Raw genomic sequence first — 126,292 nt, 5'->3', positions numbered from 1 at the left:
CCAAAGAAACAAACAAACAAATAAAACCCCCCAGAAAGACACAAATTCAACAACATGAAGAGGAATACTAAAACACCTCTGCAGTGCTTCATTGTGTGTGATAATATGAGTTTAAAGGGGGAAGTGGTGCTGAATAGCTGAAATAAAAAGTGCTTCACAGGCTGACAAAACTGATTTAGTGGCATGGCTCGATTTCATTGCTTCTTTTTCCCTCAGTATATTTTTATTGGAAAAGAATAAAGTACAAAAAGAGCAGCTCCTGTGAGAATTTCAGCTTTTATTGATCCCTGTCCTCCATTTCCATTCCCAGCCAGCACACCAGCAGGCAGTACATGGAACCAATACAGCGGATATTTCTGTCTAGCCGAAACTAAACATAGAACCATCATGCACATTACACTAAGACAAGGATGCAGAACATTTTTGCAAACAGGAAATCCCTGAAAACATAAGGCTTTGATGTCAGGAATTGATGGTTCAGTGGATTTATTATGGTCAATTTCTGCTGTGTTGCAGCTATAGTTTTTAGAGAAAACTCTGTAACCCCTCTGCTGGTGTTAAAAGAAAATCACAAGATCAGCCTCCATTTAGTCTGCTTTAGTCAGTCATGCTCGATTAAGCTAGTTTTTACATTTCAACATCTGGATCCTTTAATTGGCGTCTAGTTATGAAAGTAAAATGCAATTCCACTACTTTTAGCTGTAGCTTACAGTAATACACTTTTTTTGGGGGAAAAACTAAGACTAAAGAATCATTTTGACCACAAATAACCTGTGTCATGGGTTATCTGTACTGACAAGGGATTGTCATCAACCAAGTAATCCACTGCACTCATGGTGTCACAGCTTTCCTTATCTAAAGATCACGCATCACATTTTAACTAACGTTAACAAGCTTTGCTACTACAAACAAATGATCTACCCCGACAAGCGCTCTTAGGGTGCTACAATATTAATGCACAGCTGCAGATTAAAGGAAGCACACAGGTGTTTTCATTATGCATTTATTCAAGAGACTCACTTCATTAAAGCTCAGTAACAATGTGGTGGTTTTTCAAAAGTAAAATTCCAAATATTTTGGATCTCTTTCTCTTTACAGATTGCAGTTATATTAATACTGAGTAAATAAATAAATGCTGGCTCAAGGAAATCTCCTGAGATGGAATAAATACATTCGGTTAATGGAAAAATGCACTTACTTTGCTTTAACCCTTAGACTATGTTCCTGTTTCATGCCCTGACAGTGTGCTCCAGATCAAAATTGAGCAGGGCCTAGAATTCCCTCAAGATATGTCTATACCAAATTCTGAACTACAGCCATATTTAAACTGTCTAACTAGCCTATTTGGCATTAATAAATTGGTGGTTAATACTTAATTAATGCTTCAGAGAACAGGGAGAATGGTTTTTTTTTATGTTTTACAACACTTATTTTAGAGAAACACATCTATAGTGTCAAAGTGAAACAAATACCTGAATTTGAAATATGTATTGCGATGATCTAAAATATATCCTGTCTACTTTGCTTTGTGAATTTCCCATCTCTGGGACTAATAAAGCTTATCTCATCTTATCTTATTATAAAATACATCATATCAATCACTAAATAACCGTGATTATTTTGGTGGCTTCAAATCTTTTTTTGTGGTGTAGGACACATGCATCAACCTGTCAATAAAATCCACTCAACTCCACTGTTAGGATTCAAAACCGGTACTAAACAAGGTTTTGTTTGCTGCTCCCTGCCTTAAATTTGTCATGTGATTAGTTTGAGTCGGTGTGTGTTTGACTCCAGAGAGTCAATTAATACTTAAAACATGAAATATAAAAAAATACTTATTGTTTAGTGTGTGTTAAAAGCAGTGGCAGAAACCTTGCATGTGTGCGACTAGCACGTGTTTCCCCACACTGACTGAAATGGCAGCTCAGGTGCATTTATGACTCCCTGGCCCATCTTTTGATTGTTGTTTGAATCTCGGTTAGCTCACAATGAATGAATTCTAATTTGTTTAATTTTAGATTATTTTGTTACATTGCAAATGCAGATACACTTAAATAACACTTCTTTAGTTTAATTTCATTGTGCACCATTCCCCCTCTATTATCTACTTTACAATATTGGCTCATTTAGAATCACCAGGTAAACTAACATGCACATCTTCAGAATATGGGAGGAAACCTGGAGTACCTAAAGAAAACCCACCCACCCATGCAAAGTCCACCTATACAACCTATTGATTTGTAGGAGGAACCATGTACTACTATTACAGATCTTGCCTATGTCATGGCACTCTCTGGCCTCTGCTCCTTTTGCTCACCATACACGACCACTCTTGTGCTGTTTTACTATCAGTTTTGAAATTTCACCATCATCCTTCAACAGTCAGCTGGTGCCTGTCTCTGCGGCAATTTGGGTAAATTTGATGATCATCAAATTTCAGGCTAAAGAATAACATTAAGAATATTTGTACTTCCTTCAAATATCAAAATAGGTTAAAGAATTCAATTCAAAAGTAGATAAATACAGGTAACAATGTAGAAAACTTGATTTTTTTATTCTTAATATTACATTTTGTTTCATGTTTTTCTTCAGTGCCCGAACTTGTATGGTGACTAAATATTTGAAAATACGTTTTTTGCCCTAATTTAGCACATGGACATGCTAACCCACTAAACTAGTGTCCTATAGACTTTCAGTCATGTTGTATCCCCACAACTAAATTCCTCACATGTAGGTAGCTACATTATAAAGGATGATCTGGTTATTACATGCAAACTTTCCACTAATTTCCCAAATTAGAAGAAGAGAAAAAGTATTCTGTGTGCATTCTGCATGACATGCTAAGAAAGCACTCCAGAGGATGGAGGCCCAAGAAAAGAAGCATTTTAAAGGGTTTCCACCAACACCTTTGAAGTTAGTCTGTAGCTCCCAGGGAGGACGCGACAGAGGGCTAAACGAATGATATCCTTAATGGAAAAAGACCCCTGAAGCCCTCTAAACCTCCTTGATCCGATGAGAGGACACAAAGAACGTGCGTGGCAGATAAAACCCTGCACCTTTATAGATGTCTCCCTCCCCATCACTTTGCATTCAGATTAGTCTCTTCAAAGGGGCTAATTCAAACACTACTAACGCAAATATGTCTGAACACAGCTCCCCGCAGGCATTGTCACTTTCAGAGGGAGAATTTATTTGAGGTGCAGTGTGGAAGACAAGTGGGTAGTTGGTGCAAGAAATGGCTTTAAAACAACAGTAAAGGGCCTAGGTTGGCAAAATGTCGCATATTAAATTGAAGATATAATTGCTTGTGAGCGCTCTGATGTGTTATGAGGGGGGAAAAAAAGTGGTCAGTATAATAAATGACTGACAGACAAGGGCTGACAGTCTGCTGTCAGTTGTTGTTATTATTTATCAGGATTCAGAGCTGCGGGAGTTTGTGAACAGGTTTAAAAATCAGCAGAAAATCTGGGGAGTAGTGACCCAGTTCAACCCGCCTCACCTTCCATGCACCTGGTTTAATGCATCAGATCTCTGACCTGTCATGATGTGTTATGATAGGTTTAAGATGGCTCTAATGGGTTCTTGCATTAATTATGAAAATTACTCTATCATTCTGCAGCTCTCAGTGAAGAGCAGCTACTCAGATATCAGGGCATTAGCAGGAGGATGTACAGTGTGAGATGAGGACTAAAGAGGTGGGGGGTGGGGGGTGGGGGTGAAAGCACTGTGCGATGTGAAAGCACATCGCACAGTGCTTTCAGTGTTGGTAGATTTTCACCATAAGTGGCTATCAGCTTCTCTCACCTCTCGCTCCTTTAGCCCTGAAGAGGTTTGCAGGATTTATTTCAGTTCATTATGAAAATGTCTATTTATTGGCTTCAGACCAACTCAAGCGATAACTCTGTTGCTGCCTCGCTTCAAACAACACTGGAATTTCTTTTGCTTCTGAAAAGTAATCAGATTCCCCTATTTCAGAGACATTCTGAAACCAATCACGTTTAATTCAGCCTGTCTAACCTACAAAGTGAACCTTTTGTGATGGTTATTGAATGTTTTTGAATTGCCCTGTGAAACACAATAGTGTTCAACTAATGGCTTCTTTCACACAGTAATAAGTAGGCAGCTGATGAGCAGAACACAATTACCGAAACGACAAGTTGCATTGATTAGTTAATAGCAAGTTTACTTAGGGCTTCATAATTGATGATTTTCACACATCACAAAAATGAAAAAGGAATGAAGTGAGAAGCCTTTGTGTGCTATGCCTGAAAGTGAATAAAAAACATGATTGAAATGAAAAATGTGATTATAAGCAGAATTCAGAGTTGATTGATTTGGTGGCTTTGTGTTCAGAAATCCTAATTTAAATGTCAGGGGTTGAATGCTACTTGGCAGTTTAGTGTCATCTCAAAAAAGTATCCTTGGGCACGAGAGACAATCAGAATGCTCACTCACTGACTGTACGTCTGCATGCTAGAAATACACCCTGTCAACATTGTTAAGGACAAAGCGTAAAATTTAAAGCATTGATCATTTTGTCATATTTATGCATATATACACGAATCAGGCACAACATTATGACAAGCTGCCTAATATTGTGTTGGTGATGCTCGATTGGATTGAGATCTGGGGAATTTTGGAGGCCAAGTCCACACTTCAAACTTTTTTGTTGTGCTCCTCAAACCATTCCTGAACCATTTTCGCTTTGGTCGCATTATCCTGCTGAAAGAGGCCCCCGCTATCAGGAAATACGTTGTTTCAATGAAAGGGTGTACACAGTCTGTAACAATGCTTAGGCAGGTGGTAAGTGTCAAAGTAAGATCCACATAGACGACAGGACCCAAGGAGAAGAAAGAAACGGTCGGCTCATGACCTGAAGCATATCACATTATCTGTCAAATATGATGATATGATTAGAAATAATCCCTATATTTAAAAATATGTTCGTTTGTCCTGTTACGTTCTTAGTCTAGGTGTGTATTGAACGCAAAAAGAAATTGGCCCCACTCACGCACCACCCAAGAAAGAACACAAACAGTAGTATCTTTTAAAGTGCTAAGCAGCCATTTATTTGCTTCAGCAGTGAGCAGTGCCAAAAATAACAAACAAAACTCCCTAATGGTCCCTACGCTTTCCTACACAAAATGAAAACCAAAAGACAATTCACTTACCTAACTTTCTAAACGAAAAACAGGAGAAAACTTAATCAACAAAAATGGCTTCTCACACCTACTAGGCTGCTGGAGTGAACAATATATACAAGGTGAACAAAATACACAAGTGCTACTTTACAAATCTATTTACAGCTATTTACAAGATTAAGGTACTAACACCAGACACACACATGAGGTGATACTTGCAAATCAATTGGCAAAGACACTCTACACAGCAACGAATCAAAAACACAGGTTCTTTGTTGGATGGTGGAGGTTAGGAGAGAGGGGGCCAGGTGGCTGTCATCTGGTGGTTAAATACTGGAGGTGATCAACCAATTATCCAATCCGAGGATAGGCAGAGACTCTACCTAACTACTCAGCAGGCACGCCCAGGTGTCCGCCTCCTAAGAAAGAAAAGGGGAAAAACCCACAGCCATCCTCTGGTGGGAGGAGTCACACATAAAACAAACGCTGACAACATTGGATCATAACAGTCCCCTTCTGAAAAAGGGGGACTACCTGTGGTACATTCGACTTCCACTGGATATAAATGGGACATGGGGTGTTCAGAGGTCAGGTAAACACCCTAGGCTCTTTCCCTTTTGCTCAAAATGTTCCTGAGCATTGCACTGTGACAGAGTTGACTGTCCTGCCTTGGGGGCACAAGCACTGCACTGTGACAGCATGCACTGGCTTGCCCTGTGCCCCCCAAGGCAACATAGCGAACCCTGTATTGCCCCAAGGGAGACTTGGTCATCAGCAATATATTGATGGCAAGTAAACATTTGCAAGAATACCAAGACTCAAGGTATTCAGTAACAGAACATTGCACTGCAACAGGTTAATCATTGTAAATCACTTCACCTGTCAGTGGTTTAACTGTGGCTTGAGTATCTTTAGTCCATGTAGAATCACTGGTTGAAATTCCTACATGAATTCTGTGGTTGTGAATCCAGTCTTCACTGTTGTGGGCTTTTAATGCCAGGCTATGAATGATGAATTAGTGCAGTCTCATGCATAAGACAGTTTTTGAGTATGTTTTATGTCACAAACCTTTGAAGAAATCTTTACGCGCTGTTAGCGAGCATGTTTTATAAGTAGTAGTGACTCTGTCTAGGTGGCTTCACACTTTCACATTCAAAGCCAGGATATCAGATAACTGTGTCACCACTCCCACTTCTCTCACCGTCTGTCAGTGTCTGTCTCTCCATGACTCGCTCCTTCGCTTAAATCTCTTTCATGGCACCTTCTGTCCTTTTACTGTGGAACTGCTCAGCAGATCTGTTCTAATTACACTGAACGATCCAGCTATACCACATATTAGTGTGTGTATATGTGTTTGTGTGTATGAGTGAATTAAGGTTTTGACTGTGGTTCATTAAATCCTGTGAATCTTCAGAAGAGGATCTGGTTATCATGCTGTGTGTGTGTGTTTGTGTGGCTCATCCTGTCCATGTGTGGCTGTGGATTAGACTCAGGGGGTCGAACTTTGATCATGGGGTTCAGAGCAGTGCGGAGTGGCACACACACAGAGGGGAGGAGAGAAGAGGGGTGAAGGAGGAGAACAGAGTCGACAAAAATATCTTCAAGTGTGTGGCACAGTGCTTGCCCTCTCTCTCGTTACATGCTATCCCTTCTTCTTCATTTTCGTCTCTCTTCAAATTGATTCATTATTTGCATTTGAAGCAACAAATACAGAACCAGAGACAGGAAGGTCAGACTGGTGAACAGCTGAGAGCATCCTCGCTTACGATACAAGGCTGGCCACAGACTTTTATTATCAAAACACATCAGCTTCCCGTCTAAAGACTTGTATTTATCCAACACTCATCTGGTCCTACACCTTAGCTTGTTAAATGAGCAATTAAAGAAACATTCAGCAGGCAAAAGTTCACTGCTCAAGTCGGTCTGAAGGTTCATTTGCTAATTAGCTACTCGCCTCCAGCACATTTAACAGCATACCTGTATTGCTGGTGTGGTTCTTAGTATTCCTTCGCACTGTTAACAACTCACCATCTGCACACAGTTGGGGTATTTGGTGTGAGCTACAAAGCTGGTTTGTTTACTTCTTTCACACCTTTCCCTGCTGGAGCTCAACTAGCCATCTGCTGTCAGTCGTGGTGGATAACTTACTATAACACAACATCTTCGTCTGTGCGCTTGTTTGTCTGCAAACTTGTCCTAGACCACCACAAGTTGAGCAGCCAAACTTAGCACACAGGTACATCTAAGGACCCTGAAGCTTTTTATCTGTATCGGCTATTAGGACATCAGCATGTTGCCTAGTAACAACCCACCAAGAGGAACCAAAATGACACATAAGAAACATATAAGAAACATGTAGCAATTATTATTTTCTCAATTATACAAGCTCACCAGCACCATTAATAGTAATATGTACTTACATTACATACATTATATTAACATATTATTACTATGCACTGTATTACTATAGGGTTTTTACCATATAATTAGACAACTGTTGCTGTAATTGAGTGCTATAGAAAGAAAATTGAAATGAACTGAATTGAATAATTAAGCAATAGAAATTCCAGATAGCAAGCTGATAAGGTCAAACTATTATTTTTTTTAATCTATTCCTTTTATTGAAATTTAAGCATATCTATAATACACACATTATCAGGTTCCTGTCAGTTCAGGTTCCCATCCTATTGTACTTGGACAGCTCTTATCAATATTTCTGCTTTAGTGACAAGAAGAGGACAATAGAAATTGTAAGGTGTGCTCATCTAAAGCTTCATATTATTCCGTTTAAGGAAGTCCACAAACCTCTAAGTTTATACTGACTAGAATAATTTAAGTGAAACTGTTGTTAGAGCATTATTTCATGCAGTCGTCAATGATCTGCTCTCTTGTTTTTTTTTAAATCATACAACTCTTTAAGTTTTGTGCAATGGTTTATTTACAAAATTGTATTCTACAAACAGTTTTGTTGAGTTGTGCCTTTTGTGATTTACTGTGTGTATATGTTGTCAGGATACCTTTCTTATTTTGCTGTTATGTACTTTAAAGACATTTCTAGGTAGAGCTTCTCCAAAACAGCTTCAAAATGCCCCAAGGAAGGCTGTAGTATGTGGCTTCAATTCATGCTGGTCAAATAAAGGCAAATAAATCAAATACAGTGTTCCTGTGGAGAAAAAGGCAATTCTGATATTTTGTCACACTTGTAACTGATAGATTTACCTAGAAAGCAAAAATAAGGGGATGTTCCCTGGGCTACATGCAGTTTTGGGCTCTTATGGCTCTTATTCGACAAAACAGTACAGAGAGGAAGACAGAGAAAGGAATTAGGGAGAGAGAGGATGAATGACACGCAGTGAACTGCTGCATGCAAAAAGGACGTCGGCTGCAGTACATTGCGGGGCATGCTTTACCAGATGAACTGCAGGGGTAGCCCATTTAATAAGACTATTTTTTATATGGATGCATAAAGCCAACTCACTGTTTTACACTCAGATACAACACTCCAGGCTATACTCTCCAGACTGCCTAGCTCAAATGCAGTCTTAGGTCTTTACCAATAAAAAAAGGCTAGATTTCACCCCATTTTGCATGATTTTACCATTTTTTATCCATTCTTCTGGATTTTGGTGGTGCTTTTTGTTATTTCAGGTATATCAAACAACAGAAAGCCACTTGTACTGATAAGACACCCATAATTCACACATTTATACAGCTGTTTGTATGCAGCTGGATATTTGACGAAACTTTTTTTTTGCAAATATATGTATCAGTATTTTTAGTTAGTTCAGAGACTTACAGCCAGCTAACAGATCTCACTAAATAATAGAGGCAAGTGTATATGAGTTTATTACTAAATGTAGTTATTAATGCAGTTTTTTGTTATCTGAGCTCAGCGTCTTACAAAGAGAGAGTGACATGTGCTCTAGAAACTGTACAGCCCCTTGAGGAAAAGAGTTTTATTTACTTGAGTTTAGCAAATAAAAATAAATGGTCTTGACTTTTCTGGGTCTAATGCTGCATATGCCTTCTTTATTTTTAGTGACAAACCTTTGTACTCCAAAGCTGCTGTTTCGTTGATCATACACGTAACATAATTTAACAGACAGGTTAAAAAAACTGTGTCATTCGAGTTTCATTCATTACCGTCACTGTTACTATGATTGTTTCTGTGGTTTCCTCCATCTGCACAGTAGTGGCCCACTGTTAGCATCAAAAGAGCGGTTTTTGGCTAGAAGTGGGAAAAAAATACTTCCCCGCACCAAAGCAACCATAGCTTTGCTTTTAAAAACTTTGGATCACCTCCACACTCGTACTTGAATCGAAGCGTTCAGCTCCTTCCCTCCCCCAGCGAACAGAGATGTGATGAGACAGTAAATATGGATGAGCTTCTTGCTTTCTCTCACAGTTTCTGGGGATTTTTGTTGCGCATTGGGCCCCTGGAGCGCTCTGGCAGCCAATCTTTTCGTGAATCTTCTGTTCGCTGTTCAATTATTCAGTCGGGTTCCATGCTGGAGACAGAAACAACAGGCCGAGAGGCTGGAGACAGGGATGCTGGGGTGAAGCCACCAGCTCTCTGTAAAGCACTTGATGTGGCTTATTTGGGTTTTTCAAGTAGCGGTGAAATTGCAGGTGAACGTTCAAGGAAGCATGGCAATATTTAGGTTGGAGTTTCATGTGGCAGGGAAAAGTGCCCTCTCTGGCTTCTTTCTCTTTCTCTATGCTTCTCCTTAAAGGTAATGTGATGGGAAACACGGGGGCCCTGTGAGCTTCATGCATAGTAATGTTGTGACTAAACGCAGCACTCATATGACAGGTGCTATTTATGTTAGCAAGGACTAATAACTTCTTCACAGGCTTAGTTTCTCTGCTGTTCCGAGCACACAAAGTCCTCCCGTTCTTGAATTGCATCCAGGATCGTAATTCTGCCAGAGAAGTGGGTCTATATTTCTCCTTCACACTCATGGCTCATGTTCACAACTCTGGTGATGTGATTCCACCCATTTGCTCATGCATATACGCAGGCTGGTTCTTTTTTACGCAAACACGCACAATGTGTCAGCCTCACTCAGCAGGAAGTTTTTCCACATGAGGTTTCATTTCAGGGAGGGAGAGAGGTGATGTTGCAGAGAGAGATGAGGCCACGGCACAAAGCAGCAGGAGGGAAATGAAGATTAATTAAATCTCCGGGGTTTCCAGGAAGTTTTTTGGGCACAGACGGAAATCTGAACGCACCCCCCATCTGGGAAGTGACTCTGATGTCAGGAAAAGATGGACGAGGCCACTACCACGGGTTTTTAAACCTACATGAATGCATACAGTTTTTCCTCATTAGATGTCTCGCAGCAGACGACTTTATTCAATCACGTTTGTATATGATTTAACTATAGACAGGGAGGCACAGAAAGGTAGCTATAAGGACACCTACTAGATAAAGGTTATTTAATAATGCCAGTATGATGAGAAACAGAATGGCTACATGAAGAAAAGGACACATTTTCAGGCTTTTACCCTCTGTCAAGCACTCTGTTTGTCAGTATGTTTTAATGTCATGCTTTTTTTCAAGCCCTCAAACCCTGATCAATGACACCAGCAGAGCCGTACCGGTGGTTTCCTTACACCACACACGATTGCATTACAGCCAGGTCTATTGCCTCATTGCAGAGCTTCACATTCGATTACTTTCTTCTAAACATTTCTGAATAGTAAGCAGAAGAACTGATGGTCTTTCCAGCCCATTCACCCTCCATCCTCATTCTCTTCCACCTCCTTCTTTGATCTGTTCCTCTCCATCTTTCTGTCTTTCTCTCCAACTCCAGCTGAGTCTCCATCTCGCTCTATCAAATATGAGATTGACAGCTGTGAGCTTTCACATAATTGCGTCATAATTTTCCGCCTTCACGCTTTTGATTGCTAAGCCTATAAATACTATAGATGCGCATTTGTCTATCCGCTGGCTTGTTTCACTCAGTCTCTCAATCTGTGGCTTAAACGAGCTGTGTCTGACTTCTCTGTGCACTGTTATCGCCTCACTTGGATGTTTGACCAACACAGTGCAGGAAGATGTGGGTTTAAAGCTTACTTTTACATTTCACATTTATCATCAGAGGGATTCCTGTGTTCAGCAGTTAAATATTTGATATATAACTTAATTGCATATGTATGAGTCTTGGATTTTTCAGCGCAGAAGAAAGAGTAAATGTACTTTTAATGTGGATTCTTTTTGTGGCAATAACACTGATTTAAAAAAATTGGAGCAAATTTAAATGTAACAATGTTAAATTAGTAATTTTAAAAATGAAATCAAGCCTTTATCTGTACATGAATATTTTAAATTAATCTCCATTGAAATCAGATAACTCACATTTGAAATGATTCAATAAAGCAGCAGGATGCAGTTTGAGCTTGGAGTCTAATCTCGGAGCTCATCACAAATATAATTAGGTCCATAAATTCTTGGACATTGAAACTGGAAAAAAAAATAGTAATGTTTCTGTACACCACCACAGCGGATTTTAAATAAAACAGTCAAGATGTGATTAAAGTGCTTTAATTCAACAAGTTTAACAAAAGTATTTAGGTAACTCATTTTATATGTAAATCCCCCATTTTTAGAAGTTCAAAATTAATTGGACAAACCAGAATAATTTTACATAGGACTGTTTTTAATACCGGGATGAAAATACTTTGCAGTTAATCACTGTCTGAAGTCTAGAACTGATGGATATTTCTGTTTATGAAAGAGTCTACAGCTCCTCCGTGAGAGTATGCTTGACTGCGTTAGCTGTTCTTCTTCAAGAAGGAAATAATTCTGTGATCATTCCCTTTAGTTGTCGTGTTTCCTTTTTTTTTATTATGTTTGTTTTTTTGATTTGTTCACTCCCAAAGGTTGTGCTATCCCATTTAAGATTTGCACATTTATATTTTCATTATCTTTTACTCCTCCTCTTCTTCATCTACCTCCTTCATCTGCTCCTTCTACCACTCCACCTCCTCCTCCTGCGACCTTAAACCTGATCTGATGAATTAACACATAAAAACATGCATAAACATGCTTATTTATTTTCTGAATATTGTCACAATTACTTATTGTCAGCAGATCAGACCCTAAGAGCCACAACAGCTGGTTAAGATTTGGACATGTCACCAATTTTCTAAGTAATTTGCAGCAGATGTTGATAACAGCCCATCCAATCCACACATGCAAAGAAATCAAACCATCAAACCACAAGCTTACTGAAATGTATGTAATACTTCATACAAAAGCCTTTCTTGGTGATGAGAGCTTCAAGACACCTCCTGTATAAACACATGCACATGCGTTACCCAGGTGTGATTTTGCAGCATTCTTCCACACAAACAATCTTTAAATCCTGAAGGTTTTGTCCATAGATTGTCAGTTGGTTACAGGTCAGGTGATTGGCTGGGCCATTCTAGCAGCTTTATTTTCTTTCTCTGAAACCAACTGAGAGTTTCCTTGGCTGTGTGTTTGGGATCGTTTTCTTCCTGAAACCTCCACTCTAGTTTTATCTTCAACATCCTGGTAGATAACAGCAGCTTTTATCAATTATGTGAAGTATGTCAGTGGCGTACGCTGAAAACTAGCCCGACGCCATGATGTTCCCGACTCAAAACTTCACTGTTGGAGGGTGTTTTTGGGGTGATATGCAATGCCTTTTGATCTCCAAACATGGAATGTATTATGGCATCCAAAGAGTTCAGTTTTGGTCTCATCTGACCAGACTATAATCTCTCAGTATTTCACAGGCTTGTCTATTTGTTGTTCAGCAAACCTTAAATGTGCTTCAACGTGTCATTTCTTCAGTAAGAGAGTCTTGCGTGGTGAGCGTGCATACAGGCCACTGTATATTGTTTTAATTGAAACAACTGTACCTTTCTGACTTTCTGATCTGAGCTGTCCGAGATGACATTTTATTTGAAAAGGTGATTGTTTACAGCACTTATACTAATGACAGTAGTGGGATTACTTTTAACACTAGATCTGAGGAAATTTTAAAAATAGAGTATGTTTCAAGTAGATTAAACACTTAAATGTGTCAGTAATAAGCAAATCACACACTCTGGAAATGACTTGAAATATGCTAAAACTAATTTGATTTACATGCAAATTTTTGAAAAACAATGATTTTGACTTTGTCCTTGTGAACGCTGTGTAGGTGACCTTGCAGCATGTTCTGGTCATTGCCTCTGGCTTGTCCCAGTGGACAGAGCTGCCATGCTGCTGGACTTTTTCTTTCTTTTTTTTTTTGCTTTTGGATTCATCCTCCACTCATCATCAGCAGGACAGAGAGGCTGTTAAATGTGATGGCCCCGCTGTTTCCCCTTTAACTCAGTGCCATCAGATCCAATGTGACATGCACAGTGCTACGCAAGATCTGAACTGGCTTCTCACTTCACAACAATCTGCAGTGCCTCGTCACAGGGCAAATGCTGCTATCTCCTCTAGCACTGCCACGGCACACGCATAAACTCATAAAGACCCAGATAACCTCCTCACCCAACACACACGAGGAGCAATTCATTCTTAGCGCAAGTGTGATTCATCCTTTGGTGTCTGTCAGTTTGTCCCGTGGACTCATCTATTGTCTCGCTGTCTCCTGAACCACCTTTGACACACCTATGTTCGCCGTCCCCTCTCTCTGGATTCTCTGATTTTAAATCTGTCAGACTGAATTAATACTAAAATGCGTCATGTGTCAAAACTGTCACATCTGGATTGGAGATTTGAATTTGGCTTTCAAAATAAGATTATTATTCATGAGCCTGTTGGAGTATTATATATATTTTTTCCTCTATCTTATTTTGTTTTCCAGTCTTTAACATTTTTTCCTTTCAACATGAGGCAGAGGTTTCTACATTGTAGATTCATTCAGCTACATCCATTAAAATAATATAACCTGTATGCTTAGAGAGACATTAGCAGTTGAAACAAATGAAAACAACTAATTGAGCCAGTTTGCTTCTGACAGGCCTATACCGTATACCTCTGGTAATGAAAAGACATTAAGTACAAGACCTGTTTTGGGAGTTTGAGTGGATTTCTGTAGGCACTAAAACTAACCAGCACATATTTTACCAATCATATGTACATTTATTGCACTGGTCACAGCTAATGAGGTATTTAAAACACTTTTGCATTAACTTTTAATGCATATTAGTGTTTTACTTAAGCAAATAAGCCATAATTAACATTGCAATGCGCCTTTTGCTATTAAACTTGTGTAGGCTAATAGTGAAGCACTGTCAATATGACACATAAGAAAAAGCACAGGTGTTAGAGCAATAACAGGAATCCAGTCCATTTAAACGCCTGACTAAAAGCCATTGTGGCGAGGGAGCAAGAAAAATACCACAGTTCTGAACAGGACAAATACAGCGTTTATTTATGTCAGTAATTACATGAATCCTCCATCCTTGCTGTGAATGTTTAGTACGTGGTTTGCAGGTCAAGTTTCCTGTTGTGAAAAAGGGTCTGTATGGCTGCAATGTCATAATTAAAGTTTAATACACTGTGGAACTCTTTAGACCTCACAAGCCGTTGCCCATAATAGAAGTAATATTGCAAGATAATTAAAATCACTGTGCACTGTATTCGCTTCTTTAGAAACCACACACACCATTACACCCACAAGTTGTTGGACAAAAGCCTCTTCTTCTTGCCTCTGTACGCCACCACAGTGGATTCTAAATGAAACAATAAATGTGTGATTGAATTGCAGAATTTATTTTCAAGGGGTTTTATAAAAATAAAAAAAATTGGATTTACTGTTTTGTTTGTTTTTCAGCGCTCAAAGTAAGCTTCAACTAGTAATCAGCTTCCGCCTGCAACAGTACTTTGTTTCAGGTGTGACTGTTATGTTCCCAACTAGTCCAGGTGATATGTGGAGGTAACAAGTAGCCTAAGACTGAAAAGACAACAAGCCATGGCCACCAGGGCCATAACTACTGAAACTTGTGAGTCAAAAATTTGTGTTATTTATATAATTAAGAAGAGACAAAAACCCCTGGAAATTTTTGAGTTATTAGGTCAAAAGTTTGAGATAAAACAGGACAGTTAAAAATAAATAAAATAATGGGACACTTCCATAATTAACAGTGGGTCTGAATGCATACATTCATAAAGCATTACATATTAATTCAACTTGTCATGGAGAACCACTGCAGTGTTACGCATGCCACAATACACTTTCTATTTGAAAAACTGTAATCTCACAAGGTGTCAAAGTTAAAAAACAAACAAACTACTAATTATACCGTCTACGTTATTTATAGAGGCTTTGGGCTAATCCCCAAAGAGCTTATTCTCATTTAATCCAATTAGAATAGGCCCTCAGATCAATGAGCAGCCTCTCTTGAGACCTTGAGTTGTTGAATTCATAAAAAGAGATAATTTTTATTGATTGATTTTTATTAAAATCTTGTATGGTTAATCCAGAAATGCATGTAAGCATGCATTATGCTTGTGCAATATTTAGCCACCACCTACTACATGGATTTATTATAGTCTTAGTAAATAAAAGTGAGAAATAAAGAACCAAACAGTGATGGGAAAGGTGACAGCGATGGTGACAGTGCATATTTTGAGAACACAGGTGAAAGGTGGGAGTAAATTTAACGGTAACTGAGCCTCTGGAGCTGACAGTGTTTCATGGTGACGTTAGCTGACTGGCTGAGGAACAAACTGAACAAGCAGCTTGTTTCAGGTAAGACAGCTCCTTCTGTTATGGGGTATTAATGTTTCTAGCTGGTTTTAATGAGCACATCAAATGTCTGTTTGTGTCTGTGATCAGTGCTCTCCTGGTTGGTAGTCTGTGTAGAATTTGCAGGTGTCAGTATGATCCAGGTGTGACAGGCAGCTATCAGACAGATGCATTTGAAAGGAAAGCCAGGTATTTTGTTGTGAAAGTTGCCAACAGATGGCATGGAAACTGATGGATAAAGCCTGCTCTGATGTTCCCCTGTAGCTGAATTCATTAATTTAATCCTGCATTAATAAACGTGTATCAGCGAAGCTTTTATAATATACAATATGCTCATATAACAATGCTGCCGATGTATTTAGTTATTAGGTGTCTGATATAGGCATTGAATTTCATCTGTATTTTGCTGTGAGTTGTTGTAGAAAGGTATTATTCAGTGTCCAAAAGTTGATCCTGTTCATCTGGGCGTAGCGTTTTGTGGGAGAAACGTTTCGTCACTAATCCAAGTGACTTCTTTTGGAGATTTACTTTCCTGGATGATTGAGAATGCATCAAGACGTATTATTCAGTGGTTGACTGCAACTTCCTTGCATACTAAACAGATACTGAGACAACAGAAACACCAGAGATTATGTGGTTTGTTAAGTTTCAACTTAAATATGGTTAAGCATTTATTCTTTTAGATTTTGTCACCCCAGTTAACACACAGAGAGTGGGTTAGTTTGTAATTTTGATGATACAGTAATAATCCAGCAAATGAATACAAGCAATGGAGCTGAAATATAAGATTTTGTGCAGAATAACCTCATATTATCGTAGCCGCAGTCTGATTTCCAGGTAATGAATAGATGTCAATTGCTGATATCTTTTTAACCTCCAATAAAAATGAGCCCCAAGCTGTCAGTGATTCAGCCAAATGTTAAATGCTTTTCCATCCGCTTTTGGCAGCAGTTTAAACATTTCAGTTCTCTGGACTTTTTCACATTAATAACTGTAAGAGGGGAGGCTGTCAAAAAACCCAACTGAGAATATATGAGGTAGGAATCAGAATTTTCATGATTTAAATCCATGAATATTAATGCTTGCGGTGGGAATTATTTATGATGATATACACAGTATATTTGTATGAGTGTGTTTTCATTATGCTGCAGTACAATTGGACCAGAGGGAAAATAGGTTTCAGGTGACCCATGACATGCATTTCCAGTACGTAGATTGAGGAGGACACTATAAATATTCTAGTACAAGTCGACATCACAAACAAATTTTCTGCAGTATTGATTAACCTCAATGGCAGTGTTACGGATGTTAGAAGCCTTGGCATTTTTTTTTTACCAGTCAACATTAAGAAAAAAAATTCTTTACTTGAACTTTGCTGGTTTCCCATGTGCACTGCAGTCTCAAACTTTTTAATTTTTAACCTTTCCCCTAAAAAAGTGCATATGACACTACAAATACTCAGTGCAGTTCAATCAGACGCTGCCAGCTAGGGCTGTGCAACATTATAGCATCCACAATAATACTGGTAATAATGTTTATGTAATAAAACTTCATATAAATGAACAAAGTTAAGCGGATTCAAATGCTTTAAAATCAAGTGATGTAATGAACTTTGTTTATCAGTGTGAATTTTGACAGAAAATTTAGTTTTAGTCATAAATTATTGAAGCTTTAGCCAGTTAAATAAAAGATCATAGTAGACTAAATGTAAAAAAGTTCATCCAGTTGACTAAAGTATAAAAGCGTCTTATTTTCCTTGACATTAAGTGTGAAATGTGTCCAATATGTCAACTGTTCCTCTCAGTCGCTGACATATTGTCACATTTTCATGAGAAAGAGGAGCATGAGAGTTAGCTGAACATGTCGCACGCAGATCTGAGGGTTGTGCATCTCAGGGTGCTGCTCCAGGAGATCATTTCTGACTGGATCAACTCGTCCCAGTTTTTTTTCCACACATCTGAATTAGCTCTGATTAGATCTCATCTCTCCGGAATATTTTCATCTCCTCTTGTATCCTGTGGCAGGGCGTGGTCTGCGGTGCCGTGCACCGAAGGCGGATGCACCTGCACAGCATCCACAATCATGTCCCATCCTGTGGTTGTGGTTGTTGCAGCCCATTGTGAGTGTACAGCAACCGCGTGTTGGAAAAGTGGTTAATAAAGATGCTGCAAAGCATGAACATGTCACCGGGTCTGGCGTGGTCATTCGCATATCCATTTCATTTCATCATGATTTTTTATCCTCGTCCAGTAGTTTTTATTTAGTTATCGTCTTGTTTTTGGCAGAAAAAAAATTCTTGGTTAACAAAATTAACACTGGATTATATGACATGTTTGATAAGATGATTATTCATCATTCATTTTTATTTACCACACTCGTCAAGGCTGCTAAGGATGCGCCCACTCCAGATATAACCACCCCCCCTGGGAGTTTCTTGAAGACCAGAGGGGTACAGCCTCTGAGCTACACTCTTCCCTACACTCATTTAACCCAGTGTGGAGGTTCTGCTGGACTGCTGGAGGGAACACAACAGACTCTACCCACGACTTTCAAAACTGGCATAAAAAGTACTTGTGTGTTCCAGCTACAAGTTCCCTGTGAGAGCGAGTTTTAGCACTGGGGGAAATGTGGCGACCTGCCTTTTCGTCCCTCGAGTGGGAAAATATCGACAGGCTGATGTTTCTTTCCAAAAACCTGTAAACACTGAGGCAGTAAGCCTTTCCTGCACAATCCTGTCTTGAATTCTTATTTGGTTGCATTTTAATGTTGTTTCATGCAGCACGCCTCTTTCTTTAAGCTTCTCCACCTTTCGCCTGTCTGCATTTACCGCATCAAGTAATAAAGCATAAGTTCCTTCAAAGCTATTTTTAAAACTGTAGTCTCCACTTAGTAGCCATCCTTGCTGATCTCCTTCCATACTTTCGAGCAGCTCCTAAAAGAGTCCGGGAAATAATTTATTTTCTTGCAAGTGGGTCACTAAGCAGATGGGGAAGGTGAAATATTGAGATGCATTAAATCATTGGTAGCTTAAAGGTGGGATGTTTTGAGCTTACAGATGTGTCTGAGTACATCGGCCTGTCTGTGTGTGTATCTGTGTGTGTAGGGTTGAGGTGGTGTTACACTCTCTAGGTCTTTAATAAGTTAGGGCCACTGGAGCCCATGGTTTAATTAAGAGTTGGAGACAGATTTAGGCCTCGGCAGCACCACGCTGGTCTTCTCCTTGGACACACATGCACACTAAAGAAGCAGGGGTGTCCTTGGATGTTTTATGAATTACATTCAAACCTTTGAAATAAGATGGACAGCACCAAGAAAAGAAACACATCCTGGAAAAGGGTAAAAAAATAGGATGAACTTAGTGGGGAAACAAGACGTAATGTTCAGAATAACCGAGGGGACTGATAGACGTGAGAATGATTTGCACAAGAAGACGGTGGTTTTTAAAATCACACCGGAAATCTTCTGTATTCAAGGATTTCTACAGCAAGCCTATTCAGCTCTGGCTGTTTATGAAAGCATGGGGGAAAGGTGAGGGGAAAACAGGCCTGTCGGAGCCGATAAACTGTACACCACGATTATTTATCTCAGCTGCAGGTGGAGCCTTGAGATGTGAAATGTACAATTTCAGAATAACAAGACAAACTTTTTCCCCACTCCTCTCTGTCTGAATAATAATACTTTATCTGTGTTTTTCTGCTGTTTTGTTTCTCCACCTATGCGGTTTTTTTTAAAGCATAAAAAGTGTATATCATAGAGAGAACATAGTAGGAACTGCACAGCAAAGACTTTATGATAAAGCTGAAATAAAAACTGCACGTAGCCTCTTTATTCTCTCACGCAGTCGAAATTCAGGTGTTGGGCATCAGGGCTGATTTTTTTTAAATGTTGCTTTTTATTTTCTCTCACTTTTGAAAAAGTTCTTTTCAATGTTTAAATCATGCCCCATCCAAAATGACCATCTTCACACTGCATATAAAGGAGCTTAATAAGTTAGTGCAGCACTTTCTTTCTAAAGCCTTCTGTCACACACACGCTCTCCAATGCACGATGAGTTATGCGTTGTCAAAAACTTCCATAAAACTTTAACAGTTTTTGCCGCTTCAGAATCATAAGAATTCATTTTGGCCCTAAAAACAAATCTTTACATCATATTTTTATTACTTTTGACTGAGCGTGTTGCTGCGGTGGGATGTTTGTTCAGGGTTTTTTCAGTCAGCGCAGAGATCAATCTTAACATTTTCTTCAGGCAAACTGGCAAAAGAGAAAAAACATCAGAAAATTTAGTGCCTCTTTTATTTCCTGTATACACAAACAAAACTTCAAGGAGAGTGATACTCCTGCAGTGAAAGAGCTGTTCTGTACTGGCTGCGGTGACATGAATGTATTGTTCAATAGAATATTTAATTAAATATTAAGATTTTTGTTATTCAAACGTTACTTACTTCCTGTTACTGAAATTTTTCAATTACTAGAAAAGTCACATGTCATGCATCAGGCATGAGTAAAAATTGTTTTTTTAGAGCCCGAGTAGATTGTGTCTTGTGATTGCATGGATGAACTTTACGAGTAAACTAGGACATTGACAGAGGCTTTGGGACCATTGTAAGGTTATGACTTTGACCCAGTGTTCATCTCTTCCAAAGTTTTTCTGTAAGAAACATGGGATGTAGTAGCTTGAATGATTTATAAAAGAAGGCTCAGGTTGATAGTGATTTATTCAGAGGAGCCAGATGACATAGGAGTTACAGCTGGTGATAAACTTTAGATCAGTCTCTAGTAAGAATATAACCAATCTCTCAGTGACGTCCAAGGGAAAGTGAGCAGTCAGGTGAATGAGACAATCCAGAATCTTAATGGAGAGAAGAAAATCAATGAGCAGGGAAAAGGTTACTCAGAAATAACCAAACGTTTGCCTGATTAGTCGTCACTGAAATAGGTGTAATGATCTGGTGAAGGTTGGAGGCCAAGCTGGTGGTTTTATGGGCAGGAAGATGATAAGGAAAGTGGAAACAGGTGTGCCCTTGGGCCCTCAGAGAACATGGGAGAGAAATAGAAAGACAATTGGGACAACTGGCCAGAAGCTTTAACAGCTGATTAGATGATGGTTGACCAACAATCTGACCAAGTGGCAGAAACGGCAGAGGAAGCACTTGTTCTGCTAACATAAATCCGCAGGTTCCAAAGTTATGAACGCGAAGGATGGTATGCAAACACTGAATACTAGCTAAAAAAAAATTACGTTAATATTAACTTAAGAGAAGTCTGCGCAGAAAGAAAGAGATGAGAATGATGTTGATGGCAAAAAGATGGGTATTTACCCAAAGTGAGATGGTCAACTGCAGATCAGTATTGGAAGAAACTGTGAACAACTACCAACAAAATGCGCTGCATCAGAATGTTTACTGGGACAGAATGACTCCCTTTAGTGTGGACTTTAAGCAATTCAGAGTTCTGCAAAGAAAAAATACCAAACATATATTGCACTAAAGGAAAATAACGAAAAAGCACAATATTGCATCTTTTAAACTGCAATCATCTTGACATTTAATCAATGAACAGACTTTAGGTTGGCAGCTTTTTGATTACTTTTCAAAGTCAAAAGTAAATGGCTGTCAGGATAAAGAAAAAACAAACAAAAAAGCGATGGCTTGGTGTCCTTGTGCACGATACAGACAGGACGTGACCCCAATCGATGCCCAGCAGACTGTTCACAGCCTGGGAGATTTACGACTTGGACTTTCTCATCTAAAACTCTCCAAACCTGCTAAGCAAAGGAGGCTTTCACTCAGGGATACCTTTAAAAAAAAAGAAAAATTATTTCTGCAAAGTTGTTCAATCAGTGGTACCGAGTGCAAATTTGACTTTCCTGATGAGGCTCCGCTGCTTTCACTCGCTGAGTTCATCCCTCATCCTTATTTCTCATCACATTTATTGACTTCACAAGAATTTTTTCCCCCCAAAAAGGAAAGAGCTCCTTGTTAGTATGCAGAGCAGTCGAAGTACAAACGCCACACTTCTCTTTTTCAGAAGTATGAAAATGAAATATTCATGACTACAGAGAGCTATCTTTGAGAGAGAGCGGCGAGAGCGAGATGAAGATGGAGAAGAAAACAGTTGTCATTTTGATACGACACTCAAATTTTCATGGCGTGCCGGCCCTCTTTTAGGACACCTGAACTCCTCTAGCACCTGTTCGCTCTTTGAACCTGGAGAACAGGTAAAAATAGCTCATCTTATCCCGTTCCCATTCGAACTGTCTGTCTCCTCCTCCCGTCTTTCTATTGTTCCTCCAGCGCTTTTGGCGAAATCTCTGTGACGGCAAGTAGCAAAGACTTGGCGCCATCCCAGCTGACAAACTGAAGGTTAATGAAATGCGAAAGAACTGTGAAGTCATGAAGCTGCTGCTGTATGGGCTGGTGATACATGTAAGCATTGTAAGTGCTTTTGAGTGGTTTAAGCAATGGATTAAGTGGTACAAATAACACAAAAAAGGGAATATTAATTAACCACAAAAGGACAGATTTATTTTTTCTAATGAATCAAATGAAAAGTGTTTACAATCTTCTACATCCATCACCTACTTTGTTATTTTGTTTTTAATAAAGTAGGTGAAAGTAGGTAAAATAAGCATTTATCATATTTTTATGATATTTTAATTCTCAACCATACAGGGAAATCTGTATGCACAAAACATCACAAACACTGTGCCACTAGAATGGCAGCGACTCATGTGACAGACGTCAGGTCAGCTTTTGAGCTGGTCGTGCCAAACTCAATACAGAAAATGATTCTTGGAAAGATGACTCTAAACAGACGGCTAACTTTCTGGAGAGAGTTGAAAGGTGCTGCATAAAATGCTTTTACATGGGTAAATTTGCATGTAAATGTATATTTTGTCACTCTTGTGGTCTATAAGTCACAGGATAACTCAACAGCTGTTCTGTGGGATTCAGAGACAGGCAGAGCAATAGGTTGTGCCACTAGAAACTTGCCTTGTCAGACGGGAGAGAGATGTTTTCAGCTATTATTACTCCATTAAAACATTTTTTTTTAATAAATAAAAAAATGTCATATGGATGAGTAAGTCTTTCCTTTGCTCGTTAAAAAAAGTTTTAATGTACATTTTTTTTAATGAAAAATGAGTAATATATCCTCCGTGAACCACGATCTTTGACAGGTAAAGAACACCACTGCGCTAAATAGTGATTGAAATAGTTGGTAAAGGAGTTAATAATGAGATTTAAACAACAACTAAACATGCACTGGGTCAAACTGACCCAAGAACATCATTGCTGTACCTGAGAAACGAACATAAAAAGAGGATTAACTAATAATCTTAAAAAAAAAAAAATCTGAACAAACAGGTAATTTTTTGCAACTAACTGTGAAATATAAATAAACAAGCAGCTATAACTTTTTTTCAGCGTCTTGAGAAACTCTTGACAGGTTTATACCTTCTCGTTTGTTTTGTTGCTGAAGTTCAGAAATTCTGCCTTTGCCCGTGGCAACTGTCAGTCAAACCAGTTTTTTCCACAAAAGACAACATTTCGTGACAGGAAAAGCACAGCTGTCTAAAATAAAATAATAATGACCGAATTGCATTTAGCTGCTTTAGTTTCAGGGTCCTGATATTTTGCACGCTTGCTCACTGTGACCCTGTCATTTCTTAATGGGACTTAGGGAAAAGGATCGGATCGTTCGTCTATACGATAAGCTTAAATGCCCTCTGGGAAAAAAAGACCTAATGAGTTTAGAAAAAATAAAAACTGCAATCAACATATTGCCGTTTTGCAGATAAGTTAAACAAGTTGCTTTAATTAAGTTGCAGGGCAATTTGCTGTGTGCTGCTGCAGTGATGCAAAGAATACTAAAAGGCAACAAACCAGATGGTCAGACAAGCTGCCTCAAATTAGCCGTGGATGAAAACCTAAATGTAGATTATGTTGTGTAGATTATGCTTGCCATGTGTGCATCGTGTACAGTAGATGAGAAGAAATAAAAAAGGGTATGCTCTGCTGTACCTGTTTGCAAAGAAACAGCACAGTTAACTAACAGAGCAGAAGTTTCTCTGTTAATTAAAAATGAAATAAAAGATCAATCAGATTTATCCATTTTTATTCATTTTTGTGCCTTTTTCTGGTTTTGCAATGTGCAATGACCCACATGCATATCAGTTAAAGTGTGAAGAAGTGTAAGCATCCATATGTGTATTAACATGCTGGTGTAACAAGTGTCAGATATGTGCATGGATGCCAAAATCAAACTATACTGAGGCTGATAAAAGTTAATATGAATCCTTTAAACAGTAGGGGTGGTGTGTTGGTTAGCACCAGTGTTGGTCAAGTTACTTGAAAAAAGTAATCAGTAACTAATTACTGATTACTTCCCCCAAAAAGTAATCCCGTTACTTTACTGATTACTTATTTTCAAAAGTAATTAATTACTTAGTTACTTTTTAAAAACACGATTTACAACCTGAATAGGTGATAAAGCAATAGATCTTTCAGCCCAATTCTACTCTTTCTACATAATCCATCATACAAAATGTAATCAAATGGAAAAGTCCCTTTTTAAAACTTGTAATCCCTTACTTTACTCGTTACTTGAACAAAGTAATCTGATTTCAGTAACGCGTTACAAGTAACGCGTTACTGCCCATCTCTGGTTAGCACTGGTCCGGGCCCTTTCTGTGTGGACTTTGCATGTTCACCCTGTGTCTTTTCCCCAGGAGATGAATTTCCTAGTACGCCACAGTCCAGAGACATACATAGGGTTAGGTTAAGTGGTGATTCTAAAGTGACCCTAGGTGTGAATGGTTGTCTTTCCAGGGTGTACCCTGCTGTTTACCCAGGACAGCTGGGAAAGGCTCCACCTGCCTTGCAACCCTGAACTGGATACAGAAGAAGATGATAGATGTATGAATCTAATCTTTATGACAGAAGGTTCTCACCCTTTTCACCTCTCATCTAAGAAGCTTCTTTAGTTTTAAAACTAAACGGTTGAGAGTCCCAGGTATTTAAACCCAAGTGCTTGTACCTAAGACCTTGCCTCACCTGACTTCAATAGGAAGGGATCTCGCCACCGTTTGGTTTTAGAAAGGATTAGAAAGAGCTTCTTCAGCTCTTCACCTCTGAGAGGTGAAACATCTTCAAGAAACATAAAGAAGTCCAGTCGCTTTCTTTTCAGGCTCATTAGCCTCTTGATGATAATATTACTCTAATGTAAAACAAGCTAAATCATTGTCCATTGGGACAATCAGAATACATCTCACTGCTATCATAGACAGTATACTAGACATGTGCATTGCATGAGGCACTAACAAGAGACAGCTGCAGTAAAATACTATTGATTGAATTGACAACACATTATGTTACCCCAAGTTCAGTAAAGTTTTTACACTGAACGAAACACAAGAGGGGGCGAGACAGAGAAGCCAATAGGAAAGGCATCAGTGTCTGAAGTGTTCACTCGTGTCAGCTCACCTGACCGCAGTGTGTGGTTACATAAATAACGTATTGCAAACACACAGCAAAAAGCTGTAGGCGCTGGTATGAAATACCTTTGTTTACTGTTGGCTTTCACCAAACTATGGTAGTAACCAACACAGGTGCTGACATGTGGCATGGGAAGCCCAACACAGCACAGAAGTGAAACAACCAAATCAGAACCGCACGTAGTATCAATATCCAGCTAAAGGCCTGCCACACCTATTATCATGTACTCCAGCTGATCAAATTACAAAATCAACCCGTTTGTGTGATTTCATGCAAATTTAAGCAGTAATTAACACAGTATATTGTTCAGCTATCTTCAAAATTTTAATTAGCATTAAAACCATTTGAGGAAAATTATTCCCTTTGAGGACATACTCTCGCATTCACAGTTTCCAGTCATGTGAATAGAGGCTTGCTTCATCCTAAAGGCCTTTAACAAGATAAAAACAGTTGTCTTTCTTTTTGTCAGTCTGTATTTCTTTCTTTCTCACTCTTTCAAGAGTCTGAATGTGTTTATATGCAAGCGTATATATGAATGTGCGCGTATTTATCTTGGATTGTGCAGCCTCAGTCCTCTTCAGAGAGCGTAGATGATTTATTGATTAAAAAGACTGGTTTATTCAGATGAAGCATCTGGAGAGGCCTTGGGACTTGTTTTTAGTCATAGAACCCCCCCCCCCCCCCCCCATCTATTCTCACCCCCTCCTTCTCCTTAAAACACATCACGCATGGTCTAACATCTTGAAAAAAAAAACACAAAACAGAAGTTCTGGAAATTCCTTGTCATTCGTCTCTTCTTCATTGCCAAGAATAGCCAAGTTAGAGGGACTGAAAACCTTAATTTTCATCCTTTGTGTGATGAGACTATTCAGTTTATTATGTCTAGCATGGAAGACTGTTTTTACGGCAACCATCTTTAACAATGAGCTGCGTGGGGTAAGAGTTGGGAGGTGGGGCGAGAACCTGTCAATCAAACCCATATTTATGGCGCTGATGCACACGAGTCACATGCCAGTTTTCTCCTCTCTTCAGTTTTCACAGTTAACGCCAATAGATGTTGATGCCTGTAGACGCCTACTTCCCCCCCCAAAAGGGATCAATATAAGTAATCAATAAAGAATGGCACCTATAAGCAGAATGGATAATAACAATGGTATCAGTAAAATTTTATCAATATCCATCTAAGGATGGTGTCAGGAGATCAGTGCCCAATCATCCTGCCCCTTTGTCTCAGTGAAATACCTCCAGCACTGTGGGAACCAGCTGATTTAGAATAACTTTATTGTTTTATGGCAAAAACAATGATGTGTATTTGTTTTGAGAAGTATGTTAATGTATGCAGTTATCCTGGTAAGCTTTTAGGGATTTTCAAGTAAACAGTCTTTGTAATTCTCTGGTTTCTGTTATTATTGTTAGTTGTTCTCTTACTTTGTGTTTTTGAATGTCAGTTCAAATATTCCTCATGTCTTTATGACTTTTCGTGTGCCTTGTGTGTCTCCCTCATCTACCTCTTTTCTGCATTAAATTATTTTCCGTGCTTTATTTTGAAGTTTAGTTCCTCATGTGCGCTCTGGTGTTTTTACTTTCCTTCCTTTTTTTTTCTCGTTTTGTCGCCCTAGTTAGTGTTTGATTGAGTTCCTTATTACCTTTGTCTCCCTTGTGGGTGTATGTAGTCTGTGTGTTCTTCCTCAGTCTTTGTCATTTCTGTTCCCTTTTGTTTACAAGTCTCTTCTGTTCTGCAGGACTGACTGATTTTTTTTGGATCAGTTGCCTGTGGCGACTTTTGTTAGTCATTTTCTTCATTCTGTAACCACATTTTCATTCATTAAAGTTGCTTGTTTTACCACCTACCTGCTATTCCCTGTCATGTCTGCATTTTGAGTCCTCATTTTGAACTAAAACATTCCCCAGGCTCCTTTTCAATCTGACATGTTATACACACTGGACCACTATCCAATTATGAGAGCCTGATATCTGGGTAGATGTGTGGAAGCTCTGAAATTTACCCAGAAAGATACCCTGATAACTTACTAAACCACATTCCTAGCTGGGTTGGGAATGGGGCAATGTAGTCATGTATACTTAGTTCCTCTTGATTTGTTAATCCAACAAAATAATGAAAACACTCTGTAGCCCTGCTGGCTTGCCAGTATATGCCTTCTTCTCTTGAGCCATGTCAGAAGCTTGATAGTCCTCGTCAGTGTTTCTTGTTGGGATGCCAGGCCATGGTTTATGTGTAGCTGACAGACTAAAGCTTGTGCTAGGTCAGGGCTGACATGATTTATACACCCCCATGGGAATGCCTCAGATTTCCTGCAACTCTCCGTCAAGGTGCTAACGTAATCTGCCTAATCTGCCCCAGAGCTGGGGATTTGCCCCATGCTTACACAGGATCCTTCACAGGGGTTAGTGCAGAAGGTGTGGAATAAGTAAACATGGCAGTACTTACTCATAAAGCGGAAATGCACCAGGTTTTATAAAACACAGATCATCCATCCACAAGTTGGATTTGAACTCTCTTACCCCAACAAGGGAATCCACGCTATCTCTTTCTCTGCACTACAAAGCCTTTAATCTTAGGCCTAATTGTGTGTGTTTTTTGTGTGTAACCAAATGTATTGGTTGAGTAAGTTTTGCTGTGGCCTTCATGCAACTCAAACGTGCAATTTAAGTGGAGATTTTCACAAGTGCATGTGAAAGTTCCTGTTTTGACAGGTGCTTGAACCAGGGATTAGAGTGGGGATGAGAGATGCATTAATCAGAGGATTCATCCTCTGCTGCTCTTCTCATCCCTCTTACTAAATATACTGCATCAAGCTCGGCCAGCCAGGGAGCGACGGAGGAAGACTGAGATGGTGTAAATGTGGCTTCTGAGCTGTCAGCGAGAGGCTTATTACTTGGGTGGACATACATTTACAGGTCTTATTTCATAGGTATGTGTGTGTGTGTTGTGTACACAATTTTATGTAAGCGTGTCTCTGCTGATTTGGACAGTAAGCTGAGCTGAGAGTGAAGACTGAGCGAGGTTTGTTTCATCTTCAAGCACTGCACTCTTGGAGCAAGTCCGCAGCTCCTAATGCACTAATGCAAGAGACAGATGGCTCCCTCTGTGTCTTTCTCTCCTCTCTATTCATGGTTTCGTCTATTCCTGCAACTGAAGTGACTTCTATTCCCCCCATGTAGCGTGTGTGTATGCATGTGCATGCGAGGTGCTGAGTTCATCTCACGGTCTAATTGAGATGACATTTCTGCTCTCCAAATTAAATTATTCAGGTCTTCTTATTCATTTGTTCTGCTGTTCCTTTGTTCCCCATCCACCAACTGCTTCTCTTTCTCTCCGGGCCAAAAACCTGTGCTCGTAAAAAGCATTGACCCCAAAAATAAAGAAACCATAACTTCAGTCTTTATTTGATGAGGCCAAAGCTCATTCCAAGTGGTGTGACCTTCAAAGAGTCAGTAATGGCTGAAGTATTGCTGGAAGGAATCCTTCACTTGTCACCAGTGGTTGAAAGCAATTTATAGTTTTCCCGTGATGTTACATCATGGCAGGAACGCCCACCTGGAGGGCAAAACAAGGCTTTCTTCCACTGACTGCCTCTTATTTTGGTACCAGCTTTGTCCAGCCAAATTGCTGTATAGTAGTGGGATGATAAGTCGTTCACTTTGTTCACAGTGTGAACTACAGCACTACATGCAAGCACACCTCTCCTGCCTGGTTAATACTGCAACAACCTGATGGATTAAGCTCATATAGCTAATTACTGTAGCACTTCATTTTGCTGTGACAATGCAGAATTTATTGTACTTAGAACAGCTTTATAGAATCTCTCAATGCTCCTCTTGGTTATGTGAGTCGTTTATCTGTTTATTTATTAATTTGTATTTGAGTTATTGCACTTATATGTGGTATAGTATGACGATGTCCAAGGCAGGACAAGCAGGAAAAAAAGAAGGGTGGGGAAATGTAATATTTAATACAATGATAGGATACAAATAGAAATTCACTGTTTTTAATGATTGAAATACTCCAGCTGGTGCTGTGTGTGGATTGCAAATTTTTTCCACACATATTTGTTTTGCTCTAAAAGGTGATCTAAATATTTGTGGCTCAAAACAGATGGAAAACTATCAGACTGCAGGCCTGCGGACTGCTTGGGGGCATGTTGGAACGGTGTTTTTGCCCTCCAGCTCTCCGTGCCAGTCACGTAGCTGAGAATTATGGATTGGCTGGATTTGTTCACTATTCTAAATATTAAAATCAAGGCCAATGAAGGTCATTGAGGAATAAACATTTTGGGGGTTTTTTTCCGCTCGGCTTCGTAATAAGAGTTTCTGAAACTTTTATATTTTATGCGAGCTGATTTCAAAAGCCAGTTTTGTTATAAAGGTGCAGCTGCATGACATTGAGGATGAAGCAAAAATGTATTTATACTGTGCTTCTAAAATTGGCAGCCATGGCAGCAGGAGGTTAAGCTATCCATCATAGGAAAAATACCAGATTTCTTTTTCCTTTTTTTGCTCTCTTTTATTCCAGCTTGGTTCCCATCCTTATCTGCTCAGACGCCTGTTTTCCTTGGCTCATCTTTGATGCAAGAAGTTGTGCGACACAAAGCCAGCATATACCTTGATAAAAAGGAAGCTTCACTGCTACGGTTGCATCTGGCTTGCATCAGAGACACAGTCCCATACACACATTTAACTTGTTCACTCTTACACGGTGTACAGGTCTGGGCGCTGGCAGCACCTCTGCGTACCTTTTGCACAGCTACTTCTCTTTTCAAGATCAGAAACTTGTATTTCTATTTTAATAATGTGGCATGTCAGGATGAGCTGGCTGCAACCTCCACTGCTTTCAGTGTGAAGGAGTAGATGGGGAGCAACACAGAGCCAGGTGGCGGCAGACCGTTGTGCCTTTTGAAAAGAGATGTCAAACATAAGGCACGAGGCCCAGAATCAGCTTGGCAAACACTCAAACCTGGCCCATTGGACGGCTTTGGAAAAGGTGAAAGAGTGTATAAATGTTGGATTTTCAACTGCACATTCTCACTCCCGAGGTGTAATATAGTGACGATTTGTCCCGCGGCGTTCCTGAGGATTGCAAAAGGTGACCTTCTGCGTTCTTATGCTACGCGCCAGCAATTTAATGATGTTAAATAGTGTTTTCCAAAGCGATTTAAGTAAAACGAACGCACATGTGTAGATTCATTCCAAACAGTTCTCAAGTTTCTTAATTTTTCCGATCTCGTAATATAAGGATGTGTTGGGTGCCCGGAAGCGTAATATACGGACAATTTGTCACCTAGCATAAAATGTTGAAAAAAAAAATATTTTATGCTTTGGGAGTGAGAACGTGTTGCCCATGTCTACACCAAAATGATTCAGTAATAAAGAAACAATTAAATAACAGAAATAATTCAGGGTTTTTTTTCACTATCTACTATCTGTTGTGTAAACAATGGGTCTACAGAAAAAATAAAAACAAAGTTCTGTCAATTCAACAAAACCTTTCTGTTTTATGATTACAAGACAGTCTGGGCAATGAGCTGCCAACACGACATATATCTTTCTTACAATTTAAACCAAAGGAGTAGTGCTGACAGATTTCTTTCATTTACTACAATAGCATTTCTTTATGTTGTAGAAAAACTGAGACATGCTGTGAGTTTGTATTTGTTTTTCTTATATTAAGATATGTCAGGGATTAAATGTGTAGTGACAGAAAGGGGAGTTTTACTGGTCTGGTCCACTTAAGATCAAAGTGGGCAGTACGTGACCCAGAATGTGAAGTGAGTTTGACATCCCTGCTCTAGAGACGTTGCATGAATACCTAGCCTCCTGTCACTGGCACTGCTGAAAGTTTACTCGGTGAGATACCTTTAGTGATGCTGAGACAAAAGAGGGCATGCAGCAGACAGCTGTTAATAATCCCTTTGCTGCATTGCCTTTGGACACACTATGATTTTTACTTTCTCTTGATAGGCTTGTTGGCAAAAGCCTTTCTTCTTGTCATCTTGGCTTGAGAAAAACTAAACAGTGTTTGTTTGGACTTTTTGGGAAGGGGCTAAAGTCTATCACTGTGCAGAAAAGGGGTTCACTTGATTTATAACACAAGAGTGAAACAAAATTGTGTTTGAAGTAACATGTGATTAACCATCCAAACACTTCAGTATTGTCATGTTGGCCAGTGAGAGCAGCTGATGAGAGTTTAATGATGATCTCTGTTCTGGATTTCTATTGTAACATTTTCTTAGCTACTTTTGTTATCTTGCATTCACATGTTGGAGGAAACATTGGATATTGGAAACTACTCTGCAGGTTAGTGCCATTTCATCACAGTGAGGGTTTTCATTCATAAAGTCAAACAAATGAAAAATTATGAATTGCTACGGTCATTGTGCAGTGTTGACGGATGTTTGCGTGTTTCTTCTTCCTTGCAATTTGTGTCCACTGATTTGTATTTAAATCAGTGGACATCAGATATTTTGTATTTAAAAAAAATTAAAGATGCAGTGAGGTGAAAAACTATTTACCCCTTTCCCGATTCCTTATTTTTATTCATATTTGTCACACGTTTCAGATCAACACATACATTTTTATGTTAGATCAAAAACATCTGTTTAAACACAAAAAGAAGTTTTTAAATAATGATTCTATTAAGGGAAACAAAGCCACTGACGACTCATCCAGGAGTTCACAAAAAAAACCCAAAAACAAAAAAAAAACCCAGAGCAAAATCTAAAGACTTGCAGACCACACTTACCTAGTTAAGGTCAGAGTTCATGATTCATGGGAAAGTTTGAAGGAAAGTTTGCCTTGTCTCTGTCTTCATGATCAGCAAGATGCCTAATCAAAGTTTGGACTTAACTCTGATTCAGATGCTTTGATATGACCTTAAACAGAATGTTCATGCTTGAAAACTCTCTAGTGTGGACCGAAATTCCTCCGGAGCGATATTTATGCCACTTGAACACTTCATTGCAGTTTTTGCTGCCAAGGGTAACACAACCAGTTATTAGCTTTATGGGCAATTGCTCTTTTACTTAGAGCCAGGGCCAGGTAAGTTTACATATCTTTGTTCCCTTAAAACATGAAATCATCACCTAAAAACAGCATTTTGTAATTACTCAGGTTATCTTTATGTAATATTGCAATTTGTTTGATTAAATAGACAAAAAAGGACTTTCAAAGGGGCACACAGAACTTCACAGGACTCTACTCTTTCTAACTTGTATACAGACTAGAGTTTTTGGGGTATGTGGATTCAGGATGTTCCTTTCTCATTTCTTTAAGCTGCATATACTTGATCTCTGTCCTCGACTCCACTTTGCGTTTCCCACCAAAGATGCAACAGAGGAGGCATGATGACAAAAAGCGTGAGAGGAATCGAGGCAACAAACATTTAAACATTTAACAGGCGTCCTTTTTGGTAGCCCATTATAAAGCGATCTAAATTTCTAAAGTTTGTCGCAACATTAATTATTTAGTTTTAGCCCAACTACTTCTTTATTTATCATCTCAGGTGTAATGTGGGTTTGGTATTTTTTAAATGTTAGAGCTGCATTTCTTTTCAGCTCACAACATGGTGCAATGTGACAAGATGTAATGCGCACACATACACATGGCAAAGGGCAGAAAGTTTGATCGTCTTAAGCCTCGGTCACACTGACCTTTTGACTCCTGGGGGACCGTCTTCTGTTACGGTGAAATGTCCATTCCCCAATGCCAACCACCCAATGAATTAAGAATTGAATTTAATCATTGAGCGGTTGCTGGAGGTCGGAAGGGTGTGGGGTTCCCAGGGGGGTTGCAGCACAGTCTCTAAGTCTGTGTGAGGTGGGGTTTTGAGTAACTGCAACAACATATGAATAAAAAGTCTTGCCATGATGTGTATATTCCAGTCAGCCTCTCCTGTTTTATATTTGGAAGGTTAAAAACACTTCTGCCAAGGATACACCTGTGCATCCTCAATTATAGCTCTTCTGGCAGGCTTCCTCTGTCCTCTGTCCTTCAGATGCATTTTAAGAATTGAGACATCCTCCAACATGGCACACTGAGGTTAATTTCTAGGTCACAGGGAGGAGGATGGTTGAGACGAAGAGGCACGAATTAGAGAAATGAAAAAAGCCTAGTTTTTCTGAACAGTAGTATACCTTGTACAGACAAGAAACAGCACAGGACTGTAGAAGAAGCAATGAACCGTATTGGTGATACTGAAGAAGGTACTGTGTATGCCTAACATCTAATATCAGAATAGATTTTACAAACAGTGACATTGTTGCTCGAGGAGACAGAAAAAGAGGCTGGGTGTGTTTGGAATCTTAAGTGGGAGAGTTGCAGCATTGCCAAATTATCCATATATAGGTCAGGGACACAAATTTGTGTTTATGTGAAGGCAATGTGTGAGTTTTTTGTGTGTCTCTCTGTCTCTGTGATGACTGACAGGGAATTTCTTGCACTCTGAAGTGAATACAGTAAACAAACATCAGTGCATGCTGAAGCCAGGCAGCAGCCTGTCTGGGAATCTCTTGGAAGCCTCTGAAATTGGTTTTTGATTATTAAAATGAAGACAATTTCCTCTGATTAAATCAGCGAGTGCAGATATGACTGAAGCTGTCTACTAAAAAGGAGAGATGGAATTTAAAAAATCAGGACAAATAAGTTAGCTAACTTCCAAAGATAAAGAGAAGTTTATAAATGTTCATGGTTTACAGACATATTGATTGGATGGTATGTGTTAGGTTTTTTTTTTTCAGTCACTTCCCTTGTGGAACTACTTCATCCAAGAAGAAACTTTTCCATGAAAAAGGAATGCATAGCTTCTAGATTCAGGCCCATGACATAACATCCATTTACAGTTAGGACAGATAAGCAAGTTAAGCCAAACTTTATAAACTTTTTTCTTGATAACTGAATACATTTACTGAACACTTTATTAGGTACAGCTGTTCAACAGCTTGTTAATACTATCAGGCAATCACATGATTGAAACTGGAGTGCATTTCCAGTATAGCCATGTCTAGGGTTTACAGAGAATGTCTGGGTGAAAATGCTTAGAGCTGACAGGAATAGTAACTCAAATAACCATTCAACAATGGTATGCAGAAAAGTATCTCTGAATGCACAACATGGTGAATCTTGGTAAGGTTTTGCAAGGTTACCAAAGGTAAGGTTTACGAGAAGGTAGGAGACCTCCTATGATGTACAGTCTGTAAGTAAGTAAGTAAGTAAAATTTATTTATATAGCACTTTTTAAGACAAAAACGCTGTTACAAAGTGCTTCACATAAAAACATGTCAAACGAACAATATTAGAAGAAATATAAAAGCATATCAAACAAGCAATAGTACTATAAATATAAATAAGACAACATATTACCCAAATGCCTGTCTAAACAGATGAGTTTTAAGCTGTTTTTTAAAAGAGGCCACCGTGTCGATGGTGCGTAGTGAAGAGGGTAAACCGTTCCACAGTATTGGAGCCAGGGTTTGAAAAGCGTGATCCCCCTTTGTTTTCAGACGAGTCCGTGGAATAGATAGACGACCACTATCAGTGGATCTAAGAGTTCGCTTTGGAGAATAGGGTTTGAGAAGCTCCGAGATATAGATGGGGGCCTCACCTTGTAGAGACATAAGCGTAAAGGTGAGGATTTTAAACTTATATCTATACCCAATCGGAAGCCAATGCAAGGATTTTAGTATAGGAGTGATATGGGAAAATTTATTGCTGTGGGTTAAAAGCCTTGCTGCAGCATTTTGAACAGTCTGGAGGTCGATACTGCCAACAAAAAGACAGGAGGTAGGGTGTGAGGCTGATGGCCTGCTGTGGTGACTCTTAAAGGGAGGAGCCAAAAGATGAAGAAGAAGGAGATCCACCTTAGGCTTCAAACATCATAGTGTACCATGCAACAAAGCTAAGATAATCTCACACTGCTTTCTTCAGACCTGAAGGCAAAAGGCAAAGCAGTAGTAGCAAAGAGTAGCTAATAAAATGGGCAGTGAGTGCAGTTTTTTTTCTTAGTCAGTTAGTTGTTTCCAGCATTGATTACTCATTATTCTCGCAATTATTTGGATTAAAAAAAAACAAGTTTGGTCCACAAAAAAATCTTTCTTAATGCCTCTGTTGCTTTGTTAAAATGTTTCTGTCTCATCTGACCAGCAATGCAAAACTAAGAAATATCCAGAAATGAAAATACCACAGACAACACAAGCACAGATGTTCAATTAATCATTCCAGTACCACGTTTTCATTAAACAAAACAACTACTAAAACTGGATGATTGGTGGGTGGTTGATTCGGAATTAGCAAAAATACTTGCAGCTTAATTTTCTATCAGTGGACCAATGGATTAATCGCCAAATTATGTCAGCTCAAACTTAAATGTGAAGTTTTAAAACTAAGAGGATTTAGGGGTGCTGTTAACAGTATAATGCACCCAGTGAGTGTGTAGCTTTTAAGTAAAAGCTAAGACACTGTTTAAGAGATTGAAAGAAAATAATCCTCCCTATAAAACAAATTTAGGTGCAGTTTCATCCATTTTATCTCCAGCTTTGTGCAGAAAGTAATTACTAAAAATCTTTCCCATATCTACCTGTTACCCCCAAATCCAATCCTGTTCCTCTTATCTTTCACAGTGACAGTAGTATACAGCCCTGTGCTTAGTGCTGAGTGGGTCATTTCAGGGGTCAGGGTTTTTTAATTGGATAATCCAGTCCCGAGCCAGCTGAGATTAGCAGCTACTCAAACCTAGGGAATTGGTATGATAGTGTTTGACCTGCATGACCATACTGGGTGAAGCAGTAGCACACAGCTCCACCTGAGGGTAATGCATAAGCTACTAGAGATGATGGACGAAAGTTTGTTCAGCAGTACCCATTTTCAGAAATTAGAGATATGAAATTTTCAGACTGTCCTCCCGTAAAGGGAGGAGTTTATTATGTTTTTAAGGTTATGCAACATTTAGCAGTTGCCTGAAAGTGTGCTGGAGTCATCGCTTTTTGAAAAGAACATCAAACAGAACTCAAGCTTATTGGTTAATGTTTTAAAAGTGTTGGTTTAAAGCCTAGCTGTAATATCTTTTATAACGCTTGCCAAGTCATTCTGGGGCTTAAATGTAACCAAACATTGAGTAAAAACGGAGCCTAAAATGGTCCTATCTTAGTGGGATCGCTTCAGACCAGTAACCAAACAATTCCTAATCGGATAACAGCCCTCTTGAGATATCAGCATTATGTACTGGCATTCAAAATTTACCACATCGTGTAATAAACTGTCGTTGTCTTCATGGTGGAGCCTTCAACAAGAGTCAGAGACTGTGCTCGTCATTTTCTGCAGCCGTGTGCTTATGTTCACACCCCCCCTTGTGAGTGTGCCTCAGAGTCTGGCACCGCGTTAAGCCTGAGAATGTGCATGTGTCGGTGCTGTCCCCCTAATCCTTACAGCAAATAAAGGGGGGCTTAGTCAGTCTGGTGCACATACACACTGGAGCAGGCAAGTGAGCATAGATGGACACGCTTCACATGCACTAGCACGTGCACTTTTCATATCTTTCTCCCCTCCATCTGTCTAATGCCTCATCCTTCCTTTCTTTCACGTCTCTACGATTCTCTCTCTTCTGCATGCTTCAACCTTCTTCCAACCCTCTGTATGCGTCCCTGCTCTCTTTTCCCCCCCACCTCGATTGTGAATTCCTGCACAAATGCCTACAGTGTCCCCATCTCTTTGCCACACCAAACTGAGTTTTGGAAATTGGCTCAAAAGCACAAGGATTACCCCCACGCCCACAACGGTCACCCCCTCAACTTTCCTCCGCAGGGCTCAACAGCCCCTAGTGTCCCATAATGAGAGAGCGGCTGAGCTGCTGAGGTGGGATTTACGTTTAGCAATGGGTACTCGCCCTCTCAGAGTTGTAAGCTGTGCTGTGGTCACAGTTGAGCCCAAGAAAGGCCTCTCTGATCCTACACAACGGAAGTAAATATGCACTCCCTTTGCCTTTGTTTTCTTATAAAGCGTCTTATCATCTACACTCCTTTTCCTGACACCCAGCAGACTTGGGCACTCTTTTATGTTATATTAAGAACTTTCTGTTGTCATGGTGTTTAATCAATGATAGTGAATATGATCGAGGAGTGGGTGGGCTCAGCTGTCTCATTAGCCAGAGACAGCTGTGCTGCTCTGTTCACATCTTTTTCAAGCACATGAATGGATATGACGCAGCAGGAGCAGGTGAGACTGACCATAATGGAGCCCGCAGGTGACAGGATGTTCTCAGCTGGATCAAAGGACAGTTTTTAAATTTTTGTCTTATATAAAAATAATCAGGTGCCCATGTGAACAATCAAACAGGGCTTTCTTGTCCCTCGTGTCCATAGTGGCTAACAAAATTATATTAGAAATACTGAGCATGACAATTAATCTGATGTCAGCTTTTTGAAATATTATTAAGAGTAACTGTAAATATTATTTATTGCGAATCTTGGTCGGTTTAATCTGGTGATGGAGAATCCTCTGTCAGAGATGCCAGTGTATCAACATCATCAACAAGACACACAGCAACATAGCTTATGATACAATACAGACACAGAGGGCTCCACTGAGCCAAAGCTTTGTAACAAAATTACTGTACAGCTTGGTTAACTTGGGTTTTTAATAACTTAAACGTAATAGACATTCATGTTTATCAAATGGCCGAACATAAAGCAAAATTGCATACATCAGTCATGCGCCCCTTTATTTCTAGTTTGTCGTTGGAAGCTAAAATTGTAACTGAAATTAAAGTTTGATTAATTGAACAGCCCTACTTTCAGCGTGAACACTGTACCTGCCTGCACTGATGACGACACTGCTACCTGACAGATTAGGTTCTAGGTTAATAAAAGCTGCTGCCTAGCTGGGGGCTTTATATGTGGGAGCAATATTGCCATCTCATGCAAATTAGGTAAACTCTATGTAATACTTGGGATTAGTTCAGGGTGTATTCTTTCACTCAGGAGCCTGCTGGGACTGGTCCGGCATCCACAACCCTGCATAATTTAGTTGCTATTAGAATATATTTCAAGTCACTTTCTAAAGCAGCTAAGTTAAAAACTGAGAAAACTGGGTCACAAACAAATCACCTGGTCTTTACTTTATCCAAGTGTATTTTCTTAAATGTGGATATTTGTTTCAGAACACACAAGGCCTGTTTTATTGTTTTGGTCTATTTATCATGTTGCCAACAGCAGCAGTAGTGGCATACAGAATTGGTTACAATCTTTTAACTGTATTTGTAATGCAAATATCTAATATGCCAATAATGTAGCGTCAACTCAATGCAGTTATGCGCATAGACATCGTCTAGATGACTCGCTGAAATTCAAACTAAGCATCAGAATGAGGAAGAAGGGTGATTTCGGTGACCTTGAATGTGGAATGTGGTCGGTGCCAGATGGTTAGATCTGAGTACTTCAGAAACTTTTCCCCATGCCAATGTAGAATGGTCCAAAAAAGGTAAAATATTCAGTGAACAGCAGTTCTCTGTGAAAAAACGCTTTGTTGATTGCAGATGTTAGAGAAGAATGGCCAGATTACTTTGAACTGATAAGGCGGGTAATAGCAACTCAAATAACCACTCATTACAACCAATGTGTGCAGAAAAGCATCTCTGAATACACAGCACGTTTAACAGTGAAGCAGATGGGCTACAGCATTACACCAAGTGCATCTCCTGTCAGCTAAGAACAGGAAACCGAGGCTACAGTTGTCACAGGCTCAGAAAATTGGACAACAGAGGATTGGAAAAACATTGCCTGGTCTGTTAGTCTCAATTTCTGTCACGGTTTGGCATGGCAAACCGTGGGGGGTGTGGGGAAGGAGGACCCAGGCGCGGTGCTCTATGTACAAGCAGTGCGTTTATTTACAGTGATGGAACTGATACACAACAATAATACATCCCCGTGTGCTCCCGACTTCCACTCCGTGTCTGCTCCCTCGTGCCAGTGCACTCTGTGTCTGCTGCCCTCTCATCCAGCAATCCTTCCTGGGAAAATAGAGGCAGTAGTTAGTACCCTCAGTTCACTTGGTAAGCTCACACTCACAAACAGACCAGCTGGAGAACTGATGGGAAGTCTCACGAAATGATCCCGCGTTGGTGGGAGCTCCAAGACTCTCTTAAGTAGCTCCCCCGACGATGCCTGATCAGCAGCAGGTGTGTGGCTTCGGGTGTGGCCAGTCCGCCAGCAGGGCCACACCCACCAGGCCTGAAGGCGCCCGCAGAAACACACACATACAAGCAGGGATAACGAGGGACAGCAATACAAAATATATATTATAATATTAGTCCATAACTGCTCAGGTCTGGGTCCTGACAATTTCTGCTTTAACATTCAAGTAGTATGGCGAGAATTCAGTGTACACAACAAGAAAACACCCAGCCTCGGATCAATGGTTCAAACGGGTGTAGTGTTGTAATGGTGTAAGTGATATTTTCTTGGCTTGGATCCCTTTGTACCAATTGAGCATTGTTAAACATCACAGCCTGTCTGGGTGTTGCTGTATTGGTGACCATGCCCATCCTTTCATGACCACAGTGTACCCATCATCTGATGGCTGCTTCCAGCAGGATAATGTCCCATGTCACAAAAGTCAAATGATCTCAAACTTGTTTCTTGAGCATGACAGTGACTTCACTGTACTTATGAGTCATCCACAGTTACCAGATCTCAGTCCAGCAGATCAGGTCTGGTGTGGTGAAGCAGATTTGCATCATGGACATGCAACTGACAAATCATTAGGAACTAATGTATGCTATCATGCCAATGTGCACCAAAATCTCTGAGAGATGTTTCCAGCAGCTTGTTGAATCTGTGGTGCTAAAAATAAAGCAGTGTTGTAATATTGATAACTGTGATATTTAAAAAATAAACTGATGTCACGTTAAAATGTGTATGATGAATCAGTTAATGTCAGCTACAGTCTTATGTCTCATGTCCTCTCTTTGTGCTCATAAACTAATGCACAGCTGTGCCCTGGGCCTTGACTCACAGGTTTGTCTACAGGTTTTGGAAGATTTGCTTGAGTCGCTGCAGTTTGGTCGTCTTTTTCTGGCTTTATGATATTTTTTGTACAACTGGAGTATTGCATTTATCAGTGACATTTGTTCATATTCATTTAGCCAATCTATTTTTTAATCATTTGCCTCATTCACAAGAACATAGTGAATTCTTCTTTTTACAGTTGAACCTTTTGAATGTTTTAAATCTCTTTATATGCTCTGTAGGTACTTGCAAAGTCTACATTATTTCTGATGTTCTCTAGATATCCCAATGTTATCATTACTGGCCATGACAATATTGTAGTTGAAAAAAAAAAAGTCCGTGCCACAGCCCTAAACCACCTACAAATCAGAAGACTCAAACATCCATGAAATGACAAGACACATAATGCGTGGGGGTTAGAAGTGTCTGCATAATGTGTGAGTGTAAAGTGCATTTATTAATGAAGCATAAGGAACTGGCATGCTAAAAAGTCCTGTGAAGTCAGTGTTCCCGGCTTGTCCCTAAAATTTGAGTCTGTCACATTTCTGAACGCATGATTAAGCTGTCAGAAGGATGCTGTTAATACGTTTGCCTGCAGGAATATGCACACACTGTGAATAAGTAACTGTGGAATGAAAGTGTGTGTTTATCTGACAAAGAAGGGGAAAGTAAAAAAAAAAAAAAGAATCTGCAACACAGTTTTTAATATATGTAGTAATCAGTAAGTGTTCACTTCTGCAGAAAATGTATAGCTGATCTTTTTAAGGCTTTGAAACGGTGTGAGACATTCCTGTGAATGGTTGTGAAAATTCCATCTGAATAGCGAGATCTGATATTTTAACAGTCATAGGTCAAAATTACATTCTTCAGCCCGTCTCGAGTGTAAGGTACCATGATATCCAACTGTGTTTTCATTTTCCATGTAGGCTTCTCTTTGATTCTCATCGGTCCAGGTGGTACTGTGCTGATTAAGCATGGTACCAATTTCCTCAGTAAATTACAGTGGCTATGTTTGCCTCTTGGAGACCAGAGTTAATCCATTTACATCACAAAACTGAATAATATAAAAAAGAAATAGACTTGAACTAACATTATCCATCTAATTGTCATGATTTAGAGAACCAGACAGACCCCCTAAACCAGCGGTCTCCAACCTTTTTTGCGCCACGGACCGGTTTATGCCCGACAATATTTTCATGGAACGGCCTTTAAGGTGTCGCGGATAAATACAACAAAATAAAACTAGTACCGGTACCGGAAAAAAGAAGATTTATTCATAACACACGTGAAAAGACCCAGGAAAACTGAGTTAACGATAAAAACGATAACAAAATAACGCTGAAAACCGATAAAAACCCTTAAAACCATACATTTCACACCTGAGCCTCTACTCTCGTGGCCCGGTACCAAACGACTCACGGACCGGTACCGGTCCGAGGCCCGGGGGTTGGGGACCGCTGTTCTAAACTAAGGATGGTTCTACATCAGTAGCACAAAACACAGCACATGTTGAAGTCCATCTGTGGCAGCACTCTAAATAAACACCCAGACTTCCCTCTCCCCCGCCACCTCTGAAGGCACAAGGCAGTACTATTGCCAGTGTGTCCTTAATTTGCTCCATCGCCTCCTTCCAGTTGGACATGCTCTAAAAAGTTCCTTTCAATGTGGAGTATCAGCTCTACTCTGACTCCTTTCCATATAGACAAGTTACTCATTCTTTCTCCAAGTGAGAGCCCAGTAACTCATCAGAAGACGCTCACTTGCAGCACTTGTATCCGCAGTCTTATCCTTATTATATTTAATTAGAGCTTGTGGCTACAGGTGAGGGTAGGAATGCAGACGGACTGGCAAACTGACAGCTTAGCTTTAACACTCAGCTCTCTTCACCTTAACAGACAAATCCAGTGTCTGCATCAGTGCAGATGTTACGCCAATCCATCTGTCAATCTCCCACTACACTTTCCCCTCACTCATGTACAAGATCCCAAGATACTTTTATACCTCCACCTGGGGCAGCAATTTTAGCTAAGAAGTTGGGCCTTAAACTCAGAGGTCCTAATTTTCATCCTTGCTGCTTCATACTCTCCTTTAAACCTGCTCAGTGTAAGCAGCAGGTCAGGGCTTGATGAAGACAACAAAATCACTCCATCTACAAAAAGCAGGGTAGAGATCCTGCAACCACTGAAGCCAATGCTCTCCACCTCTTGGTTATTTAGAATTTCATATCAGTAGTTGAAATAAAAGCCAGTACACAATGTCCATAGAAAACACTGAGGGTGTTTTTAAACCTGCATTGTTTAGTCTGATGAAATCAGGCTTGTTTTTTTCTCTTTTCCCTTTATTGCTATGATTTGTTTGGGTGATGCAAAGTCTGGTGAAAGAAAGTCTTTAAAGTTTTATGCTTTCATGCTGTCCTTAACCTTTTGAGTATTCGCGCTAACAAACAAACAGACAAACTGAACTGGCTGCTCGGCGGAGGCTATGTGAATTATTTAATGTGCTTCTTTTTAATATCTCTAGCTTTTGAGGCAGCAAATAAACATTGTGGATCCAAGCATTATTTCACAGGTTTCAGTGGGCTTTTAGTTTCACACTGGAGCGGTAGATGGTAGACAAATGCCCGCATAACATTTTGGAGAGAGTCTTTTTTTTAGTCCTGTGTGCAGCTCTTTGCGAAAAGCATTTGAGCTCTTGGTGACTGTCGCAACAAATTCCAGCAAAAGCGAAAGCTTCCTCTTCTGTGTCTTTCCTAATTTTGCTCCTGTTTAGTTTGCCCTTGTGTTCAGGCATGCTGCTGCCCCCTCGGATTATACTAAAATAAACAATAACATCTTCTGAAAGAAAATGAATATTCATTGTAATTACATCAAACTCAAGAGTACTGCGGACTTCTACATCCAGCACTAGGGCGGACTCTGTATTAGTAAGTAAAAAATAAACATAACTGGGCTTTTGTCAAATTGTTTTTGCTGACATATCTCAGTGTGTTTCCTGCTTCGTGCAGAGAAGCATACAAAAGAAGGAGCACTGAGATGCAGCAGTCTGTTCCTTTGCATTTCAATCCCCTCATTTCATTTTGTCTACTGACTGAAAGTATGGTCAGACTTTGGTCATCTGCCTTGAACACAAGCTCAAGAGGCCTCCTAGAGACAGCAGTCTCATAATGATTCAGCCTCTCTCCACTTCTCCAAATGTTAACATCTATTCTCTATCAGTATCCTTTCCAAGTTTTAGTCACAAGTCACAGACTTTGTAATTCTCCATTTAGCTGTTACATTTGAGTCTGTTTGGCCCCCTTGTTGCAAAATATGACTCAGATACATTTTTAGAAAGCTTTTTCAGTCTGCGAACTTCCTTTACGTACTGCTTTGCTTCCTATATTTATGTGGATGATCCTAAAGTACACACACATGCACACACACACAAAGGAGCAAATGAACCATAAATCTGCTGCAAACTAAGGCTGCTTACTAATATAGAAATGACTTGTTCACAGAAGATATTTTTACATGTTACAGTAAGATTGAATGATTGGTTTTCAGTTTTTCAGTCATAATTGGTGACAGACTGATCAGTCTCAGATCAGCCTAGGCAAGCTGCCAACCAATGTTATGGTCTACCAATCCTTGTATAGACAACCAGTTCTGAAGTCTCTTCAGGATCAAAGAGATCCAACTCCAACATGATCAGCCCACACGAGCCGACATCACTGAAGTATAAAACAGTGGCAGAGTAACCCCACTGGCAGGTCCTGTTTGAGAGTTGCAGAGTCACAAAGAGATGTTGAACATGATAGATAAAGTAGGACATACTTTCATACATATTCTTTTGGATGTTATTTGTAGGAAAAAGGTCTGTGCTGTCACCTTGAACAATATTTGGCCTTCTGTCTGATCCAGTTGTTGCAATACTGTTTAGAATTGAATCAAACTAGCACACTGTGATCCACTAATGGATCTTCAGCTAAACTGTGCTCAAGGTCAAGGTCACATTTGGTGTTCTCAGTGGAATTTAGCTCATTAGTTTGTGAAATGAAAATATCCAATGACAAGAAAACTCATCACTTTCTTTTTGTACATCACACATTAGAATAACCTGTGAACCGTGATGGATCAGTTCTTCACTTCGTGTGCTTTCTCTGTTCCTCTCCCTCTGACTTTGTTTTTAGTATTTCAGTCTTTGGACAGTTGATTTTCTGAAATGTTTCTGTTTTCCATCCTTTGTGATTACCTCCCTACCCTCATTTGACTGCTTTCAACTGTATTCAGCTCATTCTCATTTTGTCTAATTAATAACATATATTCCTACTTTCCCTATCACTCTTTGTCACATCACATCATCTGCTGTGCTTCCTTGTTTACGCAGTTTCCTGGCACAAAGGAGCAAGTTCAGTAACCCCCAACCCTCAATCAAGATAAGCAGTTATATCAAGGCGGTTATCAACCCAATAAGTTACCTCAGGGTTTGTCAATCTAGCGACAAGTGTCCTCGCATGAAATATGTGGCATAAGCATCATTTGACCAATCACAGATCTGGGTAAGTGCACTGAAAACACTGCGGCTGATTTTACAAAGGAAGATATAACTGTCGGTAATAGGAATAGCACTGTAGAGTACTTTAGTATTAATTATGTACATATTTATATTTACATATAAATATGTACATTTCAGTTAGTAAGACTGGAAAAGACCTTCTATAATAATAAGGTTTAGACTTTTTGAAGCTGGGAAGGAAAGTTGTGAAAAAATGATGACTGTGTAAGTTGACATAGTAATGAGTACCAGAGTGCTGGCATTAAGACACGGGGGAATCTGATGGATTACACTAGTTATTACTTTAAATTACTATTTAGATGTGTGTAAGAAATCATTTTAGTTTTTACTGTTACAGCTGCTGCCTCGGTGGTGTTTGAGAATGAGAATGGTGACGCATAAAACTTTAAAATAGATCAATTTACTGTCCCACAGCCTGATGAAGGAGACGGGAAAATCAGTTCAGTTTGTCTGCAGATCAAAGTGAAATGAACTCGATAGGTTGACCAGGATGGCTGGTTATGCAGCAGATCTCTTGCTGATTGTCTTTGCTATCATGGTGGTAATCAGGTGCCTCTGGTCTTTCAGTTACATCGTCGGCTCATATCTTGCCGTACTCTGTTTCTGCAGCTCTGAGGAAATCTGCATACACCAAAAGCCAGCTAGCTCTGGAATCTAGTTTTAATGAGAAGGACATTACCTGAAACTCTGCACCACTCACCTTTTCCAGAAACTTTTCTGTCTTCTGAAGACCCCTCCTGAGTCTCAGTCACACCTCCGAGTAAGACTGTTAAACTTGAACTCTGCCTTTTACTATAAAATTTATACCCACCTTGGCATTAGCTACTCTGACTTCTCCTACTCCACAGTGCTCCAAGCTATGTCACTGCTGCTGTAAAACCAAAGTCTCAAGTTTCACACTTGCTCAATATTTAAGAACTGGTTGCCTTTCAATAAATCTTTTAAGGCTCCCTTTGGCGTCTCGAGTCTGAATCCAGGGCTCAAATATGACAAAGACTTTAGATCCTATTTAAAAACACCTTTTATACTATCCAAGTATAGCGGTCAGAGGGATACTCCATGATTAGTGACATTTTCTGGAGACCTTAATGGTCAGTATTGGGTTTTTTATGCCTGTTGATCTCTAATCTTGAACATAACCTGATCCATTGCAGGTTAGGTGCTGCATCAGTTGCCATGGCAGTGTACCCTGTTAAGCAATAAACAGCATTTCCAATACTGAAGACCCAGGCTTAACCTTGGATGGAAATCCAAATCCTGCTTTGTATTACAGGCTTCTGTTTTTGTTTCATTTTTGGACTATGGATTTTTTTTCTGCCTATACCGGCTTATTTTCTATTTATTTAATCAGCCCCTGTGTTTTCCACTTGGTTCCTCCCTCCACCGCTGCAACTAGATAAAAATGTCTGCTGTGGGGACTGACCTTTTGATGGTAAAACCTAACTAATTAAATTGTAGCCCCATGGATTGAAAAAGAATTATGGCTGAAATAACAGGGTCTGAAATAAAAACCTGCCCAAAATGTCAGCTGAGGGTAAATAAATACTGAAACTAAAGACTAAAAAAGGGCAACTTTAAGCCAAGTGACTTAAAAAAGAATAAATAATACTATTGCTTCCTTACTGACTACATATATGTTTTTGTGTTGTCTAGATATGTTTGATCTCATTCATCATGTGTTTTAAGCCAATATAGCAGAGCAGGTAAGGTATAATATCACAAATATTCCTGTAGACTTTATTCTTTACTTTTTCAACTATGCCTGTAATGGTATCAACAGAGACAATGGCTGCTGTTCACAGCTGTGTATTACACTAAATGATTTATCTGATAATCTGTGAGTTCAAAGACTAAAATCAAATTGGGTAAGAGGCAGAGTGCCAGTATTTCAGTGAAAACATATGTCTTTATTTAAAAGCCAGTAGCCAACACAACCCGTTGCCTTTCTTCTTTTTGATTTGCTCTTCTCTGTGCTTAATCTTGGTCTGTTTAAGCAGTGTAGCATCATTTATAATAGGTAGTATTACATGAAAAGCTCAGAGATGGATGAAGGTGTTTGCTTTGGCTATTACTCCCTCTGTTAGAGCGAAACAGCATGACTACCTTGCAGCTCACCTAGATCAGTCTAAATCTGCCTCAGGCAAGCAGGGCCAAGGTCACTGAAGCTTTCCCATCACGTTCACATACTGTGTGCTATATACAGTATAAGATCTAAGGTTAGTCATCACTACCTTTCACTGCTCTGTGTGTAAATAAAACGTATCTTTTAGAAATGTGTCAATAACAGAAGAATCAGTGTTTCCACAGGCAACTTATAGCATCATGTCTCTAATGTCTGAGCCTGGTGCTTCTGCTTATTTTCCTTATTGATCTACTCAAGACATTTTCCACGGGGGGGGGGGGGGTTCACTGCTCCTTTCAAACCTCCACAGAGCTTCCAAGTCTCTCGTCCCTTCTCTCTTTCAAGCTCCGTGTGTGTTCTGGTGTGGAGCTGAGGGAGCAGTCCACTAATAGAAAGTCTATTGACTGGGCCAGACACTCATTGCTGCTATAATAGCTGCCAGGACCCTCTGGAAACCAGTCGATAAAAGCAACTTGTCTGTCTCCACTAGTGAGAGGCCTTTGTCAGCACTGGAGGACAATTAAATGTCTGATCGACCACCTTCAGATGCAGTTTAGTGTGTGAGAGAAAGCATGCATGGAAGCTGCGTAGCAGTACGTGTTTGAATGTGTAAGGGGGAAAAAAAGGGAACCAGGTTAACATTGTGTCAGCAAATGCTCTTTGACTGTATAGCTCATTGTTTGTGTGTATTTGAGGAAACCAGAGTGACCATTATTTCTTGGGAGCCTTGCTTTTGGGTATTTCTGGACGCAGACAGCTGGCACTATTGTCCTACTATTAGTTGCTGTAGAAAATCATACAAACTCCAAGTCAAGTCTCTCAAAATTTTGTCAACAGTAACTTTTCACCCCAAATTAACATTTGGGTGAAAATTTACCAACAGTGTGCAGAGCTGGATACCAGATTTCAATCCTTTTTTAATATCTAAAATCTGTCCATGAAATTTCCAGTTCAGCTGTTTGCCATCAAGATCTGGCATAGAAAGTTTCCTAAGACAAAATAAAGTCCTAGAAAGACCCATCCCACTGAAGTGGCATTTAGAAGAAGAGGGTTTATCCTGTAAAAAGTTAAATATGTCTCTAAAGAAGATATTTGTTGAGAAAATATGAACTTTGGAAAACTGTTCTGAAGTTCAGGTATTGCAAGTCTTGACAAGTAGCTGGACTTGTCATTTTTTTAAAGTAGCAGGCTTTTTGAAACATGCCCAAGAAAAATGAAGTTTGACATGCTCAACATTGTAATTTTGCACCATCAAGCTGACTCCCAGAGAGCCAGAAATCAGCCTGGCGTCCAGCGTGCCCTAAAAACTTGAGGAAGCTGGACAAGTGAAGGACAAAAGAAGAAGTAGCTGCCCCCGAAAAACGAGCAGATGAACAGTATCTGAATGTCATGACCTTAAGAAATAGGAAAGAATTCAGCAGAATGAAAGCCAAAAGTATCATATTTGACACATGAGTTTTTGAGAATAAGCAGCCCCCCCCCCAGGAAAGGAGCAATAAATAACAAAAATAAAAATACTGGAAATAGCAAATATGATACAAATGAAAACAATATATTCAAATTAATATTGAATTAATTTATTATTTTAATGTTCTTTTTAAGGTTCAATAAAAACTCAGTTTTCAAAAATGTTTCATTTACTACGGCTCATCAAGAAAGACCTAAGACAGTGAGTGTTATGGTTTCATTCTACATTTCAGTCAGTGGTGTCAGGGATCTTGTCAAAATTGATGTAATTATGACAGAAAAATACAGTCAGATCTTGATCCAGCAGACAATACCATCTGGAAAACGTCCGATTGGCAACAGCTTTATTTTTTTAGCTAAGCAGTGATCCCAAACAAACTGCCAGTGCAGTAAAAGTACAACTGGGTACAAAAATGCACAATGGAAAACTATCAGTCATAGATTGGACTCCCCAGAGAAACACAGCCTGAGCTCTCTTAGATAAGTTTTTTTCATGTCTTCTCCAGTCTTCTTGAAGGACATCCAGTCTCTTCTTCGGATGTTGGCTTCCTTTTCTTCTATTGTCTGCCAAGATGATCCCGCACTGCTTCAGTAATGTTGAGGTATACCAAATACTGACGTTCAAGCTAATCGGGACTGAAGAAACTCTGCAAATGTATCAATAAACTTCTGCACATATTTTCTTGCAACATATAAAGACATGAGTGGTGGCTCAATCATGACTTAGATTTGTATACCACCTTTCAAGAAACCCAAAGACGCTTTACAAAGGAGTATAAATAAAAAAATGTATATAAATGAGCACAAAGACTAAAAGTTGAATGCTTTGTTAGAAAGGTGAGTTTCTTAAAAGAGGCCAGTGATGGGGTACTGTGAATCTCAGATGGGAGAGAGTTCCAAAGGGTAGGAATACCATAGAGGTATGGAGGTTGGCTACAAGGGACTGAAAGCAGACCCACAGCTGAGGACTGTAGCACCCAAAACTGTTTGTATGGGGGAATAAAGTCAGACAGGTACTGAGGGGTGAGGGCATTGAGGGATTTATAAGTGACAAAAGGGCTCACTACTTGTACACAGTAATGCCTTTTCTTGTTGTTTTGCAGCAGCAGCAGAAAAACATTGTTTATAGCTTGTGAATTGCTTAAATAATGTTTCTACTGGTCTCTGTTTTCTCTTGGCACACACGTGGATGGGGTAATGGATGCTCTTGTATGAAACAGTTTCACAGGCAGCTTTTTGTGCCATAATGCCAACACACACCTCATTAGAAGAGTCCCTAAGGTAGCTCGGGGGGAGGTGAGGAGGTTGATTGACAGCAGTGGCATTCAGACTAAGGAGGAGACAGTGCGGAAACAGCACGGCACGGCCACTGTCTGGGGAGAATAAAAATGGAGAGGCCTCCTAGTGCTTATAAACTCTGTGGTAACTAGAGTACTGCCTCAGTCATATTCACACTTCCACACAGCAGGTGCCAAGGATGAAGGACCATGGTACATCAAAGTTTTTTGTTTTGTTTTCGGGGCCACATGATCCTCAGGAGTGTCCACTCTTAGCAAGGAACACCACTGTGTCACCGCAAACCTGTGACACCTGATCCACGTTGTTACTGAATGATAAGACAAGTGCCTCGTATTTAGGATTTCTGATGCCTTGAGTAGTACTTCTGTGGCATTAAATTCAAGTTTCCCATCCAGTATCTTTGTCAGCACTTATGCAGTCTTTTGGAGTGGTCTTTGTCTACACTTAAGCTGCTGTATTTGTCAGGAGAGTTGGATCACAACCAGGAGATAAACAGGAGGCAAACTTGCTGCTAATTCTGTCCCACATTTTTCCTCGCAGCAGACGCGGAGGGACATTGGCTAATATTGTTATAGCTAATTTCTGCCAAACGGCTGGTAAATGTGGCTTGGGAAGACAAATGCCTCCAAATGCATAGACACAAACACTCACACACCCTTGGTCTTACGCGTACACGCACACATACACAGAGCAGAGGAAGATGGGAAACTGCAGATTGAATTAAGGTAAAATTAACTGGAAACTTTGTGAAAGTTGTGCTGCTTTCCTTGAGGGGAAAATCCGATTAACTTCATTAACATACCTGGCTAGAACTTCAGTTCTGGAAAGGAAGTCACGCTGACAGACAAATAGACAATGTATGGCGGTATGTGGGGGTGAGGCGGTGGCGGTGCTGGTGGTGGAGGGAAGGGGTAAAATTGGGATGAGGCAATTGCCAGATGGAGAGGTGAGGGAGAAGGGAGGGAGGAGGAAGCAAGGGCTATGCTGAGTGATATCTGCAATGTGCAGGGTGTGAAGCGTGTCATCTATCATCTAATAGAAAACCTGTGTGTGGCTGAAACGGTGAAAAAAACACACCACACTTTCCTTTCCCTTCTCACGCTCGCTGCTATTTGTACCCACAGGGTAACCGGTCCAATTGCTGACAGTTCCTATGCTGTCCCCATTTGCCCCTGTGTCTCCTCTCAGCGCTGCTCTGTCACCTGTCACACATGCAGCTATGATGCAATTTCCCACAACTGTGTGATCTGAATCTTAACTAAGCCATGACTCAGACACTGATTGGAGTTCGCTATTTAATGCTGATTTTCAGATGGCGATGCGTTTGTAAAGTCTGGATAACGAGCCTCTGGTTTCATTTTCAAATGAATGCATCCGTTTACTGCTTGTTGGCAAACAGTTACCTTTAAATGAAAATGTCTAATTGGCAAAAGATGTCTGCAATTAGTCCTTTATGAACTGAAAAAAGGCTGTAATTAGATAAACATGTCGCCCTTGGCGAGCCGCAACAGCTCTGTTGTATTAGATGAGGATTTAAAAGTCAGTCGCAGGTGATCAGTCATTTCAACTTTGATGTTAATGCAGCTGTTGTTCAAGGTCGGCGTGACCTTGTTACAGCTTTGCACAGTGAGGTAATCGTAACACCCGCACAACGATGTGTGCAGGCTTTAGTCTACTCTAAATCTAGACGATGTTTTCACTTAGAAAGGTGACAGCTGTAATGGAGCGCGTATAGGGGTGTGTGACATGCCGTCAGTGCCAGAGCATTTGTATCAGTTCACATTTTTTAAATCTTTTTAAACAGTCAGTTTGGCTTATTCTCTGCATGTTTGTTTGGATTAAGAGAATCAGTTTCCTTGTCGTGATTTGTTATGAAGAAGTAAAGCCTCTGACTCACATGTGCACGCTGTCAACTGCCGTTGTATAAGCGTCAAAACAGACGCAGTTTTTACTAGGTTTGACGTCATCCACCCAAGGGATCTGAGATATATATCAGCCTCTTCAAAACCTTGTGGTGTTATTTTTTTTTCTTTTAATATCCCACAGTGATCGCCCTCTGCTTTGTGACCTAAAAGATTACATATTGCTCGTGTACAGTTAACAGTTAACTCCCCGGCCTTTTACATTTCCCAGCACAAAAGATGAATCTGCTTACAGTGCAGCCACTTCCTACTTGTTCCTCCTCTAATGAAGGCTAAGTGCGTTTTAGTGTTCTAATGGCTTTGCATTAAGCCCCATCTGATCCGGTTCTCTTACACAACAGTGCCTGATTAAGGCCAAGACTCATAAATATTCTTATTTAAACAGGGAGATGGGTTATTCATTGTTAGAGGTTTACTGGAGTTCAGTCATTTCAGTGTTCAATTATTCATCTCGTGCAACTCTCAAGGCCTTAAATACATAAACTGTATATAGTAAAAGGCTTCCACGAGAAACTGTAATAACTTATGTGAATATATTTTTACAATAGCATATTCCACATAATGGGTTTAGGTAGGCTTTTGACAGACATGCTTGCTGATCCAGTGCTTCGAGTTTCTGAATGACTATTAATGTTTTTTTAATAAACATATTTATTTAACTCTGTTGTGAAATTCAATGAAAACTATTTAACATCCCTTTCCCATCTTCCAAACTCCCACATGTCCCTTTTCCTGCCCACTAAAGCTTTGCTCTAATGCTTATAGCCTCGGTTGTGTTGCATTGTGCGAGCTCTGGTATGTTTTTGTCTTTTCCAGACTGACTTGCCTCTCGGAAGCCTGAACTTAAAATAATTTTTCAGCTACGCATTTCCTCGGTGTGATATAATCCTTAACACTTCTATACTTACACTGCATGTGTTTGCGACGCTTTACTAGCAAGAGACAAACCGCCTGAGAGAGTGAGGACAAATAAAGTCTCCTTGGCAAATCCTTTACGTCAAACAGTCCCCCTCAGTTGTATCTGTGCTATACAGTTATATTTGTGAAATTCAAAATATAGATCATAATATTACATTAGGATTCCTACAGAGGCAAGGTCAGCCAACAGCCTCCACAGATCAGCCAATATCTGTGCCGGGCCAAATCAGCTGATGTTTTAACTCATTCCCTTATTTGCATGCTCTTGTCAAGTCAAATATGTGTTATTGAAGCAGATTTTAGTCAGTGCATGCTATTTCTTACTTAATCACTGTCATGACCGTTGTCATTTATCTCTTCTCTGGTGTGTGTGTGTGTGTGTGTGTGGGGGGGGGGGGCTTGCTGCTCTCCCTGCATTTAGGCCTTCTATTGTTTTAATGTGTGCCTTTGTTCAGATTAAACCAACCAAAGTTAGTCAAGTTAATACTACCAGCTGTGCTGTGAAATCTTCTGTACTCGTATGTTAAATTGATGAGTGATGACAAGGAAGGTTTCTGTTCTTCACTGTCTCCTGCTGTCCTCATTTGCATTTCAGTGGTTGGGATTGTGCGACAGTCTCTCTAATAGTGACAATATGAATATGCAGTTTCATAACTGATGCTCATTGTTGTTGCAGTCATAACATAAGGTACCAGCAGTAAGGTCGATGAGACACTCGGCTTGTGCAGACGTTAAGCTTTTATGTTGGGGTAACTAAATTTGATAAATAGAGTAGGAAGTGTAGCGTTTAAATTTAAATAAATAAATATTATATAAATATCGAATTCAAAACATGATAATGTCATATTCCCATTTCTTTGTTGATTTTTGTTGTGCCACTTTGCGTTTAGTTGTCTTCCTGTGCCTCCTGTGTTTCCCTGTCTCTGTTTTTAAGTGTTTGTTTTCATGTTGCTGTGTCCTCATGTTTTAGTAACAACTGTCTTTGTTCTAGTTTTACTTCCTGCTCTTTTTACTTCCTTTGTGAGTGTCTTTCAGCCTCTTTCTTTTTACCTGCTGGGTGTGTTCAACTTTGTCCTGCTCCCACCTGTGTCTTGTTATTCAATCTATTCTTAGTGTGTTTATATATAACCCTAGTCCTCACACTGCCTGTTGTCTCCTGTTGGTTAGGGTCCTCTGTCCCTGTCCTTGTTTTAGTTTTTTGGACTCCGCATCATAAAACAATGACCTTATTTTTTTTTTTACTTTGATTTGTGCACTAAACTATATAGATATAGATATATACTATATATCTATATATATACTATATAGATATTGCAAGTTCTTTGCAAATCCTTCTCAGTAAATTTGCATTTACCAGGGTCTTGTTAGCAAAGTGAACACGTAGGCTGTCATGAATATTTCACAGTTCTGCTTTGGTTTCAAATTTTCAAGATCACTGTTCAAATTAGGGGAAAAACTGTAAAATTAAAAGTTGTATAATTCCCCGTGTTTGAAAAGTGTGGCTTTTGTTTCAAGGCTCCTTCTCCTTCTACGGTGTCTCTCACACATTTGCAAATTGCTGATAAAGCTGGTGCCCTGTTCTATTTCCATGCACACCTTTTATTTGATCTGTGTTCAGGATTGTAAGGTAATTTTCTGCTTAACTGAAACTGTTAATTGAAACTGAGGATTTCTTTTGTGTTTTTGCTCAAGGATCTTTTTTTCTCTGATTTGTCTGACATTTTACTCATTTTGTTGCATAGTAACCACAAACAGAAAGGTATACGCTGATACCTTGGGCATAATTTGTGCCAACTGTGGAAAGATAAGTACAGAGATGTGAAATATATTTAGCACTGGGCTAATTGCTAATGCTAATACAAAGAGCTGAAGTCCTGCTCTCAGTATATTCCTTTTTTCCACGTAGGCAGTTTGAACTTTTTCTTGTCCTTTTATGCTATGTAAATAAAAGTAATGTCATTATCTCCTCCTCTGAGCATATCAACTAAAATCAGCAGATTGTTTGGTTTTCTTTCAAACCTTTCTAGCCACCCTGCTTACTGATAACTTACTGATAACTTACTGATAACTGACGATAAAATAAAACGGCATCTTCTGGAACTGCCTCACCACGATGCTGAAGCAGCTCCAGAAGATGCAAATATGTTAAGAAAAAATTTATTTTTCTATTTTTCAACTTCTTTTTGTCAGTCAAATGAAAAAAAAAAATCCAACATAGCTGTGTTTAAAGCCTATTATTGGTTACTGATTCTCCATTTATTACAAAAGGAACATAAAAGGATGTTTAATTGGGAAAGGGGCTTCTGACTAGGCTTTGACAACCCATAATTTCAGCTGCAGACAGGCTGCCTGTGGATGTATGTGTGTTTATGTCTGCATGCTGGTTACAGATTGAGATCCCTGGTTTGGAGTACGCTCTGCAGGCTGGGAACAGGATGTTGAGATGACAGCAGTCACAGGAGGGGGTTATCAGATGTAGCCGTCAGCTGACAGACTTATTGCACTGTCTGTCCCCCTCCTGAGTCGAGGCCCAGATACATACTGTATTAGGCCAAATGCTGCCTTACTGGCCCAGTTTATGTACAGCCTAGTTTGGAAGTGTCTGGAAGGTATTGTGGGCCATCCCTGTAACATTTCTAAACTTAGTTCCTTTGATTTAATGTAACTAAAAGAGAAAAAAAGACCAAGTGTGTCAGGTAAATTAGCTTTGGTAGGTGGTAAGTTTCAGTATTTATTTGAACCAGATGTCGGCTCGTCTGCATTCTGTGCCTGTTTTATTTAAATTGGACGACTTACTAGGAACAAGATTGATTTGTCATAAAAGTCTCCCTGATGGTAAAACAGCTTTTAGATTGAGTGAGCAGCTTTTAATGAATTTTTAGGGCCCATGCACATAGCATATACTATTTGCCAAAACATTCACATAAATCTGTCGCGCAGATACTCAGGGAGACAAAAATAAGCAAAGAAATATGCAAAAAGGGGACGTAAATAAACGTTATCTGTGCACACATGCATATTAATTTGCTGGGAACACTGGTGCACACTTATTTTACATACAGAAGCACAACTCCCAAAGTGTACGTGTTTCAGGGCTAAAAGAGTGAACGTGTCAGGTCAGTTTTAATTGGAGATGCTCTGGCCGGCCACAGAGCAGGAACAACAAAAAGCTTTTACCGAAGAATTGTTTGGCGCTTGGCGAAGCTTCCCCATTTGAAAAACAGCAAGAGACAGATTTGGATTATAACAGAAGCCAAAACAATATCTCTGCTTGACTGGAGCCACAGCCTTTTGTCTTGGCTTAAAACAAGGTTAAAAGCACTGAGGCAATCTGTCAGCATTACCCCTGATATAATTTCATTATTATGTAGCAATTGGCCTCACTCGCAAAGGCAGATGGGACACAAATTCGCAACAGGCGCATTGATGTAAACACTTGGGTTGTACTCAAAGTTCATTTCGCCTTATCAACAAGGGAAGTGGAGTGGAGGTGGGTTACTGAGCGATGACTCATGCACTTAAGAGAATATTATCATTAACCACAGTCCTTCTGGCTCATTTCCCACACTTTTTGAGGTTTTGTGATATCTGGCACTTGACATTTTAGTAGTAATCTTGATTTTTGATTTCATCCCGGACCACAAATGGTGTCCAGATGTTTAATTTTTCAGTAGCCTTTTAATTAAGAAACCCGTCATGCTGTCAAATGCCACTGTCCCGGTGTTACAATGAGTAACAGTGTCTTTGTCTGAAAAAGACACTAACTAACAGAATATTAATAATAATAAATGATAAAAGAAGAACAAAAAATCTCTTGAAGTGTTAGAATTGAGCACAACTCAATTAATTTGAAATTCTTACTCACATCCTTAAATAGCCAAGTAATGTTGTAAACAATGGCATGTGTGCCATTTGTATGTCTAAATGTTAGCAGTCTAGGGTCCGAGGTCTTCAAGATATCATTTTCAGATTTTTTGTGTGTACATATTAATAAGAGGTCAAGCTGATTTAATTTAGGTGAAAATCAGGTCAAGGTCACGCCACGTTATTCACAATTTTTTTATGGATCGTCTTCAAATGTCACAAAAATATATTATTCCTTAGAGGAAATTAGTTTCTAGTTTGGCTAACCAATATACCTTGACCTTCATTGTTAGCACCCAAGGTTAAAGTGAGAAAAAAAAAATCAATAAACGATATTGTAAAATATCATATGAAAGGGCATGGAGAGAGCTGTACAACACACTTTTTAAATATGAAGCCCTATAGTGGCACGATGATGCCATAACAAGCTGATGTCATCACATTGTAGCAAAAACATAAAACATCAAAGTTTTAGTAAAGCCCTTGTTCTTTAGGGAGCTGTGCTCTGATTGTTTTTGTATTAAAAGCCTTAATCTGTGACTGAGAATTAGCACCTACAAATATGGAGCTAGGGTTCTCAGTGGGAAATGGGTGCCCACTCTGGTTTTGGAGTGAGTCACTGCCGGAGGTGGAGTGCTTCAAACCTTTCCGGTTCTTGTTTATGAGTGAGAGCAGAAGGTGGTGAAGAGAGAGCATCAAAGTGAAGCTGCTGATTTACAGGTCAATTTACATTCCCAACCTTATCTATAGCAACGAGCTGTGGGTAGTGACCGATGGAATGAGAGTGCAGATGGTGGAAATGAGCTTCCTCTGAAGGGTGTCTGGTCTCTCCCTTAGATTGAGGACCTTGATTATTTTGGAGAGTAACAGCCACTATATTCCTCCACATCAAAAGAAGGTGGTTTGATTATCAGGCGAGGAAGTTTCCCGGAAGGCTCCAAGGTGAAGTGGTTTTTTGGGGGGTTGTTCAACTGAGAGGAGAGCCAGGATATGCTGGAGAAATGATGTGGAACACCTCAGTGGTCCTCCAAAACAGCTGGAGGAGGGCAGTGTGGGCGTCTGTCCTTACACTGCTGCACCTGCAGCGTGGATAGAAAATGGATTGGAAGGTTTGCAACTGTGACTCATCCAGAACTGTACATTTTATTAAATGTTCTTCCGTTTATGTATGCATGATTATCCTTGTCATGTATCCCAACTGCTCTGACCTTTAAAGGGACAGTTAATGTGGACATGGTCTAAGGGCTGCCTGTTGCCCATTTAGAATAAGTCAGCCTGGACAGATTGGTCATTGCTGCAAGATAACACTCATTTCTGCCTTTAAGAATTATCACATTATCATTAGTTGTCTGGTTTTAATGCAGATGCTTTCAGTTTATCCTGCTTCATATGTGTCTGGTTGTTACCCACCAGCCTATGAGGTGCTGTCTCAGGAACCAGCAGAGGCTGTGGGCTCAATATTGTAACAGCTAGGATGATTTTTAGACAGGGAGGCTCTGACAGGCTATAAGTACAACAGCCTGATGCATGGAGCAGAGCACCAGAGTGGAAATCTGTTGCTCCTGGGCTGTCTGGGGTTCACATCATCACAGCTGACAGCTAGTGTGCATAGGCACAGCATGTAACATGATAAAATGGGAGAAAGTCCAAGTCTGCCTTTGATTTGGTGAAATATGTAGGTTAGATGTCTAATTTTGTACTGATGTATTTGTGTAACAAGAGAAAACAAAAACTCATATTATTTATTAAATGTTTTATTGTCTGTCCTTGCTAAGAGGTTTTAATAATTGAATTCACTCCGGTTTCAGTCAGCATAACCTTTTCCACAAGGCAGGCATTGTTATTCTTCAACAAAATAAAATATTGTCAAATCAAAGAAAAGTTTTGAACAATCTCCCCTGAAAGTCTGCCTTTTTCGATTCAGCTCCTTTGCAAATTTAAGACGTGGTGTCGGTACACACTCGTGGACTCAGTGTGGGATTTAGCTTTGTTCACACCCTGTGCCACACATGTCCTTTAAAATGTCAGCTGGAGACGTACCAAATCTTTATTGTGACATTTTCAACACATGCTTCTCATAATGGGGTGGTTGCACGCTGTCGCAGAGAGATAACTGTAAAATCGCTGGGTACCATCAGTGTGACTCACTGATATCCCTTGATGTCTTTTAAGTTGATTACTGCATTTAATTCAGCGTAAACTCCACGGTGATGCCGGGTCATGGCAGGACTAGAAGAAAGCGAGCTGTGAACTGCACCTACAGTGAAAAGATTTCCTTTTCAAAAACCCATCCCAGTAGAACATGGGGTTACAGTGATAGGGTCATGAATATGGATGAGCTCAGATAGCATACCCTACTGCTGCCTAAGTGGAGCGATGGCCTAGTATTCTCATACCCACTGACTAGTACACAGAGGTTGGGTGGTGCGGTGCAAATGACATAATACCAGAATTAATATTTTATTTAGCTCATCTCCTGTTGACTACATCGCACCATAGTGCTCAGCGGCTGCTGTTTACACTGATACTCTCTCCCACCTGCTGCTTCCTCTTCTCCCTTTCTCTTGCACTTGTTTTTATGCAATTAGTGTTCTGTTTTCTTCTTCTTTTTCTTTCCTTTTTGCTTGGAATAACAATTTGGCTTCTAGGAAGAAAATTACAACAATATATGATAAAGATTTCCTGCAGCTCAGCCTCACTCCACTCAGCACGTTATTATGCTCATTTATTTAAATAAAAGTTTAAAGAAAGCATCTGTGTGTGCTTGTGAGGTTGCTCTTGGCACACCCCATCCAAACTTTCCTCCTCTGTTACTCTGAATCTACATAAACTATTTTGGGAACCAAACTTTAAGGCTGTTTGTTTCCCTTCGACTCGTTTTCATACAAAACCTTCCAGCATTTTCTGCTTTTATTCCAAACACACACACAAATGACAAACACACAGTGTTCAGTCCCCGGCCATGAATTTTTTCCCTTTTCACATGCTTCCTACTTTAATAATGAGCCGTCACCATGGTGAACATACAGGTATAACAGCTTGTGTATTTATAAGAGCCTCCAGCAGTCTGGCAGGAATAAGGACATCAGCTAAATCTGCATGATATGTTGATCTGTAGATTGGTTATGGTTGGTGGAATTTATCGCCATGAAGTAAAAGCTGATATTTCAGCAGATACGATTTTGCGAGAACATGGTTTAATTCCTGAAAAATAAATAAATAAATAATAAAGAAACACTAATGATAGTAAATGATAGTAAACTATCCCACTAGGAATGAATAAAATCTTTAATTAGTTCTGGAATTTTTCTACTTTTCTAAACCTCTATGAATTTAGTAGAATCATTATCAATGTGACTATTAATATAGAAATTCTTTTCAGAGTCAGATTTTGCAGTATAAGGAATAATGCTTTTGACCCACAATTTCAACTACAATTATTTCTGTGTATAAAACGACACAGCACCTTTGTCTTTGTCTCATGTGCTGTATTATAATTTGTCTAAGGAGCATATAAAAAGTCAGTTTGGAGAAGGAAGTGGCAAAGAAAGTGATGAGAAACTAAATCATTTAGATCTGTCACTCAGGCCCTATAGACCACAGGCAACTATCTGTCGCTAAGGAAAAGTGTGTATTCCCCAATTTGTTGGTGAGTGGTTGCTGTCTGTCTGTGAAATTGATTGCTAAAGCCCCAATCAACAGCCCTGGAGACTGGTTAGTGACCAGTTAGCCTGGCAAGCTTCGAATCCTATGGAAAAATGTGAATTCCCTGACCGGATCTCAGATTGCTCCTGGAAGTCACAAGGCAAAACTGGTTATAAAGACTTATATAGTGCTGCATCGAAAACTTACTTGCAATGGTAGGTGGTCCTTGCAATCGGTTTGATCAGCAGTAGGCTGTAGTGTGGAAATATTGCCTGTTGGTCTACAACCAAGCACTAACTGCTCTCCCAGTGAAAGTGTGACGCTCTTTGAAAAAGCTGCAGATTTTGAAAGGTGTTGATTGCAAGGCTACGGTACAGCTTTCACTTTGAAGGTGAAAGGTCTGTTAACAGTTTGTGTCATGCTTTCAAATTTCAAAGAGTGTTTGCAGACAACACAAGTCTCCATGGTTGACCGGAGCAATGTGCCAGCAACCAAAGCAATCACAAGGAGGTTTTTTCAGTGATGTGTGTGTTTTGCAACAGATTTCAGCTAGTTACAGCAGGCAACCACTCCCCAGCTGGTTGGGGAATACAGTTTTCCCTGGCAACTGGGTTGCCAACCAGTGTCTGACTGAGGTCTTATTTGTTACTGCAAATTGTGAAGTCGAGCAGTGTGATAACAGATGAATGCTTAAGTAAGAGGACATTTCAGACGTATTCATGGTGGCACACACAGTCAAAAAAAGGAATACACACTTGTGGTTTTTGCAAGAGAAAATAGATATACTGTAGGTACCATTGTATTCATCATCGTGTGTTTACAAATGTGCTCAGGCTGCATAGCTCACAGCAAGGCTTCCACAGTTGATAGATTCACAGACACCCACCCGCAAGCATCATATCACACAGTTCCTACCCATAGATACATCTCTGTCATATATTATGTAACATCTGCTAAAATATGTGACTCATGGCGCAGTCATCATCTGCACAGACTGTGATATCGTCACACACAGACATCACTCCTATTGTGAATACACCAGTGTTTGAAAGAATGAAGTCAGTGTAAATAGTCATCAGAACAGTCATGATGCACATCGACAAGCAAAAAACAGACTTCTTGTTTTTGTGGTTTTGTTATGGTATAAAAATATCCAGCGGTTTGTAGTCCCACTTTGTTGTTTTGGCAGCTTTAGGAATCCACTGGTATTTCAGATGTTTCTCTGCAGGGACTGTTTTTATAGCAACTGCAGTTTTCCTCACGAAAATGACGGCTATCAGAATCCCTCTAAATGAATGTGATGACTCACTGGCTTCCAAACACAGAGTTTTGGTCCATCATCGCCGACTCTTTGAGTCACCATTACTTTATTTTCACTTATGTTTATCTATGAAAAATATGACCCAACAAAAGACTCTCATCCCAGTGCCAACATATTTGTATTTTTCAATAATATAAGAAACATTTCCCTTATCATCTGTGGCTCAGTGGAGATAAACACTATGAATACAAAAATCCTGTACTACTGAAAACACGAACTTCACCTGTCGCTACTGCGTTATTTACACAAACCGCTTTTTTTGCTTTGTTGAACTATTTCACTTCAAACCCACATTGTATGGTTGTTACTATTAGCACGATTGCATAAAAACCATATATCTCAACCATATATCTGCAGAAGAAAAATAGTTTCTAATCAAGTAATATGTAGTTCACTCTCTTCACCGCGAAATAAGCAAAATAGAAAAGCAACAACATTTTAATGTGTTTACAGATGACCAACAAGAACAAACAGAGGGTAGCTTTGCATTGACTGCTGTATTTCTCAGTCTTTTCCCCTGCTCATAGCCAATGTGATGTGCCAGCATGGGAAAGTGGAGCACGTCTTCTTGTGGTGCTACAGACCATTGTTGAAATACACTTTTCAGCCTGAAGACACTTACGAATGAGGTTGTTGTGCAGTGGTTACTGGACTAATATCTAAAAAGGCTCTCCTCTTTATTTTTTTTTGATGAATTGGTAAGATGTTGAGATGAAGGCAGTTCAGCACTAAAAGGTGATTTCTTTGTTCAGGTACAAGCATGTGCATTAATTCATTACCTAGCTATCACTACAAAGCAGCGCTATTACCAAAATGCGCAAGAAGTAGGTTTCAAGAAGGCAAGTGAATGCAATGTTCTACACTTTGCATGCATTGAATTACACCCCAGTTGTATTGTACAGTGGCTGCTACATGAGTGTAAAGTTTCTTTATTCTGGCAGTAACAGAAAAATAAAAAAACATATCTACATGTTGCCCTTCTCAGAAAGATTTTTTTTATCACCTCCAGACTGCATCTGACATCAGTATTTAGTGCTATGGGAATGTTTTGAGCAGTAGATGATTCACAGAGTTGCACAGACCCTCTTCAGAGCAGAAGTTCAATAGTTTCTTTGCTACTTTTTTCTCCCTTTTAATCTTCAGGTTTTGATTATTTTAGCATATCTGAAAATGGGTTTCAAAGTGGCACATCTGCAATTGGTAGACAACACTAGATTCAAACCAACAGCTTTTTGAAGTTATGGAAATTCATGCAATCTGCAATGGCTGAGGTCATCGGGAAGTTTCTTGTCCTTGAAAGTCTGGGCCTGAGTAGGTCTCAAGTGGTCTGAAAGTGAGCCGCGCTCACGGCACCGTCAGCATCACTGCATATTAAATACACGTTGAAACACAAGATTCTGGTCAGACTTGGTTCACGGTCAGAGCACTTGGGGGCGGGGGACTGCTAGTTACGTGGTTACTGTAACTGCTGTTCTGTGACGATCATTGTCATGGTTTTCACCACTCCGAGCAATGCGCTGACATCATTTCAATTTCAGGATTGTGGTTCACACTGGAATTACATGGCAATACGCAGCCGCAGGTCTTCTGACGGCCGCCGGTGTTTAGAGCTCGTTGAAGGTGCTGAATAGATCTCAAAGATATAGTATTTTTTGATCAAAGATAGAAATTAACACACTCACAATGACCCACGCACTCGTACTGCAGATGTGTGCATAAGTGCCTATGACACACATATAGGCTATATACACAAACACACGCATACTGAAGTTGCACTGCACGACTTTCGCATACTCTCGCATACTAAGACAAGTCCTCTTTTCGGAAGTTGTTTATTCCAATAATCTCTGTCTTCATCACTTCTTCTTTCCAGAGTGGCCTGTCTCTCTGACTTACTGCTGGTGTTGCTTCAGGCTGAAAACAAAACACAGAAAAGAATTTGTTAGTCGTGTTCTGTCTCTGACATAGGCAGATCCAACAAGACAGGGCTCTTTAACCACAGGGAATATCAAGCCCATGGGGCGAAAGATATTTTAGTGTCTGATATGTTTGGTCCCGTGGAAGCAATTTAATTTACCTGTAAATCCGCGTCTCATGCCGTTTTTCATATAGCGCAGTCGTCATTTGTAATATAACGAGACATTGTAACCTTGCATTGCTGTTATTATATCGTATTATCTGCTGCACTGAAAAGAATTCCCTTTTACCGGGAGTGACAGCTCGACTTTATGTAAAGCATTAACCAATAATCCGGTTTCACAATCTTCTCATAATTACAGCAGCCTTCTATCTGGCTATACTCCAAATTGAAACAAAGAGGAAAGATACGAGCATAAACCCTCATGTTTAAGGTGCGGTAATTACTGTGGATTTAGCCTTTATCTTGAACCGCTGATTGTTTTTCATGATGACGGCTGCTGCGGCTGCATTCTGCGGCTTTATCGCCACGAAACAAAGCAAGTGCGGCGGCAAACATGCCGCATTTAATTAAAACAAGGAGATAAATCGGATTGAAGATCACGCCACGCAACACACACCTAACTGAGTAGGCATTTTTAGGGCAGGGTGTTCAAAGGACTCGATTCTTGAGAAATCCCACAGCTGATATTGAGAAAATGAAATGAGTGCTTGGTATTTCACTTTTCTAAATGTCATAGCAGAAATCTCAACAATAATGCGCAACACTTCCTTCATCTCGGCAACGCTGTTGTGTAATTGTTTCTCACGTCAGTTTGAGGTGCCTTTTAACTTTCATGATGCTGTTTTGAGAGGTTTTCTCTCCAGTATGAGTTAAACTTCCACAAACTGAGATAAAAGTCAAGTGAAAATGAGATGTTTGGCTTCATACGTCTGTATCAGTCTGAGTCTGACAACGTGTCCCCCGAAAACCACAACAAATTCCACCATTTTCAGCTCAGTCCTTGTTAAACTGTCATTCCTGTCCTAATTGGGCTCTTGTCCCCACCCACCCAGCATCTCCTCCGCTCACACAGAAACACACACACACGTTGCCAGCTGAAATGGAGTGAGAGAAAGAGAGAGGATTCATGGGCACCATAGCTGTCAGCACCTATTCCGGTAATGGCTGTTAAAACAGTGGCCTCTACACCCTGTCTGGTCTGTCAGGATTCATCTAGCACGTTAGATTCTCTGAAGAGTGGAGGGCACGACTCTGGTAGCTTGTATTGTTCTCTCTGAGGGGACAGGTAGCAGCAAGGAGGGGCGGGAGGGCAACAAGGTGGGAGGGGCAGAGCGAAAACACTGTGGGGTAGAAGAAGGGGTCAAAGAAAGTCAACAGAATGATGTAAGCTGATAGAAAAAAAGGGCCTGAATCCAAATTCTTTGTACATTCTACATAAATATGTAAACTTCATACACAAAAGGTGTTATTGATACACAAAGCAATTATCTAAACAAATAATTTTATCCAGAGATTTTTGTTTTGACCATTCTACAAATCCCAATCCAAGCACTTGGGACACTGAACAAAACAAAATGCAGCCATTTAAATACAGCATAAACAATTTATTCTGAATAAATAAATAATACCCATTTTGAATTTGATGGCAGGAACACGTCTCAAAGGACCATGCTCACCACTGTGTAGCATCCCTTCTTCATTTAACATCAGGTTTATAGTTTACGGTTGAATCTAATTAGTTTACATTTATTGATTCTTGCGACCACTCAGATGTGGACTGATATTTATTCAAGCAATCTTCATATTTTAGGAGGTTCCATCAGCATATGTTTGACATTCTTTCTTGATCCAGAGCATTAATACTGTTAATGATGACAATGTTTATCCGGCTGGTGATACATCACAGGTTACAGGTTATTTTAATGTGTCAAGTACAGAAAGACAGTGATACGTTTTATTGTTGGTTGGCTGCATTGCACAAACTAATGAGAATCACAATTCATTAAAAAGTCAAATCCAGTACAAATGCCATTTTGCTAACATCTGACCAATCATTCTGTGGAGGGACAGACGAACTCACCTTGCTATCGCATAAGTTCATTGGTTGTTAGCTTCAGCCTCAGGTAGTTGGCTAAATGAGAAAGCTACCAGATTTTTTTAAAATCTTTGTGTTAAATAAATCATTAGACTGTACGGAGCCCCCCAGGGGACATGGGAGAAAAAAAAATTAGGGAGGAAAAAAAAAAAAATTAGGGAGGAAAAAAAAAAATTAGGGAGGAAAAAAAAAATTAAGACGGACTTTTGCGAGATCTCGCAAAAGTATTGCGAGATCTCGCAAAAGTATTGCGAGATCTCGCAAAAGTATTGCGAGATCTCGCAAAAGTATTGCGAGATCTCGCAAAAGTATTGCGAGATCTCGCAATAAGTATTGCGAGCGCTCGCAAAAGTATTGCGAGATCTCGCAAAACTCCAACAATGGCGGCAGCTACTTAGTTGTAATATTACTCTTTCTGGGTCACAAAATACACTTTTAAGATATTTTGAGGCGTGAATGTAGTTGTGTAAACGTCAGATACCTGCTCGGTTTACAAGACATCACATATTTGCAAAAGAGCTCCGACGTTTTTGGAGATCTGACACCCACTAGCTCGAAGCTAACGGGAGGTCGAGACCTACTACAGCCGGGAGGAACACCGCTTTCCCGGCACATCGTGCCTCGACCTCCCGGTCGGCTTCGAGCTGGCGGCCACTAGCTCGAAGCTAACGGGAAGTCGAGACCTACTACAGCCGGGAGGAACACCGCTTTCCCGGCACATCGTGCCTCGACCTCCCGGTCGGCTTCGAGCTGGCGGCCTCCGAAGAATGCGGCTAAAACTTTTGCGAGCGCTCGCAATACTTATTGCGAGATCTCGCAATACTTTTGCGAGCGCTCGCAATACTTTTGCGAGATCTCGCAAAAGTCCGTCTTAATTTTTTTTCCTCCCTAATTTTTTTTTTTTCCTCCCTAATTTTTTTTTTTTTCCTCCGTAATTTTTTTTTTCTCCCATGTCCCCTGGGGGGCTCCGTAAGACTGGTACAGTTAAGCGGACAATGTTTTTTATTCTTCACTAGCAGGACGACTCACGTGTTTTACAATTTACAACCTGTCAGCAGGTACACTTTTAACTCCATCAACAGTGACAGGCTCCACCTGGTGGCACAAATATATACTACAGCAAATCCACAATAAATTTCCACCCCATGTCCTTCAGCTTTTACAGTTGGTTTTCATATGAACGCACAATAATGTTGCTAGCACCTTTAACATGTTCAGTGATGCACAAGGTCAAAACATCCTGTTTCACAGTTTTCTTGTGACTTCCATGTAAAGGGCATGTCTCCAGTTGTTTAATAATGCAATATGGAGCGCAGCCTTTTTTTTTTTTTTTTTTAAATCTTTTTTGAAAAGATTTGTGCATGCAGTGTACAAAGCTGTGCCAAACATTTCACAATAACTTCTAAGGGAAGTTATGCCTGTACAATAAATAATTGATACACACTACAGCATGTTTGAGCAATTCTATCACATCTTATGGTGCGAGAGGTACATATGTATTTTTTACTCAAGGAGCTTTTTCCCCTGATGCTTGAAAGCCAGTGGCATACTTTATTTATTTATTTATTTATTGTAAGTATAAAGCAATTTCATAAAGGGCAGTGTAATAACAGATTCAGGGAGCTTTATTTTCCATAAAATAATTAAGTAAAGTAAAGGCTGTGAATGGTTTCTAGGATTTATATTATGGTTTGAAATTTTCCCTGGGTAAATGTGAGGGAATTGTAATTGTGTTTAAATTCAGGTCTGTATACTATGTTTGCTCAATAATATGTTTGAACTTGCAGGTCCCAGCTTCCATTAATTACCAGGTTATTTATCATATTGTTTGGAAAATGTCCCTTGGCGGTTTCTATAGAGCAACATGGTCGAGGGATCTGCTGAGTGTGTAGTGAATACACAAACACCCAACATGTTCCTCCCTTTTGCATAATGCATTCAACTTTTACATTGAGTGCTTTTGATATAGTAAATTTGTAAGCGCTTTTCTGTTTCTTTTTAACGTTTACTTAACAAAAAATATTTATTATGATTGAATCAATTTTATCCAGTCAAGAAAACATTTTAGTGGTGATGACTATCCTTGAAAAAAGCCCTGCCATACTTTTATTAGTCCAGTGTATGAGCAAGGTGTTGCATGGTGAGGAATAGAACGATGAAGGCTGGAAAGATGACAGAGCCAAGAAAAGCAGCAGGACACTAGAAGGTGAAGCTGGGGAAGGGGTACAAATAAAGGTCACGGTCTGTGAGTGGATGGGGTCGTTAATAAATAGACTAATCCAATAATCTCTCCCAGGGCCACACATGTGGGATGTAAGATATATGAGGATGAGAATGTGTGTGCGAAAGAGGGCAGAAGGAGTGCACGAGCCTGTGTGTCCGAGGGAGGTGTTGGTGAGGATGTGAAGGTCACCTTGGCACGCTTTGGATGCGTGTGTGTGTTTTTGCATGTCAGGTATACAGTTCAGCAGTGGCAGTTGCAAAGGGAGCAGCGATGTGAGTCATGGTTCACGCATGATCCGGCTAACCCCATCCCCCAACACAAACCACCACCCTAAAAAAATAAAAATCAAATAAATAAAACTCACCCATACCTTATTAAGTTAACGGACAGCAACACCCAGGGCGGTGTATGCGTAAGCTTGTGTGTACGTGTGTGTGTGTCTGCATACAAAGTCTGCCTGTTTGTCTGATTTTCGGGTGAAAGGTGTAAGGGAAGACAAGGACAAATACCTTTGGGGGAGATGAAAAGAGCCCAAGGCATGAGCCTACCTCTGAGTGTGTGTGTGTGTTCAAGTGTGACAGAGGGGGCATGTGAGACGAGAGCCAACCTATGAATCCTGAATTAACCTTTTCCTCGCCTCAAGCGGTGAGAGGATGCACACACACATTGCTGGGGCTATTACACATGCATGCATATAGCAAGCCTGGCCTATTAGCAGGTCGACAAGTCAGCCATTTGCATGGGATTTATCTTACAATAAGCACTGTAATCTCCAACTGTCGTTGCCACCCTCTCTCTGAGCCTTTCCCTTTTAAATGTGCATTAGTCTATTTTGTGTCTGTGTTCTCTGACGCTAAATAATTACCAGGGTGAGTAGGCTAAATGGATTGTCCCAGACCTCACCATCATACCTCTGGGGCCTACGGCAACATCAGCATCATCATACAAAAGTACACACGGTGCACATAAACACACATTAAAGCAAGCCAGAGGTCGAAATATATCAAAACAAAGCGCCCAGAAAGCAAAGGCCATGCAAACCTAGTGAGTGATGTGAATGGAAACAATATTAAATGGGCAGTTAAAGTTCAGGCAGTGTCATTGGTCAGAGAATAAGTATATATTATAACCATACTGACAGCTCACATCAAGTGAAATACACTCTACTGCACTTGGTTTTCACTTGTGGGTTCCAAGTAGGTAATTAGTGACGTTTCTTTGTTTACTTTTTACTTTCAGTGTATCTTTACACACATAGAATCTTATCTGGATCTGTCAGTATGCTTTATATTTACTGGAAAATAGCCTTAAAAAAGCCTTTAAGGTAGTCTTTATGTCAATTATGAGTTCTTTAATAGAAGTTTTGCAAGCCCAAACCACTCAAAGTAGTACTGTTGATTAATATTCTAGATTTGATTATAGGAACTAATTAATATTTAAAAAGACAGACATTTAATTGTGAAAAACACGTTAAAATATATAATAAAAATATTAAAAAATGAGATAGAGGCAAAGTTTCTGGCTTGTTAACTGAGTGCTATCCTGCAACAGCACATACTGTGTTGGTCAACTGTGAACAACTGTGTGGTGCACACCTAATGCGGCTCTCACTGCTCCAGTCTTCAGACACATCTCAGCAGGAGTAAAGACACAGAGAGAGAGCAGTGAATAATTTAGCTGGCTTTAATTAGAGAACATAAGCTGAGAAACTGAAGGTAAAAGGTGTAAACTCAAAACAGTTATCTGGCTCTAACCTTTCCTGGAAATTTTTTATAAATAAATAATAGTTAATACTAAGAGTAAAGCAATTAAATACATGAGCTAACTTAATGGATGTAAAATAAAACAATTAAAGATTAAAAATATGATTTTGTTGCCAATTTTGACAGCTCTGAAACCCATCATAGTGAATTTTATTTATGTTTACTTTCTGCGTAATATAAAATCTCTTTTGTGGAAACTGTAAATAATGCAATATTTGTATGGAGGTAATGCAATTCCAACTATAAAAGGGTAAATATGACACATTAGTGTTGGTGTATTCGGCTGTTTCTTGCAATTGACAACTTTCTGAAAAATTAGTGTTTCTAGTGCAAATCCTTGACAAACAGTTCACAGTAAACAGGAAGTTATACCCGTAGAGTAAATAACTGATAAATACTATAGTGTGTCTGTGTACCGGCACATCTGGACCAAGATTCAAAAGTAGCTGACTCCTGCTTCTTCATGGAAAACCGTCCAAAGTCCGTTCACCCTGCTGCTAACTGGCAGCAATACAAAGAAGCCGCACAACCAGACCTGCTCAGGATGGGAGACTACTCAGTTCCTCCTGCACACTTCACAACAAACTATTTCTTTATTTTTACATCCTAGTTATTAATTCAGTCATTTATAATCTTCGGCTTTGTATTTGTAGCATATACAGGCTACATCTGCATTAGATTAACTTGTGTTGTATGTCAGCCATCAAAATGATTTTTTTTTTTTTTTTGTGGGGCAAAAAGTTGCATAGAAGTTTTAAAAGTTGATCTCATATTACCCATGCTATGAGTGCAGACTTGCAGTCTCTGCTGGGAGATGCTTCCCATCATGCGAAGACTTCCCAGATTTTTGCACAGCAGTAGGGCTGCAAAAAATCCCAGCTCAGCTTTTGTCGGCTGATGGCCTTATGTTTCTTCTTTAATTTTCACTTTTTTCTACTTAGCCATTAGCACGCAGTAGTCGAGTTAGAAACCAACACGGGGATCTAATGCTCATCTGTCTGTTTCGGTTCTGTCTGCTGCCTACTTGTGTCTCTATCTCCTGGCCAGCTTGGTGCATCAATTTAATTGCAACATACTGTAAAGTGTGGAAGCCTTCCATCCAGTTCATCAAGTTATATCTCTGCTGTTATCATCCTGTACAGGTCCAATTACAACAGCCAGTCTGAAGCAACTGCTTGGACTCTGCAGCATTTCAACTGACCTGCAGCTGACTGTGTATGAAACAGGCAGTACTGATAAGCAGAGCTGGCAGGTTGATGCATCCAGCTGTTTAAAGAATACAGAAATCTCTTGTTGTTTTACGGTGACACATTCCTAATGCCAAACAGCACACGCTCGTACACAAACTCCCCAGAAACAGACGCAGACGCACACACGCATTTTTCATGGATGTTTCTTCGGTGAGAGCTAATCCCCTGCCGCTGTCAGCCGTGCTTTTTGGAAAGCTCCTTACACAAGCCAAAGCTCATCCTGAGTGTGAAATAACACACATACATTACACACACACACACACACACACACACACACACACACACACACACACACACACACACACACACACACACACACAGATTTAAACTTAGGGTGTAAGATTGCACATAAGTTTGCCAAAGTCTTGTCCATCCAGTCCTGTGAAAGGAACAATCATAGACGATTCCTTTGCACGGGTTTTTTTCATATTTCAACATCCATCCATCTATCCATTCTCCTCTGCTCATCCTTTTTGGGGTCGAGGGGATGCACAAAAATATAAAAGACATTTCATCTTGACAGCTTGTTTTTTTTAAGGAAACAGACTTGGTAAAAACATTTGTACTCAAGCCATGTGCCAGCCAGCCAACAAAACCAACTAAAGCAAAGGAAAAAAACGCACTGCCCTCATTCATATCTAAACTAGCAATTCCTTAGAAGTTGTCTGGTCTTTTATTCGTGCTGCAGCCTTGGTGTGTGCATAGAACTGCGTTTGCACTTTTATGTCAGCAGGAAAATACTTTTCAAACGTTTTAGCACAATAAAACCTGAAAGAGGAATATTTTCTATCATACTCAAACCTGATGCTACACTTTTATTGCAAAGGCTAAAATGGTAAGCGTGCTGATGTAGAAACAGTTAGGAGATGTGCTTAACAGAGATTTATTGGTTTCACACACACACATATTCAGGCGGCTGTTTTCTGTTTCATCTGAGTGACTGGGTGAAGGCAGAGGAAGTGAGACTGATGAGGTGGAACCTTCGGTCTTGTTCTCTGTTTCCCAGAGGATCGATAACAGCAGTGCAACAGAGCTGGCAGGACTCTTTTTACAGTACCAGTTTTTGCTTTCATAGACTCCAGAATTTAGCATGTGCACGCAATAACGCCACAAGGGCTCACAGCTGTCACACTTTTAAATTGCTTGTGCTATAAAGGCCCTCCGTTGGACTTTTGCATACTTTAAACGATAGCAATAAAAAAACAGAAGATGGTAATTTCGAATATTTTTGCATTATAAATGGTCAAGCCGCTACACTTCTTCTGTTGAACTACACACACGCGCACACACACACATACACACACTGGAGCCTGATCCTGCCAATCATATGATTGAGGAGTGATTATCAGCAAGTGTGAGCACCTCTATAAAGTCAGGGGGACTTTGCTGCTCTGGAGCATTTAGGTGTGTGTTTGTAGCACAGTGCTACAATTTCTCCAGGAGTGGACGTTCCAGCAAATTCACAGCAATACTTAAAGAAAACCCAAGAGTGGCATCTCAGACTGTTCAGGCATCAGTTAACAGGATAAATGTTAAACCTTATGACAGTACATTACAAGAAGACTGAATAAGTATGGCTTGTTTGGTAGGGCTGTCAGTTTAAACCCTCTTCTGTCCAAAAAGGACATGGCAGCGCGCCTTAGGTAAGCAAAGTACAGAGCAAAGCACAGAACTTCTGGAACAATGTCTTTTGAACAGACAAGACCAAAGTGAAGATGCTTGGTGAAAATCAAACACAGCATATTAGCACGACTACCTCATGCCAACTGTGAAACGCAGTGGTGAAGCAGTGATGATTGGGGTTTATTTTTTTAGACAGAGGACCTGGACAATTTGCAGTCTCTGTGTAGACCATGAATTCCCCTGAATAACAAAGTAATTTAGAGTCAAATGTGAGGCAATCCCTCTGACAGATAAAGCTTGGCCAAAATTGGGTGCATACAACAGGACAGTGCTCCCAAGCAAACCAGCCAATGTATAATACTGTGGCGGAAACTTAAGAGAACTGTGTACTAATGAATGTCCACAAACTTCAATTAAACAAATCAAAGCTGTAAAGAAGAGTGGGACAAAATTCCTCCACAACGATGTGAGACGTGGATAAAATCATACAGAAAATTCTTATTTCAAGTTACTGCTGCTAATAAATCGTGGGTTTTTTCACAGGACTACACGGTGTCTTATGAGAGATTTTTTTCATGCCTATAGGATTAAAGCACTTATTGCATTATAAACTTTATGCCCTAATGTTTTGAACAAACCTGCGTAAATGCCTTTGTTCTAAAAGAAATGACTAAAGACGAACTCTGCAGACATATCCAGCAAACAACCTTCCTGGAAGCCTGTCAGATAAAATGTGTGAGGGACTTCCTCTGTTTCTGTTCAGTGACCTTTCAGTGGTTTCCCTGTAAATCGTCCTGGTACCTCTCCCTCAGTGGCTCATCTATCATGCCCTGTAAATCCATCATCTCCATCTTAAGCAGTAAAACCTCACAGCTGTCTGCAACAATGGGTTCATCTCACTGTCCACTATATATTTGCTCCACATATCTCTGGTCCCACCTTTCAGTTCAGTTTAAGGAGATTTACTCTGTTGTGATTTTGTTTTACTCTGCATCTTTCTGTCTGTATTACTTCATTGCTGTATGTCTGTCTGTCCCTCCTTATCAGTTTTTTTCCTCAGCCTTTTGTCGTGTCTTGTATACCCGTTTTATTTCTTTTTCCTCTGTCCCAAACGTAATGTGTCTGTTTGCATCTCTCGTCCCATCTGTCTCTCGGTGTCTGTGGTGCGTGCTGTCTCTCTAGTACCTATCTGTCTTGCTTACTCTCTCATTCTCTCTCCTAAGTATGACTCTTCCAGTGTGTCTGCCCGCTTCTCTGCTTTGCGACAGTAAAACTGACAGAAGGAGAGAGTTATGAGCCACTGGTTCCCCATGATTTACCGTCTCTGGACAGAGACATTATACAACTCAACAATTGCACATGTCAGGAGTTTAGCTTATGCTCTTATCAAGGTTGACTAGATTGAGTTACCTTGCTTACTGGTATGTGGAAGTAAATGAACAGTGACTTCTGAAATCACTTCTGTGACCTTCAGTCTTACCACCAAGTATTAAAAAATACTTTTTCCTCCGAGTGAGTAGCGTCTCTTCTGAAATGTAATCATGGAGTTACTCAAGGTTATTACCCGAACTTGTCATGAAAGTTCAACAACTACAAAACTGGACCTGCTAATTCTCATTTTGAAATCACACAAGCCTCTGATTAGTACATCAGATACTATTTGTACCGCTGTGAGAAGCTTCTTTGCATCTCAGTAAATCACAGTAGGGCCAGACAGCACTGTGGGTAGGAAAAAAATGTGGTTAAACTTTGCCTCTATCTCTGTGCCTGACTTGTAGACACACGTTCTCCTTTTTTTAAACAGCCATCAGATGATTAGTGAGATTTCTAGGGTTAAGGGTGGGTTCTGGTTAACATCCACTGGTTTTTATAACATTTTTGCATGAATCATCCAAATGAAAAATCAGAAATTGCATGAAGACTTTATTTGAAATGTAACACCGTCTGAAAATGCGCCTTTTTTGTGTCACTACAACAAAGGAAAAACTGGTTGTTGCAGTAAGTAGTTAATGTGAATTTTTGTGCATGCAGAAGGCAACGGATTTACAATTTTTGCCAATTTATCATAGTTAATCGCCTTATTATCACAAACCGATTACATGCATTTGCCAACTTGACCCCATTTAATCTCATACTGATGGTAGCAGACTGATACCATCTTATTGGAGTTTCATCGCTGCAAGTTGCTTTGAAGATGGCAACTGACTGCCATTTGTCACAGACCTGGACCCATTTTTAACGCAACTATTTCAAAGGCAACGAGACTGCAAGCTCATTGCACAGAGTTGCACCAATTTTTTCACCACTGTTTTCCATAGTGTGACTTAGTTAAGCAAAGTAACTGTGCAGGCAATGGTGAAACATATGTCAATTATTTTAAAGTGTCCTCACAGTGTATGATCTTTAAAGCTGGCAGAACAGGCCTGATGTTTCTCATGATAAACATACAGAGCATCATCTGCTCTTTATGCTTACAACCAAATACATATTTTTTCATGGATTAAAGAAAATCTTTGCTTTCTGTTTTTCTCACTTCTTTCTCTCGCTGCCTTTCTCATCCTTGTTATAGCTGCTGCTGCTTTTCTCACTACACCCACCAGTCTCTAAGAGTTAACTTGCTTACAGAAGTTTAGTCTGTGCAGCCCAGACAGCTATATGCTCTAGGGTAGTTAAATACCAAAAAATAAAAAAAGCTTCAAATTTCTAACAAAAGAAAAACAAAACAGCAGAAAGCTGCACTAACAATATAATATCCTCAAGCGCCCTTTTATCTGACAAATACATTCATAAAAGACTTAATTTACACTGTATTCCTTTAAATACAGACAGATGCACGCACGCACACAGACGAGCACCATTAACCTGCCTATAACCATGCTGACAGCTATCTCATGGCAAACGCATGAAATGTAACGGTTCCATATCACAGTCTCATCCTGCGGGTGGATATAATTTCTCACACACCGGCTGTGATTCCTTGGGATTTTCTAAAATCAGTAATGACCCAAGCCTAATTGTGAAAGACTCATTATAATAAATTCCACATTATATTTCATTTTATTCACATATACATCCGATAAAACAGAAACTAATGGAACCATCAGTCCTTACTCTTTGAAACAACATACCGCTTCTAAGTGAACGTCAGTTTTTAGGCATTTACAACACAAGTCAGCTCTTGTCATTAAATCTATGTTGTTTTCTATTTTTGTTTCAAGTAAAGACATGAGCATAGAAAGTGTATGATGCCGCCCATTAGTTTGTGGTTTCTGTTCTGAATCTAATTGTATTTGCATTGCATTTGTCTTGCTTTTACAAATCAAATGTAACCATATTTGGATAAGAGGGTAGAAATTGAGAGTTGTCAGCCTATGCTGGCTAGTTAGCTCTTGGTTAGCAAGCCACAACCTTTGGGCTGTATCAGGAAGTATAACAATCCACTGTAGTGACCTGCTTCTGAATAAGGAAGCAACATTTAGCTTGAAAGTATATATAACTGGAATGCTAACTTTGGAAAGTGAAATACAAACTTTAAACAAAATAACTGAACAGCACTCACATGTGATAATGTATAACTACAAACTGTAATATAGTTTCATATAACAACTTTTACAAATGGGAAAATCAGACACCAAACAATTGTAAAAATGCGTATTTTCTGCTTGAAAGTATTGGACTTTGAGCTGGAAAACGAACAGTTCAAAGAAATCATTAAAAGCCCAAAATGACTATGACATTTTAAAATAATGCCTGAAATATACTTGCACAGTGAATCTTTATAGATCTTTATACCCGTGCAGGCTGCATTGATGGCGAAGTGTAGTTGCTTATCCAAGGAAGTGCATGCCATGTCATTAAGGTGTAGAGTTAACACAGAAGTATAAATCTGCTGTATGTTGTTGTACTCACTTGTTCTGGTGCTTGGAGCCCTGGAGGTGTGCATGATACTGCTCAATGGAGTTGAGGACCACACTGCAGACACTGCAAGAGTAACTACTTCGCAGCCCTAGAGAGACATAAACATATTATAGTTACTCTAAGTCACTTTCTGTAAGTATGATTCATAACAATCCCTAAAAGCTGTCATCATCATCATCATCATTTGGATCACCAGCTAGTAGTAGTGAGCCCAACATGAGCAACAATAAAAATCTGTACTGACACTAAGTAACAGTCTAATTTTTACCCTCAGTAGTGCTGGGTAATTTTCCTAATTAGAGTGCATCTGGAAAGAGATTTGATTAGACTGATCATTAGCAGAAAAACAGTTACATTTTTAGATCCTTGGATCAGTGCCCCCTTCTTTTTAGTGCCTGCGTGTGTGTGAGGGGTTCCTTTTTAAAACTTGCACTAGAAAGGCGGGTACTGCAGAAGAATTTGGACTCTAGGAATCAGAAACGAACAGCACAGTGGGATGTGTGCATGTCTGCTTTGTGTGCATGCACAGTTGTATTGTGTTGGTGAATGCAAGCTTGAGTTGGTGCAGCTCAGACACAGATGTTAACTAATTAGAGGGTTTGCAGGTGGTCGCGATGAACACCCAAAAATAGATAGATGAATTTGGAGATACTCATGGAGCGGGGAGAAGGGAGATTTGGTGGTGCGGAGATGGGGATTAGGTAGAAGAAGCGAGTGAAAGAGAGGAAATATCCAGAGAATAATACGATGTTTTAAACAGAGGAGGGAATGGATAATGATTTATTACACTGCAGCATTGATGTAGCATTCATGCTGGGGTTTAATGACCACAAAAAAATGTGTATCCAAGCCCCAAAATAACGTCCCGTGGTAACTAGAGCACTGATTTTAAAATCGTCTTTCTTTTTCATAAAAGGAAGCAGAGGAAATGATCTCTCTGGGTAATCAGCAACACGCTATAATTGCCCGTGTTTTCCCTGTTAGAGATACAATGAAGAGCTATTTTTGTTTTCTCACTTTTTGCACACTGCAGAGCCGTCACTGCAGAACTTTACTTCCATCGGAAAAAGAAAAATCTGCCTTGACACTTCGGGGTTGTATGCCAAAGACAAGTCAAAAATTAACGGCTTGAAGCCTCTCCCTCTCAGTTCGTCCTTTTTTAAATTGTAATTTTCTGACAATGGGTGTGAAATTTTAGTTATGCGGTGCAACTAAAAATTGGGGTGTGCCTGCTTGTGTGTACATGCCCTTTTCGCTGCTGTCATTATCGTCCTTGAGATTTATGACTTGTCTTAGTATTCCATCACCTTTTGACCTTTCGTAGCGGTAATTGGTGAAGTACACTGGGAGATGAAGTTGTAATATAGTTAGGAGTGGTGGGAGGTCGTTTAGGCTTGGGCTAGAGCTGCATAATGTGGCATATCTACTCCCTGTTGCCTCAGGTCCCTTAGTCTCTTTCAGGGGTGATTAAGGATAAGCAGTCATTTACAAGAAAGCCAGGACTGAATTAGTTGCCTGAAGTAACTGCTGTCTTGGCTTAAATGTTGATATTTTTGCAACTATTAGGAGCTAATAACTAATTCTGTGTGTATGTGTGTGTGAAAGAGAGACAGAGAGAGTGGGAAAAAAGAGAGCCGGCACATCTTCCACTGCCAAAATGTCATTATTTCTGTTCTCTCTAAATGAGAAGGCTATTAATTGGAGAAGCGATAATTTAGAAAGAAAGGAAAGATAAGTCTCTCTTTCTTCTTTCCTCTCTCCTCCCCGTAATTCTATACTGCTGCAAGGATTACATAAAGAGGTCTATTCTTTTATGTGTGATTATGAAGTGTGTTACATGTGCATGTGTACACGTTCGCAGACAAAGGCAGCTTTCCTGCTTTTAGCCTGATTGATGTCACCTCCACACTGACTGCCCGAGTAGCAGAGATATACAATATGCTGCAGTTTGTGTCAGCACCAGCCTTTTGTAAACACACGCATAAACATATACACATGCACAGATAACGTGTTTTGGTTAATAAAGCAGTTCTGGCATAAGACCACACTGTGCCCTAATCCATGTTAATTACATGCAGGGAAAGTGTGTGTGCAACGGTAGTGACAGCACGTGGCTCAGGGTTGTGAATGTAGGGTTTTTTTTGCGAGCATGAGCAGTATTTGTGAGAGAGTTCTAAGCCTTGTTAATTACACAAGAAGATATGCCAAGAAGAGAGAAAAGAGGGGGTGAGAAGCGCTAAGGCAGTGGGTGTGGAGCTGTTTGTGGCTGTCGTTTAACGTACAGAGCCTTCTGGCATTGCTGGCACCCCCGGTGTGGAGATGCCTAAACGGTTGTCAAAAAAGTAATGAGCTACATTTTGTGCTTAGAAAATTGGGAAAATTATGTTTGTTTCAAGAGTCTTGTTGCAGCGAAATTCAACATCCTGCTGCAGTTTCAGTGTGTGATGAATTTTAGCTTTCAGCTTTTTCACTATGTCCCAACTCAAGCAACATTAATGACCCATTTGGAGCACGATATTTGTGGCTCGTTCCAATACCATGCGCTGCCAAGCTCTGACTGCAGCTCCTTTTTATGTGAGAGGCTCAGAGGAATTTCAGGTAGCGGTTAGCACTAGCAGTTGTGAAATCTAGTGTTTTGCACACACTTTTGGTGAACGGTGGGATTGTTTGAAGACAAAGAGGGAGGGAAATGGGTCTTGTACAACTATTGAACATCAAGTTTCCTATGGATAAATTCAAGGTAGAGTTTCCTCTAATTTGCACTCACTGTAGGGTATTCATGTGTAATGTTATTCATGCTTCTTGTAGGATTTTAGTTTATGGAGCGCTTACTACCCCAGAGCCTTTGTGCTTTAGTTTACCATGCGCTTTGCAAGATTAAAAATGAACTGAATCCAAGAAGAGCCCATTGAGATGCAATCAAAACTAACAGTCTGCAGCAAATACTTGACAGAGCCTCTCAAAGGAATATATCGCAAATACCATAGAAGAGAGGGGTTGAGATTTGGGTGAGAGTCAGATTAAATCCAAGTGGAATTTTACCAGCAAACTTTGAAGGACTTAGAGAGAGACTAATTATTTTTTTGCAGCCAGTGTGACAGTAATTGGAGAGACCATCTGTTTCAGACAAAGAAAAAATTACCAGGCGCAGGAAACTATCTTTGTGAACTATTGCTTTTAAAAAAGGATTTCCAGATTCTCTTAGATTTTTCTAGTTTTATAGTTTCTTCACTGTAAGCAACTAATAATTCTTAAAGGTAGCTTATTAAGATGGAGTTCATGGATTTGGGGATTATTGCCAGAGTCGTTCAGTAAAACTTTTGAAAGACACAATAATAATTATTATTGGTATAATTGATTTACCAATAGAAATGGGCAAAAGAAATGGAAACAGGAATGCATTTAGTGGCATCTTTCTCTTATCTCTAGTGTTTCATAGTCCAACATTTCACTTTATTTTCCTGTCTTTAACTGAGCTTTTGGTCGATAATAACTCCAGAGGGAAATACACAGGTCTTTAGCTGCTAAATGCTCCACTACATTCACTAGGGAGCTGCTTACTTCACATGATGTGTTGCTGGACAGGTAGTTGGTTTATCACTGGTGAGAACAGCTGCTTGCTGCTGCTAGAAATGACACCGTCGAGCGTGATGAGCCTAAAGAAAGATGTGCCAGTTGCACTGTTAAACAACAACAAGGAGCTGAAAAAATGTTAAAATGCTGCACGCTGCCGAATGGAGCTGAGTGATAATTTTCCATGTTCTTCACTATGAGTCACTTTTCCACATAACACTATTATTTGAGCCCATTTTATCGGGTTAAATAAGACCTTTTGGGTACTTTTAACATAACTGAGGAAATATATCCTCAAAGAATACTTAAAAAAGCCTAAAAGTATATATTGGTTTTCGGTAAATTTACTGCTTTGTTAGATAAACTGTTTTTAATTCCCAGAGCGAGCTGGTATTCGGACCTACGGTGCTTACACTACATCTTAGTTATGTGTTTCTGCATGTAATTCTGATGTGTGACTGTGTCACAGTAAGTGGGAGAGGAGGTCAGCTCCGTCTCACAACTCTGGCACAGTCATCAATTACACACAATTTTCTCTCGGCTTTAGTGCTTCACCCTCTCTTGGGTCCTGCACACACACATACACAGACACACTCTCCATTCTTAGACGCTTATCTCACTGCTTCTAATTCTCTTCGGAGTCTCCAGAGAGCAGAGACAATGCGCTGGCTCTGTCTTAAGGGGTTTCTCCCCCTGTCATGATTTATGTAAAGACACAGCCGAGTCAGCCGGACCCCATCCCTCGTCAGTAGCTACTCCCTTGTCCACCACTGTAATCCATCTCCAAGGATTTCGCCTGGCACCTAGCTGTGGAAAGTCACGACATTCTTGCTTGTGTCCCGTCTGTGCAATTAAACCAGAGAAATACATATAAAAAAATAAGAACCTGCATGTGTTTAAATGTCAAGAGGTCTTATGATAAGTTTCGTTCATAGCCACAGGGGGATGAGACAACACAAGTAAAGGTCAATATCATCAATAGGACACAACAAGAAAACACAGTAGGCAGACTCTGTAGCCATAGTTTGGAGAGTAAGAGAATATTGGCGTGCAAATAATTCACCTGTGCCTTGTGGGGGAGATAATAAGGATGACAGATGAGACATGATGCCAGATTGGACGCCACAGTGGTTTACACAAACACACACATTTAGACACAACCTAACCAAAACAAAGACTGAGTATGGCAGAAGGAAGGGGGTGGGAAAGAGATAAAACAAACGTAAAGAGAAAACTATTCCACAAAGGGAAAATGAGGACGAAAGGACATAGATGAATCTGTGCTTGGCAGAAGCCAAATTCCTCCTTTCTCCTCCCCCTCCTGTGCGTATTTTGCTTAGTTCAGCTGCCACCTCCTGTTCGACCCTCCCACTGCGATTACACTTGATACACCTGTGACTTCACACCTTAAGTGGTGATAAAAAGCCAATCTGACGTGAGAATCTCGGACCAATGGAAATTCGTCTAACTCAAGAACAAACGAGTACAAACAATGGAGCTGCGCTGTAGTGAACAAAGCGTTCCAGACTAAAGGCCTTGGAACAAACACATGAATGACGGCCCGTATAATAAATCACGGCAACAGCAAGCTCACTTAGAAAACTTCGACCCGTTAAACGTCTCCTGTTCAAGGGCAGTTAAAAGATTTTGCAGTGCAGCCTTGCTCTTCAATGAGGACGATTGTCTTAAAAATAAACAAAATTCTAATTAAATAAAAAAATGTTTTCCGTGGTTACATTATGAAATTTGGAGTCTGTGGGATCTGGGTCACAGTATGTGAATGGGGGATGATATCTAACATGACACCACTTAAAGCCTCTGAGCCAGTGTAGGCGGCAACATGACTCATGCTTTTAATATGATTGGCTTCTTGAGATGATGATTTGTGTCATGGCACCTGGAGCATGCAGCGAATGGCACTGCTACGGCTTCACAAGTGGATTTATGTTTGTCACAGGCTGTGTGCTGTGTGGTACGAGCATGCGTCAAACTTGTATGTGTGCGGTAGAGGTGTCGTGTGGCACTCATGAATGCATGTTGGACTCAGCTGAAGTAGGATAATGTTTGGTGATATTGGATGATATCACTCCTAAGAACCCGAGAAGGGAAAGTGGTTTCTGTGCCAAATGCTATTCATAATTCAATTAAAGTACCCATCTGTTAGAAATATTTGTGTGAGTGTTGGAATCATTGCCCCATTATCTCCACATTTACTTGTTTAATTTACTAATGTTTGACCATTTCATGTGTCATTTTGTGTGAATCATCACACACATAAATATGCAGGCATGTAATGTGGTGGATTTCACCTGTTGAGCCTTCTCTGCTCTGCACTGCATTATCTCTTAAGTATGCTTTTTGCAATGTGCCAGGAGACTTCACATACAGCTTTTGACATATACTGTTGTGTTGTGACCCTCAGTGAGACAGATACCAGCAGTAGGAATGTAGAGGTAGTTGACTTAAAGAAGAAGCTTTGGCTAATCCTTGCAAAAACACAGCCATGTTTTTGTCCAAATGCATGTAAGCTGAGATCTCAACACTAAGTAGTGCTGATGGTGCTAAATTTATCAATGAATAACTGGTTTGCCTTACCTCAGTTTAACATATGATATGTACCCCCACACTGAAAGGCATATCAGCATTTCATGAATCCTCATTCACTGCTGCACATCTTGCAGCATCTTGCACTCCCACTTATCGTCTTTCCTCTGACAAAGTCGTAACACCCCATGCTGCCTTTCATTTGCCACTTTTGCTGGGATTGGGTCCAAGAGGCTGACCTGTGCTCTCTGTGGCATCCAGACTGCCTGCTAGCTGCTCCAGGAGGCGTGCCCTGGCTGCATTCCTGCGGTGTTTCTTGCCCTCGTAATGCTGCTGGGCCATCAGAGGGTTGTTGAACCAGGCTCCACACAGACAGCAATATTTCCCAGCCTCTCTCCCACCATTTCCACTGACCACCGCCATGGGCCAGGGTAGGGCAGGTGGAGGAGGGGGACACGACGCGGGGTCTGTGGGCAGTGGGGTGGAAGGGGAGGAATCTGGAAGCGGAAGTGAAAAGATAGGAGTTAGAGACAAGTCAAGGGTAAGATACTGTAGAAGGAAATGAGAACAGGAGAAGGAAAGGGAGAGTGAGGGAGGGAGGATATTAACATGAATTCAAATGCAAATCAAGCTCTAATGTGAAAATTACATGAAATGAAAATATTTTCATGAAACTCGTTAACATGAAAATTTGATGCATTTGCACAGATTCTCACGCACATACTCTTTGCAGACACATGAATTCTCAAATACATGCTTGAAAAACCAAATTTACATTTAAAAACTCCGTAATCAGATTGTACTCATCAAGGCTGAGAGCAAAGAGCAAATGGATTGCTGTGAGCCACATATGTGGAGCATAGATGAGGGCTGGAAGGAGGCCATCTGCACTCCGGGGTCCAGTCTGCAAGTGTTAGAGACTGGCTTCTGAACCTTCCTGTTTTATCTTTTTTTTTCAACCTGTACCATCTTTCCTCTCTCTTCTGCAAGGGAATAAAAAAAAAAAAAGAAACGGCAGATTTCCAGGTGACCTGCTACTCATGACATGGCACTGGTTACCATGGTGATTGCCCATTAATAGCCAACAGGCACGGACATGTCCACAGGACGGGGTTGTAGCTCTCACAGCGAAAACTGCGTACATGCGTGTGGCTACTCGTGTGTCTGTGTGTGAATGTGGGTGTTTGGGTGGCGGACAGAATGTGTAAGCCACGCTTAAGAAAACGTGTGAAGTCTTGTATATGTGTGTGCGTGCATGTGTGTGTGTGTGTGAAAGAAGCTCCAGAATAAGCTGTTTGCATGTGTAAGGTACAGTATGTGTACCAAACAAATCATCCTGAGAAGGGATGGTAGGGAGGGGGTTATGTCCACAGCCAAATTGCGTGAGAAAGCTTACAGTGCCAGATGGCATGTCCAAATGTGCCGATTTGCCATCCACAATGTGTCAATGACTCTCGAGTTATACTGACTGTGAGTACACAGCTCCGATGCCGCACGTTTAGTTCACATTTTATATCACAAACAAAAGCCCACTCACACATGCTTTGAAGCTCAGATGAGTCATATCACTTCTTTCACAACAACCATCGTCTCACTGCTAACAAATGCCCGCATGAATCCTTGACCAGTGACCACGGGTGTGAGCTGGGTTCGTTTATGTGTCTTTTTTAGTGTGGGGGGCCTGCACCGGATTGACTCCAGCCCTTTGAGCTGATTGGCTCCTCATACCTTGATGTGTCTTCAGGCTCTGTTCACATAGTTACTGTATCTATGGCTGTGTCTCTGTTCATCTCACCAACCACACCCACTCACATTCCCTTTGCTTGTGTTTGCCATCGTCTCACTTTCAAAACTCAACCCTGCAACTCTCTTACTGTCATTTTATTTTATTGCTCAAAGCTCAAAGGCAAGTCCATCATCAAATCTCCGGTGTAGCATTCATGTGTGCTTGCGTGTGCCAGTGCGTAAATGACACTCCTCGGTTCTGACAGCTCTACGGAACTGCATGTGATGAGCAGCAACAGGGAGAGACCCTGTGATGTTTTTTCTCCTCTCTATCCCTTGTTGCACCACCACTTCTCCTCTCGTGACTGTGATCTCTGCACAGTGGAGCAGAAATAAGTGTTTTTCACAGAGTGGGGCATAGGCAGTGTGCACGATAGTGTGTGTTCTGGAGGAAGAGGTGTTGGGTTCAAGTGTATGGGGATGTGATGCGCATCGGGGAGGGAGCGCAGGTACGATCTCTGCTCTCCACCGCTCAAAGGCTTCTCCAACACACTTGGACTCTACTATTTCTAACCTCACTGTGTTGTATGTTTGTGGGAATATGCGTTAGTGTGTTTGTTAGTGTCCAAGTGTCCTGAGATGCAAGTGAATGCCATGAGTGCCTGCGCCAGTCATCCTGCCTCTGTGTTTTTCTAATAATGATTGTGCGTGCATGTGTGTGTTTCTATGTCCATGTGTGCTCAAGCCTGTCAGCTTGGCTGTGCATCTTCTGTGGCGCGCTCATCTCGGAATGATCATGAAGGGTGCTTTTTGACTCTAATCTCTCCTGAAATCCTCTTCTTCTCTCCCAGGTCACTCTTTCTCTCTTCCTGTTCTCTTGTTTCTTTTCCTTCAGGTCCTACTGTCACAAAACGAAGCAAACTGCACGACAGTGCCTGTACAGAAGTGACACTTTTCCCAAAAGTAGGCCAGAGTTTAGCAAAAGTCACTCAGGGGCTTGATTATAACACTCCATTTTGTAGCGATTGTGCCTTTATAGCTGTGTGAGTTTCCCCTTTGAATCCAATTTGAATCACATTATGTAAAGCTCCCCTGGAGTCAACTTAGCAGCACAGACACTTAAAAACACACTAATCTTGAACAATCTTGTGCTTCAACAAAAAAATATCAATCAGCAAATGTCTTGATTTGATAAAAAACACATTTTATTAATCAGGAGACTTTTATAAATTAATGTCTCTCTGTGTGCCTCATCTGCTAAGTTTTACTTTTTGGGCCTCTGGCATGTTGCCATTTTCAAACACATTTCCCCCTGAATCCCAGGCTAGTAGTTTTGACTGAACCATCACTAAAGCTGTCCAAATCCACTTCAGATAAAAAAAATAAAGCCTTTGAAGTAAAAATAGTTCTCATGTCACAAAGAGGGGATGTATACGAGCAGAGGTGAGAGTCTATTTGACAACTGAGTTATGGTCTCTAGTGACGACAGGCTTTTTGTGTTAAGATCAGGAATGAGAACTTATAGATGCATAGCTTAGCATGGAAGAATAATAGATTGTGTTCTGTCTGTTATGTATTGCTGAATGATTGAAAGAATGAATGCTATACTGGTGCATCAAATAGTCTGGTTGAGATTTCATGATTGAAAGGAATTTTTAACATACCTTTTAAATACTAAAGAGACAAAATGCCTAGTGTAGCGGTCTAAGAGCTTTAAATGTGTTATATTATTAACCAGAATAAAGTTAACACTTCTGATTCAAGGTTCTAATCATCCATCCATCCGCTTATCCTTTTCAGGGTCGCGGGGGGTGCTGGAGCCTATCCCAGCTGTCATAGGGCGAAAGGCGGGGTACACCCTGGACAGGTCGCCAGTCTGTCGCAGGGCCAACACACAGAGACAGACAACCATTCGCACTCACACCTAGTGGCAATTTGGATTATCCAATTAACCTATCCCCACAAGTTGCATGTCTTTAGACAGTGGGAGGAAGCCGGAGTACCCGGAGAGAACCCACGCAAACTCCACACAGAAAGACCCCGGCCTGATGGTGGAATTGAACTCAGGACCTTCTTGCTGTGCGGCAACAGTGCTAACCACCTTGCCACCGTGCTGCCCTAATCATCTGGTTCTAATCATATGATGTAAAAAAGAATATAAGCCAACAATTAATGGTTCAAACTGTCAAATTTTGAAACATAGACATGTATAAGAGCCCACGTGGAGAGATAGCATCCTGTGAAGCTCACCATTGACAGCATTTAAAGTTGTTGCCACAAAAAACACCATCAGGACAGAACATGTTTTTGCACTGTGCTCACAGAGCTGGGCTTTTGGAACACCTCTGCACTCATCAGGATCACTTCTCTTACCAAATCAATCGATATCAGCATTGTATATTTTAAAGAGGGTTTTTGTAACCAACAGCAGTGTGCAAAAGCCTTGAGCTATCCCTTACTTCTTTATATTTTCCTAGGAAAATGGGGAAGAGGTGCAGTGTATTATTGAAATATGTGCAAACATAAATGCAAATAAGGCAAAAACTGAGTTTGGACTATTCTAACAAGCTTGTAAGTCAACATTTGGTATGATGACCTTTATTTTAAAACACAGCCTAAAGGCACGCTTTGTTGTAATTTCTTTAAGTAGTCTTCATGAATAGTTCTTGAGGATTGTTGAAGGACATCCAAAGATCTTCTTCGGATCTTGGCTGCGTTTTATTCTATTTGCTGTCAAGACGATCCCTCGGTGTTTCAACAATGTTGTGTGATGGGTTTGGGATCATTGCTAAGCTCAAAAATTGTTGTAATTTTCATGATGGTAATAGTAGATCAGATCCTGGCAGATTTGTTCTATATTAATAATGCCACCAAGTTTTGACAAGAACCCCAACCCCACTGGTGAAATGCAGCACCAAACAATGACAGAGCCTCCAGCATGATTTTAATCCATTTAAAATTTGGATTTATGACTACAAAAGACAACTTAACACTGATTTTCAGTCCAGTTCTACCTACTTTAATACCACAGCATTTTATCCTTGTTTCCCTTCCTAATAAATGCTTGTTGACAGTGAATATTAGATGGTTTAACTGAAGTGCCAAACACATCTCTCAGCTCCTCTGTCAGATTTTTGCTTGATTCTTTCCTGTTTCTTATGGACATGACTTGAGATATGGTTCATCTGCATTAGATGGTTTCATAGACTTCTTCTTTTGTTATTCAACTTGTCTAGTTTCCTTTGATTTTTTTTTGCCAAAATATGCCAACCTTTCAGAAAATAGCTATTTGGGAAGCATCTTGTTGGTGGTTTTTGAAAAAGAGTGCTAATACCAAAGTGACTAAAGAGACTATTTTCCTTTCATTTTTACTAAGCACACAGCAGTTTTTTAATGCTTGAATGAGTCAGCTTAAACAATCAAATAACAAAATAAAACAGAAAACAACAAAAACATTATGAAAATGAGTGAAAAATCAGCCAATGTTTCACAGAAAAACTTTGAAAGAAATAAGGACTGGCTCAAGGGTTTTGCACAGTAATATAGCAACAATGAGCACATGACAGAAGCATGTTAGCTAGGACATGTTAGCTAGCTAGCTTGTTAGCTGGTAGCTGGTAGTCTGTTGACTGCTGGAAGGGGCTTTGTCTCTCATCAACAACAGTAAAGAAAGATGGAGGATGAGGCAAAGAGAGCAGAGATCCACCAAAAACAACTTGTGACCAAGAGCAGAGCTGTGTCTGCTGTTTGTTCCTTAAAGGAACAGTTTAATGCTCTTTTTACTTTGCTGTCCGAAGCTCAAAGAATATTTGGACACTGCCTTGACTTCTTCTGCTGCTGTGACTGCTGTAACAGAAACAAAGCACTGTGACTGGTTTTTTAAACTTTTTGAGGCAAGCCAATATTTCAACGCAAAACAGCTTCTGTGTTGTCGGGCACATCTTTTTTTCGATTTTATTCTCAGTAATTTCACTTTTGACAATCTATTTGCTGCATCTGGACCTCTGACATGTAATTTTCTTTTTTTGCAAGACTTGCCTGTCCACTACCATATGCCTTGCCCCTTTCCAACTATCAGACAACAAAAGTCCCTGCTGCGTGTGGTTCAAATCCAGCAAGCTTTTGAAATTGGCTGCGTTTCTGTCAGAATGGTTGTTTGGTTTCCAAGAGCCTCTTTACCTTGCCTGGCACTTTCTTAGCATTAGCAAACTTCTCACAGGTGATGCATTTGAATAGTGTTGACACCTCTGTAGCCAAGAGACATGCAGCTTTTGTGATAGTGTCTGCTGACAGTTTTTCTTTCTCATTTCTAAAAGTTGTGTGTCTTCTGCAGTGATAGGTAGTTACTCAACACAAGAAAATGATGTGTTTTTTCCCCCTTATTAACTTCCTTGGTGTCATTCAGGGCCTTTGATGTATCACACACGGATAAATCCCACCATCCAGCAACTGCAAAATGAGACGGGAGTTCCCTTCATTTATAACTATGGTTGTCATAAAATCTCACAACACACCAGGATTTGGCTCAAAGGCACACTAGCGTGCCTTACTACACCATTTGCAAACTGCTGCACAGCTTTAGTATGTTAAGTTAAATATCTGAGTTTAATCTTTATGTAAAAGTCTAACACAGGTCAATATAACAACTAGATTGTGTGCGATACCTGTGTTTGTGGGGTTGGCTATGGCTGTGGGTACACTGGGTGGCTCCCCCAGCACCAGGCGGACTCTCTTGGCATGGGTTTTGCCCTGGTAGTGGGACTGTGCCACAATTGCAGAGGTGAAGAACATGTTACACAGGGTACAGCACTTGTTCCTGTCCACTTCTGTCTCTGCACAGTCCTATAGCAGAAACAGAGGAAGAGAAATGGTAAAAGAAAGTGTCAGAAGGGTGAAGAGAGGTGTTGAGAGAGAAAAATAAATCAAAGTACAAGAGAGTATAGCGAGTGGAGAGGTGTAGGCTGATGACGAAGGGAATGGTGTGAAAAAAGGCAGGGAGAGGTAAAAGTGAGAAAAAGAAGAGAGACGGGGGGGATGGAAAGATGTAGACTTTACACTGACCTCACTGGGCTTTTTCTCTCTCACTTCCTCTCTCACACACATACACACACACACACTCACACGTGCACACATGAAGGCAAAGAGAGGACTAATCAAATATTCATCTGTCTCTCTGGGCTGAGATTGTGGCTTCGGCCTTTCACCGCAGCTGGTTCATTACTAATGATGAGGGAGAGTTGCTCCCTACGGAAGAGAGAGAATACAAACAAAAAGACCAACCAACCGCCTGATTGACACAAACATGCAACCACACACACACACACACAGTCATTCTTTCATCCATCAGAGTATACTGATCTGCGGTTAGGCAATAAACATTTGCCTAACCCCAGTCTTGCCCTAAATCTAACCTAGCCTCAACCTTAAACCAATCCACACAGAGGGACTGTGACGATACATTTATGTACTCACAGGATGAGTAATACATGCACGCATGTACTTTACTTTGAGCCTTGTTCTGAACACTCAGAAACACTTTAAAGCCTACTAGAATGTGCAACATATCACACATATGAGATATGCTGCAAATAACTGTCAATGTCAGTCTTTGTGGTATCTATCTATCTATCTATCTATCTATCTATCTATCTATCTATCTATCTATCTATCTATCTATCTATCTATCATTTATTACAATTATAAATATATATTTTAACTCAAAAGTACAGTTTTTAAATTTAACCCTAACCCTTGTGCGTGTTTTTTATTTTGACAGCGAATGCGCACCTGCGGACCACTTATGTGCAGCCCCGGTTATATAGCTCGTCATATTGCAGCCACAGAAATTCTTTTGTCCATGAAACCATAAAGCTGCACTTTCTTTTTGCCTTATAGTCTGATTTGTCATAACTTCTCCGTTTTGTGGTAAACTTTTCTTTGGCTGTCACTTCTTCACCCTGACCTGTCTTATTTGGCTCAGCAGAACTAAAATATATATGCTGCTGCTTTTACACACACACACATAAGCTCAGCGATTCTCTGCGTGATCAACCTCTCACATGTTTAAGCTTGCTGCGGGAGATTTCACTTGTCATGTTTGCATAGTAAGCTAACGATTAATAAAACGATGTCAGAGGAATTGGTGCACAAATTATCATCACTCACAGATCAGTGCTGTCGCTCTCTATACACAGTTAGCGCGATTGCAAAGTGAAAGCAAAAAAACAAGCGCAAATTCAAACGCGATTTCAATATGTCACATATTGACAGTGGCTCACCGATGCCAATGACATAATTACCCAGCTACATTTCTGAAAGAATGCAAAAGCATTGACATATATTTTTTCTTCCTACAATAGCCCGACGGGCAGGGAAGAGATAGATTTTGGTAGCCCGACTGAAAAAAATCGTTGCACCCCTAATATATATATATATATATATATATTAGGGGTGCAACGATATTCGTATCGATATTGAACCGTTCGATACAGTGCTTTCGGTTCGGTACGCATATGTATCGAACAATACAACATTTGTAATTTATTTTATCAACTTTCCTTCTGAGGATGCTGTCTGTGTTGAGCGCTCAGTGAATCTGTGTTCGACTACTCCGCCTAGGCTGCACTGTCGAGCGCAGATCCACTGAGCGCTCAACACAGACAGCATAGTCAGAAGGAAGAGCGCAGGGCAAGCTAGCGAGACAGAAGTTAAGCTCTACTTGCAACATTCAGATCTGGCGTTTGGAATTATTTTGGTTTTCATGTGACGTATGACCCTGAAGGTAAGCGAGTTATGGACTAAAGTAAAACAGTATGTTGGAATGTGCCATGCAATGCTCAATTACATTGGTGTGAACTAGTGTGTTAGCGCAGTTAGCTCGTTAACGTGTTTGCCGTGTAGCCCCATGCACGGAGCGATCGGCGGTAGCTCGTTAACGGAGATTTGCCGTGTTGTGGCGTTAAGGTCATTTCAACGAGATTAACCTGAAAGCACTAGTGGGAACACAACGAATATGACTGCACATTTACGCCGACATCATCCTAGTGCAAAGACAAAAACAACAAGCATGCTACTAACTTTAGCCGAGTCATTTAGACAGCTGTTAGCACATGATTCTCCTTATGCTGCTGAGAATATAGCCCAGAAGAAGCGGATAGTATAGCTTTTATTTTGGAAAGAGCCATTTCTCTGTAATAAACTCTCTTTTCCAAAGATGAGTGATTCCTCAATCAGATACAGGGCTTGCAATATCGCTAGCCCGACGTCCCGGAGCTAGCGATTTTTTCAGTCGGGCTACCAAAATCTATCTCTTCCCTGCCCGTCGGGCTATTGTAGGAAAAATATATGTCAATGCTTTTGCATTCTTTCAGAAATGTAGCTGGGTAATTATGTCATTGGCATCGGTGAGCCACTGTCAATATGTGACATATTGAAGTCGCGTTTGAATTTGCGCTTGTTTTTTTGCTTTCACTTTGCAATCGTGCGAACTGTGTATAGAGAGCGACAGCACTGATCTGTGAGTGATGATAATTTGTGCACCAATTCCTCTGACATCGTCTTATTAATCGTTAGCTTACTATGCAAACATGACAAGTGAAATCTCCCGCAGCAAGCTTAAACATGTGAGAGGTTGATCGCGCAGAGAATCGCTGAGCTTATGTGAGTGAGCGTGTAAAAGCATTTCAGTTCTGCTGAGCCAAATAAGACAGGTCAGGGTGAAGAAGTGACAGCCAAAGAAAAGCTTACCACAAAACGGAGAAGTTATGACAAATCAGACTATAAGGCAAAAAGAAAGTGCAGCTTTATGGTTTCATGGACAAAAGAATTTCTGTGGCTGCAATATGATGAGCTAAATAACCAGGGCTGCACATAAGTGGTCCACAGGTGCGCATTCGCTGTCAAAATAAAAAACATGCACAAGGGTTAGGGTTAAATTTAAAAACTGTACTTTTGAGTTAAAATATATATTTATAATTTTAATAAATGACAAATTAAAAAGGCATGAACATTTTTTTTGTATCGAAAAAATATCGAACCGTGACACCAAAGTATCGAACCGAACCGAACCGTGAATTTTGTGTATCGTTGCACCCCTAATATATATATATATATGTATATATATATATATATATATATATATATATATATATATATATATATATGTAAGCTTTGAGAAAGGTACCTTCTTGCTTCACTATGTCAATGACTTGTTAAAATCAGCTCCGTGCCTTATATCAACCTAAAAATGGAGCTCGCACGACTGAATTACAAGTCAGCAGAGGAGACCTCTTTATCTCTCATATCCAAGCTGTCCAACTAACCATTTTCATTCAGCTTTAACTAGACTAGGTCAAAGGGTCCCTACACACTATTACTACTTTCATTATTTGCCAGTCAAGAGCAAAGAATTCGTTAGTGCAAAGAAAGCAAAACATTTTAAGACAAGACAAGAATTGTATATCGATTTCTTTCTGTTACATGTTTGCTGGGAAGCATCAGGACCCATGCACTTAGAAAGATGCCCCCCAGGCAACACTGGTAAGTGGTTTGAGTGATCTGTTTTTAATGTGCCTTCATAGTCTTATCTTACCCTTGTATTCAGCGCTGTCCACTTTTACAAAGGACACTTTAAAGAAACAGCTGTAGACAGTGTCTACGTATTAGTCTCTAGTTCTGCTAATGCTTTAGCATCTCAAACGAGTCAAATCCAGGTGCCAGAATTTGCGGATAGCCCTTGCCACATGACTGGAGGCTGTTATAGCAACGTTTCTATGTCTTCCTTGAACTCTTCGCATTGAACCTCCACCTTCTGTCTGTTCATCCTGGCTTTCTTTCTTTTTCTTTTCACACCAGCGCACATTTTAGTCCAGGTGTTAATTCGGGTTGGAGGAGAGAGAGACCTCACTCTCGGTGAGAGTACAATAATAGAAATGTGTCTGAGACACCACATCTGAGTATGTGGGTGCACGCGGTGCGTGTGTTTGTGTGTCTGCATGTGTGCCTTATGTCAGCTCTGGTTAGCATCAGGGACACTGGATGTGAGAGTTAAGGACACCTTTACCTTGCAGGCTTAGCTTTGTCTCTCAGCTGTCCTATCTCTCTCTCGCTCCTTCTTCTTACTTTTTTGTCTCTCTGCCTTGCCTTCACTCTTAGCTTTTTTCTATATCTCTTTGCCTCCCTCCATCCTCTCTCCCCCTCTGGGCTCCAGTCTCAGTGACTCTGTGTGTTGTGGGATGAAATATTTATCTGTATTGGCAGGCCCGCACAACCGCCTCTCCTCCTTCCTCTTCCCTCCTCCCGCCTCGCCTCCTCTCCTCTTCACTGACTCTCCCTGCTGTGATCATGTTAAAGGCTTGCTATGAACTGTCCCAGACCTCCCCCCTCCATCACCATTAGCATTAGAGATACACTGTTATCTTGCTCTGCCAATATCATCCGCCAATATTGAACTCTGTATTATTTACGGTATTGAACACACTAACGGTATTAGTTATACACTTTTTTATTTTTTATTTTTTAAATTAATGGAGCATATTTTAGAAACAGTGTCATCACACAGTTTTTCCAACAAATCAGGTTAGACTAAGACTCAAACCATTATCTGCACCACATGGAGCAGACTAAGCATTGCAGCTGAGCAGAAGAAGCTTGTGGACTATTTGACAACAGTAAGTTGCTAAATAAGCTCTAAAAATCTTATTGGAAAGCACTGTTAGCAAAGAATATCAGCTGATATTTCAATAATGGAATTTTAAGCTTTCTAGAAACTGATATGGAATTTTTATTAGTATCTTGGTTTCTTTATTAGCACATGCAGCACTGTCTAATGTGTATTTGCCATTTTGATTTTGTTGTATGTAAAGTAAAAAACAGCTTATCTATATTTATCCAGTGTTTTTTATTCATGATTGCAGCATGGGGCGACAGAGACTCTGTAAGGACAAGTCTCCTCTTTTCTTCTCTTCTCTAGGAAACTTTTTTCTCTTACTCCATCTTTCCTTCTTGCCTACATTTCCCCTCCTTCCTCATTACCATATCTTCCCCACTGCCTCTCAGTTTTTGTGCCTCCTCTCATCTCCTTCGCTATTTGTCCCATTGTTCTGCTTTTCCACTTCCCCCTCACATACTCCCTTTTCCTTTTCCTTCCTTGTGCAGTGGTGTTGAGCTCTTGTTCTACTAAGGTCTTGTTGTACCAGAAGGAGGAAGATAAACTGCAATAGGCTGATGTCCCATCCTTGTGTGTTTTGTGGTTTTTGTTTTGTTTTTCCAGTTTTTGACTCAGGACAAAAAGCCTGAGCTGTTTCTCTGTGGCAGTCTGCAGCAGTCTAACCCGTCACAACAAACACTAAAAAGTAAGTGAAGCAGTCGACAGAGATGGAACTGAAACACAAAGAAGCATCTACTTGAAAAAATCAAAGATGTTACACCAGGGATTTAGTGACAGTGCGGGGAATGTTTTAAACAATCTGAAGCATGTGTGGGTGACTGACATATGAATAATTGTCAGCTCATTACAGCTGCCACTCTACCAAACCACTTCAAACACTAAATAGCATCTCTGACTCACTGTTTTTCCTCCATCGTGCAGAAAGTCGTCACCTTTTCGCTTTCTTCGTTTTTGATTTCTAAATCTCTGCCATCGCTCATTACTGTGTTTCTCTCTGTTTTCCACACCTCACTGTCTCTACCTGTCGCACCTCGCGCATCTGTTGAGACCGATTTGGATGCGACCTAATTGTTGTGTGTGTTTTTTGTTTGCACATGCCGCACGTATGCCTGTTTGTCCGCTGCTTGACAGTGACGTCTGTATCGCAGATTTTGTTTTTTCTTTTTCATTTTTGTTTGGGTGGCTTCAATCTGCTCACGCACCTAACAATAGATTCCTAATTAGCTGTGTTTATCTTCCTCTCCTTCTGTTTTTCTTTTTTCTGCTCCTCCTCACTTCTCCCCACTGTTCTGTGTTGGGGCGCTGTGGGAAACATTGCTAAATATACTCGTGGAGCAGCTCAGGGAAACAGAGCTCTCATTTAGAGCTCGAGGATGCTCTGAAAGTGTAAATTAGAAGTAGTCACAGTGAAAATACAGCAGTAGAGGAGAATAAAAGGTCTGTCTTGCCCTTTGCGCAAGTGAAAAACTGCACAGATGGAGAGAGAGAACAGGGTGGAGAATAGGGCAGAAAAATGGATCATGTCTCCTCTTTCATCTGAGAGCACCTTGACGACCTACTTTCTCTGTTTGTTCTGTGACAAAAACTTTCACCTGTACACACAAGCACAAAAACCTTAAAGCATGGCATTTTACACTGACATTTCAATCACTCTGCAAAAAAAAAAGGGGGGGGGGAAAGCATTTTCTGCAGTTCCCATTGGACTGCACCATGTCAATCAGCACAAAACAGGAGGGAAAAAACATTGGGATGAAGTCTAGAGAAAAGACGTGCAACGCTTCCCCTGGGAGAAAGAAAGATGAAAGAGATGAAAGAAGAAAAGTTTATTCCGAATTGAATGCTGACAGTTTCACCTCGGGAAATGAAATTAATCTCTGCTCATCTTACATCAGTTTTCCCGCCTTGTCAAATAATCAATGTCACATCTCTGCGTGAAAGGTTATGAACAAAGTGCTAGCTGTGGCACTCACAGTAGGTTACAGTATAGCAGATGTGGGATGTGTGTGTCTTTGTGCACACAGCCTATTTATGTGTGTTTAGTGTCCAATATGAGGTGAAATCCACAGTGGGCTGAGTCATGTCTTATTTGGTTTTTAGAGAGACAGATGGAGACGCAGGTGTGAATACATCCACAGTATGTGTGTGTGTTTGTGTGTGTGTGTGTGTACCCATAAGCCTTTGACATATTATATTATGAGTGTCTGCAGTGTTATGTGTTACCTTTTTACAACTTTTGTTGTGAACTATGGTTCCATTGGTTGAGTGAGGCCGAGGTCACACAGTCCTAGAGACTAACTAATGACCCTCTTAAAACCACAGGCCACTAGGGGAAAATGTACTATCCCTGACTGGTTTGTGAGTCAAATTGACAGTCTCTAGGTAAAATTGATCACAAAGAAGTATTTGGAGCTGCACCCAAAACCTCCTTGTGGTTCCAGTTTGCTTTCTACTTTTCCGTTTCACTAGTGCACCAGTATTTGCAGACAAGCTGGAGTCTACTAATGCAAATCGGCAAGTAACAAAAGCAATCACAGGGAGGTTTTTTTTGCGTGTGCAGCAAGCTTTGTGAAACCGATTTTACTAAACAACAGTCAGCAATCTCTAGCAACCACTTGCCAGTCCCTAGAGACCGGTGGTTGCCACGGAGTCGCTGCTCAGTCGCTGTCGCTGCTCAGTCTTTCATCTTTCATTAAAAACCAAATCATAGTTAGTTTTTCTTAATTTCACTTTCCTTTTCAAAATATTGTCACACAGCTATTTCTGACACGTGTGTAGAAAGTAGGCAATATTTATAAAAAAAATAAACAGGAGCTGGCCTTTATTTTTGTTGTAGTCTTTTGCCTATAAACTTCTTCAACCTTCTGACAGTTTAGATAACAGATCCTAAAGAGTGTATTTGAAATCTCATAGTTTTGGATTGATCTACTGATCTACATTTGATCCAAAAGAATGCTTCTTAAAATTTAAACGTATGCTATCATTGGGAAAAGAAAGACTGCATAGAAGGATAAAGGAAAAATGATCATGGCTCATGTGAAGGTAAACAGTAGGGGAACAAACCAGTCCATGGACCAAATAACGTAAGTCTGTCGAGAAGCATAGTTTAAACACCACCACTTGGTTGCTCAAGCTCTAGGGCTTGAAACTGTTAACCCAGGTCTGTTTTTACGTTTTAGTCTCGCTGGATTTATTTTCTGAAAACTTTAGAGACTTTCACCCTCTTCACCTCTCCCTCTCTCTCTCTCTCTCTCTCTGGAATTGCTAGATTTGTCAGTTAGTTTTAAAACCTTTATTTTTCCACCAGCTGTGTCCTCACAGTGTGCACGGTATGTGATTTTAGTGTTCGAGTGTATATTTTATGCCACATGGGACGAGCCAGATAATTGGGACACACAATGTAATATTGTAAATCTTCCTTTACACAATAGTCAATTACACACACACACACACACACACACACACACACACACACACACACACACACACACACACACACACACACACACACACACACACACACAAATTAATCATTACCAAAATAGCAGTTATACTTAATGTTTGAAGCCCAACAATTCAATGTAGGGTACAAATGCCATCTCAGCATTTGCCACAGTTACAGAATGGGGCTCTAGAAACAGGGACACAATGGCTTTCCGACTGCACATGCACACGGACAGACACACAAACATTGGTAATGCACTGACCTCCTTTGCTATGGCCTGCAATAGTCAGATACAGAGCTGCTTGGCGCTGTCTGCCTTCACTAAATGTGACCAGAAGCAGGCATAACCTCTCTTGGGAGAATTATAGCCCACAACTGCATACAAGAGATCAAACATTCCCATGAGCGCTTGGACACAATGGTTAAGGATGAAAGTGGACGAGCCTAGCAAAGGATTAGACTAAAGCTAATCAAAAACTTAGGTTTTTGTCATACACATGTGATAAAGGACATTCAAAATAAATGCCTTTATTCATACTAGAGTTTCCATTTAACTGCAATGCAGAAAATTCTTTCGATTTATTTAGTTCATCAGTAAATATTTAATACATTTTTACATACATGTAAAAAGTTTGGAGTGATAATATACATTTTAGGTTTATATTTTATATATTTGCACAGAGGTAGATACACACACACACAGACACATGCAAACAGTGAGTGGAAGCATACTGGATTATCTGGCCTCAGTCTTTTGGAAGGTGGTCCTCCATCTTCAGGATGAAGCATGTAGAACAGACGTACCTTGTTGGCATGTTTCTTGCTCTGGCAGAGAGAGAAAGAGAGAAACAGAGGGTCAACTAGGAAGTGAGTTTTTTTTTTTTATCAACTGTGCCAAGTGGAAAAAAAATCAATGACTGTCACTCTATCTTAGCAACTCCCAGCAAGCTTTTAGCTTTCTTTCAGCTGATGATGCTAGTAAACATTTTGCTCCTGGCCAGGTGACTAATGGACTGGGCCTGCCTTAGCTTTGTGGATCCCTGACTAAGATGTGGAGAAGTGTGTTAGTGGTAGAGGACTGAAGACTCTTTGCTTGATCTGCACACATTGAACACTGTAAAGTGCTAAATGTTGGAAGTGAGGAAAGACTTTTATATCGGAGAGGAGAAATCACATGCTAATATTTAGCGATAGGTACAACTCCACCGTGTGGCAACATGAAATGACAAGCTTTATACTTTGATATACTCCTTTTGACAGGCTATCCATATCCACCTCAATTGCAACCCAGTATCGTGTGTACTAGACAAGCCAGTCCACTGTGGCCATTTCACGCTTTGCCTCTTGAAAACATAAAATTGACACACGCAGAAGTTGCATGACCAGCAGAGGGCGATAGTGAGGGAAAATACGTGTGAAGTACATTCCAGGGTCCTTAATCACCAGACACGGTTAAGCTAGACAGCTAATATATACTTACATGTAAATATGTTAATAATGTCTGTTTAAATGCTTTTCCGTGATTATTTTCATCTTGGCTTGAAATAAAATCTCTCTCTCTGCTGTTACCACATCTCACTGCAACTTCTGCATGTGTGTACATTTCATGTTTTGGAGAGGCAAAGCATGAAATGGACACTGTAGGCCGACATGTCCATTACACGATTTGCATGACAAATGTGTTCAGAAGAACTTTCAGACCCTAATGATGGTTATAAAAAAAGAAAAGAAAAGTGGGTCACAGTGGGTGGGAAAATTCATGAAACCTGGTAACCTCAGATGTAATTAAAAACTTCTTGGAGATATCTAAATGTTGATACTGAGTCACCGTCATAGTCTCTCAGGGCAAAGGTAAATCAATCTTGTGCAACAGACACCATGTAGTAAAGATTTGCATTGTTTATTCAACACATGATATACAGCAACATGATCCTACATGATTCAACATCCTAAAAACTCTAAGTGGTGCAAATTTTATTTATATGTCATCCACCTGACCTATGGAGTTAGGGTTGTGGCCATGTTGACCAACAGACCAACCAGGGGGATTACTAAGTGGGTGGTGGGTACTGGCCACCCCCCAAAATTTGTTGAAGAAGCAGCAGCTAAACGTGGGATGCACAAAAAGGAGTGAAGAGGCTGAAGCTAACGCCACAAAACGGGCAAAACATTTTCCATTTATCTATGTAGTGCAGCGAGCACCGTCAGGGTAATAACGTAGTAACGAAGCGCTGTGAGGAGTTAGTTTCTAGACGTTTGTTGACATCCCGTGTTCGCACTTGCTGTGCGGTCGGTTGCAATGTTAGATCGCACGACTGGTAAGGGAATAAGCTTGAAAATGGTTTATCTTTTCATTCTTTCCCCACCTGGAAGCAACATGAGGCAGCTCATGTATCGGATGTTACCAAAAGAAGGCGTCTAGTCTGGATAGCAGCTGTGAGACGAGCTGATATCCAGTTCTCTTCCATCTCCAAATATCTTTTGGTGCTCCAGACGTTTTCATTCAGGTAAGTTCTAAATAAGTTCATATCACTCTTTATAGCCTATTAGTTTTATTTTCGATGCACTCTGAGGTCATAGCAAATTAGAACAAGCATCCTAATGAGTGATTTTGCAGAACTACGTTCTATTTATAGAGTTGCTAATTATTTGGCATTATTGCAGGCAAACCAGCCTATGAAATGGATGAAACACATCGTGACTGGGTTCCAGCGCTACACAAGGGGCACTCCGAAATCCCTGCTTCAAACATACTATCTTGAAATGCCTATGTCCATCTGTATTGTCTATAACCCCAACATGCACCATGGTGCAAGGACATGATCACTGCTGCTTGCAGCGTTCATTTTCTTGTATTTCCTTCTGTTCTGCTCTAAACAAGGCGCACTCCAAAACAATTCAATTTGCTCTTCTTACTTTATTGTGTTAACCTGAATATAAAATACTGTAGGAGGCAATCATTCTCTCCTAAAACACTATTCATCGAAGGTTCTTTTACTTTTTTTATTTGATTTACTTGTATTTTTTTCAATAAGCAGTGAATTAGTTTACACAAATCAAACTGTGCTAACACAAGGACAGTAATCAATCAAGCTACGTACTGCACTCCTGCTGTCAAAGCTTCACTAGCATAAACATGAATAAACACAACAAGAGCAAAGAAACTGTAAACAGGTATTTAACAACCCTAGAAAAACAAATTATTACATGATACGTACGACATTTTAGCCAATGTTCAGCCATGAGGAGGTTATAATTCAAAATATGCTTGTCATGTAACCATTTCAAATGACAGTAAAAGCCATTTCAGTTGAAAGAAACCTTTCATTTCAAGGCTTTTGCTGTGGAAATTTGCAGGAATATGCAGCACACACGCTCCCCATCATTATCTGAGACTCACCTCTTAATTGACTGTAGATTTTACTGCTGCGCTTGACTATTTTGTTCTGGTTACTAATATGTTATTCTCACTACACCTAAGCTTGTGTTTCTTTGTCTGCATTTATTACTGTACTTAAGGGTATAACCAATATAAGCTATAATAAGCCAGAGTGGTGTTTACATGAAAGGACAGCGAGCCGTCCTTGAAGCTGCTAACTGTCACTTTAATGCGGGACAATGAAAATCCCCCGAAACACTGCAGGGTAAAGATTACAGAGTGTGTATGTGTTTTGACAATGCTATCTTGGTTGACACTGCTATCTTCCTCCATACACATAATTTTACTGCCATACTCTGGCTTTCATTCCTTCCTACTATATAACGTATATCATTATCTATAAATTCTAGAGCTGCCATTATTTTTTCAGTGTTGACACGATCAGAAAGATTACACCTTTACTACTCCATATGCAGCAAACACAGATTGTTCAACCAAGTGCAGGCACATAAGTAAAGACGGTGATAATGAAATGCGTCAAGAACAAAAAATGGGGAATTTTTGGATTAATGAGAGATTAATGTGATTAGATCAAAGCAAAAAATATTTGTCAAATGCTTTTATCTGCCAAACTTTTCTATATGACATCATATCCATATGATATGAAAGTAAATGACAAGGCATTGTAGTTGATGCTCCAGTGCTTTGATTGGATTCTTGGCCCTGAGGAGAAGAACCCGACCACGAACTCACGTCTCTTCACTTGTCAGACTACTGTTGATGCATTTTGTCAGTGCCTGTGTGTGTCTTGTGTTCATAGGTGTATAAATGGTCATGTAGTTGATGGCTTTGGGATATGGGCTAAAAGCAGGACCTCATGTCACCATGGTTACCCTGCACTGACCCTCCGTGCTCGCCCTTCTCTAATGGACTATCCATGTCTCTCTGTGTTGTCTTCCCCTGTTTCTCTGAGTGTAAAATCAAGTTGGAGGAGATAGACAGGGCTGGAGACAGCTACATAAAAATGTCTCCCACAAAGGCATTTAGAGCTGTGTTATGGCCAGGAGTGACATGGGCAGAAATCAGCCCCAAGATTGAAACCACTAAAGTAAACATAGTTGCAGAGAAGCACTGTGCCACCAGAACACTTAAAAACCTTCCTACCACTCTGGAAAAACTAATTGAAATGGTTTATGGAAGATGATAAGCCCCAGATGTTGATCCAGCCTCCAAACTCTACAGATCCTAATCTGGGCTGAGAACACTTGTGATGTGCCTGAACAAGCCTAATTGATGGAGGCCCATTCTGCAACTAACTGTGCCAGTGCCAGACAGCAAAGGACATTCCCAGGTCTTATATTCATGTCCTGATATGTCAGAGATGCTTTGGCCATTCCATGGTTGAACTTGCAATGTTAGGCATGGCACAGTTATATATGTGTAGTGATGGGAATTACGGCGTTACAAGTAGTGGCGTTACAAGTAGTGGCGTTACTAACGGCGTTACTTTTTTCAGTAACGAGTAATCTAACTAATTACGATTCCTAGCGTTACAACGCCGTTACCGTTACTAACAAGAAAATGCGATCGCGTTACTTTTTTTCAACAAACAGACGGTTGAAGCTGTGTTCAGCTTACCGCATCTTATATCAGTTGCACGGAAGTAGCTGTCTACGTAAGTAATCTGGGCGCTACAGCTTTAAGCAGCTGCGCGTGCTCCCGCGGACGGTAATCACGATCACTTTTTGGCACAACACCTGGAGCTCAGGGGGCAAAACAATCGCATGAGTGCTGCTGTTTGACTGAGGAAGATTAAAGTAGTCGCGGTAAGCCAATCACATGACCACTTCAAGATGACAAGGCAACAAGGTGATATATACCAGTTTTTTAAATTGTGTTGATAGGCCACGTAAAACCATGGTGTAGATGATAAACAATATATATGCGGCGTTTTTTCCTCAACAGTTTCGTCTCGTCTTCGTCTCGATTTTAAAATTGTAAAATTTATATTTGCATTTAAAGTTATGAAATACGATTCAATAAACGTGTTTGTGATTGTTAAAAAATATAACTTTTACTACTCGGATTTTATGTTTTTTGTCTGATTTCAGATCATCTGCGTTAAGGCAGTATGTCAAAATGAAAACATAACTGTAAATTCAGAAACGTGAGGTTGTGCTGAAAAGAATGATACCAAACAAGGCAAAGTAAATAGTTTTTAGAGGTAAAATGTGGAGGGAAAATCAAAAATGGTTAAAAATGGCCAATTATACCCTGGAGCCAGGAGGGTTAAACATTTTTTTTTAAAGTAAAGTAATAGTTACTTTTCAAGTAATTAATTACTTTTAGAATCTTGTAACTCAGTTACTAACTCAGTTACTGTTTTGAAGAAGTAACTAGTAACTATAATTAATTACTTTTTCAAAGTAAATTGCCCAACACTGTATATGTGTAAGCAAAAGAATCTTGAATCTGTGAATCTTTGAAAAGTGTTTTGAATCACATGTAGGACATCTCAAAATGGAAAGCAGTATTGATTGGCTCACAATTAGAGAAGTGTCTCATCAAACAGTGAATAAAGCCATCACACATACACTGTCTTATGCTACGGAAGAATAAAAATGTGCCAAGATAATGCTAGAGTTGTCTCTATTCAAATCCAATAAAAAGGACATACTTGTCAGTGTCAGTGGCAGCTGATGGAAATTTCCCCTCTGCCACACACAAAGCGGAGGGGAAAAGGCTATGAAAAAGAATGAAACCAAGAAAAAGACCATGATGGCTGGTGCTGGTGATGGAGGAGCATGTGGTCAAAAAAAAGTAGGCAGACATGCAAAAGACACTGCAATGTGAAAAAAAGTGGAAGGGGAACTGAGAAAAGGAGGCTTACTTAAAGGGACTTAATGAAGTGCTTAAATATATCTTTCTTATAACCTTTACAATCAAATGCTTAAGTGTGTGACAAATGAAACTGAAGATAAAAGAAGAGCTAGTGCAATGGCCCTCAATGCCTTAACACACAAAGCAAAGTTAAAACCTTTCATATAAGGTGCTAAAACCTAAAGCACTCAAACACTGGCAACTTAAGTAAAGGCAGGTCAATACTGATTGATGTGCCAGATTCTTACCAAGTGAAACTGACATTTCTAGTCTGAGACCAGACCTGGTCATCTGGTCATGTGTTAATCGCTATGTTTATGTTGTTGAACTGACAGGCCCTGGGAAGATAAAGTAGAAGTACCTGTACAAGAGTGGAGGGCACTTTGATATTTTGGCATTGCAGCAGAGGGTGAAGACTGAGAACAGACGTGTTACGCGTGTCAAGATAGAGTTGCTATTAATTAAAGGAAGGGCTGAAGGAAATGAGCATCTCAGGATAGACGCTCAAGAAGGTGAGGAATTCACTTATTGATGCAGCAGACAGAACCACTGACTGTGACTGAAACAAAGGGGCACATGCTGGGCTTATAGTTGACAGACAGGTCACACACCTGGGTTTGTTCAGCCTTTGGTTTTAACCTTCGATAAAGCGCTGGAACATAATGCATTTGATGGTCCTATTGACCAACAGCAACACCCCTAATTGGCTAAAGACAGCCTGATATTGACCTGGATTTTGTTCATTAGTTAAGTCCATTTTCATTAGTCCAAGCTGAAGCAACTACCTGAAGTTCAACAATTTAATACATATAAATGATCTCAACTCAAAAGAGGATGCATGAATTATTTAAGTGAGACATTTAGGGATGTTTGAAGAACAACTGTGGGACTTCTGACATTTTTTTTTCCTTTGGTCGGAAATGAGAAATTATTTTTGTTTTTGAAATGTGCTCCTAGTAAATTTGCCCATCTTTGCCCTCAATCTGATTAGAATATAACATTCAAAATATTCCTGCTTGCAAATGATTTGTTTCCTTGTCTCCTTGATCTGCTAACCTCTACAGAGACCTTTTGGAACTGATGAAATGCAATGACTCAGCTTGCCTATTCATCTGCTCTACTCAAGGCTGTGTGTTTTTGTCAGGCTCGGGAGGGACAGAAATAGATTACTGACAAGTGAATGACGTACTGTAGGTGCACATCTATGCAGAAACCTACCGTACACACCATCATCGCCCTTGCTTTAGTCTGCCTAGATAAGGGCCTCACCCTCATTAGTCTGCTTGTTAATCCCAATTGTATCTTGTAATTAAGTACGACTTTAATGCAGTACACTCACGCAAGCACACATTCACATGCACAAACACACACATTTAGATTCTAGTTAAATAATGCAAGGGCTGAATGGCCATCCAATAAATTACTCTGAGAGAGTCTGCTGAAAGCTATACTACATTAAAATAAAAACTGTGTGTGCACATTTGTTGTTGTGCAAGTAACTAGCATTACAGTGCTGCATTAATACTATGTTTAATGGATGAGCACTATTTTGAACGCCACAAGCAGAAATTGGTACAAATAAGGCATTTGCAAAATGTACCACGCAGGAATCTGCCTAAAAATGCAGTAAATGTTGCAACATTTTGGCTTGCTTTATGCATAAGAACCTTTGTGTCTTCTTCAGTTGTTGAACACATGTTTATTCTGGAATAATATGAGAAAATACCTCAGAAACTGAGCAGAGGAGATGGACTCACCTCATAGTGAGCGGTGCGCTGGGACTCGGAGATGAGCTGGGCATTGCAGATGTTACAATAGCTCTCTGTGAACAAGCCTCCATCCACAACGCCCGCAGACTTCATCTTCATCTGAGACTACAAAAACACACACACACATACACACCCAAACATATGCAAATATGAATATGATTAAAATGCAGGACGGAATAAAATGTCAGTGAACCTTACTGTGTGTGTTTGAGATGCATGAGCATGCAAATATCTCAATTTAGAAATCGTTTTTCCTTCAGAATGACAGATTCATTATGACAGTGCAGCCTAAAATATGTTGATCCTCTCTGTCAGAACATCTTCTCATGGATTTTGGCTCTAGACTTGGAAACAATGGCCTGAGGCTCTTGCGCGAGTTTTCTGCATTTTACTTAGTAATAAACTTTTAAAAAAATATTCAGTGAGCTCTAACATGATGTTGAGAGCAAAAGCTTACTTAGATATGGTTTTATTGATGACAGACACAGCAGGAAAAACAGAATTGGTTCCTGACTTTTTTAAATATCAAAAGTGCAAATACTCAAAAACAAGAATGTGATTTACTAAAGTGATTTACTTTTGCCCTAATCTTAACAAATTCCTAATTTGAGGTATATTTTATTGTAATTGAATAAATCAAACCTGGTAATAAAACCAGTAATGTAAGTTTTTCCTTCAAATCTGGATCAGAAGATTTAAATTTTTAAATCCAAGCCTCACCATGCTGGCTCAGCTATCACAGTTATCTCAGCGTTTAAGGTTGATAACCTCATACATGTTTTCCATGTAATGTCAGAATTTACTGGGAGCATTTTAAAGGACTCTTAAAATTACTTACAGTATTTTAGAGACAAAATATAACCATATATAACAGACCATAAAAATACAGTGTTGTTGTTCATTTTCTGATATCATATGTGTTTACTGTTATTAGTTTTATTACAATAACTATAACTCTGCACTGTTTTCTTTAGAAATTAAACACCATAGTATGGATTTGTTTGCATATAGTTAGTGGACATTTATGCAAAAAAAAAAAAAAAAAAAACACACCAAAAAAACAAGAAGAAACCTTTTTGACTACCTTCTGCTTTTATTTTTATTAGCATTACAGGCCAGACAAATGAGAATGTGATGACTTCAGAAATAATGAAGCACAAATGTCTGCTTCTTTGCACAAATGTGAACAGGGAAAAGTACAAATGAGTCACGACTTTATTTTAGACATTAATGAGCTTGTGACATCATAGATGTATTCTTAAAATGTGCGCATTAATTTACCCCAAATCATTTGGGCAGAATTTTTACTCTGGGTGAAGTTTTTTTTTATTAATATCCCGATCATATTGTGAACCAACCTCAGTGAGAGTTTGCATGGTTCAGTAAAATTCCTTACAGTACACAGTTTTGCTACCTTTTAATTAGACACCCAACCTAAGTACATAACACTTATGGTACTTAATAATAGGGTAATAATCATTAAGCTTGGCTTCTAATGACTGGTTTACGATAGATATTTGGAACCATGCTTTCTTTTTATTCTCGTGCTTGTGTTTCTACTGCCTTTGCCACAGACATGAGCTAAATTAACGCGCTTAGACTGCTAAACTTAGATTTTACTATATTCATCTTAGTCTGCTTTGTGCCATTTAGAAAGTGCAACTTGTGGAGGTGTTCTTGTAAAAATGAACCAGGTAAAAAATTTCAGCTGTGCCAACCATAATAAGCAGTAGTGTATGTAATGGAAATGCTGTAAGCAACTGAAACTCCCAGGAAGTTTTGAACACTGGAAGGAAAGTAATAATGTTGTAAGGCAGAGAGAGGGTTTAACATCTCTGTGAACCTGTTTCCAGTAACATTTCCCTGTGAGAAAAGGTGTGTTTATACCTGGTGAGCGCTGGGAACCACTTAAACCATAGAAACATGAGCATCCTACTGGGAGTGATGGCTCGAAGCCTAGTACAGTGCTTTGCTTATATACAGAGTACAATAATAGAAACAGCTTAATGATCTGCTCTGGGGTCTTATGTTCAATTTTCTATTCTCTTCATTATGTGCGCCCTATAGGCACTGCTCTGACATGTTAAGAGTGAGTAACTGGTCTGTAGGGAATAGTGAACAAACCAAAGCCATTAAAACCGTCTGAGGTCTTTTCGCAAAGGAAGTGGCAGGTCGGAGGGCTTGTAGAGGCAAAGTCTTTCACAGCTACGAAGTACAAGGATCCTGCCGAGGTCAGCTCTGGTAATTTTGAAAGAATAGGGCCTTTTGTCTATCTTGAGAATTACAACATTTGTGATGAGATCAGACAAAATGTACTCCACGTGTCAGCAGGGAAAATGAATTGGTATTCTTTGTTTCACACCTAGTGTTTAATTCCATTTAGCCAATATGTTTGCACAATGCTCCACACACACACACACACACACACACACACACACACACACACACACACACAGACACAGAGTTAGTGGTAATTACTCCTGTCTGTTCATCTTGTCTGTTTAGTGCACCCTGGACCTTCCAATTAACTGCAGACACGCTGTATGGACATTTCTTTCATTATCTAATTGAAGCTGCAGTGAGACCCACATAATGCACGTTAAAATGAAAAGGCACTGCATTTGATTTACAGTAACAGAATTTACTATCATCTTTACTTGTGTTCAGTAAGTTATACATGCTTGAGAGGCACAATATTCAATCTCATATGCCACAGATGACAAGCTGTAAACTTGTTTTGTCTGGAGGCCTAGATGCATTATTACCTCCACAACGTGAAGTGTCCTATGAGGCATGATGGAACAGATATATCTTGGAAACTGACACATTAAATTTGCAGCAGAATTTGCAACCTCCTATAAATTTGTGACAGGAAAAGACCTTGCACTGCCAGCCTGGACGTCAGCCAGGCGGAAACGAGTCTATCTTTTAATCTTTAGGCTAATTAAAAATGATTGTGACTGCAGAAATATCCTTATCTTCCTAATATCTCAATTACCTCTGAATATTACATGCAAGATGGGGGATGTAGACTAATTAATAGAGGCAATCTGTTAGCAAGATTAATAGAATGGCAGACCCAATGAAGCGAAAAGATGGAGAGACAGATAGTGGGATACCTAATTGAAGATGGAAGAAAAGAGGAAAAAAAAGGTTGGGGAGGCAGCAGGAGGGTTAAATAGATGCGCTCTTCCTGCTTTAGTATCAATTTGAACCACAGGGCATGTATTATATATTTAGTATTTAGTATCAGTGGAAAGCTTACCTTCAGCTCATCTTTTGATTTTGTCTTGTTAGATTAATTTAGAACCTTTTTTTTCACTTGGATGCATGCAGAAGTCATTGCAGACGACGTGATCACTTGTGACAAAATAAAGAGAGTTTTTAAATAGAAGGGGAGTGGGAGTGAAGCTGTTGTATAGTCAAGCCCAGAAAAGCTATTTTCTTAATGAGCTACTTCTTAGTAATAAAACCGTTTGGTAACTAAAATAGTGTGAACACATGGATTTCCTGCCAAACTTGCAAACTTGGGGAAGTTCATTAATAGACTCTTACGTCAAAGAACTGATCCATGACATATATTTTGGTGTGTGACGAATGGTATGAATTATTGCTGCAACCCAATTAATTCATACAGTCATTAAGGACTTAACTGTTCTCAACTTGTATGTGCATGAGCCAATAACACTTACAAAAGCAATAACAATTGCAATATAATTCGTAATTCACTTTTAAGTATTTCAATTTTGACTTAAAAATGCACAGTAACATTATAATTTTGTCGTTTTTAATCAATATTGTTTAAAAGAGCCAATCTAGAATGGGTGGAGGTGATTCTACATTGGCCACTAACTCTGCATCAGCAGGAAAAGGGGAAAGTGTGGTGGTAATTTCTGGCAGCACCAGCACAGCAAAACAAAATTCCTGGGCCAAAGCTTGAACTACTGATCGGTAGCTATCAGAAGGGCTACCACAAGAAACTGGACAAGGATTAGAAGAGGCAGCTCAAAGATTTCATCCACTGTGATTTTCTTCTGACAGAATTTGTAAAAAGAGAAGTGGCTGATGCACTGGACTGTACAGAGTCAGCAGAGAAGTAATGTGTTCTGTTGATATAGGAAGACTGATTAAGAACTAGACTTAACCTCTGGTGAGAGTTAACAAATTGTGCATGTTTAATAAAAATGGCACACACAGTCTGCCCAGCTCACAATTCCCAGCATGCTGTAGCTGAAGGAGAGCAACTGTTGTACTGCCAAAACTTTCCATATAGAGCTTGCATTTTAGAGTTTTCTCTCCTTGAATTGACATGAACAGACAGAAATGCAATTTAGAAAGTAATTATTTGGCTTACACTTGCACCAAAAGGTTGTTGATAGTGCATACAGTTTCAGTGATAACTTAAATGAAACATGTCATTTTTTAGACTTGCTCCTGAAAAAGTGTTATTAGTGACAGAATCACATCAGCTAAATGCCACCATATCAGCAAAAAGGGTATATTAGGGCTCATAAAGGACTCGTTGTACTAATCATTATGCTTCAGTTCACCTCATTGTTGCAAACTTAACTCATTTAGTGGCTTTTCATAGACTTGCAGTGACTTTGTCCAATAAATAAATAAATAAAGTGTTGAGAATTCTGCAACAGTACTGTTTCACAGTCATTTTACTTATTAAACCAAAATTCAATATATAACCCTAATTCCAAAAAAGTTTGGAGACTGCAAAATATAAATAAAAACAAAATAAAATGATTTCAGAATGACAATGTTACTCTAGTTTGTATTTACAATAGAACCCTGAAAAATATAGAAATAAGAAAAAGATAAAGTAATTTTAATTCAATGGCTGTAACACATTTAAAAAAAAATTGGGATGGGAGCAACAAAAGGCTGTACATTTGATAACACCAATAATTGTCCTTTTAGAAGTCTACCTATTCACAATCTACCTGTTCTGTCCTCCAAGTATAAAGTCATGCTACTTCACAGGAAATGTATTTGAAATGTATTATTTCTCTTTTATTGCTTTGGTGTAGGACAGGGGTGGGGAACTCCAGGCCTCAAGGGCCGGTGTCCTGCAGGTTTTAGATATCACCCGGGGTCAAAACACCTGAATCAAATGATTAGTTCATTACCAGTCTGGAAAACGTCAAGACATGTTGAGGAGGCGATTTAGCCATTTAAATCAGCTGTTGGATCAAGGACACATCTAAATACTGCAGGACACCAGCCCTTGAGGCCTGGTCCTCCTACACAATGGAAATCTCATTGTGACATTCTAGAGAAAAGGTTCTGATGTGAAGTTGTCAGATGATCTAATGAAGCTGGATACACACTGGAAGTGATTTGCTGTAACCATGAAAGGGAATGACATTCTGTGACATTCTAAACAAGCGAGCCACTGTATCAACTACCAATGAGAGTGAAGAATATTGCTGATTGACACAGCATCTGCACAGACGGGATGCTTTTAGTCACCTAAAATGCAATGAATGTGTGGACCAAAGGCCAAAAAACATAGAAAAGATGTGTTTCAGAATACCCATGCAGATGTGGACAGGGGTTTGAAGGGTCTGGTAGGGCAATAGATATGAAGAGCTTGGAACCTGATGGGGTAGCACACAAGGTTTGAGAAAAGTACACTATATTGCCAAAAGTATTCACTCCTCCATCCAAATCATTGAATTCAGGTGTTATAATCACTTCCATGGCCACAGATGTATAAAATCAAGCACCTAGGTAGACTGCTTCTATGAACATCTCATATAAACAATCAGTACAAACCTCCAGACTTAGTGTGGCCTTCAGATCGACGAGTCTGGGTTTGAAACAGTATTTGTCTGACTGCATTGTGCCAAGTGTAAAGTTTGGTGAATAGGGATTATGGTGTGGGGTTGTTGCAAGGTCCATAAAGACATGGATGAGCAAGTTTGGTGTGGAAGAACTTGACTGGCCTGCACAGGGTCCTGACCTCAACCATATAGAACACCCTTGAGAAGAATTAGAGTGGAGACTGTGAGCCAGGCCTTTTCATCCAACATCATTGCCTGACCCCAATAATAAGCTTCTTAAGAATGGTAAAAAAAATCCCATAAACACACTCCTAAACCTTGTGGAAAGCCTTCTTGGAAGAGTTGAAGCTGTTATAGCGCAAAGCATGGTCTGCCGTCACATTAAACACTATAGGTTGAGAATTGGATGTCACTCAAGTTCACATGTGTGTGAAGGCAGACTAGGCAATACTTTTGGCAATATAGTGTATGAAAGCAAAAACAAGGCTTAGAATTAAAATGTGAAAGAAAGTTAAAAGTCTTTAAGAGTTAAAGTGAAGACAGAAAACAAAAGCAGCATCTCCAATTAAAAATGAAAAAACCTCCAAACTCAATTGGACAGAACTATAAAAAGTAAATGAGTCTTAGCCGGCACATGCACAAACCTTCTGTCTTCATCGGAAGGAATATAAAGACAAAAGGGAACGCTCTTTTAAGACCACATCAAGTATTTAACATCGATGTGAACTTCGAAACTTCCTTAGAATCTCAGCCTCTGGCCCACTCTTCATTAAATAGCTGGCCTTGGAATAGAAGGAACTTTTTGTTCTTTCTAATAAATGCAGCTAGTGGGGCTGTTTTTGTCACATAAGCTTAGAATATTAATTAGGTTGTAATAGTACTTGCAACTAGATAGTGTAATAAACAAAAGCCCTACCCTACTGTAGACAAACATATAGCATCAAGTATTTGCCCAGTGGGGAACTTTAGAGACACTACTCCTATCACAGATACATTTTTTTATAGCCTGACAGCGCGCCTTTTTTGGTAAAATGTGTCCTTAAGATGAACTTAGAGGGTGAAAAAGAAAAAAACTGAGACATTTTTTTACAAGATCCTATCTTCCCTTCCCCCATTTCTCAGTTTATTCATTTATGCTCCATCAGGGGGTAGCTGCTGTGAGCTGGACTGTCTCTCCTCCTCTTCCATTTTCTGTGCTCACATTTTCATACAGCTTCTATCTCATTCAAAATAAAGTGCTCCCCTCATTTAACTGTCATATTATGCATACGGACGTTGAAATATTGACATCAGCCTGTGAGCCAATGACCTGTCGAATGAGTCACAAGCCGCAATGACAAGAGCAAGGGTTGGAGGTTAATAATATGGAACCCTATGTCGCAAAGGCGCTGTGGCGTCACTTTGATGTTCCACATTACAGTTTTTTTTCTTGTTTCACGCCTGGTAATATAATCTTTCCCAACACTGTCTCCCCTTTGTCAAAACCCTACACACACACAAACACACACAAACACACGCACACATGCTCCAAGATTCATAACCCTCCCCTTTGTACAGTAGCAATCAAAGGTAATAGACTGAGGGAACAAAGTCTTCAAAGGAGCTGAAGCCAGAGTCTGAATCCAAATACACATTCATTCTGTTTGCACTGCAGGAGCTTACTTTGTACTATTCTTGTTAAATACTGCAAACTGCATACGTACACAACCTCAAATACAGCGTGGGTACAAGCAAATGGATTTGCTGTCAAATAAAAAAAAATAAAGCCAAAAGCTTAAGATATGGAAACAGAGGTCCCGTCTGTTCCCCAGAGTTAAATTCAACAAGTTCAATCAAGAAGTAAAAGAAGAGAGTGTGTGATTGCGAAGCAGAAAGAAAATCAACAATGCTTTATTCCAAAATTGGCTGTGTGATCTTCTAAATTTATGTCTGCATTTTTTCTGTGCATTTGTGCTTTTTAATACATTTTACAGTTCTCACACATCAATTTGCGTTGCGAAGCTGAGTGACAATTGCCCCGTCAAGTCCTGAAATCTTCTCACAATAACCTTGGTGACAGCTCTGAGATGCTATACTTCTTGTCCGAGTTTCCTTCTATAATGACTGAGGAGTGAATGTTACCTTGAACCGAGGTCAGTACTTCAGCCAGTTTGGTGTATAAGTCAAAAAAGCTGGACTGCTCTAGATTTATAAAATGTCAGGATTTTAATCATTACTTATTATTAATCTCTGGCTCTCCTCCAGGTCCTGTCCTCCTACCCTCAACCCCAGCCAGTCATGGCAGACGGCTGCTTCCTCTGAGCCTGGTTCTGCTGGAGGTTTCTTCCTGATAAAAGGGAGTTTTCGCTTGCTCGTAGAGTGTCATCTAATTGTTGGGGTTTTCTCTGTTTTTCTCTGTGTTATGTAGAGTCTTATGATATAAAGCGATCTGAGGCAACTGTTGTTGTAAATGAGCAATATATAAATTGATTTGAATTGAATTGAATTGAATGTTGACCCTGTAGGTATTACACTGTTTGCATGCACATAATCTTTGACTTTTTTTCTTTCCTTTTTTAATTCATTTTAAATTTTTGTTCATTAATTAAAGAAAATACCAGACTTTTAAAACAATCTTCTCTGTCAGCCATGACCAAAGAGCACACAATATAAACGCACAATAATCGTGACTGCTTGACAACTGCCACTGCAATGTTAAAGTAAGAAATTTCATAACATCAACTGTTTAAAAAAGTTTAAATGACATAAATACTGATTGCAGCATCATTTTTGGCCACTTATTTTGGAAAACCATGAGTGTGTAATCACTCACATGGTACAACCAATCTCATCCCTAATTCTGATACTGTTAGTCAAAGACAGTCACAGTATGCTTTTTATCTCACTGTCTCTTATCTTCATCTCATTTGCCTCTTTTCTCTCCCAGTGGTGGAAATATGCCCTTTTAGGGCAGGGATTATTCATGAAAGATGGTGTAGGCTCGACTTATCCACTCTTGGGAGAGAAGAGGAGATAAGCTGCAGTATTATGCACCTTACTACTGGAATGAATTTTAGTGAAACCTAAAGTTGGAGACTCACATTCGTCTGAGAGGTATATACTGGTATTTTATGTAATATTTGAGATGGATGTATATGTGAATTCTGAGCTTATCCCAGCCAAGGAGATGATCATTATAATAGTAATAATAACAGTAATAGTGACTTAACAAAATAAGCGTAACAGAAACAAAACAAAATTGTAAAAACACATTTTCCTGATTAGTCAGCCTTTAGCATACAGACTCAATTACGTCTATTGTGCAACGCACAAGAATTTTTCAGTGTAACTTATCAGGGGTTTGGCAGCTTTGACAGATGGCTGGCAGCTCAGGTAGCTGTAGCTGATTTGAACTCATTAGAACCACTGAGCCTTTTAACAATGTTTATGGTTTTGGTGTTATGTCTTTTTAGCAGAATACACAATATGGGCTGCTGTCTATGACAAAAACACAGTGAGCCAACCACCACCAACACCAGCAGATGCCATGGCAGCCCAAATCATCATAGACTGTGGAAACTTCACATTGGACATCAAACACTTTGGATTCTGTGCCTCTCAATCCTTCCTCCAGTTTCTGGGACCCCGATTTCCAAATGAAATACAAAATTCTTTTAAATCTGAAAAGAGGCATTTTCAGACGAAAGCACAGTTAGCACAGGTAAGATGCATCTGACGATATTCAGTTTTTTAAGGTACACTGGTACATAGATATTTACTTCTATTAAATGCACCAATCCACACAGACTACTAGAGTTTAGACTCTGATTATGCACCTGTTTTCTGGCTTTGCTGTCAATACAAAGCGATCAATGAAACGACTAAATCTATCAACACTGTTTATTGCTTCATTTTAGTGTTTCCATTAAGAATATTTATGCTGTCAGTCAGCTTGGTGAAGACAGTTTATCTGAACGCTCTCCTTTCAGCTCCTCTGTACTTCTGAGAGACAGACTGGTTCTCTAGGCAGTGATACTGAAGGCAGATCGGTACTGGTGTGGATTGAATAGATCAAATGCTTCAGTGGTGCTTTTGTGTTTTGTGTGTGTCTGATTTTCCATAAGTGAAAGTGTCTATTAGTCATCTCTATTTATCAATGCATTTATATTTTATAACCTCTCTGGCTTGATGAGACCCTTGTATTCATGAGGGTACTCTGTTAGTTTTATCTCTGAAAATCTCTCTCAGTGGACCATTAGTTGTTAATGGTATTAATAACAGATCTAACCCTTTAGGCCATAATATGGGCTCATTAGAGGGAGAAAGAAGACCATTATCCTGGGCAAAGTTAGGTTTGCAGTTTAACAGCTCACATTTCCGCGTAGTGTCTCTCTGCCTGTGTGTGTGTATTCAGTAACAGACTTCTAGGCAAACTGAGTTAATGGTGGGAGACCGAAGGCAGCCTGAAATTTGAATGGGGGCTGTTAAGTTACTTTAACATATGGGAAATGCCATGTTAGAAAGCAACAAAACTGTTGGGGTTTATCAGTTTCATTAGCAACTGATTGGATTTTCCTTTTATATGCTTATATAGTTTGCCCCCTTTTGACCAGATGTTCTTTTTCTATGTTATGGGACTTTCTGGACATGTTTTCATTTTAAAATCTCTATTTGAAAAAGGTAAAACAACTTTTGACAAAATGCAGACTTGGTATTTGGATGGCACTCCCCCCAAAAAACTATGTGACATCAAAGAACAGTCTGAAGATCCAATATAAGCACGAAAGTGGAGAGGAACTTTGTACAAAAGAACATGCTGCAAGGATTTTGGCTTTTAATGGTTGTCTCAGTGTACATTATGGCAGCAGCTATACACACAGAGACCCGTTCTGACAGGCAGTGAATGGAAGTGGGATCAAGGCACTAAAGATAAGTCAGTATTTTCATGAATATATTTTCCCAAGTCCAAACAAAAAGTCATACAGGAATAATATTGTTCCTTTTTTTCCACATAGAAACCATATTATACAAGCAGATTAGAGCAGAAGTGAGCAAGCAGACAGATTTCCCAAGAGGCAACATGCACCTCAATGCGAAAGATATACATTTGAGACCAAGCAGGAGGGAGATGCACACAATACGAGAACATACTGGAAAGACACAGAAGTAAAAAATTAATCGGGCATAAAATTTAATGGAACAACTAAAACGACACAAGCCACATAACGCTGACATGATTTCATAAAGCTAATTGCCAATCGCTCTTCCTAATTACCAAAACAAGCTTGTTTAGCTTCAAAATTCACAGAAGCATCAATACATACAGATTATCCCACAGCATCATTCAGTTAAATAACTGCATGTCTTCTTATCGCATGTCTGACTATGAAGCAGGTGTGTGAGTAGATACAGTACAATACAGCTGAGAGTTGATTTTCTATTTACATCCTCAGAGGACGTTACAAAAACATCATGGTACGATCATCTGTCAGTCACAGGGCTTCTGTTTTATATATGTGTGTAATGTGTGCCTGTGTAAAGTGTGTGAATGCAAGCTGAAGTGACAAACCCACTGATGTTACTTTTGCGTGACAATTTTACTCTTGCATGTCAGCAGGCAATATTATCTGATGCAACATTAAAGTGTACAAATACTGTACACCACTAATTGCTGGTGTATGCGCAGAGAGCTGTTCAGCTGCACAGAGCCAAGCCTGGTAACTGCAGTTGTGATAAAGGATGCTGCCTGCAACTTCAAATTTGACAATTAATTTTGTATAAATTTTGCACTGTAGAGATTTTTTTTCAGTGTGCTTTTTTTTTTTTTTAATTTTTTTTAAAATTTCAGTACAAATAGAGGCTTGACTTTTAGAGCTTGCTTGGCCCTTGGGTGTTTGTTTGAGAATTGTACTTCCATCAGCTGCAGCTCCAAGATCAGGGAAGCAATTAATGAGATTGATTACTGCAACTAGCTCAACTCCTGAAACAAAGGGAATAAACTCCATGTTGAAATTAACCAGACAAGAAAGCAACTAAAACTTTAAGCCATTTTAAGTTGAGCTAAAACTTAAACATTCTGTAACTTTTAAAATAATGCTTTCCTCCACAAGTCTGCATGATGACACAGTGGTTAGGACTGTTGCTTCACAACAAGGTCTTTCTTGCTTTCTGTTCTCCCTGTGTCTGCATGTGTTTCATCTAGGTATTCTGGCTTGCATGCAGTTAGTGGGGTTAGGTTAGGCTGAGTTGGTGATTCTAAATTGCCCATATGTATATCTCTGTGTTAGCCCTGCAACAGAGTTGCAACCTGCCCAGAGTGTAACCTGCCTCTCCCCCTATGGCAGGTATTCATTCAATCTAGATATCCACGTTTTGACACTTCAGTATGTGCCAATAAAGATGTGGATATATGAGCAATAGAATTGTTTCCAGGTTTTTTTCCAAGTCAAACTCCACAGGCAGAGATCACTCTTGTTAACTAAATAGGCCTGAAATATGACAGAATCTGCTCAGTTGCAAAAAGAGCTTCAGTGGTCAAGCAAGCTTTCAGGAGTTAAAGCATTAAACGTTAATAAACACTCACTTCCATGGCATTTTTGGAGTGAGTGTTTTGGTTTTGGGTCAAAGCCAGAGACCTAGCTTAAACATCAGTGGTGATCCTTCATATAAAAGCTAGGTAAGTTTGACCAGAGAAGTCGTTTTCTCTCTGTGTCACTTTGATGGTAAATTTATAGATGTGATCAGATCAGAACAGGGCTGCAGGCAGTGATCAAAGAATAACAGCTGGGAGCGGTGCAGCCCTGCAATAAGAGATGACCTTGAATGGGAGATTGACCTACTTTAAATCAAGCAGAGTTATGGAACTTTGCAGTTGCACCTCGTGTGAGTTTGGGAATCCAATTAAAAATGAAAAGCTGGTTTTTTTATTTCGCGTTTGAGAAATATTTTCAATACAGTACAGCACCGATTCTTTTATAGAGCAGCAAGGTTATAGGTATATGAGTTTGTACAGCCTCCACATGAACATTGTACTGCTATCGACAAAGTTAGCACACTCGCAGCACTGTGTTCACGCTGTGTGTGCATGGATGGCCACACACACGTCCTCACAAAGCAACGTGATACTGATATGACTGAATGTAAAAAACATGCTGTGCATCACAGATGTATACACACAGAGACACACACTGGCATGAAGTAAATAGGGTATGACCTTGCAGCACCTAGCCTATATAAATAGCCTGTATAAAGTCTCTTTGCTTCTTCGACTCGCATCTGTTCCTTTTGGTGTGAGTGTGTTTTTGAGAACTGAGTCTGAAAAAGAAATAAAAAACAAAAAGCATGAATTCTACATCTGATAAGCATTTTTTTTTTCTTTGCTCATTCACTAATGCACCCACAATATTCCCCTCTCCTCCCCATGTTCCCTCCCTATCTGGCAGCAGGCCAGTTTCCTAACACGGTGATGGAGCAAAAGAAAATTGATTTCTAAAGAGCTGCTATGCCCGGATATGAAATACGTAACCAGTTATTAGTCTAACCCCGATATTAACACAACACGACAACCGTGTCAAGATGTATATTTGAGATGTCGCTCTTGTTTCCTTTGAGAGATACATAAAAAAGGCTAAAAATGATAAACTGCCACTTGTTCAAAGCATTACAAATCAATGTCAGTATTGCATAGTTTTGATGATATCTACTTTGTTTGAGAGAAAAAGGAGAACAAAAAGCTCTAGTTGGCAATGCATTGATGCTGCTATGAGACGGACTCAGTATCTTGATTGTGTAGACAGTCAGAGCGAGCGGGTCCATATTACTTACTATGCTGCTATTAATGAGAGGCCAAATGGCCCACACACTGATGTACTGTACATGGTCTCTCTTGCACGTACACTTATTAACACAGAAGCAGATGCACCCGTGCAAAGACAGCACACAGTGAGCAGTAAGGTCAGGGCTCACAGTGACTGAGAAAAAGATATTTGAAGAAGATATGCTGCCTGTTGCTATGGAGCACTCTGAGAGGAAAACATACACACAAAGACGCACACCTACACATGATGCTCTATCAATCCTAAAGAAAATGGAGCAATCGCACACCCGGGAAGATAAACACACATATACCTGCATGTACATACGCACACGCTCAATCAATCATTGTCCTATTACAGAAAGTAATGAAGCTGCAGCGTCTTTCAAGAGCATCACAGCTTCAGTTATTGCCCTCGGACTCTGTGTGTGTGTGTGTCAGCGTTTGTGTCTTTTCCTTCATATGTTTTATTTATATTTAGAAAGGAAAAAGGGGCCATTCTTCAAGAACAACATTGCTCTTCCATTTGTTCCTTTAGGACAGGGTGAATTATGCCAGTTGGTTAATCAGATTCTTCACCAGAGAGGCTCAGAGAGAAAGCGAGGGGGAGAATGAAATAGGCAACCATACTTCTAGACGCCTCAGAATTGGGAAGAACAACGGCACGGCATAATGTGTGGCATAATGAGCATGCCTGTTAATTTGCTTTATTTTGTGAAGGGTGATTTAAAAACTTTAATTAGACTATGAACTCTGTTGTTCATCATAGAGGGAACTGGCACAAATAGCTGGAACAATTCTATTCGCGTCAATAACAATACGTTAAATGAGCCATTATACTCTTCATGAACCCGAAAGAGAAGAATACAATAGAATGTAAAGCATAAAACATATTTACCATTGTAAATAAATGAATATGTTGTAAAGCAGTGGTAGATGATTTAGCACTCTATGTACTTTAAATCCTCTCAGATACTTTTTGTTAAATCTATGTCCATAAACTGGCACTTTGCAATGATTCATCTGCTTTAGCTCTCATATTTTTGAACTGGGAACCTTTTACTGTAAGTATTTAACAAATTTCACAGTGATATGAACGATTAGTTAGTTGTTGCCTTCAGAGGGTGTTTTTCTTTTCCGTTCCAGTGCTCAGAGACCCAGCCCACCTGCCTGCCTGCCTTCCTGCTGCACTGACCTAAAGTACAGTAAAAGTCAGTGCTGGCTGAATCGATCACAGTGTAGGACTGAAGATCACTTGCGATGACTTGTGATCGATAGTGTAACTCTATGTAAACAGAGCATGAAGGTTCAGTGCTGTTCGGACAGTTGAGGCAAATGTGGGAAAAACTGAACCAGTGCCACTCAGTGGAAGTCATATATGCTCATTTTAGGGACAAAACAAAAGACTGAAAAGGACACTGAGGTGATGGCCGCATGCGATATTAGTAAGTGTAATTGTCCAAATTCATATTTCATCACATCGTGCTTAAGTGAGGGATTTTTAAGGAAAGCCTGTGCTGTTTATGTGTGTCTGTATGTGTGTGTCTGTCCTGTTGACGGGTAGGTGAATGCCTGAAAAGACCATAAGCTCTTATCACTCTGCTACAGACACCCGGTATCAAGCTGACTGGACATTCCTCCCAAAGTGACAGATGCTAGCAACAAGAGTGCTCTAAATGAGAATGGATATGGAGCAGTGAAGCAGCATCAAAACTAATCCATATTACATCCGACGCGTCTCATTTTCATGTTTCACAGGAAGTCATTGAATGTGGACCAGATGCTTTGAACAGTTTCAGAATGAGAAAATTTCCTGCACACAATTTAAACTCAAGCTCAACTTTCTGTAACTTAACTGAAAAGTGAACTCGACCTGGGATGTTTAAATCATTCCAATAAGGAAATTAATCTAATACTATTTCAGCAATGCACTGTTCATTAAAGTCATTTAACCAGCAGTCCATCTGTTCTCTGGTTTCAGTTTTCCAGTGTTGCATCTGCTCTCTTTGTGTCACTCCACTCTTTAGATTGCAAATGTTTAGACTCTGGCATCCTGTGATTGACGGCTTTTCTGATATTTTGTAGACCAGACAAATAAATTAACAACCTAGATTAACCGGCAATGAAAACAATTTTTAGCTGCAGACCCAAATCAGATTTCTCCACATCAGTTTAACTTATCATGTTCAACACACTCAGAGATGGCCCCAGTGGATGAATGAATAATAAATAACTCAAAGTGCTGCTTTTTTAAATAATAAAGCAGCTAAGAAAGACGTTATGAGCATTAGATGAAAACCTGTGACACCATGCAGCAGCATGGCTGTACGTCAACATACACTGATACCACGTTTCTGCTTTGCCTACAGTTAGAGAACAAAAACAAAGTTTGCAAAGGTTTTCCCCAAACCGACGATGAGTATCCCAGCAATTCCACGTGATGCTCTGAGTGGTGTAAAAACTTAGGTATTCTACAACAAAAAATCAAACAAGGCCAATCAATACAACAAGTCATCCAATGAACAAACTGATGGGGGGACATAGCGACGGTGGAGTTTAGAGTCCATCGCTCACCTTCCGCAGAGGCACTGACTCCTCTCCGCGAACCCGATGCACCTGCGCACCTGCACCGCGAAATCCGTCAAAACTTAGCGCCAGTCCTCCCAGTGTAGCTGTTTGATTTGTTCCTCGTCTTAAGCTGCGATGTCCCCCTCCAAGAAAAACTCCCTCGCGCCGCCGTCTGTCGTGATGCGCTTGTCCCCTAGCGACTCCTCTCCAATCCTCGGTATCGCGGAGGTAAGAAGGAACGAAGCTCTGTTGATATCATCCAACACTACTCCGCGCGAATGGCACCGCGGAGAGGAAACAAATAGAGGGAGAGAAAACACACACACACAAAGCGAGCTATCCCAGCTTGAAGTAAGAAAGAGGGGGACAGAGAAGAAGAAAAAAGTGTGAGCAGCCTTCACTGGGATGAATGAGAGACAGAAAGCGCTCTCGGCTCACGCAGCGTGTGAGTGATACACGGAACGCTCGATTTGTAGAGTGAGTGAGTGGGAGCACTGGTCGAGTGAGTAGGTCTTCGCACCCACACGCATGTCATATTACACGAGCATAACCCGAGAGAGCACCCAGATTCCCTGTCATTCCAGTCACTGTAATATCGATGCTCTGTTTCCATGACCCCCCTTTACAAAGTAACGCGTCTCTGCTCACACTCACTTTTTAATCCCCATCATTTCATTATAAGGCATATCATGCACTGTTACTGTCTTGTTGAGAAGATGTAGTGTAGTTTCCAGCTGTGTGGTCTTCATCAAGCACTCAGAAGAACCGTAGGGTTCATGTGCAGAGGTGCCCCGAAACCGTAATCAAGGCTGGGAATTTGACTTCATCCCAGGCCTCTCTGTCAAACAAACCACCAGACTGCAAATTCCATTTGTAGGCTAAATGAATGCGTTGATGTAACACTTACAAGACTAGTCATGAATATGTCCACTGTGCTCGTTTGAGAGAAAAGTTATCCAGATTTTTTTTCATTTTCAAGAGGAAAAAAGTATACAAAATGTACTACTTACCAAGAAATGCATCTGAATGATAACTTTTAAAGGTTTGTTAGGGCAACTGTGTGCTGCAAACACTTACACCTGCGAAGAATCAGAAAACACACAACTCATAGCATAATAATCTCTTTCCTCCACCTTTACTTTTCTTCTGACCACCTGTGCAGCCGGGCTTCTATATGCATGTTTGCCACATTTGCAGTGACAATGGTGAGATTTTGAGACGTGCATCTACTCATCTACCAATAGAGTTTGAGATGAAGCAGCACGCTCTATGTTAAAAAGTTTGTTCTCTTCAACCCAGAATGGTCCTCTAAATCTAAATGCCGTGAGGTAAAAAAAAAACAACAAAAAAAAAAAAACATGGATGTCAGTCTTTTGTTATATTGCTCACCGTCCACTGATGCAACTGTTTAGGTGGGTTGACATCCTGCAGACCTGCAAAACATAGAACCAGTGTGACTTTTCCTCTGTGAACAGGTTTTTGTTTTGCTTTTTTCCCCTCAGCCACAGAGTCCATAAAATGATTATCTCAGAAAAAATAAGAAAAAGAAAAACAAATTGCTGCAAATGAACTCAATGTTTCAAGAGGAATTATTTTGAAGTGTAATCTGAATAAACAAACCGTTGCCTTTGAATCCCAGTCAAACCGAGGCAAATTAACACAGTCGTGAATCCCAGTGAAACTCACAGGAACCCAGTATCTGAAGCCAGAATGTTTACCACAGCCAACAACAGAAAACCCCCTGGCTCTTGATCTATTAGAAATGGCATTAATTCACTGTGGCCTGCAAACAGTTCCCAAAGCAATCATGCACCAAATTTAGAGCTTAGCTGAAAAGAATGACATTGCCATGCCCCCCCTATCCTTTCTTTTTTATAATTTTTCTGTTCGATTATCCCGAGTCTTTTTGAAATGCCACATTTTCTCACTAGTGTATGGATGTGTATTCATTCCGGCAGAATGGGCGCCTATTACACGCTTTCAGAGGCTGTGACAGCAGCCCTCAGTGAGGAAGCCAAACACTTCACAGCTCAGACAATGTACCCAGGCAGACGTGCATACACACACACACACATACGAATGCATGCACTCACAGATTCAAATACACACAAACCCACTGACACAATGCACATCGACGAGATGAAAGGGCCAATTTATCAAACCACCAGCTAAGGCAGGCCCGAGGACGTATAGTGTCAGCACTGGTCTGTAGAAAGAGGACAGGATGTGCCTCTCTTTCTGTGTTTGTGTGCAACTTTCTGTGACTTTCCTTGACAGTAAAATCATTTTCCTAACATAATGTGCATTTTTGCCTTGGGCTAATTTTCTCAGGTAAAATGCATCAGCGGCTGATGCCTGCTGACACGGCTGCACGAAGCGGGGAGTTTGTCGTTCTTTTGATTGCCAGGTGTTTTAATGCCAAGAAAAGAAAGTGTGCACATGAATTTGTTAGAAAGAGCCGGGGTGCTAAAGAGAGGGAGGGAGCGATGATAGAGGGGTCTGTCCCATGTTATTTCTCATTAAACTGCAAGATAGATGTTTGTTGTCAGAGTTTTACAGCATTTATAAGCCCAAATGAATCCACTATTAGACTGCCGCAAAGCAGACACAGTAAGCAGTGCTTGGGAAGAGTGTGTTGAAGTGACAAGCAAAAGGGAATTTCACGGCATATTGCCGTGCAAGGATGTCCTTGCTAAGTTGCACTGGTCAGCTCTGAGATGAAGTGAATTCTGAAAATGTCTTTCTGTTTTTGCTTTTCAGGTGAAACAAGAGAGACATAAATACAAAGTAATTCAATCACAAATCAATCATGATGTAACTGCACTCTTAATTCACTTATTTCAATGACTTTGTGCAGATCGTTGATCATATAGAACAGGTGTGGTGGATGTGGATCATTGTGACTTGAGGAGAATTGAATATAACACACACATGTAAATCAGTCCTGAGGAAGTTCCTGAGGGTACCATGGATTAATACAGGTGTACTGCAATGCCCTTTTAAAGCAAGTATCTTCTTTTTCATTAAATATCTGAGACGAAGTTGTGATACTATCATTATTAACTCTGACCTTTTCAACCGTACAGTAAGACCCTCATCTAAACAAATGAAGCTTTTTTTTTTTTCTTTTTTCTTTATAAAACAGCGAAGCACCTGCAAGGACAAACAGAAAACAGCAGAGATTAAACTCTGAGACACCAGATTTTATTTCCACTCATCTGCTAAATCCCTTGCTGAGGCAGTGTTTATATTTAGCTCAGAATATGAGTGTGTTTATGTGTGAGGGAGAACATTATAAATGTAAGTCCCCTGATTTTGTGATGTTGTCTTCAGTGTGGTGCATCTGTTGGGTTTTGGCTGCTAGGATACTGGCCCGGTCTGCTTGATACCGTTCCAAGGTCTGGGGGCAGCCTGCTGGCGCTGCCAGTTGGTGGCAAGCCGAGCAGGGTGGATTGCCCATTATATCTGGAAAAAGAAAAAAGGAGTGAGGCCAGCTCCAAGAATTGTGGTCCCCAAAGAATTTGAAAAAGTGATATGGCTGTTTGTACACCACAGGTCAGAGATGCAGAAATGCATCAATAGAAGCTTGAATGTGCAGCGTGCCCGTGTGTGTAAGGAGTCAAGTGAATGTAAAACTAAGAAGATACCGGCAAATAAAGGTCCGATGTTCTCTCCAATAAGGTGTTTATTGGCAACAGGTGAGAGCAAATCCAGGGAGAGAGAGATATTTAATTTCAGGAGCATCAGCAGCTCGTACACTTACAGCTTGGATCACTTACAAAAAGCCATATATAGAGGACAGCTGACACTGAGGGTGTACAGAGGAAGCTAAATCAAAATTAACATGATCTTGTCACCACCCTGAACACTGGGATGGGAAGATGGAGTGAGAACAGAAAAGTAATTGATATCTACAAAGTCGGCTCCACTACAGATTTATCTTTGTGATTGGTGTCTTATTCCTTTTACCAACAAACCTGTTAAAAAGCGATTCAAAGATGAAGCCCCATTTTTGCCTCTAAGGCAAATATTACAAGTGTTTTTCACCGTCAGCTCTACCCGTTTATTTATTCCACTTAATATTCGGCTTTTCTCCTCGAAACCCATCACCGAACACGTGTGACCTCCGAGTGTGTGAAAATGATTTACTGTGAGGTGACAGACAGATCTATGTCAGCCCCAGTGTACAGACCCGATACTTGTCATCAGATGCCAAGAGCTGTATTTTTAATGGTCTAGAATATGCATGAGATTCTGTCACGAACCTGATGTGTGAAAAACAAATTAGCTGGACTCTTGTGAATCAATTTCTGTCATATTTGTTTTTATAAAATATCAACGCTGCTCATTTTATAGCCTCCTACAGCTCTCTAAGTGAATTTCCTCATTTTCTTCCTTGTTTTTGTGCTCTTTGATGAAATAACAAGCACAAATCTGGAGTTACAGCTTCTGGAATGCTGATTAGTATATAATGACTGGTGTGCTGCAGTTAGAGAACAATGGCTTTTGTTGACCTTCACACATTTTTAATAAGTCCTGTGGTGCTGCAAATATCAGTCTAGTGTGTAGTTGGTAGCTGTCTCCATCTAGAGGAAAAATGGGTACAGTGAGGGTTCACATGCCTTACACTAAAAGCTCTCACACTGCATTAGTGGTTTTCAGCTGAAAATAATCACTCACTTCCCAATGTTATGATGAATATGTGAACATTATGTGATATATTTCATTTTTAGTGTATTTTTTTCCTACAATCCTGTTAATTTTCTGACATTTATTGTATGACTTGTCCCCTCGAGGGGGTTAATCTCCATGTGCCATAAAACTCTGTGTAGATTCACTCCGAAATCTAAATGTACATGTGCAATGTTTTTGCAAGATTTTTAGGTAA

At 40.0% G+C, this 126,292-nt stretch overlaps 1 protein-coding gene across 5 annotated transcripts; it reads right to left on the bottom strand.

The window, feature by feature from the left end:
- Positions 1 to 54,735: 54,735 nt before the first annotated feature.
- On the bottom strand, positions 54,736 to 121,868 carry zgc:171482 (zinc finger protein). Of its 5 annotated transcripts, none has more exons than XR_005691519.1 (8): positions 121,411 to 121,868; positions 105,238 to 105,354; positions 97,954 to 98,046; positions 88,777 to 88,954; positions 82,627 to 82,884; positions 75,397 to 76,358; positions 69,471 to 69,475; positions 54,736 to 54,746 (listed from the first exon to the last, which is right to left on the bottom strand). XR_005691519.1 is itself a non-coding variant. In XM_040001474.1 (7 exons), the coding sequence occupies exons 2-7, from the start codon at positions 105,346 to 105,348 to the stop codon at positions 63,369 to 63,371; spliced, it is 759 nt and encodes a 252-aa protein (XP_039857408.1). In that variant the 5' UTR covers positions 105,349 to 105,354; positions 121,411 to 121,868; the 3' UTR covers positions 60,674 to 63,368. The 5 variants fall into 5 exon arrangements, 3 of the variants coding, with proteins under 3 accessions (XP_039857408.1, XP_039857411.1, XP_039857410.1); XR_005691520.1 differs by lacking the exons at positions 54,736 to 54,746; positions 69,471 to 69,475 and adding exons at positions 63,374 to 63,390; positions 79,832 to 80,686 and having other exon boundaries at positions 76,262 to 76,358; XM_040001474.1 differs by lacking the exons at positions 54,736 to 54,746; positions 69,471 to 69,475 and adding an exon at positions 60,674 to 63,390 and having other exon boundaries at positions 76,262 to 76,358.
- Positions 121,869 to 126,292: the final 4,424 nt, after the last annotated feature.

Source organism: Simochromis diagramma, unplaced genomic scaffold (assembly GCF_900408965.1).
Source record: "Simochromis diagramma unplaced genomic scaffold, fSimDia1.1 OVJJ01000421.1, whole genome shotgun sequence".
Classification (NCBI taxonomy): domain Eukaryota; kingdom Metazoa; phylum Chordata; class Actinopteri; order Cichliformes; family Cichlidae; genus Simochromis; species Simochromis diagramma.
Note: the sequence above shows the minus strand (reverse complement) of the source record. Positions and strands in the feature narration are given on the sequence as shown.

Coding starts and splice junctions, on each gene's coding strand:
- zgc:171482 (XM_040001474.1), bottom strand. CDS start 105,348: ATGAAGATGAAGTCTGCGGGCGTTGTGGATGGAGGCTTGTTCACAGAG. Junction 88,955..97,953: donor GACTGAGGCCAGATAATCCA/GTATGCTTCCAC, acceptor TTTCTGCTATAG/GACTGTGCAGAGACAGAAGT. Junction 76,359..82,626: donor GGATGCCACAGAGAGCACAG/GTCAGCCTCTTG, acceptor ATGTCTCTCTAG/GGCTGCGAAGTAGTTACTCT.